The following is a 140,621-nucleotide window of genomic DNA, read 5'->3' as shown; positions in this document are numbered from 1 at the left end:
CTGACCACCTATGATCCTGCAGTGTGTATAACGTTCTGATTTTGTACATTTACAACACTATTCCCATGCAACATTATTCCCCCTTTAGTCAGGCCTGAAATGATTGCTGATACTAAAGCAAATTACAATTTTTGGGTTTTTTATTGTCTTCAGTAATTCTGTTGCCTTAAGAAGACAGAAATCAAGGAATTAATTGCATGAAGCATATAGAAGCTCACAGGTAACTGACAATATCAGAGGATATTGGATTAAATCAGGAGAGAAATTAGTTTCCTGTGGCCATTTAATTTGAAGGAGTAAACCTTCCTGGGCTCGGACTTCTGCTCTAGCACTGACAAAGCCAACCACAAAGGAAAAGAGGAACAGCTGGCACCTTTGATAGATCTAGAAATAGTGGGATGATAGGACATGGAGGGAGGCTCCAGAAGCAAAGCTACAATTAGGTAAGCCATAAGATTCCACACCTCCCAAATAAAGTTCTCTCTGTTATTCCCAATCGGAGATATAATCTTCCTGAGGGAATAATCATTTAAAAACATTGAGTGAAATTCTGCAGGTTATTTTAAAATAGGTCAGTCCTTTCTGTCTCCATCAAGCAACCTACTTCAGCGTCTAAGAGCTGCCTAAGAGCTGAACCAGAGCACATATGTCCTACTGTAGAAGCCATTCAGTCCAAACACACTAGAAAGCATCCAGTTGCTTTGGTCTTGTGGTTTGCTTTGTAACCACAAATCCTCCAGAAAAATACAGCCTCATATTACACAATAGGATATATTCATGTCTGAGCTAGGACTTCCTTCAGTTTCCATCTCAGTCACTGCAATTCCCTGCTGGCTCTGAGGACGTAAATGTAACAGACAAAACCAGCCAAGCAAACATACAATTGAGGAATGTCTAGATAGAAACAATGTCCTTCTCAGTGAATTTTTGTGGTGCAGCTGGCAGTATTCTGCAAATTGTTCACTCAAACAACATGTCATCCCAAGGTCAGATTAGAGCTTAACCAGAAAATTATGTGTCAAAAAATGTGTTTTCTTGACTGCCCTGAATACAGCTTGTGTGTGTCAAGCTTATTACTATCCATAGTAATGTTAAATACAGGGAATGATAGGCCTGTTTAATCTGCTAGAGAAATGGATTTCTTAGAAGAAGCAGTATAAAACCAAGTGCACTGGTGTCATTAGATCCACTTCAGGAAAGGTAGATAAAAAAGTAGTCATTCAGTCAGGGAAAGACGATCATTGATACATAAAGGCTGCTCTGGCAGACTGTGGGAGATAAATAACTTCAAAAATGCTTTAGTTTGACAACCATCCCTTATACAGAACTCTTCACTTCAGACAGGAGTCTCAAACGGTGTGTTTCAAGCATGCTGTGTTAATATAGTTAATAGCATAACTTATATGAAAATAAATATCAAAAATGTTAAGTAGCTATTCTTGTTATAGTAAATATATATCAGTTTAATGATGCTATTCAGTCAGATAAATGAGTAATTACAGCATCTATAGTCTGTATTTTTTTTAATTTCTGAAAAATATAAAGTCACCATTTGAAATTCTTTGTTCTCATATTCTGGTAACTTCATAAAAGGAAGTTCTAGGCAGTTAAGTTAATCTTTGCAAGACTAAAAGCTTAAAAGAAGGCTGAAAAGACCATTGAAGGTCAGAATTTACATATTGATCAAACTGTAAGTTTATACTCTTGCAAACATGTAATTAACTTTGCTGTTATCGAATTTTGGTTCACAACCAATTTTATTAGTCATAGTTTCACCAGTAATTCCATTGGAGTGAAGCATGAGTGACAGACATCCATAATAAGGTAGAGTGCATACTAAGGTGTTATGTTTAAAAATAGGCATAAATCACCTGAAACATTTGTTATTTTGAAGAAAATGCCCTTCATAAAAACACAACTCTTGGCAATAAAATGAAGCCATCTTCTGAGAATTATTGATGAGAAATTGAAATGAGGACTTGTATGAAAGTTATGTTTCAAAGTTCCAAACCACTGGACCTTTCTCTCTGCAATTTAATTTTGTAAGCTAATAATCATAAATTCAGTGATAAAACAGCTAAATGGTTTGGGATTTTTTTAACCCTTTATTTTCTGACCATAGAATAGCTAAAAGGTAGTAAAAAAGTTATCTGGGAGGTTCAACCTCAAGTGTATTGAAGGGATGATTCCTATCCAGGCAGCAAGCAAGAGCACATGGGTAAACACATGTTGCTACATTTAAGGATTGCTCTAGAACAGTTGATGGACAGCCTGGGATCTGTACTGGTTTATGCATCAGCAGCAGAAATGGTCATTTATATTCCAGCTGGATTAGCAAATCCAAGATTTGCTTTCTGAAACGTGAAGAGAATACACGGGGGCCAACCATGTCATCTCAAAGGACCGTTTCTTTGCATCCTATCCCCAAAACTGCACCACAGCCAGGGATATTGCAGTCACATAAATGAAGATGAAGGTCTCACATTCTTAAAGTTAATCATAACAGAGAGTAACAATGATCAATCATAAGTCACTGATCTCTGTGATCCTTTCACCTTAGGACAAAGAGAGCGGAGGGCAAGGTTTGCTTTTCAGTGTCTCTGAATTGACGGCCTTCTGCACAATCAGGGTTTCTGTGTCATGTTCCTTCTGGCAGATGCATAATGTATCTTCATCCTTCTTATCACCCAAGGGAGCTGGGTGCCCAGAAAAGGCAGTGGGTTCTCCCTTCTTGGAGACTGATGAACCCTTTTAGATAACAGGGAAGTTGTGTCTGGACTTTGCTGCGGACTCGCATGCAGGTGGACTGGCACTGCTAAGAACAGAAATCCCACACAGCCTGCAAACAAATGTAAAGATGACTGTGATACCTTTTCTGCTTATTTTGCCAAGTAAGAGGACCTCGATACAAGGAAGAACTTCAGGAGTCTGCACGTGTGCTCTCATGCCTAAAAGATACATAAAACAACGCTAGATTCAGACCTGAACTCTTGAAATTATGATACCTTCTAACCAAGCGTGTCCTTGCTTGACAAAACAGTGAAAAATTTAAGATTATATTAAGCATTTCGGGAATGACTATCACCAATCTCAGCAGGCTGCTGTGCCTTCAATACACATTACCCTCAGCCATCATCTCCATGTCAATACAGCCATCAGCAATGAAGGCTTCACTCTGAGAAGGGAATTCCTGACTTCACTTGTTATAGCAGGACCCAGAAGCACAATATCATACAACACTCTGGAAAAAAATGACAGGATCATTGACAGTATAAGCAGAGCAATGTTATGTCTAGTGGCAAAATGTAGCTGATTCAAATGTGTTTTATTTCTGTTGAAGACAGGTAAGTTTACACTGAAAGAGAGTGTGTCACTGGATAAATGTCTACTGAAAACAGAATAAAAACATAAAAATGTCATGACGTATCATTAGGCAGAGCTAACCAGAAGTGGCAATATTGCTCAGCGTTCCTCTGGCCACACGCTCTTGAGATGCAGGGAGGTGGTGTGTTTAGTTAGACTTCAGTTCCAAGATATGAGCTGTTTGCTTGTGGCTTCAGTGGTGGCAGCAGCAGTAGGCTTCTTGTTGTTTTAGCATTTGGTTTGAACAAATTACTGTGTCCACAAGCAGCTGTCAATAAATCTCTTTTTTTTTTTTTTTTAACTACAGAGAAAATGTGGTATCAGGTGACATCAACTACCATGTTCATCAACCATCACATCTGAAATCACTGCATTTCATTACAGTTTCAGGCTAGAACCCTTTATTTAAACTTCCCCATACCTAAACACATGAAGCAAGCCAGCAAAATGAGAAGGTATGGTAGAGAGGACAGCCAAGGATGCCTCTTTTCTCCATGTCTGAGCTCTATCTCATCGTCTTTCAGAAGTTATTCAGTGTGATAGCTGTGAAAATTAAGTGACTGCCCCAGCTGTTACTTTGAAAAAATTCCTGGTAAAAACTAGGTTGCTGCTGTAGCATCTATTTACTCTCCCAAAGTGATCTAACAGCCTAGAGCTGTATCAAGCCGTTTTCTTAATTATATGCTAGCTGTAAACATTTTATTAGTTGTAACTATAAGGTGTTTAAAATTATTTAGTAGCTATTGTACATTTCATAACTTATCCTATAACTTTAGAGTACCAAGAAATTGAAATTCAGAGCACAGTGTAAGATGACCTTTTGTATGCAAGCTAAATCAATGTTATACTCCTTAGAATTTGGCCCACTGAATATAAAAGAGTCCAAGCTGTCAAAAAGAGAAAGCTATATTAAAAAAGGGGGGGGAGGGGGGAGCATCTCAGCAGTGCCTTGTAAATAGGTAGTTCAAAAAGTGTCTGTGAGGTTATAGTGCAGACCTTCCTCCCTTCCAGCAGTTCCCAGCCAGTACATGGTGCCTGACTCATGAAAAGAGAGCACTTTACGGGTGAAGAACAGGACCCAATCTAACAAGTTGTGCTGAACCTCTCTGGAGAGGGAGGGCAGGCAATGGAGGAGGCTGGTGGCAGGCTGGCAGCAGGGAAGGAGCTGGACCTAGTCCAGCAAAAAACTTAAGTTTTTCTCAAGTGAGGCTTAGGTGTGGTAAATTAAGGAATGACTGTTGTAATTCCCTGCTTCGTGTGATGCTTCATGGTCACCCCAGTGGTTCACACTACACCAGCGGGAACTGGCTTATACTGGGAATGCTGCAAAATGGCTCCATGAGCAATTTGGCACTCCGTGAGTGTGCTGCGACATACTTTCTGATGGCACAGCTCAGCTCCTGCAGTTGAGCACCTGGCTGCTGAGGGAAAGTGGCTTTATATCTGCCACCCTAGAAGCCGTTGGTATCCCTGAGGATGCTAGAAGGGATGAGGCCCTTCACTTGCCTGGCGGAGTGTGTGTAGCACTGGTAAAAAAGACATTGAAGGAACTTACCCTATGCTTATGCCTCTGGCACAAAAGCCAGATCCACAGAGTTGCGCTGTGTCTTTTAAGCTTCCTTTTCTCTTTTTCTTTTTAGTAGAAGCAACAATAGATGGCGGGAGCCAAAGGGGATGGTTTTATTTTAAAGTTCTGTGAAATTGGAATAGCTGGGATTTTTATCACTTCATTTTTACAAAATTCAGGATTAAACTCTGTGTTTGGTTACAATCGGGTGACTTCAGAGGAGTCAGCAGGCATATCAGAGGGCTAAATCTGGTTCTTAATCATTAAAATATTATGTAAAGGAACATGAATAGAAACAAAGGCAAGAGAGTCTCCACTTCCATATCAATGTTCCAGATACTTTGCATTCATACAGAGCAGAGTTCATGAACTCTCTCTAACCATGTTAACAATCCTCTGGGTTTCTAAAGGAGCAGCAGGGGTTGGAATGAGAAGTCTCCCCATATACATCAATAACATCAGTCTTGACACACTGATGGGATTTCCAGGGGGTTCTTTGCTAACTGTGCCTGCTAAATCCCCTGCACCACTCACCAGTGGTAGCTCAGTATGCCTCGCAGGGAGAAAAAAAGTCTGAAGTTTGTAGTTCAAAACAAAATGTGCATCTGTAGCGTGTGATTCCTTGTGCAAAAACAAGTCAGAGCGTGGACGCTTTAAATGCGTTTTTCTCAGTGACTGATGTCAGTTGGGGTGTCTTAAATGGATATTTTTACAGAAATTAAGCACCACAATGTTTTGCACCACACAGTTTGTATTTCACAAGATACATGTAAATAAAGTTAAGCATGGCCTCATTTGAAAATCAGAGAAGTACAGTAGTCTCTACTATATAAAGGAGAACTGTGTGACTGATGATAGCTAGCATGCTGTTAGTTTTGAGGAAGTAAAAAAAAAATCAGAGTGACAGAACTGTGCCAGACCAAGGATCCACGTAGCTCAGTCCAGTCTTGCTCGGTGTCTGGCACCTAATGATTGGAGAATATTATCAGAATAGGACAAGCATATTTTTCTTCAGTAAATCCTTTTAGTACCCAGTAATCCATAGTATAACGACACCCTATGCACTTCCATCTTTTTTATGGAATTGTTCTTGATGGCCTTTTCACCATGATTTTTTTCTAATTGTTTTTTGAATGCATTTACACTTTGAGTTGGGAGATTGCATTCAGGATCAGATTGTCAGCTGCAGTTGGTGGCATGTTGGCATGCCAGTTTCTATCAAATAAGAATCCATCCCTTAGAAAATTCAACATTAATGTAACAACTGCTTCAGCTTCATAAACTTTTCAGCTGACTCAGCTTTCGATGTAAGCATTTTTTTCATAATGGAAAAATAACTGTGTGCTGAAACCTGGCATTTTGATAGAGTTTTCCACAGTGATTCAACAAATTTTTTGAAAAATAAATAGTCTTGAAAATAACTTTGAAGCTTTCTAATTCTGAATTAAAAAAAAAAAAAAAGTAGATTTTCTAGATCTATATATTGCAAATCTGACTGATAAAAAGAAAATGTTTCAAAATAGCAGTAGTACTCTATGGTTTATGTGCTTTGAAACTACATATATGGAGTTCCTAATTCTGTATATCTCTTAAAAAAATTCTAGTATTACCAAAATCCAAAAGATAGTAACAAACTAATACCATCTATTCTAAGCATTGTGACATTTTCACAAAGCTGAAAGTGAAGCAAACCTTCACTGTGCCTGTGATTAGGCACAAAATAAAACCCAATGCAGGCAGTGCTGTTGTAGCTGATGTTTTTCTGTCTTCATCCCAGACACATGAAGTTCCATGCTGGCCCACCTAATAGGCATCGATAAGCTGGAGTGAGCTCAGCAGAGGACCTCTGAGGTGGTCAGGGCTGGAACACTTGCCCAGTGAGAACTGAGCTTGTTCAGCCTGGGGAAGAGGTGGCTTTGGGAGGATGTAAGGGCAGATCCTCAGCCCCTCAGTCCCTACAGGGAAGTTGTTGAGAAAATGGAGGCAGGATCTTCACAGAGGTGTGTGGCAGCAGGACAAAGAGCAATGGTTATGAGTTGAAACGAGAGGTTCAGAATGGATATCAGAAAAAAGCTTTTTCACAATGGGGACAGCTGAATACTGGAAGTCGCTGCCCAGAGAGGTTGTGCTGTCACCATCCTGGGAGGTTTTCAAGACCCAGCTGGATAAAGCCTTGAGCCACCTGATCTGCTCTCATAGCTGACCTTGCTGTGAGCAGGAGGTTGGACTGGAGCCTGCCTGTGGTCCCTTTCAGCCTCAGTTTTCCCATCATTCTGTGCTTCTGTGTGTATCTGTGGTACCAGTGGGATTTTACACAAAGGAGATGCTCCATTCAGCTCTCTCCCAAGCACAGGCTGCCTCTCACACATACATGGCAGCGTTGTGGAGAGCAATGGGTTGAGCTGTGAGGGGAAATTCCCTTCCTGTGTCTTCCACGCCTTCAGTAGACATCCCCAGAGTGGGAACACTGATTACACCCACATGTCCAGGGTCTCCTGGCCCTTTTTGGGGTGTAACAGTTGCATCAGGCCCACGTGTGCAGGCAGGAGGTCACTTGCCCACCAGCACCTTCTCCATCCTCCGTACTTCCCCTGAAGAAGCTGGCTTGCATGCATCAGAGCCAAGCTGGAAGAGGCTGTAACATGGTTAGTGAGGACAAACGGAGGCAGCTGGAGCTCAGCTACGGTCAGGAGCACAGTGGCGCGATGGTGCAGACATAGCTTGGCCTGCTGAGGGGGACAGGCCTAAAAAGGGGGACCTGAAGCACTCCAGTGTGTCAGCAACTCTGCCCTTTCCTCCCAGGCTTTTCACAAGCTCTGGAGCATCAAATCATGAGCCTGAAAGAAGCGCCTTATTTGCTCAATTCCTGCAGTCATAGGGACAGCTAAGGACATCGGAGTGGTCCTGGATAGCCCTAAGAGCTCACCTGCTTCAAAGTCTTTGCGAGATCATGGTTTAAGCACTAGTCTCTTCTGTCACGTTCATTTTAATCATCCTCATTTCTCCAAGCATGCCAGTGATGGGGCAGAAACACACCTCTGCAGTCTCCTCCTTGGCTTGCCATGCAACTCTTTGAGCTACTTGCCAGAACCTGATCAAATGCCCGGATTTCCACTTTGCTTTGCCTTAAATGCTTGTTTAAACAAACCTTAAGTAAAAAGTGAAGTAAGTCCTCAGGCTCTGGGTGACTACAGTGGATTGATTGTACATATGGGAAATGTTGTCATAACAAAACAGGTGTTATATCGTAATTGTGCTAAGTATCCTAACAAACAAGGTTCATCTGGCACAATTCACCCAAAGCCTTCAGGGAACTTACGAAATTTATTTATAAGTGTGAGAGAAAAAATATTCTCCTTAAGCTAAGGCAGTGTGGAAAAATGGAAGCCAGTCGTATGCATCCTTCTTGTGATGGCATGCAGGACTGTTTAAACAGCGGGTAATCCTCGTAGGCACTTCTGCAGAAAGGAGTGGCCTCCCTTCCCCACCGGGTCTCCTGCCCGCACAGCCTGGCTGGGAACTGATTCTCTTAATTTTAAACAACTGGGTAGGAGAAGAAGAACTGGGAAAAGAATTATAAACCTAACTTCATCCTGGTGGGTTTGAGCGTATTTTGTTTCATGTAGAATTGGGACAAATCAGTAATGGGGTGTATGAAAGAGGTGATCAAGGGAAATGTTATGGAGGAAGCAACTTTGCAAGTAGATGTGGAATAAAATATTTGCAAGCAAAATATGTAAAAAGTGAAAGGAGGAATAAAGAAATTCACCAGCTCAAAGGCAAAGGTCAGTGATGTAGATAGATGCATTGATGTTTGTATGTTTTCTTACAGTTAAAACCCAAAATGTACTCAGAAGCATATCATCATAAATTCTAACCGGATCAGACAAGTGTTTTTCATTGTTCAATCACCCTTCCACAGAAGAGAGTGCTGACAGCTTTTGTAACAGGTGGCACTTGCTCTGTTATGTGCTACTAAAGAGTGAAATGGTACGGGCTGTCATCCTATTCCCAAGTATCGTGCCTTAAATGCAAAAGGGCTTTCAGCGTCTGACTCAACTTAAACTGGCAGTGTGATCTTCCATCTATCGTAAACCTGACTACAAAAACATTTTGGAGTAAGTTTAAATAGGTGGATTTTTATAGATGATTTGTGGGTCTGTATGTCCAAGGTAAAATTCTAGCTCTGCTGAAATCAATGATAAAATTCATACCAACTGTAATAAAGCCAAGTTCTACTGAACTTTTATAAAGCCAGGCCTTTTTAAATGTCAGAAATAATGCATTCAGGAAACATTAGTGCCTTTGCTCAGCTGAAAGTGGGAACCCCGCTCACAAAAGGTTTGGCTGTTCTTCCAGCTTAGCTGGTTTCTGGACATGCTTTGCTGCCTCCTACACACCACACAGCAGTGTTGAAACTGGCAGGGAACAGGATCTTTCTTTCCCTTCTGAAAGCTTTGCATGCCAGTTCTCCTGGTGAGCCCAGGGTAACAGCTGGGATCTTGAAAAACACTTCACTGATGGTAGATTCAATCAGCAGTGCTCAGGTTGTTGGACACTCGGAAGCAGGTTGCTGGAGCGTGGCTAGACTGGTGTTGGATCTGTTCCTAGGTATGGCTTTGGATTTGCTCTGCCTGGGTAATGAACCCTTACCCTGTCATGCAAGAAATGCTGACGTCGCCAACAGTGTCTGTGGGTAAAATACCATCTGAATCAGAGTCATTAAACCCAGACATATCTCTTTAGGGTCAAGGAGGCAAGGAATTGCAATTCACACTTATGGGTGAGTGAGCACATAAATTATAGCTATTTAACTAATTGCTTACCTTACAAAGATGGATTGGACAAGGCTTTCCCAGAAACCAGAGACATTTTGGACATGTTTGTATATGGGAACACTTTCCCAGTCCTCACTCAAAATGCTACCACAAGGTCATTTCTCATTACCTAAACTTTCTGAACTATTTCAGACTATTTAATGGACCCAGTATATCCAATGCCTCTCTCTATAGCAAACATAGTACAAATCCCTGCGGTTCCCTCAGAGATGCAGTGGGCTCTCAACAGCACAGGCAACAGCCTTGTGGACTGGCATAGGAACAGTTAAGGAGCACATGAATGAACTCCGGTCCGACCTCTAGTAAGTGAAACTGGGTGTTCCCCATCCAGTCCAGCCCTGGGGACAAACTGTGAGACCCTAAGCCATCTGTCTGTGGCTGTATTTCCCTAAAACCTTTGTATTTTTCCAAACCCAGTGAATTTCCATAAAAATAGGACCTGCCCCAGATGACAGGAGTCAGAAGCTTGTATTTTATTTTCACAGGAACAGGGCATAAAGAGTTATTTACTCTAGAAGGTGATGTACAGTAATGGGCATGGACCAGCACTGCTTAGCCCTGGGAAGAAAGCATGAAGTCATAAGCTCTGCATTTAAAAGAAGAAAAAAAGCTAGAGGAATCAAAGACTTTATTTGTGAACAGAGGACGCCTGCCAGAACCAGAAATAGTTGTGTTGCCTGATGCTTTCTTTCCTCAGGCTCACAAACCCCAGAGGTGTCTTGGGGAGTGGGTGGAGCTGCAATGTTTTAATAAAGTACTCTGGAATTTTATTAATGTGAAGGGTTGCAAATGCCTGCAGTTCTGGTCATGTGAGCATCTGCTTTCAGCTGTCCTGGATTTTAATGAAGTGGTGAAGAACATTGGCTATGTAATTCATACGGCTGTTCTTTTGGCCTATAACAGGGTTTAGCAAGGTTAACATTATGTTCATGTTCAGAGTTTAGTGTTTGGCTTCCTGGAAAGAAAAAATAAGCAAAAAAAGCATTGTATGTATCCAAGGGGATCAGAAGGACACTTGGAAATGAAAGGAGTGGTTTGCGAATGTGCAGCTCATGGAGTGCACGGGAAGGTTAGCCAGCAGAGACGAGGGACAGGGTGTTAGAGTTTTGTATCCAGAGACTTCATTGCAGGTCTTAGACTCACAGAAAGCACTGACTGTCCTATTTCATCCCCAGTTAGGAAGAGATGAAAGCTGAAGTGAGTTTTTAAAACCTTTTTCCTTTCAAGAGCAAATCAGGTCAATCATACTTCTTAGAAAGAACAAATGCCTGCTGCCTGGGGGCTTCTTTATTAGGGCATGTAGTTTGCTCTTGGTCCTAGTCTAGCTCTGACTGGAGCTCAGTGTCTGCCGAAGGAGTGCCTGTGCGTTGATGCCTCCCTCGGAGAAGCACCGTGTCAGCCTAGGAGCAGAGCACTGCTACAGAGGTACCGCTTGCAGCCCAAAGACAGCAGCTCCCTCCCAGGAAGCAAATTGAATTCCTCAGTGTGCCACGGTTCAGATTTCTGGCCATAAATACCAGGCAGCTTTCTGAGCATGGATTGGTAGGTTGTCCCGTATCCTGAGCTTATATTTAGTGCTCCTTCCGCATGCTTAAAGGCGGGAAGAGAGCAGTCCCATATGTGAATCCTACTTTGAACATCAGCTTCCTCTGTGGCTATGGTCAAGTTAAATGACTTTTCCGCCCCAGTTTTCTCCCTCCCCCAAATGCCACCCCTGTCGTCGGATCTGGTGTAGTGCTCCTTTCCTGCTCCCAGAGGAGGACTTGGCGTTCAAAAGGAAGTACACTGTGAAATCAATCAGCGGACGAGCACTCATCCTCTGCGTACAGTCCTTTCTCTGTTCAGTTATCTGTTCTCAGTGTTTTGGGGTGGAGAAAGGTCCTAGTCCCAGGTCTGCCACTGCTTGCTGAAGAATCATCAACTCTCTGGGCTTATCTTTCCCCTTGTCCCGATGGCAGTCGGAATAACTCAGTCGCAATGTGTGACGCCCCAGCAGACATGCCAGGGACTCCCGCTCTATGGCAAGACCATTAGAAGCGTCTGGTCGAGACTTTCAAGATCAGGCAGAGGTATTTGTTGAATGCACCTGAGAAATTGTCTTTCTCAGAAGCTGGGGTGTCACAGCCAGGGAGAGGGACTAGGCCTGCCGGGCCAGGGCTGTTGAGCAGTCCCTCTCCCATAAATGCAAAGGCCAGCTTGTCTGTGAAGATATTTGAATAACATTTTTCCCCTGTGCCAGATTGCAAGCTGTATGTCATGCTGTCAAGGCTAGCAATCAGCTTGATTGTTGCAGGCTTGACAAACACGATTATTTTTAGAACTGCTAGATATTACACATTGCACTAGATCTCTCTTTCATGTTAAAGACTTTAATCTTCTGCTGGAGTTTCTTATTGGACATCTGCCCAGAATATAAAGACTGATCTTTCTTTTTTTTCCCCCGTCTTTGATAAAGTGTCAGAGCCTCAATGAAAGGTGTAGATGGCAGTCAAAGGATCTCAGCTGAAGTCATGCCTCTCCCACCTCTCATCCAAATTATATGTAGGGGTTATTGACAGTATGTTGAAATAACTTTACCTTGGGATAATAGCCTTTTGCTTATCTCCCATCTATCTGTCACACTGTCTAACTTCTGTATTAACAGAGTCTACCTTTGGGCAGCTCACACAGTACAGTAGCTGTCATTCTGTCCTCACTCCTGGGTATTTAATGTAAACTGAACTAAAGTATGTTAAAGGTGTACCAGGAAAGACAGTCATTTTTCCATTTCTCTCCCCAGCAAAGTGAGAGGTAGCCAAAAGAGCAGCCCTGCAGCGCTCCAGATGTGAAGTAGCACAGTACATATCATTACAGAAGAAACATTTTCTGCCTCAGGGGCCTATTAGTAATTTTGACAGCAGAGGCACTCTAATCCCACGCAGAAGAGAACAAGGCTAAAATAAACTGGGACCTAGTGAGTTCCCAAAATTAAGCTCCAACTGAGATACCCTGGCCTTGCCATCAGACCAAAGATTGCGGCAGACTGTATTCCGGAGTGTAGACCTCAATATTGCCTGACTGTGATGGCTGGGAATAAAGTGAGAGTTGAAAAGATGGGAAAGTTCACTTAAAAGGCTCATTTCTTTCATCCCAAATGTAAGGCTAGGTGACAAATGGCCCACAAGGACAATGTAGTCTGAGAAGCCGAGGCCACAGGAGGCACGTGAGCACCTCCTTGACCAGCACACTTCCCCCTCACTGCAGAAGGTGCTACACAAACACAACAGCAAGGAGAGGCAGAAAGGAGCTGACACAACAACAAAACCTGACTGGAGGACCAAGATTAGCCAATTCTGAGAAGCAGAGATCCCAGCACTTCAGCGTCCTCCTCTCCAGGGTCACCTCTCCTTTGCACTGTGCCACGAGTTCGATCTTTGTCTTTCCTGAAAGTCAAAAGGTATCTAAGGTTAGGCATCTAAAAAGAAGTGGTTCACGTAAGAATAAGCCAAGATGTTTGTCATTAGCTTCTATAAATTACTTTTTCTCCATACTTTCCCCCATTATTTCTGCTTTTATTTTTTTCAAAACTTCATTCACTTGCTGTTCTATCTTTTGCCCTATGTCCTCATTCCATGGGGGTGGGGGTGTAGACTTTTGATCCCCCTTTACTGATTCAAATTTTAAAAGTGGGATATCTACAAGAAGTCTGTGGCATTTGAATGAAAATATAAACTCATCATGTTCAAGGGAGTCTAAAAATCAAGGCAAAAACTGTCAAAACATGGCATAGCTCTTCCACAGGATAGAATATGTCCAGTTCTTCAAAGAGGAAATACGTGGAAATCTCTGTAAGGAGGAATCATTATACCTTTACAAGGTATATGATCTTTAGAGCTGCAAAGCTAAAACCTCCTAAGCCTTTGTGCATTTAATCATATTCAAAACTCACCACAACTGTATCTGTCCCTCCTAGCATGCTGTTCAGCTGATCCAGCTGGTGACATGAGCTGCTAAAGACATGCTCGGCAGCCAAGCTCCACGCAGAACAACTATCAGTGCATTGCCTCATGAGCAAGTGTGAGAAAACGTAGGAGAGCCACAAACAACAGGGAACTGGCCTGAGGCAGTTCAGCCTGTTAGCAGAGAGAGTGGAGCGGCCTCGAAACAGATGTAACCAATACCATCTGTAATCACTGTACAGTTCTCATGTCAGGAAAGTCTGGGCAATATGAGGATCTCAACTGCTGTCAACGTCCAGTCCATGAGAAAACAGAAGATGTGGCAAACCTCCAAGCGTAGCTTGGCTTGATGGTCCAGCAAGTTAGCGTTATACTGGAGAGACACTTGCTTTCCAGCTACTGATCTCAGTTCCACTGTGGTTTTTTTTTTTCCCTTTTTGACAGGTGGGGATTAGTGTAGATAGCCAATACTTTTAATCTGTGGAGAGCAGGAAACATTTTATGCCACTCAACAGGAGGCTTTACAGATGCTAGAGGTCAAAGTCACAATGATATCTGAAAACCTAAATCCTATAGGGGTACTTGACTTCCCTCTGGCCTTGGTGGGAATTTAGCCACTGGCGAGTTAGACCTTGAACACCTTTGGGAAACTGAGCCTAGACAGCTGACATTTAAACAGTTTGTTGGGGAGTTACTTCTTGAGCTATTCCCAAGTTTCAAGGATCCCTACTTCAGTTATAAAGCTGGGGGGGGAGGGAACAGATTATAACAGTATTTACATAGTGAGTCAATAATCCTGCAAGTAGCAAGACAGCTACCTGCTGTAGAAAAACTACTGGCAAGCTTGTACTTTTAAGCAGAACATTGGCCTTTCCCTCTTAACTGCATAGCTGGGAAGCTGTTTAGTGAGTGATATACCTGGAGCCACAGACCCTGAGAGTCTAATACCCCATTCATTCTGTTTAGCTGGAATGGTATTGGAGAAACTGAATTTTATATAAGACTTGTCAATACTTCCACAACACTGGCATTTTTCCACATTTGTGAGTACAGTGCCTCTCTCATATACCACAGGCATTACTTAAAACTTTTGCTATGTCGTCTCACCTGCAGGAAAAAAGTGAGCACTGGATTTCACTTTGAAATGAGGATGTCCAATATGTGTCAAAACATGTTGCCTCTTCTATTAATTCCTTCCCATAAGCATTTCAACGACCATGGTTTAAATTAAAATTCAAAAGTGAAACGACTTAGAATAGGGTGTAGCCAGTACCTGCAAGGACACTGTCCCTTTAAGGCCTTGCAGTTGGCCCCAATTAACATTCCAATTTTATTGCATGTACCTGGTCTGAAGAGAGCTGGTAGCCACTGGGTGTAGCATAAATTGTTGGCCTTCAGCAAAATGAACAGCTGAAACACACACCGTACCTGACCATGCTTGTTAGGCTATTTGCTCCTTTAATCACCCACTGCACTCCTGAATGCCTGCCATTCAATTATCTTCAAAACCTTCATCGTGTCGCTAGACAATAAAACATGACAAGACAGGTATTACTGTGTTATGGTCATCTGATATCTAGAAGTGTCTCATTATTCCCTTCAGTGATTAGCTACAATTACTGCTTTAAGCCAAGTATTTAAGGCCATAACCAAGTGTTTCAACTATTCATCATAGGATACCTTACAAGCTGGAGAAGTGTTCATGGAGGAAGGACCAGCGGTTCCCAGGTGACTGTCCCCAGAGCAGCAGCACCCCAGAGAGGGTGCTCCCAAAAATGCTTTGGCCCCCAGTTCGCTCCTAACACACAGCACTTGCTAGCCTAAGGGTAGGCAGCCTACATCTTGCCTGTGCTGATTGCAAGTGATATCAGAGCTTTTAGGAAGGATCTATGTGCAAGACCGATCTTGAGTCATCTTTCTTGCCCTAAATCACTCCAGGCAGAGCTGATGGGAGAGTTGGAGGCCAGAAGTTCATCTGAAGCACTCAAAATGTCTCCCGCAGGAGGTGCCACAGAAGCCACCAGAAGATTGCACCTGTGTATGCAGGCTATGTTGGCCCCAAGGAAGTAATGTTACCCCTTTCTGGTAACACAGGCATGCCAACTTTACTGCAGTTTCTGTATTCCAGTTGAGAATTTACAATTAGATTTAAGATTAGGCCATCTTGTTTGTTAAGCCAGTGCAGTCCTATCCTAACAAAGCCCCTTCAACCAATTTTGGACCAGGACAGGTTGTTATTCCTGACATCTGAAAACAGCAAGTTGCAAGAGTTAGAGCGAATAAAAGATTACACAGTCCCATGTTCCTCGTGTTTGAGTAAATGAGGTAACTCCTTGAGTTCAAGCTCTTTGCTTCATTCAGGCCACACCATTTATGGTGAGCAGGGAAATGGAGAGTTCCCTCCAAGAAGGGAGAGTCTACAGTCAAGCAGAAGTGGAGGAGGCAGGGCTGACGTTTGTGCAGTAGGAATGCTGATTGTCAAGGAGAAGGCAGGACAGACGCAGGGTTTAACATTTCTCAGTAAATCTAAATTACTTCCAGGATCAAACTAAGGCCACGTCTCTCCCTTTCACCCTGCTCAACCTAAGTGAAACTCTGGTGAAGGGGAGAATTTATCCTGATCTTGGAGTTCAAAGGCAAGACACACATTTCACAGCGGTGCTGCAGGAGGTGGAAATAATACCTGCATAAAGTAGTAAACAAGAACAGCCAGCCTTTCACTGGGGGAAAAGCAGTTTTATAGGCGCATTGCCAATCAAAACCTCTCCCCCACTGCGGCTCAGAGTGGCCCCAGTATTCGCTCTGCCTTCCACACTGCATTCAGTGTGACAAACTAATAACCACAGCTGGCACTGCTGCTGGCAAAGTCAGCAGTTACCTCACACAGATGACTGGTAGGAACGGCAAAATAGCTTTTGTGTTACCTACCAGCAGAGCCCCAGAAAGTCAAGTAAGGGGATGTGGCAGATGTCCCACCCCAGTGGCACGGGAGTAGCAAGCCTGGCTCTCCAGGACTCGCCTCCATTCCAGCCCTTCCTTCGTCCTTCCCCATCCAGCAGCAGGATGAACCCAGTCCTCCAACCTTGGGGCTGCAAAATTCAATCTTGCCAACACTGCTGAGAAGCCTTGAGCTGGCCCTGCAGACAACGCAGCTCATATTGCAAGAAAATGAGTTGGCAATTTTGTTTCTTGTGGTACAATGAAACTTATTTAAATAAAATCCTGATTAAGACAGGAAGCCATGAACTTGATTCACAGCAGGGAGAGCTGAAAACTGCTTGCTACATGCCGTTAAATTACCAATTTCTACCATTTTCGTTTTAAAGCAGAGTGCTGTTTCTTTGAACTGGGAACAACACGGCACGCACATCATTTTGGATAATGTGTATGCAAGGTCACTTTGTTCATTTGATGTTATTGAGCCCAAAGTAAGAAACATGGGGGAGTTTTCCCTCTCCAGTTGAGGAGTGTCTTTTGATATGTGGAACTCAATGACCCTATGGCAGCAAAAGATCTGTCCCAATGTGCAAACGGTGAAGCAAGGAGACCCACCCCACCATAAGGATCAGTGGGAATCATACAGCTTTCACCAGTCATTTTCCTATGCCAAGGGTGCATCAATGAGGTACAACAAACTTTGTAGCTCTCCTCTCTGTTCCTTGCATTTAAGTCATAACTGCTACAGGGCACAGCTGGTATTTGCAGATCATTGCTTTCTGTCTCGGTTACAGAGGACCTGTTACACATACCAGGCACAGCTGGCAGAAGTTCAATTAGACACACGTTAAGATAGCCTGTAATGATGTACCAAAAATTTAATTTAATGCTAACTGTGAATAATTTGGCTCATTTTGGCCATATTTCCTTCTAAATCTTACTCAGCTAATCACTTATCAACTTTTCCATTGCCTGGCTATGACTATTCTCATGTTAGTCCATGCAGCTTTGTTGTAGCTGATCATTGCAGATCATTTCCATTTCCTATTGGGATAAACATGTGAGCAATCCTGAAGCAAATACTCAAGTCTGCTTCATACGGATAGTTGTATCTAGGGACAGGAACACAAGAAGTTTCATGGAAAATGGTTACAAATACAGCCTGATCATGGTAAAGAAAATGTAGTTACTGGAATTCGTATTTGTTAGTCCTTGCAGCTCTTTTCCTAGACCTTCTTGAAAGAAATGTTTTATCTCCCATCAGCTAGCCTAGCTACAAGTTTGGGGCACTATATCAGCTTACACCACCTGAGAATCTGGTCCTTTTTGTACTGTCTGTATTCAGCTATGGCAGAAAGTCACAGAAGACATGTCTGATACTTAACTGCTTTGCGCTTGTCTGCAGATCAGAGGAATGTGTCATATATATTAACCACCATAACTGTTGTGTTGGTTTTCAGTACCCAGACAGAGAATTAATGGCATTGATTTTTAGGTATCTACATTTTAGATGAGGGTGCACTGCATAACAGATGAGTTTGCATCATTGTGAGAATGAACACTCGGCCATTTTAGAGCATCCCTTTGAAACTCATCCCTGGCCTTCTATAATGACAAAAGCTTGTATAGGTAGCTACATCCTATAATAACAATTTTCAGTGGAAACCAACTTCCTTCAGCAATGCCCTGTTTTAAGGGATCCAGCTATGTTAGCGACATTCCCTTCCTCTGCAGAGTTACGAGGGGGCAGTGACAGCCCGCTGTCACCATTCTGCTGCAATTCTGCTTTAGGCTGTGATGGAGAACAGTCAGCCCTGGCAGCTGCCGCCAGGATAAGCTTTCATGTTTCAATCCTGTTAGATCTTTCAGCAGTTATACCCGGGGTTGCCTGAACAACACTGATAATGTGCAGGAGAAATCTAAGGCAGGTAAATGAAGTGCTGTGCTGAAACTGTTCCCACTTATCAGGTTTTTTTAACTGGATTTTGGGGAGTATCTGTACGTCCCTTCTCTGGCGCGTGGCATTGTTACCTGCCCGCCCTCCCAGCCCTTATCTCCAAGCAATCTTACATAGCTTTTAGTGCCAAATGCCATTTATTCCATACCATGAGTGCTGAAGTAGCTTGCAGCTATGTGCTCATCACTACCTAGGAAACCCTCTCTTCCTCACCAAAATGTCCCTCCTCTTGTGTGAGATAAGCAAGCAGATGGAGGGATGAGAACAAAAAGTTGATCTAGGGAAGCAGAGACGGTGAGGTAAAGAAGACAGGTGAACTTGCCAATGCCTTAGTCTATTAGCCCAGAGGCCAATAGGGCATTGCAAAGCCTGCAGGTCCTACTAGACACCTGGATGCAGGTGCTGCACTGTGGCTTCTTCTCTTCACATTAAGCATCAGTATAGTAGCAGTGGTGGATATGAGTGGATTATTTCAACTTCAGTTATTTAGTTTCTTTGGCCAGGTGTTTGGCCATGATGAAGCTTGTGCTTGCTGCACCTGGACTTTCTATATGGTCACCTGAGTCCCCTGGACAGCCCCGAGAGTGCTTAATTTCCAAAGCAAGCGAGAATTAAATTCATTCAGCTCAATATGGGTAAGGCTTACTGAATTCTTTATTATAGCAGTCCTTCACTGGGACCCTGAAGCTCTAAGTGACTCACAGCTATGGACTCTGCTTATGTGATGCTACTGAGACTTGTATTACAATAATAAGCCATTGGAGAGGTTATTCATTATATGTAATTAAGATGTTGGTTAACCATGACACCCAGAATGAGCATTAGAGCAAAGACACTTTGCTAAATCTGTAGCAGTATTCCAAGCCATCAAGATATCAGTTTGATTGGCAGATCAGATAATCTCTTTAGTAATCCTCTGAATTCTAAACACAGAAACCCGTAACTCATCATCAGATAAGAATATGCTGCTGTTATACTCTACTGTAATGGAGAACAGAGTTTCAGTTGGCTGGGTTTATCCACTCACTGTTTACATAAGGTTCTCAGAGCATCTCTGTTTCAAAATAAAGTTTAACTTTACCAACGTCAGGCATATTCATTAATGTCAATGACACATTCTTGCAGAGGTTCTGCTTTTTTTTTTTTTTTAACAAGGCACTAATGATGTAATAAAGATTAATTAGTGTAAGTTATAGTGTCTGAAGTGTATACCTTCAAGCTGTTAAATGTGTCAATGGAGATCCATTATGACAACAACAGGCATATTATTCTCAATAGGGATTGCTCTATTTGCCAGTATGAGATGTGTGCTTGTTATTAAGACAAAACCAGTGAAAAGAGCCCAGATTTGAATGCAGCTGAAATAAGAGCCTTGCTTTACACAGCATGCTAATCCTTGATTTTGTAAACGCTATTACTTTGCTTTCATTACATATTCCTGCTGGTATTATTTCATGTCATCAGCTATTTTACAGGCTTTTTTTGTCATCATATGAAATCAGGCCAACAGAACATGCTTAGCACTTCACAGCTTAAAAAACAACATCAACTTGGTGACTTATGAAGGATAAGTACTTGAATTTCAAATAGAATCTGTGTATCCATGTCAGGTCTAGATGGCCCATCAGATGAAAAAGGTTAAAGCTCACCGAATTTCTACAGCCAATAGCACACAAGGGAGTGTTGTGCCTAACAGCACATCTATATGCTTGGACATCCCATAGTCCAGTTAAGCAGGCATCCACTCACTGCTGGATCGGAGAAGGGTGATTACCACTGCAAAGCCCAAATCCATCTGTGTCTATGGATCCATATTGACAATTTAAATATACTCCCACCATCTCTTAATTCGACCATCTCTTTAACTTGCTAGAAGATTTAAACTGATTTTAAGGCCATTATCAACATATTTTAAAATAAACGTGAAATGCAACAGTAGGATATTTGCTGCAAACTTACTGTTTAAATGTTACAACCACCAGTGGCAAATGTACTGCTCGGAACACTTTGAATGCATAAGCCAGTTATTAAAATTCAGTGCTTGAATGGGTTTTCAAAAAGGCCAGTAGTTGCATAGGATGGGCAAGTCCTCACTAGGATGAGATGGGTACATCTGAAAGTATTGCCACATCCCCCACAGCAGCTGGCCCCAGTGTGGTATTCCAGCCAAATGGAATAGACAGCTCTTCTCCACGTCCCAGGTTGTTGTGCTAGATGGTTTTCCTTTGTCTGTATTTCTCAAAGGAATATTTTTCCCATGCACACTTAGAAATTGTTTCTCAACGCTCTGTTTTCCAAACTTGAGATTTTACCCAGGAGTCTTCTGTGCATGGCATTCCTTGAATTTTGTAGGACTACAGCTGGGCTAGGACATTGGCCTTTACAGAAGAGCATTCAGATATCAAAATTAGATATCATTTTCTCTGGGGTATTTTTGTTTGTTTTCTTACTTGCTTGGGTTTAAGTTGTAGCCTGTAAGAAGGTTCATTGTCTCACTCTTCTGTGACTCAAAGTTGGCTGAAAGAATTTTCCTCAAAACTCCAGCAGAAAAAAAGGTCTTTTATGACCTGAGATCAAGCATCAAAGCTTTCAGTCCTAGAGAAGCTTGGGAGGAATTTACAAGTATTTGAAATTGAGGGAAAAAGACAAACATGCCAAGAGTGACTTCCCTGACAGCCAGGGAAATGCGGTTCCTGCCTCTCTTCCTGCCATGGCCTCCGGTTAAATCAAACTTCAACTTTTTCAGAGCAACATGAGTAGGGCTCAAGGCTAGATCTTCTGCTCACTTTTTGCTGGTTTTCTTCTAGCTTTCTCATTCAGGTTCACCTTAATACAAGAGAAGGAAAGTGAGGAGGGAGGCATGGGAAAAGGAAAGATCTTTCCTTCCTCTCCTAAACGGAAGTGAATAACCATGCTGAACCTCCAACCCAGAAATGCTCACCTCATCCACTCTGATGGACAACTCATAGTCCACGAGGACTTCTCAAGACAGTTGAGGGGTTCACAGCACCCCATGCACACCATCTCTGTCTGAAGTCTTTTTCTCTTGCGGTTGTGCTGGCCCGGAGCTGGGCTCAGCTGCCACCTGAGGACTCAGCCGGCACTGAAGCAGCAGCATGACTGTTCATAGCTTTGCTCTGATCCTAGAAATCCAGAGTAATGCCTATGCTTAGCTTTATACATCTGGGACAGAATCACAAGTGCATGCAATGTCAGAGCCTAAGCAAGTCAGTAATATCAGGTAGCACACCAAAAATTGTTTCCCAGTGCTGTCAGGGATTGAAGTATTAGTGGACTGTGCCTCAAGGGAGCCATGAAAACCCAAAACATTGTCTGTATATCACTGACTGTGATCTGCTTGTTTGATTAAGATCTCAAGATTAAAGCTGGATGAGGGAGAAAACCCTTTCCACAAAACCTTCACTTTCTCAGAAACAAAGAGATTATTCTGCCCAGTATGTAATGAAATCACAGTTTCCTGAAATAACACAAAGCGGCAGGGCACAGACAGGAGCACAGACAGCTGCACTGAGAGAGTAGGCAGCTTTTGTAGATGAGGTAAGGATTCACCTGAACCTGGCCAGTTCTGGGCCTTCAGTCACAGCTCCTGCTCATGACCCCTTTACTACAGATATATACACAGATCAGGAGTACTACATAAGTGAGTGCCAGTGTCTGGTTTTGCTTTCTGTAAATGACAAAAAAAAGTAAATACTACTGCGGTGTTGATCAGCATCCCGTTTACGGAAGGTGTTGAAAAAATATCTAAAGAGCCTTTGCTTTATAGGTTTGAATTCAGAATTAAGACTAAGCTATCATAAGGTTTCCTACCTCACAACCCGAAGTCTGGAACTTAACACGTCTAAACTACAGCTCATCTTACTTTCCATACCTTAATCATTCCTAGAGTTCAGACTATGTTCATTTGTTTAATATAAATCCATTAATGTGCTGTATGAACATGTATTTACTGACGATCACATCTGTGCTTTGGCATATTTATAATTAGATGCACAGTTTATCAGGCGGTTACAGAAGATACGTATCTGGCTGTGACCCACTTAAGGATTCCAGCCATGTAATTTCCTGTTTTGTTTGGGGTTTTTTTTGTAAACTAATCACTGCTACTGTTTGGAACTATATATTAAAAATGCCTCAATTATGTGCATTTCACTATGAATGAACCTTTTTCTAATAACAGCATTGCACCTGAAGTAATTAAATAGCTGTAGAGCTTATAATCACAACAGAAATTGAATTCTCAGTTAACATTTTCAAAGTCCTATTGATGAAGATTCCTACTGATTACAATTCCTATTGATTGCAAGTGATTTTAATTGGTTCAGTTGTTTTTTTAGAGGATTGACCACAAAATAAATACTCTTTTCCCATATGAGAATATTTGCATTACTAGGACCCATACAGGGATGAAGCTTAAAATTCAGTGTTGGTTTACTTTCCCTAGCTGTCTCCCCTGAAGAGAGAAAGAAAACCTCTTGTTTGAAGATGTTCAGCACCATAATTTTAAATGCATGGGCATATCCATCTCCTATGGATAAGACATCAGACAATGTTAAAATTCCATTTCTGAGACTGCCATACAGCTCAGCCAGTTCAAACATCTACTTGCTTGAGTTCTTAAGCACTAAAGTAAGCATGGAAATCAACTATAAAAAAAGAAAGGTAACGGTTTATCAAATGTAAAACCCAAATGCTTAATTTCACTACATAACAAGTTAGCTTTCTAAAAGACTATTAATAATTTTTTCATATTATGCACCTGTAGTATTTTCCATTGTTCTTGTTTTCTGAGATACATAAACCTTATACTTATGGCAAAATTAACCAGTGGTATGGAATAACTAACACGAGCCATTCAGATTACTTCAGCCTTCACAGATGCTGTGGTCTAGGATTTCTCAAATCTCATATGAATGACAGCCTCAGCCAGATCAGCTGTCTCCATCCATGATTCCACCCCATAGGGGTTATCGGCATTTCACCACAGATTTTAGTGAAGCTAAAGAATTTCAGTGAGGAGAGCATAAGCTTTTGGCTCCGTATTGCGCAAACAAAACAGCTGCCTGAGTGGGGACTGCAAGACAACCCAGTGATCGGCTCCATTTCAGAGGCATGAATTTCGCCCCAGGAGATGAAGTCCTGCCACCAGCCCACCTATTCAGGGATGCATGGCAATGAGCTTCATTAAAATCATTAAAGAACCAGCACTGAAGTCTCCATCCAAACCAAAATTAAGTTGCAAGTCAGTTGCAGGTCTGGTCTATGGAGTATAAGACCGTAATACATGGTAACATATCTGAGTCAATATTGTCCTAAACCATACCACTTCCCTAATTTTCACATGATCCATAAGAGCATAGTCAAGTCAAAAATTCCATCGTAGCAGGGAGTACTCACTCACTGTCACTCTCATGCATAGTATGGACAGGCTTACAAAAAATGTCTGTAACTGGAGCCCTGAACACCTGGGCTTCAGTGAAGGGCAATTGTCAAAAATACTGTAAGTTCATCTTTAGATCGAATATCCTAAATGGTTCCTTTGTACAGTAGAATATCTTTGTTTAGGCATTATAGTGCACAAGTCTTCCTAGAAGGGTCTTGGTTAAGATGAGCTGATGTTCTGTCTTTTAATCTTTTTAGCACCTTGACTCTCTATGTTGCTACTTACTGTCAACTCCAGAATCCTGCAATATTTTGCATTTATCTTAGTGTCTAGCACCAAGTGGGGGATGCACTTGTAATGCTATAGCTGAGGACGAAAGGTATACAATCGGGAAGTGTTTTGATAAATCAGATTGACTAAAGATTTTTTTTAATCAAAAAAAAAAAATTCATTAAAACCATTTGGATAGTGTGGTAGATAAATTATCAGAGAAACTGCAACATACAGAAAATATTCAGGACCCAGAGTCTGGTGATTTCTTTAAAATTTCACACAAGTCGAGATGACAAACAGATGGTATAGTTAGGAAAATCTAGAAGGCAAAATATAGCCCCCATGTCACTTTAATGATGCCTCTGCTTATCACAGTCTATATTTTAGATCAACTTGTAAAGTATTTTTCTAAATCATAAAACTCTCTTGAGCTCTCTTTTCTAAAGACAAACTGGTCTGTAAAGATGCATCAGTCAAGCAGAAGATTAATTCCTGTTGTACCAAGTTGTTGTTTTTGGCACAGAAGTCAATATTTATAAGACAGAAAGCAGCTGTAGTGCGCAAGTTAGCATAGTGCATAAATCTTTGCAGCAGGTTATAGCAAGATGATGATACTATCCACAGGTAACACGATGGAAGCACTGCCACGACAGAGCCTTCCTAATGGTGGTCATCCATTTACCAGTGTGAGCCACGCTAATGAGGTCACACTGATTCACTTCATGTCATTTCCCCTTTGGAAGCAATCAGCCCAAATATAAACCAGTAATACATTAGAAGAGGTCACCCAGCGCAGCAGCTCTGTAAAGAGTGAGCTGTTTGTATAGGACTCCGAGCCAGATCCAAGCTTGCCCGAAGCAATAGGACATGCAGCTACTGACAACAGGGCCTGGGAAGCAGATTAACCCCCCGTCCCCTCGAAAGCTGGCTGAGGTAAAGCGCCGCTCTCGGCTTTGCCTGTGGTGCGGTACTTCATCCCGCCTCTCTCATCACCCCGCCACATCGGCCGTGGGGGCAGCAGGGAAGGCGGGGGGTTAACTCTCAATTTTCCTTCTGCTGATTGAAGCTGTTGCCTCCTGCTCAGCAATGCCGGACCCCGTGGCAGCTTTGCAGTAGCAGAGGGATCGGGGCACGGCACTGCCAAGAGCTGTGGCAGATGTGGTCCTGCCTCCCTTGCAGGGGGACAAGAGACTTGTCCTCTGACAGACATGCTGCCCCCCTTCCCCGTCTCTCCACCTCTCTTGCCCACCACACCAGCAGCTTAACCGCTGGAGGCTGGGGGAAGTGTTACTAACCACTCTGTTTGGGGGTTGTTTTCTGGTTTGTTTTTTTTTTTCAGAAGATGGGACATGATGTGAAGCCCATGGAGGCCAACAGGACCATTCTCTTGTTTGCAAAGGGTTTCCCACTAGTGCCAGAGCTCCTGGGTCTGACCTAGGGGCTTGGTGGGCACCGTGCAGCACTGCATTCCCCCTCAGTGCTGAGCTATGCCTTTGGGGCAATAAGACACCCATCCTCCCTTTCCTCCACATCAGAGATCTGGTGTGGTCAGCCACAGGGTCAGGTCACAGAGGCTGGTGACCGACCAGCCAAGGGGCTCAGGCAAGCCCGTTCCCTCCCCAGGCTCAGCTTCCACGTCTTCAGCCCGGCAATCATTCCCTTCCCTGTGGGAAGGAAGTTCAGCCTGGAAATGTACTCAGGTATTTCTCTCCCTCCTTGAGAACCCTGTCACGCCAAATTTTGGTCTCCTGGCACCGTTCACACGAGCACAGCTACTCACATACAAGGCCATATGCAGTTTCAAGCCCCTGGCTTTCTCTCTAACCACTGCTGCACTCATTCTGACATTTCCAGCCTCACTTGACCAAATTATATGTGGTTTTAGGCAAAGAGGTTCGAAATTTAATGTCGAGTAGATGCAGATTGAGCCCACATGGGAAGCAGGAAATACAATAGAAATGTGCAACTCCATTATATGAATTTATCAGTGTACATTCTGCATGCTTTATAAATTTCACTAGCATGATCATGTTTCGTTCCTAGAAGAGAAGAAGCTAGCAAATATGAATTTCTTTATACAGATGGCAGAAAAAGATTGACTTGAAATAAACAAAACAGTTGAAATTAAATTTTCTTGGCAAGATTTGCTTGTGTTGTTCGTCAAATAAATGTACATTATGCCTTGCACTGTTACTCAGCTGTGATCCTATAATGTGTTCTCTGCATCCTGTCAGACATATGATCCTTTGTCCCATAATAGACCCAACTATCTCACAACCAGCTGAGCTCAGGGTCATCCCAGGGTCAGGCTGGTTAAAGATGGCTGTCAGTTCACTGCCTGACTCACAGACGCACTTTAAATCACCTTTATCTTACTTGGGCTGATGCTTTCCAGCCATCACTGTAGCAGGAGCTGTAGCGTCTATGTACAATGTAGGGAGATGTCTTGTAGCGTCTCTGAAAATTTCTCCGTGGATATGCAATATGCAACGTACCTAATATAAAGAAAGTGCAGCTTGATGTATACTGTGAAATGAGAACTATTTCAAATACCTTTATGCAGGGTGGCTAAACAATATGGTTCTCATCTATCTTGCAGATGAAAACAAAAATTCAGAGGGTGAAATATCACCTTTCAGATCAGAAATATAATTATTACTTAGCCTGAAATTTCCAGCAAAAAGAGAATTGGCATAAGAAGGACAGATAATCTGGGAAATGCATCACCTGATGTTTTTATTGTGATAAATACCTCCCTTCAGCTCCTAATGCTGTACAACTTCTTAATGTTTGTCACTAGTCTCCAAGGTATAGAAGAAAGACAGGCCTTAATTGTAAATTTACACATGCTTTATTGCCGGTGCAATGGCATGAACACATTTAACAGGATTGTCATTCCAGTTAATTATGCTGATTCTGACATGTACCTATCACGTCTAAAATTGATAGTGCCTTTCGACCAGTTAGTAGCATCACAATATGTTGTGTCTTTCTCTCTAAGGTTAAGCATGTTAGGGGCCAGAGAATGGCAGGAGAAAAGAGTCCCTGCATACTAAGTAAGCATCCCTAGCTCAACAGCCAAACCTCCTTTTAAGAGAACTGTAGATGGCTCAACCCCAGCACATGTTCTGCATTTCTATGTGCGCTCCAGCCCCAGCCCACCTGCCCCAGGCAAAGACAACAATCTTCATTATTCCTAATAGTAAACAACACCCAGCCCCTAGGAAACTCTTGGCCTTGTTCACAATGTGTAATACCAGGTACCTAAGCAGATGGTAACACTTATTAAAGATATTAAAGCAGAAGAAAAGATAGCAGAAAAGGAGGCAACTATTAGAAAATATTTTGTGGCCAGGGAAGAAACAATTCCCATGTTTTTCCTGCAGCAGGAGTCTGAGTCTATGAATTCCAGACTGAAGAAAATGGGGCAAGACTTGAAATCAACAGCAAACCACAATAATATCAAATGAAAGTAAAACACCATGCTTACCCTCAGCAGAGTTATCCCTGCTCAGATCAAAGCCTGACTTTAAAACCCTGCACTGAAAAGGCAGATAGAAATCTGGGGAAACTGTGCATCCTCCTTTCCTTCCCACACATCCCAGTGTAAATCTTGTGGGGCATTTCAGAAGGGAAGTGGAGGTACGTATATCTTACAGTCACAGCTGGCTGACAAGGGTAATATTTTCAGGTTGCCTGAATCGGAGGGAGGGAGGAAGGAAGGAAGGAAGGAAGGAAGGAAGGAAGGAAGGAAGGAAGGATGGACATGTTTACTTTTCAAAAAAATGGATAAAAAATCTTCAAGTATTAATAATATATAATATTGCTATCACGTGACCCACGTACCTTTTAAATAAAAGCAAGCTTTTACGCTACACTCAAAAGCACAAAACCCTGGGTGGTGGGCTCCAAGCTAGACTAAACAGTACAGAAACCTGGAAGAAAGAACCTAGAGGAATTATAAAATACATTAAGGAATACCAGCCCTGTTGGATTGTCCTGTGAAATGCAACTTAGCTACCTGTCCATGCATTGCAGCAATTTCACATTGTGCCTGGGAAAGGAAGAGATATCACCACCAAAGTCTCTCTTCTCTATGCTGTCCTCCTGCTCCTGCCCAGCCTGGGCAGCAGTTTCTCCTTCCACCTGCCCCACTGCCCTCCAGCCAGTATCCTTGAGGACAGTGACAGTAATGGCCAGCACAGCCCCTTCACAGTTGTCCCCCTTCTTGCTCCACATCAGCCTTGCTCTTTTGACCACCCTCATCCTAAACCTGGATTAAAAGCAACGGAAGGGCTGCACCAAGGGCTGCAGAACATAAGCTCATGAGGTCTAGAAAACTAGAAAGGCTTGGAGAACCAGTGAACAGATCCTGAAGAGCTTGTCTCATAGCTGTGGAAGCATCTGGGAAACATGCAGATGAAGCTTTATTTTTTAAATTCTTTTAAATAAGAGAGTCAGCTGTATGCAAGGAGGAATTCCTTCCCCCTGTTCTCCTAATAAAAACTTTTGCAGCTCTTCACCTTTCGCGTGCATCCACAATTCATTTTGCTGGTCAAGAAAAAGCGTTATTTTCAGTAGTGGCATTCTGGCTAAGCACACATACTCCTACTCAAAATTACGGGATGTTCACATGTGATGGCTCAAGGAATGCCCTTCAGATCTAGCTGACAGGGTCTCTGGAGCAGAGAGTGGTGCCTGCCTTCGGACAAACTCACATCGAGCAGGTATGTCTCAAGACAGGGCTGCTGACAGACTTCATTCCTTTCTCCCTCTTTGAGCTCAGATAGAGTTTACCCCAGGGGTAGTGACTTCTGGGGCTACTTCCACAGTCCTTTTTCCGAGAAACTCGTCATTGAAACTGCTAGGGTGTTTTATATAGCACAAATGTAGCAGGAGTTAACCTTTTGTGGTGAAAGGGCGTTTTCTATTTGATGCCTGCTGGCTTTTTTTTTCTTACTTTAAACGTTTTACTACAATAAAAAAAGTTCTACCCTCTGAGATGTGAACGATAAATCTTAGATTATTTCATCTTCACTTAAATGCAGATTGCCTTTTTTCCAAAAGCTGATATATATTCCTTGCCCTGGAGGTACTTAGAAACAAACCAACCTGATTTTAAGGCTCAGGCTGGACTCCATCACCTTTAGTGCTGCTAAACGAAAGACCTGCTTTAAGGATTAAAAACATGAAAAAACATGCCTCATTCTCACTAATCCTAAAGGACACACCCATGCACCCATAGATCACTCTGTTCCTTCAACATGGGCACTTCAGACATGTTAGCGCACCAGGCAGCTGTCAAAGGTGCTTCACCGATGAGAATGGCTATTTGAATTTCCTATACGAAGCAAGAGCATCATCCTCCCTCCGAGGTTACGCGCTGAGTGCAGGCACCAGGGGTACAGGGGACCCTGTACAGCCGCGCGGCGACCACCGCGTCCCACGTGGCTGAAGGCCCACGCTGCCCTCGAGGAAGGGGCCGGGTTCCTTTCGTCTCCTCTCAGCCAGCACACACCTGAACGCAGTTAATATTGCTCAGCTCTTCCATTCGTCTCCTGGCCGGTTTTTTTCAATCTCTAAGAGGAAAGGAATTTTATGAAATAAAGATCTAAGGGTTGAAAAGGTGTGTGCAAAGGAGGGAGGAGTGTGACAAACCTCGCAGCCCATGTGAAAAGTTGTTTTGCTTCTAGACCAAAGGGGAGGAGGCCTGATCCTGCTCCCATGCTAGATAAGCAGATATCCTGCAGGCAAGCAAAGCTGGCAACAGGCTGAAATCGTGGTAAGAGTTGAAAAGCTTGTTTTTCTATATGCACAACAAACCAGGGATGTTGACAGAAAAGCAAAAGAACATCTGCTCGTGCTGATCTATGAACGCTTTCCCTGGCTCCATTAACCTCCCTTCTTTCTCTGTCTCTTTTTTTCCTGAACTGAAAATTATCATTTCAAATGTTCGGGGCTTTCATTTCTCTATTAATCAAATTAAATCTCCTTAGCCACAGTTAAAATACTCCGTGAGGTGCTTTGACCAAAGATCATTTGCCTTGCAATTAGAACTCATTTTTAATACAACAGGGGGGAAATAGAGAACCAGAGCTTTAGAATCAATATAACTATAAATTACATGGAAAAGGAAACGGTAGCATCCTAGCTTGAAACAACAGATTTATTATCAAAGTGGGTAGTATTGTATCGACAGAGTACATAAGTTTTATAAAGAAGGAGGGAAGGAGACACACAGAGAGAAATCAATGTTAACATGGGCTCACTGTTGCTTTAAACGCTGCATTTGTGGTAGCTAATTTTCACTTATTATTTTAAATTGTAAAATGTCACATTGAAAAATGGTTAGTGGCTCAAGAAATCCTGTCTGCAGTATTTTCTAAGATGAAAGTCCACTGATTTTAATGAAAAAGGTCTGCAGAAGAGGGTCCCATTATGTGTTCTGCATTTAATCCTGGTTAAGACGGGCTACTAAAGGGCCTCCTCCATTCCTGTATTTTGAACAAGATCATAGTTAAGGTTGCAGCTAAGATTTGTATTTAAACCTCAATGATTTGCATTTATTTTGATTCACACCTACTGGATAGGGTGAGCAAAATTGTTCTTTCTGATAGCAGCAAATATTTTAAATGCGTCACCTTCCCCTTTCACAGGCGGGATTCCCCTGTAGTAGCTCACATACACGATACAAAAAAAACCTTGAATGTCTGACCAGAAGATTGCTTGTTAGGTTTCCACTGCTTTCAGCGCACAGCCTGCCCCGCTGTCTTCTCAGTGAAAAGCAGAGGGGAAATTTTTGCCCGTTGTTGAATACGGAGTTCGCAGCTGGGAGCGGATCCAGGGCCCAGGGTAATGGGCGTGTCTGCTGCTGTTCCAGCTCCAGCGAAAGTGGGAGTCAACCTGTATGGTTGACCGGTCTTGAAACACATCACTGTGTTCAGAAAGGGGATTACATGGAGATTATCTGGATTTCTAGAGTCTCTCGTCTGATTCGCAATCAAACCGTTTCATTAGAAGAGCCTCAGCAGAATTTTCAGTGGTTTTTGTCTACGTTCCTTGTATGCTTTACTGTACCATTCAAACCCTGGGATGAGAAAGGTGTGATCAGAAGAGAGAAAAGTTATCTTTACTGATGGTTACTAGGTTCAATGAGCCTAATCTTTTGATTTCCAGACCTGTGGGTCTCAGGTGAGCTGAATCTCCCTGGGCAATGGGCCACAGTAGGTCCCACTCAAGGCCAATGTAAGAATGGGTTCAGGTGCAAGCCTCTGCTAACATTTAAATCTTTCAGTCTGTGAGCTGACTTGAAAGAAGCTCGGGTAATGCCTCTTTAAGTGAATCTAAGTTCTGGGGGAACATTCATGTTCCTACGCACAGAGACATTGCATGTCTCCAGCACAGCGTGAGCTGAGGTGTGGCATTCCTTATCCTGTTCTGACTGGAGGATAGGTCTTCTCAGACCCTTTTTGCCTCACCCTTTCTTTCCATATCATTGCCTTGCCTCCTAGCACTGTCAGACATACAAAAAAAAAATGAAACGGGGGGAGGGTAATAAATTGCAAAGTCCCACGGGATCTTGCTTTTTTGCAATACCCGCTTCTGTGTTTAAGCATATTGTTCATTCTAACGCTGGTTGCTGGAAGGAGTGTTCCTCCAAGATAACATTTTTGCACAGTGAAATATGCATGGCTCTTCGATGGCTCAGCTCAGATGGGATCACCTTTCAGTTTCTAGACAGTGTTATTTTTTTTTACTTTTTTTTTCCCCAGCTCAGCATGAGGAACACAACACTACCACAGCCAATGCATTTTGTTTTATGATCTGTCTGTCCTCAGAACCATGCATGGATGTTGAATCCACTGACATTACAGAGCAGTGCTGTGCTGCAGGGATTTTATTTCTTGCAAAATAGACAGGTCTGGTTAAAGTCTCCACCTTCGCTGGGTGCTAGCGGGAATATTTCACAACGACGCTAAGAATATAAATCGAGGCATGGATGGCATTTCCACTGTAACCGATGTTTTGTGAAGGAGTTAGTTGAGGTAGTAAACCTGTTGCGAAAGCCAAGGAAAAGCTTTGTTTTCTTGGTACAGAGGAGTTTCAATTAAAACTGTGTAGAACCCCCCACCCCTGTGACTTAGCCCCTTCCATAACCTTCACCTTCTTTATGAAGGCAGTGAGAAGTCTGGACAAGTGGTTATTCTCTGAGACTCCTCCAATGCGCTCGCCCTGATTTGTCCCCAGACGGAGTCCGTGATTTGCACAGATGTGCTTTGCACCTGAAGGCTCACTGGTGCGCAGTGGAGGAGAGAATCCCACTCCCCTCTCGCCCCCCATTTCCACCACCAGCCTCGTCCTCACCCCCATCCCTTTTCATTGCTTAACGAACCTGGTCTCCTGTGTTTTCTCTGCTCTTTATTCCATGTCACCGGGGCTGAGTGACTGCTGAAGATGAGAGGGGATGAGGAGTGTGAAGGGGGAAGCTTCTGCCTTTGGTCTGAGCCTGACGGGGAATGATGAAAACCACATGGGCTATGAAAAAGTCCAGTCCAACTTTCTGTTTACCGAGCTCCCTAGAAACGTCAACATCTGTCACCAAGTTACCCCTAAAAGGGGCACCCCCTTGCTACAGGACCCCGATGGCAGGTCCCATCCCTCTTCCCCCAGCACGGGCTGGAGCAGAGGGGTGTTGACAGAGGCAAAGGGAGGTTATCCGGCATTTGGTGATGGCTGTATTAATAGACAAAGGAGATCAGAAGCGATACCCCTGGCTCAGCCCTGCCATGCCACCGCAGGCGCGGCCGGCCGGCCCGCAGCCTCCCGCAGCCCTCCGCAGCCCGCCGGCAGGGCGGAGGGGGCCGCCGGGGGCACCCCGCGGCCGAGCTCCGTGTTCGCCCTCCGGGCGGCCGGGGGTCCCGAGGAGGGACCCGCTGAGCCGGCTGCGGAGGAGCGCGGCCGCCGGGCGCGGAGCCCCCGCCGCCCCCGCCGGGGCCAGGCGCGGAGCGGCGCGGAGCAGCGCGGAGCGGCCCGGCGGCCGCAGCCCCGCTTCGTTGTTATTACAATGCACACAACGAATTTTCCTCCTATTAGTCATTTCCCGAAGATCAAACCCGAAGACAGCTGCGAATGCAATCGATCCCTACAAAATGCGTTAGCGAAGCGTTCAATCAAAGTAGATATTTCCTTGGATTTATTTCTTTTTTATTTTTTAATAATCGATAGCATATTGCTTGCCTTTTTTTTTTTTTTTTTTTTTTTTTTTTTGTGGCCCGCCGAGTTACAACCCCGCGTAGGCTAGAATTAGAAAATGTATAAATACTTATGCGCAAAGCCAAGCGTATCGGATGCAAAGAGCAACGGCTGCGCAGCGCGGGGCAGGCAGCGGGGCCGGCAGCGGGGCCGGCGGCGGGGCCGGCGGCGGGGCAGGGCGGGCGGGTCCCCCGGCTCCCGACAGCTCGGACACTTCCTACAACTGTTGCCAGCGAAACGCTCCATGTGTCCCTGTATTTTCCTAATCCCTCCGCTTCCCGCTGGCTACACCACATCTTAAACCGATGTGAACATAGGCAAACGAGTTGGTGGCTGAGATTGGCTTCGTGTCCTCTCGCCGTCCCTCGTTTGGGCTTGTATTTGGGCTTGATTTTTTTTTTCTTTTTGCTACTTTTACTTTCTTGAACGGGGAGAATTTTTGCAAGACGTTGAGCTTGTATTTCTAAACTGAGCACCCGAAAAAGTCATTAACTAGCTAATGGTTTCATCGTAATAGAGGTTGAGCATTATTCGGCCACGTTTTATAAGAATCAATAGTCCTGATTTAACTTTACGAGATATACACTTTCAAGAAAAGCAGATCGGAAGGCCAAAATAATTGTAAAAGTAATGGCTGAAACATTCTTCGTGTGGAACAAATGCTTAAAATATGTCACTGCCCTATAAAAAATAGCGCGGAAGCATTTTTCCGGGCCAATTTTTGCTCGTATTACTGAAATGTGTAACCCCTTTGAAGTTACATGGCAAATACGGCTCCTCGCATGATCAAAATCAACAAAGTTTGCCCCCAGATTTTTAGGCATAAGGGAAGACTTCTTTTCTCTATAGGTCCCATTGATTTCAATGGTCTTTCTGAGCCTGAAACAGGAGTAACTGTGACCTGTAATATTTTATGACATATAAACCATAAAAGAATAATGTTAACAGTGAAAGCCGGCCAAGTAGTGTGCCTGGGGGAGAATAGGAATGTTTGCCTTGGACAGGGAGAAAGCGAAAAAGGAGAAAGAGGGAGAGAAAGAGAGAAAAAGTGAGAGTGAAAGAAAGACGCAGAAAAAGACGGGGGAAAAAAGGAAAGAAAAGAAAGAAACAATTTTTAAAATGTTGTATTGCTATTTATTCATATATTATTAATTTAATTATTTCTGTATTCCCTTTTTGTGGTTACCAATCTACTCCGATCTCACAGAGCTAATTGCTAGGGGAAAACAAACAAGAGATCGTGCTCCTAAGCTTACACGGAAAAACATTCCGAAACGATTCTTTTCCCCCCCAAAAAAACTACAGACCCCCCCGGTCCCCGCCGCGTCGAGGGCCCCCGCCGTGCCGCGGGCGGGAGCGGGCTCCCACGGGCGGGAGCGGCCTCCCACGGGCGCGCTCCCCGCCGCGGCGCTGCCGCCCAGGCTCTCCCGTGGGCGCCCCGGGGCCCGGCCCAGGTCGGAGCCTCCCCGGGGCCCGGGAGGGAGCTGCCCGCCTTTCGGGCCCGGGGTCCCCCGGCAACGCCTGGGCGGGAGGCGGGTAGCGCCTGAGGAACGATTTGCCGGTGGAAACCCGCTCTATTCTGTAGCCCAAACGTGAGCTGCCATTAGAGAGGTACTAATAAATCCCTATTAAGCATGCATTTATGCAGTGATTACGTGAACTTTGGCCTTTGAAGAGTCCCTGCAATTAGCAGCGACGTCCATCGCGTTTTGCCCAGATTTCCCTCTCCTCTTCTCCCATAAGGGACGGAGAGGGGAGCACAGCCCCGCGGCTCCGCCAGCGCCTCCAGCTGCCGGGCGCGTCTCCAGCCGCCCCCCGCCACCCCCCCCCGGGGAGAAAACAAGCCCCAAGCATCCCCCCCCTTTGCCCCCGGACCCCCTCTTGAAAACGCAGGATCCCTTGCGGGAGGGTTGGTTCCCTGCACCCCCAGTACCTCCCGCCGGGGGTACCCGCCTTTACGCCGGCGCCGGCTGCAGCGCGGAGGAGATGCTGGGGTTTTGCCCTCTCCGCAAAACAGCGGCAAGCGGTTAAGATTTAGTAAATACAGCTGGGCAAAAATGAGAGGAAAGTTGCCGCTGCCGGGGAGACAGCGAGAGGGAGAGAGGGAGAGGGATGACTCTGTAATTGTTGCCTTTACCAAGGCTGTGAGATTAACCACTGGGACTTATTCTAAAGTGACCCATCACCGAATTCATTTCTGCTTGAACTTTCGGTGAACCTGAGATTAAAGAGGGGAGAGCAGCTAAGCAGTTTGTTGTTAGCTGCCTTTTCAACAGCCCTTTCAGACTGAGTAAATATTGATCGGTTTCAATCTGATTGCCCCAGAGGAAAACGCCAAAGCATCTCAATAGCCTCCAAAAGTAAACTTTAAAGGTGAACAGCAGAAATGGCTTTAAGTATGATAGGAAGATGCTAAACTCCATTTGACATTTGGACGCGGTTTGGGTTGTTGGTTTGTTGGGTTTTGGGTTTGGTTTTTTTGGGGGGAAGGGGGGCAGTCTTCATTTTTTTCCCCTCAGACTCTAGAGAGAAAAATTAAAATAAATCTTAAAAGGTGTAAAAACAAAAAGATCCCTACGACCTGAAGGGCAAATTAGTGTCTCCATCAGGCCAAAGCACGCTGTGATTTTTTTTAGCGATATTTTTGTGGTAGACACTCTAAACTGGAGATTTTTCATTCATCTTCCCCACACCTGCTAAGCCGAAAGGCTGATCGTATCGAAATAATAATAACGCTCAGAAAATGAGCGGGGATCGGGAGGTTTGGGGTGTCTTTGCTTGAAATCGATCGGGGCTGTGGGGAAAAAAGAAAAAAAAAAAAAATAAAGAGATAACCCGGTGTTTGGGCTTGGAAAGGGACAGGATTCTTGGCCGATGAATCGCTCCCCGCAGATTGACGCACTGACAAGTGTCTTGTCTCCCGCATTTAGGCTATAATTTATGGCCGCTCTTTCTAACACATTAAGTCAACACCGGGGGAGCCGGGTTGCAGATCCGGATTCCAGCAATGTTTAGATCCAGATTTCGATATTGAAATGCCCTCATTGGCATGCAAATGCCACTTTAACACATCCAAGTCTCTGGAAGAAGGCCATCTGTTTTGCTTTGTGGCTTTACACTAATAAACAAAAGGTAAAGTATATGGCAGGCGGGGAAATGAAAGAAATAGAGGCATCGGCGGGAGCCTTTGGAGACAGCCCTGCTCCCTCGCAGATAGCTCGGCTCTTGATATGGCCGCCGCGCCTTGCAAATCAGGGCTTGTCTCTTTTGACACCGAAGTGAAGAAAATTACGTTGACTCTCTGCGGATCCCGCAAAGCCGAGCCTGCGTGGGCAGCCCGGCCCCGGGAGAAGCCCGGGAGCGCTCCTCCGCAGCTGGGCCGGGTGAAGGAGATGTCACGCGTGCTTGCGCTGAAATTCAAGAGGCAGCAGTGATTTGAGGCGCACACACACCCCCCGTCCAGCTGATGAGCATGTCTCTGCTCCGTCCTGCCACCCGGTTTCTCCCTCCCTCCCCGACCCGCTATTCATTTGACACCTCTTGGAAATCTTATGATATTTACCTGCGAGAACTTGCTCTTTTTCCCCGGGAAAAAAAAAAAAAAAAAAAAAAGGTATTGTGGGGAATATGCTGGGGTTAAAGCCAGAAGCATGCTGCCAGGCACAACCTCCCACCTTGGCACCCATCAGCCGCTGGGGATGGCAGCCTGGGGAGGGGAGGGGAGGGAAGCTGGACCAGCTTATTGCCTGGGCTAATTAAATGTGCAGCCCTTGGCGAGGGGCCTGCCATGTGAGGAAAGACTGACTGAAGACAGTTTCTGCTTTTGAAGAGTGCTCTGTTTATGTAAGTGTCAGCATCCATCCCGAGGTGAAAAGGTTAGCACTTGACCCAGGAAGTTCTCGTGTTTGTGCTTCAGAAATAGACTGGGATCATAAATTCCTCCCAGTTATGGAGGAGGGAGAGGAGGGCCTAATATTTTCTAAAAATAATATTATTTGAGCATAGGAAAGGAAGAAGTTTTGTGTTATGAGTCAGGCTGGGCAGCCAGAGCTCTGACCCCGGCAAAACAACGCATGAGGTAGTAACGTTGGGAGATTCTTCCTCCCTTTCCCCTTTGGAAAGGCCCCAGCAGTAGAAAATAAGGGAAACCAAACTGCTGAGCCCAGCCTGTGACTCAGCGCTGACGTCACGCAGAGGTAGGCAGACGAGGGCTACCTGAAAGTGGAATATATTTATTACAGACGTTATAAGGACCCGTAAATCCTGCCCTGGCTTCCATCACCGGCGGAATCCCAGGGCCTTTCATGATTGTACAGAAAATCAGGAGGACATTTCGCTCACACACGACAACTGATAGAACTCAGTGTACCCGCAGTACAGCAAAGCACGGTGCGTCATGCAATGGTCCAGACACCAACCACAGAAATTATACATTCATTTGGCCATTCGTCATATTCACGAGTAGGTTGAAAAGACATCGAGTCTAAAGGAAGGTTACTATGAAAATAGGAAGAGGTGAGGTCTTTTGGATGGTTATACCCTTCGGTTGAGTATAACCCAGAACAGCTTTCGGGGGGCTGGGGGGAAAGGGAAGGGGGGCAAGCACACCGGGTAAGGTTTACAAAACCTAGTGCAATTGAAGCCTTGTTTGTCACATTTAAAGAAATAGCGCTACTTTTTTTGAGGTATCTGCTTGAGCTTAAGACGTTTACTTGATACGGTCGTCGGCTTTACCAATATAAAAGTGGATCCAGTTTGGCGAATGCGCTCACCCTGCTTAACCTGATAATCGAAACGTCATTTCTAGAAAAATCTGTAAAAAGATAAATCTCTCGGACAAAGTATTTACAAGCAACAAACTCATAGACACGAACAAAGAATACATTAAATTAAGGGGATGAAAGTCCTATAAGTCGTGTAAACACTTGCAATAGTGCATCTCTTCGTGAGGTTATGTACCCTAGATAACCTGTCTTTCACTCAGGGAAACTCAGAGGAGCGTCCTTGCAGCGGAGGAGGGAAACCCTCACAGCTCCTCCAGCAGAAGGGGGGGGGGGGGGGGCGAAAGAAAACCTCTTGGCACCAAGGCGGCGCTGGGACCCGGCGGCGGGGAGGCGAGCGGGCGGCGGAGCCGCCACCCCCGGGGCCGGGCGGCGGCGGGGAGGGGGGGGGGTGCACCGGCGCACCGGGACCTCTCGGGGAGACCGACCGAGGGACCGAGGGACCGAGATAACAGCGGTGAAGGGACGCGATCTGCGCTGGCGGGGGCGTCGCGGTGGGCGGCCGTCGGGTCTCAGTTGGAGGCAGCGAGCGTGTCCGAGGCGGAGGAGGCGGGCGAGGCGCTGCAGGGCGACGAGCAGGACTTCTCCGAGGAGTCCTCCGCCTTCTCCTCGCAGCCCGTGGGGGTGGTGGGGGAGATGGGCAGCAGCCCCTCTTTCTCCCGTTTCTTTTGCTTCATCCGCCGGTTCTGGAACCAAATCTTCACCTGTGTCTCGTTGAGCTGGAGGGAGGCGGCGATCTCCACCCGGCGGGCCCTGGTCAGGTACTTGTTGAAATGAAACTCCTTCTCCAGCTCGGTGAGCTGCTTGGTGGTGAAGTTAGTTCTGACGGTGTTGGGCTGCCCCACGAAGCCGTACTCGCCAGCCTTGCCTGCGAGGGGACATGCAGCGGTAAGTAAGCGCAAATGATTTATAGGCGACGTAATCAATATGTCCACACCGGCTAAGCGATAGGGAGCAAGAAGTTCTTAGGATAAGAGGGAAGCCCCGGCAGGGTGAGTGATGGAGTGCGAGGTGCTAAACCGGAGTCAGCCTCTAGTGTCAGAGGAAACTTGATAAGTGGTTTATGAATTACAAGAAATATGACCGCGGGAGAGGCGGAGAGGGGGAGGCAGGAATAAGCGGCGCTGGCTGCCAGCGCCGCGGGCAGACGGCTGCGGCTGCTCCCAGAGGTGCGGGCCGCCCTACCTGCCCAGCGCCCCGCGGGGCACCGCGCCGCCTTCCCCGCACCCACGGCAGAGCGAGAGAGGGGGAGAGAGAGAGAGAGGGGAGCGTCCCCCGCCCCGGCCCTCCCGCCGGCCACTGACCTGTTTTGGGTGGGTTTCTTTTCACTTTCATCCAGTCGAAGGTTTGCGCCGGCGGGGAGGTCTCGGCGGAGGGGGAGCGGGCGTTTTCCCGGTGGCCGGCGTGGAGGGGAGAGAGGGCATGGTTGTAGGTGCCCAGGGGCAGGCTCTGCTGCTCCTGCCCGTAGTGGGGAGGCACGTACTGAGCGGGGCCCCCCGCGTAGCCCTGGTGCGGGTGCGGGTGCTGCGCGGCGGCGGAGGAGGAGGAGATGCTCCCCGAGTACACGGCGGGGGCGCAGGGGGGGAAGCCGCCCCCCAGCTCCGCGTCCTGCCCGAGGGGGTAGGGGCCGTACGCCGGTCCGAAGCCCTGCGCGCCGTAGCTCGGGCCGCAGCCGGGGTGCGCGTAGGACACCCCCAGGCCGCCGTGGTGCTGGTAGGCGGCGGGCTGGGCCGGGGGGTGGTGGTGGTGGTGGTGGCGGTGGGGGCTGATGGGCACCCCGCGGCCCGTCAGGAAGCGGTCCTCCCCGCTGCAGCTGCCGGCGCTGACGGCGCAGGGCTGGAAAGTTGTAATCCCGTGGTCGGGGTGGTAGGCGCGGGCGGCGCAGCCCCCCGCCTCGCCGCCCAGGACGGGGTACTCGAGGAAGGAGCTCATCCTCGCCGTGTCCCTCTGTCACGCCGCCACCGGGTCTTCAGCGTCCTGCGGGGCCGCGCCAACTTTCCCACTTCCTCCATGGGGCCGGCAGGAAAATGACACGAAGGTACAGGCAGCGGGCAGGCACGTGGGGGGCGGCAGCCAATGGCTGCGGCGCCTGCGGGACTTTCCCGGCTCCTGCCGCTGATAGATCGCCGCGTCGGGGGCATTTAAACGCCGAGCGCTCCGACGGCGCGGCACGGCGCGGCGCGGCGCGGCACCGCGGGGCAGGGCGGCGGCGGCGGCCCCCCGGGGGGGCGGGGAGGGGGGGGCCGGGCCGGGATGTCGCCCCGCCGCCGCCGCCGCCGCCGCCGCCGCCGCCGCCGCCGGGGTCCCGCCCGCCGGCTGCGAGGGGAAGGCAGGAGACCCCCGGCGGCTGCGCCCGGCCCGCGGAGCCCAGCGGCCGTCCCCTCCAGGGTGAGTGCTGCTGCAGCGGGGGTGCCCCGGCGCCTCCCCTGCTGTCGGCGCTGTCAGGCTGGCGCTGGGCACCTCCGCCGCCCCTCCATCCCCGGGCCGGGGCCGCGGGGGCGGGGGGGGGGGCGGCTGCATCCGCGGGAGGGGATGGGGGTTGGGGAGGAGGCGAGAGCATCGGCCCTGGGGACGGGGATGAGGATGAGACCGTGGATGTGGCTGGGGATTGCTATGGGGACTGAGCTGGAGATAGGGACAGGTATGAGGATGAGGCAGAGAATAAGAATGGGGCCGAGGATATGGTTGGGGATGGGGATGGGGGTGGGATGGGGACGGGGCCGAGGGATCTCGCTGCTCCTGCCCCGCCGCAGTCCCAGCGCGACGCGACGCCAAGAGTTAAAGGGGCTTGTCCAGCCGCATCACCAGGCGGCCGCGGACATTAGCATGGAAATGAGCCGCTTTTGGGACTGACGGCCATTGTGCTCTCCCGGGCCCACCGGCCTCCCCCTGGCCCGCATCCCTGCTCCCCCCGCTGCTCTGCCGGGCTCACCCGCGCCAGCCCGGGGCTGGGGTAGGGGAGGAGGAGCCGGGGGCAGGGGGACGGATGACTGGGCGGGGGCCGGCGGCCTCCGCAGCCCATCTGCTGGGTCCCCGCGGCGCCGCTGCCGCCCGCCCTGGGACCGGGCGGGGGCAAGGCTGCCCGGGGTGCGGCGGGTCGCAGCCCGGCGGCCCGGGGAGGCGGCCCGGGGCGGGGGCAGAGGAGCGGCGGGAGGCGCAGGGCCCGCCGCCCCGGCCCCTTTGTCCCTGCGCTCCGCCACCCGGGCCGGCAGTGGCGGGAGGTGGCAGATGGCCAGTGGCAGAGGTGGCCCCAGGACCCTTGGGAACCGCGCTGAGCATCGACTCAAACCTACCCCTCCCCACCCCCACGGAAAAAAAAAAAGGGTCCGTGGATAGGGAAGGAGGGAGGGCGGCGGGATGTGGGTTGCGACCTCATATTGGCTTTACGTATGCGGAAAAGGAAAGGGGAGGTAAAGGCCCGGCACCCGTCCGTCCGTCCGTCCGTCCCGGGGCACCCAGTGGCCTGCGGGGAGAGGGGAGGGCACCAACACGCCTCAGAGAGGCCTCCTGAGAAACGTTAACCTCGGGGACAGATGGATGGAAAGTCACCCCAGGAGGGGCTGCCCCCTCTATTTCTGCAGGTGCATTTCCAGCCGGCTCCTACGTCCCTCTGTTCTCACGCTCGGTTTTTGCTTGTTTTGAAATCCAAAAGGCTCTTCTACCCTGCCACCTCTCCCTGCTCACGAACACACGCACACACACACACAAACCCTCAAGCTCCTCCCTCCCACATGAACTACAACATCCTCTCCTAGGTGCAAAGCTCTCCTACTGCCATTAGGTCAGCCCTTATCCCATGCCACCTCCGTGGCCTCTCTACTGCCAGCCAAACCCGAAGGGCTGCTTTCTGCACCACACGTCTATCCGTATGCCCTCAGTATTTCTATTTGTTCTGATTTACTACGCAGGCACGGCTGGTTGAGAGCCCTCTGGAAAGGTTCAGTTTCTTAAACTCCAGGGGGGCGGGGTGGGGGACAAGAGCAACAACACTCCAGAGGCATTTATGGCATTATACTGCACCAATTTGGGCTATGGATACAGCTGTAAACACATTTATTTCATTCGCGTAAACCGGTGGTGATAAATACTGCATAAGGCAGAGAAAAAAGGCAGGCCACTGGGACTGTTTACTAATAAAAGGACTGGCATCTTTTCAGTGCTTTTTCAGCCAGCCAAGAAAAAATGTATATTTTACTATAAATAGATCCGGTTTACCCATAAATTCCGCCCAATCACAGCACCTCTCTTACAGTCTCCAGCATCCTGAAATCCTTTTTTCTCTCCCTTTTCTGTGCCATTGTCTCTTTTGTTGCATTGTCTCTCTGGCAGGGCTTTGGGGGTTTGCTGCCGGTACTGTTCGTGGGGGCAACACCATGAGAAGGGCCGGAGCAGAGGGGGACCCCCCCACCCCCCTCCGTGGCCCGCCGAGGGGGAGCTGCCGCCGCTTCCCTCTGCCCGCAGGCCGGCCCGGCCCCTCCGCGCCCCTCCGCGCCCCTCCGCGCCCCTCCGCGGCTCCGCTCCGCCTTTCCTGCCCCGGGACTGGGGCCGAGGGGGCGATCCCGGCGCTTTAGGTTTTTCCGTGGGAGTGTACCCCCGCTGTGGCCCCAGGGCTCACCGGGAGACTCGGAGGCGACTCCTGCTCGCTGAATCCCCCCATTTATTTAAACGAAAGTTTGCAAGAAGTTTAAATCTTGTAGCGTATTTTCCTCTTTTTTTTAAAGCGTTGTCAGCACCCAGAAATCTGGACACAAAAGAAACCCCAACCCCTACACGCCCGTTGCAGTCCAATTTAACCCAGTGGCAGAGGAGTTAAAATGCCGGTGAGGCTGCTCGCTTTCCGCAGGGACAGGGCTGGAGCCGAGAGAAGGACAAGAAGCAGGGCCGAGGTTTCGCCGCGTCCGCAGCTCAGCCAAGCTGTTGTTTTAAAAGAGCAATAAAAATGAATTATGACTAAACGCCTTCTCACTTAATGGTTTTAGACGGGGATCCCCAGCCCCGGCAAATACGTAAGAGGATTTTTATTTGTGCATGTGTTCCTGCAATTGATCTCTTTGATGACATTCTCATTCATAGAAAGGGTTTGATTTATGACTTTCGGAAGAATTGTGTTCAGCCCTTCCAGCTATAACCCACGCATCCCAGCTCCACAACGTGTTGCAGAGCTGGGAGACAACACTCCTCGCATGGACGAGCAGCAGAGCCCCGGCCACAAACCCCCGCTCAAGCCCCACTCGCCCCTGTAATGTAACCACAGGCTCACACACCCGCACTCGCACACCCGCACTCACTCACACGCACACGGGGAGCCGCGATCGCACCCGCCCGGGATCCCCCGGCCCCGGAGCGGCAGAGCCCCGCTGGCATCTGTTGCTCGGTTTTAGCCCGAAGGACGGGGCTCACCCTCCGTTTTGGGGTCCGGCAACGCCGCTAGCCGGGTGGCGGGGAATTTGGTGGAGATTTCTGCAAGCCCATCTTTGCTGCCGCCGGCAGAGAGTGGGGAGCCCCGAGGAAATTGTAACTTTAAAGTCAGAGTTTCCCCTTTTCGTTATCAGTCCTTCACCCCGCAAGAAGGTTTAAACAAAAATATCTTCGGCTGGGCCCCCGCACCACCCCTCAAAAGGACTGAGTGAAGGGGCTGATCCCTCCCCAAATGCTTTTTTGGCCCCCCCCCCGCGTTTCTGCCACCCTCTTGATTTTGCAGGCGCTAACTTCTCCATTTCCTCTCCTTCCAGGGCTGATTTCTTGGACCGCTCAGCACGTGAGAAGGAACCAAGCACATTCTGTGTGAGCTCTGATATTTTTTAAGATATGTTTCATGAAACAGCTTGCCGGCTGCTAAGTACTACTTTCTAGAAAAACAGGATTATTTAAAAAAAAAAAAAAAGCGCCTTTCTTGTATGTAACAGGCTACTTTCTGCAGGAGACGCTTATCCTACGGAGCCTCTCTAATGTTTTGCCTGTAACAGAGAAAGTGCTCGTTCATGCTTTTGTTACAGCTCAGTATTTCCAAGCTTTGTACCCTCACGGAGATAAGATGCTACATTTATACATTAAAAGGAAGAGATCTCCATCAAAGCTGTGAATAGTTTTAGTTTGTTTGGTTTGGTTTTTTTTTCCTTGTGAGAAACCTCGCAATAAAGAATTTGAACGTGTTTTTTCCTCTCTAATAAATGTCCGAAATTGCCAAAAGGGGAGAGCTCGTAGTCAGAATGTTGGATTTCGATTATTAGTAAATTAATAGTAGAAGGGATGGGGAGAAATACCCGTCATGTTATCAGTCTTGAAAGGAGAGAGAAAGAGAGAGGGAGAAAGAGAAAGAAAAAAGAGAAAGCTCCTTGTAGCAAACAAGAATTTATTCTACCAAAAATACTTATGACAACGCATCCTAATGCAATACAAAAATAAAAAGAAAGTGAAGATACAATTCCTATATGATCACTTTCTTACAGACCTCATATATTGCTTTCATAGAAGGACCTAGAATGTGGCTAGGTTAAAATTGAACACAACTAAAACTTCGTAAGAAACGGCAAAATGGCATAGCAGAGGGAGGTAACAAACAGAAAATACCGACCGGGAAAAGGGAGGGGGGAAAAATAAAATAAAATAAATTCACGGGGAAAATAAGGAAGAAGAATAAGGAGGAGAAAGCAGGACCCTTGGAGAGGACGTCTTTAATTTCTCAGTAATTCAGATGCTGCAAGTCAATAGTGGTGAGTGTGTCTGTAAAAAAGTCAAAACTGTCAGCAGAAATGTCTACGGGACTGTCCAGAGATCCTGGCAAACTGGGGGAAACTGCATCTGAAAGCTGTAGGCAGGAATCTGTGGAGAAAACGTTAAAGTCCTGTAAAGAAGGGACATCTAGGGCCTCAGGACTGTCATTGTTCAGGCCAGCTGCACAGTTCTGGGCCATTGTTGAGAGGCAGTTTTGAACAGTGGGTGACTGATGTTGAAAATGTTTCAGATTTTTCTCATTGCTCGTTAAAGGCGAAACGGGGAAAGTTTGGGACTCGCCATTGTGCGCATTCTGCGCCTGCTGCTGGGAGAGGGCATTCTGCTGGAAAGCGTAGCCTTCCCGCTCCAAGAGAGCGCCGGAGACGTTGCTGAGGGCTTGCTCGAAGAGGGATTTCTCCTCCTCCTCCTCCTCCGCCGCTTTCTCGGGGTCCTCTAGGCTCTTAAATTTCCCCTCGCTGTTTTGGTTCTCCTTGCACTGGGTCTGTCTCTTGTGCTTCATCCTCCTGTTCTGGAACCAGACTTTGACTTGTCTCTCAGTCAGATCCAGCAAGGCTGCAATCTCAACCCTCCTTGGTCTACAGAGATACTTGTTGAAATGAAATTCTTTCTCTAGCTCCAAAAGCTGGGTGTTGGTGTAAGCCGTCCTCAGCCGCCTAGATCCACCGCTACCGCTATCGGGGATTTCAAGGGGGTCTGTTAAAAAAAAAAGAAAATACAAAAAAAAAAAAAGAAAAAGAAAAACACCACCACCACACGCACCCCAAAGCACCACCGCCAGACCAGCAAAAGCAAAAACACAGGCACGCACACACAAAACAGATAAATGCACGGATTGAATTTCAGCACCCGAGTACATCGCATCCCGGGGGGGCCGGGGGGGGTCCTCTCTCTGCACGTATGTGTCTATATCTATATGTCCATATAGCATAAAATAGCAACTGCAACAAAATGGCCGCCTTTGGATGCAGTAAACCCATTGTGTTGCACTGCTGAGCGCCCGGTGCTGCGCGCCCCTCGGCCACCTCCGCAAAATTACTGCCTCCAGCTCCCCAACCTCCCCACACCAGAGCAAACTTTATATTAGCCATACCGCAATTTATAATTAATGCATCAGCTGCTTAGCTGAGCGGGAGCAATCTATCACTCTTCATTACTGTCAAATATCCTAACTCTAGGACGGCGAGACAAGAGAGGTCAGCTCCAACTCAAATAAATCATCCCGCATTAAGCAAGTTTGGGGAAAGTTTGGGTTTCCAGAGAGCCCGGCCAGCTCCGTCCTCCCCGCCCGCCCGCCCCTCCGCCTCGTCCCCCCGCGAAGCCGGGGGGATGCGGGGAGCCAAAAAAGCGGCCCGGCGGGGCCGGCGGCGAGTCTTTGGACTGACCTTTGTGGCTGAGGCAGGCAGGTCCAGCGGCTGAGGCGGAGGCCGAGGCGGGCGGCAGCGCGGATCGCTTGGACGCCTTTTTCTCTTTCATCCAGGGGTACTCCGGGGGCGGCGGGGCGCCGGCGGGGCCCGGGCTGCCGCTGCGGCCGCGGGGGCTCGCCTTGGGGCGACCGCCGCCGCTGTGGCGAGGGTGGCTGCCGGGGTTCAGGCTGGGGATGGTCTGCTCGAAAGGAGGAGGAATCAGTGTCGAGTGTGAAAGCGTCGAGTTCTTGATTGATGAACTTTGAAATGTATCACCGACAGGGGGAAAAGATGTCAGGCACTCAGCAAGCGATGGCTGGCTATTGATAAAACCGATCTCTCGCTCAAATGCGAAATTCATGGCCTTCAACTGGCAGCCCCCGCGGAGAAAAAGTTCCCTCGGATTCAGGGGGCTCGGGGGGGGGAAGGCCCAGGAAAAAGGAGAGAGAGGAGAAAAAAATATAGCATAGAAGATCGCTGGTGGGGTGTTTTTTTTCTAATTCACTGATTACAGCCGTATGGGGACCGTGCTACTATTAAACTATTGAATTCATGGAGACAAGGTTGAAATTGGACCGAATTGGCTGTCACATGATTGCCTCTGCCCAATGACAATTTGGGCTTTAATCAAAAGAAGCCACTGTCTGTTTGATTGATCCAAAAAAGTCGGGAAGGAACGCCTCATTGGGGGCCAGAAAGGCTTTATTTACACTTTTTTTAAAGAGGGAAATGATATCTCCAGTATCTATCCCCTTGGCGTCCTAATCTGAAATGATCGGGGGTGGGGGGGAGGGTGCGTGTGCGTGGATATGTTTGTGTGAGAGGCTGCGAGTGTGTGTGTGCGTGTGTGTGTGTGTGTGTGTGTGCGAGAGCGTGTGTGTGGCTGCTTGTCCTGCAGCCTGCTGCCTCCCTCGCCTCCGCCCGCACACTCTTCTCTCATTGTTTGGGACTGTCAGGAAAACGCTTTGCACCTCACAAATCATTTAAGCACCTCAATCTGACGCCTTGAGTCATTAACAAAGTAATCCATTAATCTTCAAAGTTTTGACACCGCCAGGCCCCCGCATAAGAAGTTGCACCCAGGCAGGAGTCTGAAGCAGAGGGTCTTGATTTTTTCCTAGGAATAGCCACTTCCTCCAAAACTAGTTTCTCCTTCCCGACTCAGCCTCGATGGGCTCCTTTTTCTTTCCTTTTTTTTTTCCTTGTTTGTTTCTTTTTTTTCTTTTTTTCTTTCTTTTTTCCTTTTTTTCCTTTTTTTCCCCTTTCTTTTCCCCCTTTTTTTTTTGCTTTTTTATTTTTTTCCTTTTTTTTGCTGGCTGTCGGGTGTACAGTACGGAGAACAATTGGCCGCCGGTGCCGAGCCATTGTTTAACAGGATCTTCCTCAGCAACCTTGCTTCTAGGGGAAGAGTCACATAGGCAGCAGCCCTTGTGCTTCATGACTTCCCTCTCCAGTTGGCTTCCCGGGATTGGACCGTAAAACATAACCCTAGGAGTACCTCTCTGGGAGAGCCAAATCGCGAGGCTGCAAACGCGTCTGGCTGTTGCCTCTTTAAAAAAAAACCCAAATCCTGTGCCTTAGCTTGCAAACGATACTCCCGTCTGCTGGCATAATTTGCTTAATAACCGTAGTAGGCTGGGTCTGGTGAGTATTTTCGATTACCAGGAAATATATGGGCTGGTAGCGGGTTTGTTTTCACGGGGCCAGGCAGAGCGAAAATGCTGCGGGGCTATGACTTGAGAGACGGCACTCGCCTCCGACGCTGGGCTCTCGCCGCCGCCGCCGCCTCCAGTCGCCCCTGCTAGGTCGAGGCAAGTCCCGAATTTGGATGCTTTGGGCACAATTTTCCAACCAGGCTGAGGCGAGAGGGAGAACGATGACAATGATGGCCACAATCACCAGCCTGATGAATCCTACGGTCACAGCCGCCCTGGGCAGCCCGGCCGGGGCTGGTGCCTTCCCGCGGAGCCCGGGGTGCCCGGCGGGGTGGGGTGCTCCGGGGGGCCGGGGGGGAAGGCGCTTCCCAGCCGTTCTCCGCGTCCTCCAGGAGCCAGGGACCATCGCCAGCGCGATGCGGTGCCGTCTCGCTTTATTTTCGGAGTTGCCAAAAAGGGGTCGGCAAGCGTCTTCGTAATTAAAAAAAAAAAAAAAAGAAGAAGAAGAAGAAAAAGAAGGAAGGGGAAAAAACAAAAAAAAAAAAAAAAGAAAACAAGACCCCAAGCCCTCAGCGGATCAGTCTGCCTCCAGACTGCACGAAGTGCATTTAAAAAATCGGTTTTAAGTTAATGCACCCACAAGATGTAGCATATCTGCGAAGGCATTGGAGAGAGGGGGAGGGGAGGGGCCGGGAGGCTTTAAATGGGCTTTTTGGTGGTTGCTTGTTTAAATAAAATATAGAACGAGACTTGTCATTTAATCCCTCAAAAGGGATGCCTTACAAATATCGATGCTGTTGGAAAATGCAAGGGGTTTAATTTTCTTGCTTTTAGTCCAAACAAAGCTCTGGTGGTGTCTGCGCGCGATCAATCTTGGCCGCCAAAAGGTTTGACAGCTACTGGCCCTTAAGAACACATTTAAAGCTTCTTGCTCTTTCCAAGATCAAATGTGGCCGAGAAAAGAGGCAGAGCAAGAAACGCAAGTAAACAAGGAAAAAAGCTGCTTTTAAAATATGCTGGCAGAGGACTGGGCTGCTTGTGGGAAAAGTCCGGTTTTATTTTGCTTCTCAGTGCCTACCTTGGGGTCGGGCTTTTCTTTTTCTTTTCTTTAATTTTTTTCCCCCCCCTCTGGAAAATATTGGGATTAACAGCAGGATGACAAATAATAGAGAGAGAGGTTTGGACTTTAACCAGGCTTTGTGAGTAAAACCTGTGTGGGTGTCTCTATTCTGCACATTTGTTTCTTGTGGTCAGTCTAATACAAAAACCACCTGGAACAAAACCTTTGGAGAGGGGACGCGAAATTCTTGGGCAAATCAATTACTTCTGCCTCCAGAGGGGTCTTTTAATCGGGCGAATCTTAAATGCAAAAATACGAATTCTGATTTGCAACCTACAGGCTCCGAGCACGGTTTCTGGAAAGAAGGGGGCAAAATCGCCTGTATTTTTCTTTCTTGGGAGCGGGAGGGGGGTGAAACGTCAAATTCCTTCTCTTTGCACATTTTCCTAAATGCAATCCGTGGTGCTAAAGGAGCCACACAGTAAGAATCACCGGCTGGACCGTTACCTTTTGTTGTATCTAACCTAACCGAGCCGAGGGGTGGGGGGCCGGCTCGCATTTTATACGGAAGCTCATTTGAAACGAGCCGTGTCTTGCAATGTTGCGAAAATGCTTCCTTCGCCTACAAAATAATAATCAGTCGTTGGTCTGCATTGGGTAATAACCAGGTTTCAATGAAAAATATCAGACTACATAACCTTTCCTTCCACGGTTACATATCTATATATACAATAAACAGCACGGTATAAATATATTTGCAATCCCTTTCTTTGACTGAGCATGCTTTATCTATTTATGCAGAAAAGCTCTATATAGATTCATGGATGCATGACAATGTTTCAGCATCAGGCAAGGATGGTTCTGGGAACAAGATAAAGCCCAAAGATTAATAATATTTCAGCATGAGACCAAAATGGCGACATTTTTTTCTGTGCTCTAAAAGATACAGATGGTGAACAGCGTGCGTTATTATCTACACAGCATAGGAATATGTCTTTATAAACGTGCAGGGGTATATTTTACCTAGTCTATTAAGGTCCATTTTGATTTATCTTTCAAGTTTCAATCTAAAAATTACGGACATTTCGCCTGAAAGGAAGAAAAATCGGATTTAAGCCCGCGCTTGCGGGTTTCTGCCTTCCAGCTCGAGCCGATTCGGACTGGAGACCCCCACGGGTGCCCGTTTGGGGCCGGGAAAGTCGCCCTTCTGCAGGACCGTGTGCCCCCCCAACACACACACACACACACATATCCACACACACCCCCCCGGGAAGACAGGGAACACAGGGCTCCCCTCCCCCACAGCTTCAGGCTGCGGTGGGGAGGGAAGGCGGCTCAGCAAAAATGAAACAACCCCAAAATAAAATAAAAAATAATAATTTTTTTAAAAAGGGAAAAGGACAAAGGAAAAAGGAAAAAAGAAAAAAGAGAAAAGATAAAATCCGCTTCTTTAAGGAAAATGGAAAAAACGGAGGCGGGTGGAAGGGGCCGCGTCCGGAGGCAGCAGTGCTCGGCACCCACCCCCCAGCCGCGTTTGGGGTTTGGCGGGGGCCCTGCTCCACCGCCCTTGCTCCCAGGTGCTGGCGGGGCTCGGCAGCTGCCCGGCGCCCTCCTCCCCCAGCGGGCGAGCCCGGGGACCAGGCGGCCCCTCCGCGTCCGCACCCAGCGGAGCTTTATCCTCAGCTCTGCTCCCATGTGCTTCACGCACACACTCATGCACACACACACACACACACCCCTCCACACACGCGCGCACACACACACACACCCACACACACCCCGGCTGGCCCGCCCGGGAGGCAGGGGACGCTCCCCGCGCTGCTCCGCCGCCGGTCCCCCCCTCCGCGCCGGGCGGGCACCGCGCAGCGGGCGCGGGAGGAGGCGGCCGCCGCCGCGGGCCGTGAAACCCCGCTGGAAAACAACAGCAAAAAAAAAAACACACACAAAAAAAAAACCACAACAGGAAAAAGAAAAAAAAAAAAAAATCCCTCTCCCTGCCTATGAAATGCTGAAAAGGCGTCGCGGGGCCCTTCGGGTGGGCGAGCGGATCCTCGTGTGAGTTTACAGACGAGTTTCCCAACTCCCCACGTCATGAAGGGCTCTCCCTTCCCTTGCGCTGCAAAGAACGTGTTCTTAACTCTTTATTATTCAGAATAAAAACTTTATTTTTTTTTTTCAGAACGTGAGCAGCAAGGAATGTATAACTTTTAAAACAAATCTAGCCTTTTCAGCTTCACACGCTTTCTGCCTAGGTGGATGTTACAAGCATAAAGTATTCAAACCGTCATCTTTTTTCCCAGATTTTATTGCATCGTCATCATCATCGTTATCACCATTTTTAATAAAAGGAGTTATAGTTTCCTTTTGAATGATATTTCCTACGCGTGCCGATATGCCATCTAACATATGGCCAGGTAAATACTTCCTGAATATTCAGGGTACAGATTTTTTATATATATATAAATATGAACAAATGGGGATAAATAAAATTTTAAACACTTAGATTATTCAATGTTTGCAAAAAAAAAAATAAATAAATCTGAATGTTCACCAGCATACACACATTGAAAGACTTACACGTATTAATAATTGTCCAGGGAGTCCCTGTCCAAGCGCTTTTGATGTCTTTCTCGCTATTTAAAAGAAGTGCAATAAAAAAAATTGCTTCCCCGTGGGATCAATCATGTACGAACAAATTCACATTTAAGAATTCTTTTTATAGAAAATTTGTTCATATACCCTGTTTTGATAAAAGTGTAGAAGGTAAAGTATAAAGCCTCTGCATACTCCCAAAGTGAGACACAAGGCTACAGTTCAAGAAGATAAATATCCACTAGTGAAACTATAGAGCAATTCAAGCAACAAATATTGCTACGTCACATAAACTAGAAAACGCTTTTACCAAAGGAAACAAAACAAACCAAAACGATCAAAAGAAACGAGAAGGGGAGGGGAGGGCACATGGGGAGGGGGGGAGGAGAGAGAGAAGGGAAGGGGTGAGTACTTTCCAAAAGTTGGGGGCTTGGTGTTCCACTTAGTGACTCCTGTCTCTTACAGATGGGTGAGTTTGGGCGCTTCCTGAATTCTTCCCTGAGAAGGATGGTGAGCGGTAAGGTCTGTGTATGTTGGGTGTGGATCGCAAGGTCCATGGTGGTGATTGTTGGCCATTGGCCCAGGCCCGCTGTAGTCCATGTTGGCAGAGGGAGGATGAGGGAGATGAGTTAGACCAAAGATGGAAGGCCCAGAATTGGTCATGGTCTCCACGTAGTTGCCCCCTACATAGACGGGGCTTCCCTGTATATGTGGATTCCCATAACCGTTGCCTTGAAGAGGATGAGTATCGTATTCAGGTGTCACAGCTGCCGTCCCCGTGTATCTCTTTTGAGGAGGTGGGCAATTATTAAGAGGAGCGGTATACGATGCAGGGATGCCATAGGTGTTTTGATGAGGCTTGTTAAATGGCGGAGGCGACTGGGGCTCGTAGGGGACACTGTTTACTAAAGAATGCATAGAGTTTAGATATCCCCCAGCAGCTGGAGGGACAGGGCTTCTGCTTGGGGACTGTCCTCCTGAAGAGGTCATCATGCCCTTGCCCTTTTGATCCTTTTTGTATTTCATTCTGCGGTTCTGAAACCAGATTTTGATCTGTCTTTCTGTGAGATTGAGCAAATTAGCCATCTCTACCCTTCGTGGCCTGCAAAGGTACCTATTGAAGTGGAACTCCTTTTCCAGTTCTACCAGCTGGGCACTTGTGTAAGCTGTACGGGCTCGCTTAGAGGAGGCTTGCCCGGGAGGGCTTTTATCACCAGCACAACTCTCACCTATGTAAATCACACAAAGAACACAATCAGCATGGCGAACCCGGACACAGCAACCAGAGACAACGACCAACAGCACCAGCACCTGGAGAGTCCAGCTCTCAGACACGAGACGGACACCCGCATGTGCAACGAGTATTCCCCCATGGCATGAGCTCAGTCATGCCAAGCTGCAAGCCTCAGCAGACTTCCTTCACCTCATTAGTGTCACTATATGACTATATTTGCTTCCTTTAAGAATGACAGCATACAACATATCTTGAGCTTTGCATAAAGGAGTAAGAAAGGTTCAGGGAAACACAGTGGGGTTTAGAAACTCTGAAGGTGAACCTATGGCTATGCTAGCATAGTGGGATCAGGGTCTTCAAGACCTAGCTGTTCTCCGTTGCTGTGAAGACCTGCAGCCCTCTTTTTCTGAAAACCCTGATATATCCATATCAGCTAGAGATGCCGCAAAGTTAGGTAACTATCATATAACGTTATAACATATAAGCGCAGAACTGACAATATAGTGTTTCTATCACGTCTAGCATATAGCATAAACATCTGGTAGTGATTGGGAAGTATACTATACATAAGAAGAACGCACAGTGGCTAGGCTTGCATATAGGCACACAGACATTTAAATGTTACTGCTTTTTAATAAAATAAATATATGATATGGAACGCTGTAAACAGCAATGTTACCAGGGCTTTAAAAAGCAGAGTGGCGAAGATATTTGGTAAAGTTTTGGACTCTATTTCCAAGGCACATTTCAGAGAAAAAGAGGAAGAGGTTAATATAAGCCCAACTCCTGGGCACTGGAGCTAGCACTGGTGTTATCGATTTGGGTTTCCTCGAGTAATAAAAGCATTAATATACACTTCCATCCCTCACATAGTATTTTATGGGCTGAAGTTTATGGCACTCCAGAATGATTTTTGTTTACCAGGCTTGTAACTTTGCCAATCAACTTGTTAAAATAGGAAGAGGTTTTGACTGCATGCAGGGCATTGATCCTGCCTGCACGTGATTATGAGCTATTTTATTCCTGTTACACTTCAGCAGAGATAGGTCACTGTCTTATTAATCTAACAGCACCATGCCAACAAAGTACTCGGGACAGGCCCCTGGCTTAAGGCCTGGGCTGTTCCGCACTGACATGATTTACTGGAGGGGGATTACCTAGGAAATGTGATAGATGCAGGAGGGCACAAGTGGGTTAGCCACTGGGAAACAAAATCACTTTGGACTCATCCTGCAAGGCTGGGAAAGTTTTGCAGGGGGTGGTTTGTTCACTGAGCTCCCCTTGCAAGTGGTGGCACCCCCTTTCCAAAAGCCCGATGGGGTTGACTCAGAGAGGAAAAAAGCCCCCTCCCTTCCCTCCCCGAAGTGGAGGTGGGCAGGGCTGCCCTCCCCACGGACGCGTGGCCAGCCCAGAGGTACGCAGGGAGAGGGGGGAGCATGTTTCATACCTGAACTGGAACTGCTGTTTTTCTGCTTTGTGTTTTGCCGAGACTCTTTCATCCACGGGAATATCTGTTTGGACATGGTGGGCGAGTTAAGAGCCGGGCTCTTGTTGGGGTTGGCCGGGGCAGGGTTGCTGCTGGCATTTTGAGATGGTGAGGCGGAGGATGGAGGTGGAGGTTGTGCCTGCTGGGCCGGAGGCGGCGGCGGTGGGGCCTGCGGGTCGGCGAGGCTGGGGGGCTGGAGAGGCTGGCTGGGGAGGGTCCTCATGCAACTCTCACTGATGTCATTGGCCTTGTGGTGGGACACGGAGCTGCCGGGGGACTGGAGGGAGCACGCGGGGCGGTGGTACTCAGTTTCCACAAGTGATGAAGATGGAGGATATTGCTGCTGACTCGCATTATAAGTGAAACCATTTGCTCCTTGGTAGGGGTAGGCACCATAGATTGCAGAGCTGTCGTAGTAGGTCGCTTTTTGCATTTCGTTGTTTCCCAATATTTATTTCGCAAACTGACAGGGTCTTGACACCCTTGGAGAATAACATTGGCACCCCTCTGTCACGTGGCGCTCTTCCTCCAATGGCCTCTCCGGGCAGACCTGGGGTGTGGGGAGAGCAGAGCACGGTGAAGAAATGGTACAAATCCATCTTACTTTCAATAGCTAAGTGACATGAAAGCCATAAAAGAAAAAGTGGTCAGCAATATTTAGCAGCATGACTTGGCCTCAGGCGCAGAGCATTTCGATATAAAAGCTGCCTGGATTTACTGGCAGCTACAAATATGAGCTTTGCTGCACCGGGATAGGGGCTTTCTAGGGTTTTTTCTTTCTTTCTTCTTAAGAAACAGAGCAGGGCACCACACGGCGAGGGGGCTGATCGTTTATCACTGAGACGCTGTTTTAATACCAGCCTCTGAGATAAGGGTGATCGAGGAATCGGTAATGCAAAGGGGCTGGGCTGTTCCTTCACTCCGGCTCTAGGATCAAACCCTCTCCTGTAACCGGCGTCGTTTTATTTTTAGCCTTTCCCTCCAGGTTACGGCTCTTCATCCAACTTCAAAGAAATACATGAGATTGTTCCTGTCTACATGTGGCAGGGGGCAGGAGCGGGGTGGAAAGGTTCCCTAGCCGGGGATATTTACACACCCCGGTCCCAAGTGACGGATTTTGGCTTGTCTATGAAATGCTCGATACGAAAATAAACAAAGCCAGCGCCTTCTCCCCTCCGTGCTCGCACACCACCCCGAGCCGCCCCAGCCAGGCATCCCGGCAGCAGCGCGCTCTGCCCGGGCGAGCCCCGGCCGCCCCACGCAGCCCCGCTTCCCACTCGCAAGTGGGTCTGGAGCCTCAGCTGCACCCGGCGCCGTGTGAAGCCCCTCCAGCGAGGCCCACAGGGGCAAGTCGGGCGCTTTGGCCATCGTTGGTTTGTTTTTTCAGCAGTTATTTTCAAGACACTAACTTTTCGTGGAATCAGCCAGATCCTACCTGTTAAAACATGATGGATTGGGGGAAAAAAACGCACCAGGAACCTGAAAAACCAGCGTTCATCTCCATGACCACGGCTTGAACTTTCCTTCCAACTTACCGATAATAGGTTCTGTCTTGGAAACTGCTATGTAATTTGATGTATGAGGGTCACTTCGCTGGGGAGAGGGTGGACACAAACCCAGAGAATGCTTCTCCTGCCCGGGCGAATCCCTTTCTCCCCCCCTTCCCCTCTTTTTGTCCCCCGTCCTTCTTTCTTTCTGGGATTTTTTTTTTTTTTTTCTCAGATCAAAGTCTACTGGTTACCTGCCTGAAAATAACCAGTTAAAGAATCGCCTGCATTAACGAGTGAGGAGACCTGTGCGTAATCTCTGATCCACAGGCATTCACATTGTTCTCAGAAATTAAAGTGTGTTCCTCACCGTCCCCCTACCCCCTTGCTGACAAACAACCACGGCTTTTCGGATCAGAAGAGCTCTCGTTTCTTTTGCCACTTTCCCTGTACTTAAGCAGCTGGATATTTCCCCCCCAAACATCTCACGAGGACAAATGCTTAGGGGCGAAAAGCCTTACACAACACATGCACCAAACGAGCTCACTCTACGCCTTTCAAGTTATACAAGTTCTTAGAAAACAGTATTCCCTTTGTTAGATCGTAACAAAATGAAGATAACACACCTACAGCAGGGCGGCCACCCTGTTATTGCACTAATCAAGCTCTTCGGATGTTATTAAGGTAATAAGCCGATGGAGATCTGAGGCGCGCACACAATTTCCAGCCCCTCGCCTCTCCTTCCTGATGCTATCGAGGCCTGGTGTGATTTTTCTCAATTCCTTTGAAAGAGAGAATAGAGACACCACTACCAAAGGAGCAAGAGGAAATAATGAACCAGCGGTGATTTTTACAAGGGCACCCGCCTTTCATGATCGCGACATCAAATATTTCGCCTTCCCCTGGCCGCTTGGAAGTCCGCTGGCGCAGGCAGGACGGGCAGGGCTGAGCGGGGATGCGGAGCCCGCCGCTCCCGCAGCCGCCTGCCCGCAGACAATAGGCAACTTTACTCGGAAGGCAAAATATTATTGAAGCTTCGGCCGCCTGCCAGCAAGGGGGAAAAAAAAAAAAAAAAAACAACCAAACCAAACCAAAAAACAACAACAACAAAAAATCAGCTCCCGCCTTTGGTTTCGCTAAGTTAATCACTTCCTACAAAGTTACAGAGAAGCGGGGGTAACCTGAGGAGCGCCCGGCCGTTCCTGGCGAAAGCGGGAATAGCGGGATTAAGAGCGACAGCGATCACGATAATAACAGTGCCTTAACGGGGCGGGGGGGGGAAGTTTGCCACCCCAGCCGGTGCCTGGGATGGGAAGAGCTCTCCTCTCCCCCTCGGAGACAAAAGGCCAGGTCTCACAAACACAGTTGGGCCCCCAATTTTTCCAGTGCCCATTTAATCGGCTCCATCTCCATTTGTGCAATACACCTCTCTGCCCTTTACCAACTTCTCTCCCCCCACCCAGACAGCCCGGAGACAGCAGATGAAAGCTGCTTGCAGGAGGCAAGTCCCCCCCGTTTCCCCACTCCCCACTTCGGCTCTCTCCTTCCCTCCGCCTCCCCCCTTCCCCAGCACACCAGATCTTTGCCCTTTAACTCCCAGCCGAGCCCCAAACTCTGACTCTAGGACGAAAAACCAGTCAGCCCCCCTGAAAGATTTCCTGAAAGATAAAGACAACGTTGAGAGAAGGGGGGGGGGGTGGGGGGGGGGGAGAGGAGAGAGAGCTGCCTGAACACGAAGTGTAAGGGTATCAGTCACTGCCTGGAAGGAAGCCCCAGCTTGTGAACTCTTCTTGAACCGACATTTAAGTCTACGGTCATAAATCACTGGGACATAAACTCCGCCATTCACGACTGATAGCAGCGTATTTGTGGCCTGCTTACCTTAACTTCTGACGACTGAGGCGGAAGCCAGCATGCTCGCTCGCTCTCTCTCTCTCTTTTTTTTTTTTTTTTGGAGGCGACACAAGCCAGGGAGCAGGGGCTGCCTGCCCCCCAGCCCCGTCCCTGCGGCCGCGGGGTGGGCACCGGCTCAGCTCCTCCGCACCCGGCGCCCCCCGGCCGGGAGGGGCGAGCCCTGCCCCGCACGGGATGGGGAAGGTTGCTCCGGACACCCGCCTCCCCCGTTCCCCTCCCGCTTCAGGCTGCCCACCCTGCCCCGACCCGGTCCCCCCGGCGTGCCGGGCTCCCCCTGCGCGGGGCACGGAGGACGGGGATGGTTCCCAGGGCTGCTCTGGGAAGGGAAGGAGAGAGAGAGGAAAGGAGAAAGGGGGGTGGGGGGGAGTGGAAGGGGGGGGGGGGGGGAAGAAGGAAAAAAACAAAAAAAAAGAAGGAAGGAAGAAAGAAAGGCGGCCGCCTGGGGAAGCCTGGGGCAGGGTGGGGGCTGGGGAGGGAGCGGAGGAGCGCGGCAGTGAAGGAGTGCGGCCCCCCCGCACCCGGGCGTCACCAAAGTCCAGGAAAATTATGCTAATGAAGACAAACGGCTCTCACAAAGGGTCGCTCTCACCGGCCTCCGGGGGTGCTGCTGGGGGGGCTTGGGTTTGTCCCGCTTACCGGTGGGCTTGGGGGGCGGCTGCAGAATAGCCCCTCTGCCGCTCCCCGCCGCCGCACCCCGCAAAGCCCCGGCTGGGTCCCGGGGAGGGGAGCAAAGCCCGGAGAGCCGGGGCTGGGTCCGGAGAGCCAACCGAAGCCCACCAGGATCCCCGCTCTGGGCAATGCTTTCAGAGCCACGCTGGAAATCATTAGAGTTACTAATTATTAACTCATGCATGCGTGAGCGCACACACATACACAGATGTACACACAGGCACACACCACCCCCACCCCCCCCCGACCCCCAAATATCCCCAGCGCCCGGGACGGGCACGGAGGGGCTCACGCACACAGACATGTGCTGCACAGGCGGGTCGGGGTGCCCGCAGCCCCCCGTGGGGACGCGTGGACGCGGGCCCGACCCCGCACAGCTCCCCTTCGCCTCCCGCTCCTCGGCAGCGCTGGGGAAGGCGCTCGCCTCTTTCTCCAGCGGCCCGGGTTTTGGGGGTGGTGGTGTCCCCCCGCTTCCCCTGCAACAGAAACACGGCAGCGACCGTGCAAACGAGAACTTAAATAAAGTTACAGCCCCTGCCCCTCTGGCAGACGGTGGCTGGACCGTGGGCTCCGGGCATTAAGCGGAGGCTCCGAATAATGCCTAGGTGTAAATTTGACGTTACTTCGTTAATTAAGGCATTAAAAATATAACTAGTCCGTTTAAAGCACGAGGGAGCCCGGCGTCATCTTAAAGCACAAACAAAGCGAGGGGGAAGCGAGAAATAAAAAGCACTATAAGGCTGGGGTGGCCTCTTACGCATACCAATGGTTTTTGTCATTTATGGCTATGCAAGATTTATGACTTCATGCACCAAAGCTGTAAACAGAGCACTAAAACAGAAAACACTTGCTCCTTATGGCATAAGTGAGAAGGCACCACATGAAAGGGGAAGCGGGCAGCGTAGGAGGAGAGGAGAGGCAAAAATCCCGCGTATGCGTTTTGCTTCAAACAATCCCTTGAATGTTGCATCGGAAGGGAAAAAAAAAAAAAAAAGTCTTTTTAGTCAATAATCAACCACACAGTTTCTTCTGAAACTGCTGATCTGCCGTTCGCCCTCTTGCCCGACCAAATCGCGAGAGGCAGCGCTGCGCCCCGACGGAGCCCCCCGGACTGGAGAGGAGGATTTGGCAAGGGGAGAGAGAGCCGGGGACTGCAGAAACCTGCGGACGCCGGGGAGCCTGCCGGTTTGGGGAGCCCTGCCGAAAGCCTGGCCCATCTTTTCCTAGGAGCGCGTTCAAAGTTTGGAGCGATCTCCAGCGGGATATTCTGACTACGTGTCTGTATTTAAGAGCGGGGACGGGGAGGGGGGGAGGGGGGCTTTTTAAAACTGAAGGGATTTGCAAGGGACTTTAATCGTGAGAACCGAAGTGGTTCATAGGAATACTCAAGTGTTTCCTCCATTCGTCGTACTGCCTGCAAAGAGTATTTTGCGAGATTTCGCCTATTAGTCCCCTTTCCCCACGCCCCCTCTCTCCCCAAAGAGGTCATTTTAAACATGAGAAGATGATTATTTTTTTTAATGTCTCCTACGATGTCGGGATAAGTGTCCCAACGCACAGATCCCTGCTGCTTTTATCTGCCTTTCCCTCCCAGAGGCCGAATATTTTCTTTCTGCTCCATTCCGCCGAGAGCGATAGGGCTCAGCTCGGGGAGGGACCGGCAGCGTTTGGGGCTGATTCCCGGGTCAGAAATGAGCTTTTCTTCCTTTTCCCGAAGGGCCCCACTCTGCGGGACTCCCCCCCCCCCCCCCCCCCCCTTCATGGAATTACTCTTAGTTTCCGAATAAAATAATGCCTGTGAAGCGTTTTGTCCTTGGATGCTCCGAAATGGAGGCGGGCAGCACCATAATTCAAGGATGATTTGGGGGCATCTCTTAGGGACGAAGTAGGAAGGCGGGGAGCTGCTGGAGAAGGGGACCAATTCTGGAAGTGGTGCCTGTCCAAGTCGTTAGAGATTTAGGAGGGGATATTAGCTGCCTTAGAGAAGGACTGGACTATCGAAGCAAGCCGTGGTTAATCTGAATTACTGTTTATATTCTCTAACACCGAAGAATGGCAAGGGACTCTTTGCTATTTGCTCAGCAGACTGAGGTTATTTACACAACTCGCCGAAATCCCCCTCTCCTCCAAAACTCTTCTTGCTTTCTTTTGCTCTAGAGCAGGACTGTATTATTTATGAGTGTTTTAACTGGGTCAATATGCATCCGAACTGGGTCATAAATCAGAGGAAACGCTGCCAAGTAATTGAGCTGCAATTAAAGCTTGCACTTTATTTTTGAGGCGCGTTTTGGCCCATTTCAAAATACGGCAAAGCCAACCTTGGCTTTTAGACACACAGCTGGGAACGAAAAGAGCTCTCCTCTGCTCGCCGGAGAAAGAGAGACGCCGGGTCTAAGAAAGGACAACGTGCTTCAGTATGGCGAGAAGGGGAAATAGCATTTCTTTGGGTCAGTTCTGCTCTGAGAGCGGCTTAAGGAGCAGGAAAGCGAGAAAACAGCGCCAAGCTCTCCGCCCTGCAGGTCTCTGCAGAACGGCCGCGAATAGCTCCGAGTGGAAATGACCTTCTTTTTGGTTTGTTTTCAGCGGAGTTTTTATCACCGTTCGCTTTTCTACCTCTCTCCCTCTCTTTCCGACCCCTTAGAAGACGAGTAATTACAAGCACCCGGTAACCGGGCACGAAATGGTACGGCAGGAACAGGCGAGAGGCGCGGGGCGAACTGGAGGAAAGTGAGACCCAGCTCCCCGACCTTTCCCAAAGCCGGGACACACCGGGGAAATGTCGTTTTAGATAGCATTTTGCCCTCCTTGGATAGCCAAGGAATCTTTCATTGTCATTTCATTTCAAGTGCATTCTTTATATATAGCTACGCACACATATTTATAAGTATATGCAAATACTTACATATTTATACGTACGGATATATCTATATTTGTGCAAGCGACGGTACGGATATGAATTTAGGACTAGTACATGTTCTCCTAGAAGATAGTTTCCACTCCTCCCCTTTTTACTCTCGCTTTCCAGATCCCCATTCAGAGAGACAGAAAAAAACCCCCACATTTCCAAGGCTGATTTATTGTTAGAAGCCATGGCTGGCTCTTGGTTCAGCTCCTTCTCACCGCGGAGAAATAAAGAGGAGCCCCTTGGCTCGTTTGGGAAGGGGAAGCTTTGCCACGGAGCTGGGCGCCCATGCAGCCCTCCGCGCACGGTAAACAAAGTACCACTAAAGCATCATAAATAAAATGGCAGCACGATCGCGTACTCATCGATTTACGGAGCGGCAGCGGCCGAACAAACACCCATAAAACAACAACCGCCGCCGCCGCCGCACACCCGAGCACGACCCCGACCGAGGAGCATCCCTCCCCCCCCGCATCGTTTTCGCCGACTTCCCCAAATACATAAATAAATAAACACACACAAATAAAATAAAATAATAAAATAAGATTAAGGGCGGAGGGGGGGGGAATCCAAACACGACAATAGAAGAGGCTTCCCATCTCTAGCCGATCATAAATAATGATAAGATGGCAATGGAGGGGCTGGAGCTGAGGCAGCTGGCCATCAAGAGCAGTGTGGGATCTCTATGGAGAAAAATAAATAAAGAAGCAAACTCTCCCTGCTCTGCTCGCTGCGAGGGGAGAGTTGAATATTTACCGCAGCAAATTGAAACAAAGGGGGAAGCAGCCTGGCTCCGGGTGCACACACACCCGCACGCACACACACGCACTCCCTCCAGCCTCTGCTACTGACCTTTGCCTCGAACAGCAATAACTCACCACATAAATGAACAATCAACGGAAATACCTTAAAATAAAATCCATCCTTTCTAACGAAGCATTTCGTCCTCTCGGCTCGACAATAACCTTTCCATAAGGAACGAAAGCTGTCAGCGAAATGGCCAGCTCTTGCGGGGACGGTGATGGGGGCAGGAGGAAAAAAAAAAAATAATAGAAAGCAGTGCTTGCTCTGAACAGAAACTGGAAAAGCGTAATCGCAGACGGAGCCAGACCGGGTCTCCACTCGAAATGCCACAATAATGCGCTGTATTATGTGCTCACGTGGTCATACGTCAACTTAAATCCTTTTATTTGAAATAGGGAATCATTGAAGGAACAGGGTTTCTTAGCGCGAGCCTTTGCTTTTTAAAGCCTTAACCCAATGTGTTAAAGAAGAGTTTTAAGGGAGGGAAAAAAAAAAAATCCAAGAGATGCAGATGACTGGGGGGGGGGGGGAGAAGATTGGTTTGATTCTTTTTCCTCCCACACCAATATTTCTTTACGCAAAGCCCATTGGAAGGTAAGAGGAATTCTTCTTATAATAAGGGATTACGCTGCACTTTGACACTTAGCCTAATTAACCGGCATTTGCTCCCCAGGCCCGCCACTCCGCTCCACTCGCATGTCCTCTGCAACCCCCGAAGAAAGCCCAAATCTTAATACTATTATTTCCAGCCCCCTTCTAAATGGGACGATTACCAGCCTTCCTCCCACCCCCAGCCCTCTACCCTGCCATTGTACAGGGCTTGCTCAACTCCCACACGCTACATCAGGGCTCCTGTAGAAACTAAAAAGACCTATAATTACCTGACAAAGGCAAAAAAGAGTCTCTTCTAAGAGGCTAGTTGATTTTTGTCCTTGTAACACACTATGAAGAATACACCTTCCTTCACTGGCGTGGCTCTGAATTTTGCAAAACCTTTTGGGACCTTGCTGTTAAACCTGTGCTTACGCATTTCCTATACAGCTAGTTTGAGTGATGCACAAAATTATAGGTTTCTAAGGACGAAAAAAAAATTGGGGAGGGGGAGCTCTCTGCCTAAGGAGAAAAAAAAAAAAAAAAAAAAAAAAGAAAAAAAGAACAGAGCGAAGTCATATGCGTCCCCCGAGCCAGGCAGCTTCGCCCGCGTGCGAGCACACCACGTCTCCCCCGTGAGATTGTTTAGCTTGTGCTATTAACACAATAAGCTAAACAAACAAAAGAAACCCTCAACTCACATAACTTTTCTGGAAGGAGTCAAAGAAAATCAGATAGTTCACGCTTTTAACGTGTTCCTGGTCCAGTTCTGTGACTCCAGAATTTTGCATCACCATGTATATACCCTTGCCTAAATCTTTCCACCATCCCCCATGAGCTCGGAGAAAACTTTCGGCTAACTGCACATCCCCTCTTACTGTTTCACCTGTACTTCATTGAACGGAATGAAAGGAGATTTGGTTTTAAAGGTGATTTTTAGCGTTATGGGCAGGCCTTATACACTCTCGCTTGGATTGTAAAAGTGGGCCACTGGAATTTAAACCCCTCGGTAACAGTGCGTAGTAGTGGACATTGCAGCAAAGTCAGCGTGAGATTACAACAGAGGAAGAATTTGCAATTTTTCATAGGGAAGTGAATAAGCTAGTAGCAGGGTATACGTATATTATCCCTCACTAAGAACTGGAATAAAAGCTCTATACCTTTGTAAAAGAGAGAGCATTAGCCACACACGACATGCCCAAGTCTGTAACCATCAGCGTGACTGGTAACTCCACAGCCCTCGTACTCAACCTAAACCCAGGCTGATATTTACTCGAGACGGATTCACGGCTCTTTTAAACACGGTGCGTTTAGATCCCATCCCAGAGAAGTTCTTCTGCAACAATGAAACTGAAATTTAATGGGGAATGGAGCAGATGTTGAAAAAAGCAGAGCAAGTCTTTCTTGGGGCTGTTGTAAAAAGTTATCGACTGCTTTGCGTCAAACGCAGAAAGATGGCTTTAGAAGTTACAGTCCTGAGCAAATAGAAACTACAAAAGCAATAAATCACAATCATAAGTCAGCTTAAATGCCTTAACGCTAGCTATGGCTATTGGCTTCAAAACCCTGTTTCTATGAACATCTTTATTAGTATTAATGGGCAAGTTAATGCTAAAACTACTGTTTAACAATTAACTTCTTGTATGTCGTGGGGAAACTGATTAATTCTTAAGAAAAGTAACTTCTTGACGTGCGAATACCTTCCACGGGGTGTGCTTGGGGAGGGCGGAAGGGGGAGTCTGCCTAACTTTATGCTGTCCTAGATCGCAGCTGAAAATTATGCCCTTCAGCCGATTTTGGAGAAAGCTTTCTTTGCTCTACTATCGCGATTACGACTTTTCAGATAGAAATTCGAATGATCTTGCGAGTGGCAGACGCTCGGTTTCCCCCGCCAACCCAGATATTGCTTTGTTCCTGTTCCGGGACGTTCAACGTTGTGGTTTATTACCTCGATGATTTGGAGACCCGAAACACGGTTTCTAGCAGAAAAACGTGGAGCTTATCAGTAGGTCTGCTACTGATTTTTCTGTGCTTTGTACACATGGCTTGGAGCTGAGCTGAAATTCCAGGCTCAGTAACAACAAACAGATCTGAGTTCATAATGTGCCTTCATTAAGAGAGACCCTTTGTGCCAGCTCTGGCATTAATAGCCTCTCTTGGCACTAATGCTATTTAAGGTTACCTTCGATGTAATTAGATTTAGGATTTTTACTGTCTTTCAAGTTTACTTTTACGCCAGTTGTTAAGAGGTAAGCCTATCGCTCCCATGTGGAGGCGAAATGGGACTCACCGTACGATCTAAGTATTTATTTCCTCGCTTCCTCGAAAGATTGGAAATCTGCTGGGACACAGAGCTGTTTACCTACATCGGTGCGTCTGATAAAGTTGGTCTTTGATCACTTCCAAGCAGATAAAAAGAATAGAGCTATCGACTGTGCCCTTGTGGGAGAAGTTGTACTCAGAGTCGGACGAGTCTGCGAGTGTTGGGTCCCTTTAGGAATCCCAAACATCTCTGCCCGCAATGCTGTGGGTACATGCCACCGGAGGAAGGTTCCCTCGTACCGTATTTTCGCTTTTAATCCCCTAACGTAAGCGTGAATAGGCATTCGCAGCGCCTTTCAGCGTAGTTAAGATTTAAGCAGCCCATTAAGCCAACACAAAGAGCCCTTGTAGTCCTCTAATTTATGGCCGCCTTTAAAAGGTAGTAAAGTACACTAATTGTACATCAGCGTCCAAAAATAAGCAGGTAAATCTAGCAGGAATTTCAGCTAATTCTATGTAATCCTCCCCTCCCGGCGGCCGGCGTAAGAAAATGGTCACTATGAAAAGCATTACATTTCTCCTGCCAAAGGACCAAGCGCATCAAGGACTCCACCAACTCTAAACCACCGAACACCGACCTCCGCCCGGTGCAAAGCAGGCCAGGAGAGACAAATACCCGAAACTTATCTGCCAGCCATTCTAGTGCGATGCACTTAGGGAAAAAAAAAAAAAAACATTAAAAATCGGGTTTTCGAACATCCCCACACGCCCTCCGCCTTTGCAGGACTGGCTTGGGGGACTCCTCGAGGAGGAGGCACACAACCACGCCGCGATGAGCCATTCCACACCGGCATGGCCCCAGCGCGCTCTCCCTCGCCTTGCGCCTTTGATTTGGGAAGGAGCTAGGAATGGACAAAGAAATTCTCAACCTCTTTCGCTCTTCAAATGACTTTGCGTCCTTCCCGTCCCCCATGCCTTTATAAGGATGGCGATCACTCAGATCCCGTACACTTCTTTGTCTGCCCAGACACGCGCATTCACCACCCACGGAAGATGAATAGAGCCAATCCAGAAAAAAATTCCGCCTAGGTTAAATATTTATCACAACAACAACAACAAAATCTCATTCCAGCAGGCTTGCTCTGCATGCAGGTACTAGGCAAATGGCTTTCTTACAGCTGCGATCGGTGCAAAAGCAGCCCGGGCGCTCCCCGGCTCTTACCTCCTCCAGCTGCGCGGAGTTGGGCTGAAGGGCTCCCGGCTTCCACCGCCCCAGCCCAGCGGCTCTTTTTCGGGGCTCCCTGTAAACAAGCGACAAACAGTGCCTTACCGGGGAGTGCAGGGGGAGGTATTTTGCTCCTTCATAGGCAATACATGGTTTGCCGGGTGCGCTGGGAGAGCCCCGGAGCGGGGCGGGCAGGGATGGAGCGGGCGCGGGCTCCCGGCGCGGGGCGTGGGTTCCCACCCGGGTGAAGAGCGCGGGGAGCTGAGAAATAAAAGTGTGCGGTTGATGGTTGTTTCTTTTTTTTTTTGTCTTTTTTTTTTTTTTTTTTCCCGTAGACAGCTATGCCTTCTGTCTCCAAGTGTTTGGAAATATTGTCATTCCAAACTCTTGTTACATGAATGTCTGCTTTATTTTCCTCTGGGAAACCTTTGTTTAGGATCATTTAATCAAGAACAGACATTAAACACAAGTCGTGGTGTTCATCTCTGCTGAATAAAACGCGGGAAGGGTTCCAGTTTAAATGCGGGGCGTATTGTGGTTGGGCTTTTATTCAAACGGTTAGCCGGGGCCCGATCCTGCCACCGCTAGCGCAATAAGGGACCAACAATTGACCTCACTGAAGCGGGATCGGGCCCAAAGCTTGCTTTTTTTTCTTTTTCTTTTTTTTTTTTTTTTTTTAAAACCACACTGGAAGCCACTGAAGGAGGACAAAAACTGGACGGCTTCTCTTCCCCTAAAATAAACAATGTTGCACAATCCAAAAAGACAATAGCCAGATTATTCGCATGCCACTTACTGAATCACGTTTACATATGAATTTGTCAGATATAATAATGTACCCCCCGTATTCATTCTCGCTAATAAAAGCCATCTAACGCATCTTAAAATTGTCAGTAAATGTAAATGCTAATAATTAAATAACACAGTTCTTGCGGAAGGATGTCATCTGAGCCTTGGAAATATTAAGTCTGTCTTGGGAGAACTTTTCGAGCAGAGACTTTGCTTTGCTAATTTAGTAGTTCCATAATTACGCTAATAATTTTAAATTTGGTGTTGAACTCCAGCCTACATAAAATCATGCAATAATAGCCTACTAAGCTGTTTATTGCCGTCTCATAAATTTGAGAGCGCTGACTGCTAAAATCTACTGGCAAACACAAAAGAAAATGGAAAGTTCAATCTGCGATGGCAGAGCCCGGGCGCTGCTGCCTGGGGTTATTCTTAGCTCTACCTTTCCCTCCGCTCGGCTCCAGCACAGGGGGAAACCCCTGGCATTTTAGGCTCAAACTCATACCTTAGCCGTTTTGATCCCTAATCAATAGTCATGTTACAAACGGCAATAAACATCGATCACGCTGTGTCGTGACTGGGTCGCCCCACTCGTGTTAAATATGGAGCGTGTATCTGAAAACGGTGCCAGCGACTCTCTGTTATTTATTTTGGAGCTATTAAGTCACGCCACCATATTTTACACTGCCACAGTCCTTTAAACTATGCTGCTTCTTGAAAGAGTTGCTAAGTAGCAATAAAGCACTTTGCAAACGCTATGACATTTTTTTTTTAATTTGTTGTTATCCCAAACTCTAATATTCATTGCGGCACTTTAAGTTCGTACATAAATCGTTCAGACTAATGAGTCATAGAGAAATTCGCCCATGACTTTTCCTTTACAATGCTCACTGCCTTTCCATTGCTTTTTTGGCCCTGCATTAGGAGCCGGTGATTTATTAACGCCAGGAAAATTGAACAAAGCAGGTCCTCCTGCACTGTGGCACCCAGCCTTCCACAGTGTGAATCAGAACATTATCAAATGTGTTTGCCTCGGTAACACTTAATCACCAAAAGCCGTAATGTGACCACAAGGCAGCTAAAACAAAGATTTAACATTTCTAAATATTAAACTTGTTAAGCAAATGCTCAGCAGACAAAGCAAGCACAAACAATTAAAGTCATCAAGCTAGAAATACACACTACCTACTTACCAACACAGACCCTACTGCTTGCTTAAGAAGTTTAGAATCTTTCAAGATAAATCAGGTGGGGGTTTTTTTTTAAAGGGAAAAAAAAAAAAAGAAAGAAAGAAAGAAAAACAAACTCCAGTAATAAGGAGTTGAGTTTCACTTCTGAGAGAATCACTCCTAGTGAGGACTGACGGCCACAGATCCATTCCTGACTATCTGCATTAATTATTTAATGAGTCACGTGACCCTAAAGATTAAAATTTCAATATCTCCCCCAGAACAGACGCAACACCTTTATCTGCGAGCGCAGGGATCCTCGTACTTGGGTCCCCTAATCTCTGCTGGCTTTGACAGCTCCTCAGTTTCTAGGGAGAGCGCTGGGGCATTAATAACACGGGTTTGTCCCGCTCCGTACAGCCAGGCGGGGCAGCCCTGCGCCCCCCCAGCTTAGCCACTTGCACCCAGATCCTCATTGTCTGCGGCGGGGGGAGCTCTGAGCGCTGTTGCGGGGGGACAGGGGAGCACCAGGGGCGCCTTCCCCCGGGCTGCCCTCGGCGGGTCAGCGCTGCCTGTCCGCGGGCCCGGGCGGAGCCAGGAGGGCTGCCCGGGGACGGGGGGGGAGGCGGCCGCGGAGCTTCCCCTGCCCACGCGGGGAGCCCCGACCCCGCCGGAACCCGCCTGGGCCGGGCTTGGGCGCCCATGCAGCGCCGCACCCGAGGGGACGGCCCCGGGGTGATCCCCCGGGGGGGGGGGGAGGGTCTCGCCCCGCCGCGGCCCGGCCAGGCCGTGAGGCTCCGGACCCGGCAAGAGCCTCCGCCTCCCCGGGGCCGCGACGTGCGGGGGCCCCCGGGGCCGCGCCGCCGCCCGGCTGGCTCCGGCGGACGTGTGGGAACGGCGGGCGGGCCCGGGGCTGCCCGGATCGGGCCCCAAGGTGCGGTGGGGAGGGGGGGGCAGCGGGGGGGGCTGGAGTTTCATAGCAAACCTGTCAAGATCTCTGCCTGTGTGAGGGCTCCCCCCACCCCTTCCTCGTTTACAAACACCGGGCAAGAAGGCCACGGGACGGCAAACACCCTGAAGAAAAAAAAAAAAAAAAAAAAAAAGAAAGGAAAAAAGTCCCAGCATTGGGTAATCCTCCAATGCAGGATGGCTCTAGTTATTAAATACCACAAGGCGCTTTTCACAGCTGAGTTCCCCGTGTAATAAAACACCAGGTATAGCAAGAGCTTGCAGGAGCAACGAGGAGGGGGATCTTGGAAAAGGAGCATTTTTCTTGGTGGGTGGAGGGGAGGTGGGTAGCAGGGTTAACGGCGTGGTGTTCCCTGCGGCCAGCAAATTGACTCCGAGGTGATTTGGTCTTTCTTTGAAATATTGACAAACTTCCACTTCCAGCGTTTTGGGCCGCGCTCGCCTTTGTGTCCAGAGCAGATAAATCCGTGTGTGAGAGACACCGGGAGAGCGGGAGAGAGGGAGGGGGGGAAAGAGACATTTAGGTCCAAGTGCCGGATTAAAAAGAATACTGTCTTTAAAGGTCAAGGGTTTGAAGGGTCAGTCTGCTCCTCTAAAAAAAACAATTAATGGGATAGAAAATTTGTCCTCTCGGTGAACTCCCGGTTGCCTTAGCAAAGGGAGCACAATGCGAGAATTTAAACTGGACGATGTAATTTTCGAAGTTATTGTAAAGACGGGCGGTATCGGACGGGGAGCAGAGGGCTCCCAGCCCGGGAGCAGCGTCCCGCTCCCGGCCCAGGCAGAGGGGGAAGGGGGGGAAAACGGAAAATTTACCTTAAACGACGATAATCTGCCATGGGGTATTTTGCAGTCCGCTGTTCAATCTCCAGCAAGAGAGTGTACATTTTTTTAGTAGACAGCCAAGATGCTGTGTCTTTACACATGACCACCTTTTTTTTTTTTTTTTTTTTTCCAGGAAAATCCTTTGCGTCTTCACAGACTTTTCCAAGAGAATGCCTTTCAGAACCGCTGTTGAATTACAAAGAAGTGTTTATTGTAGGAGGTGATTAATGATTCTCGCTAAAATTGCTATTTGCAGCGTGATTTCATTTCTCTTTACAATGGGAGCAAACCGGGTTTATACACATAGGCTACACACTAAAGAAAGCCTGCATCGCCGGTTAATACTTTTCAGCTGGAATTTTGCTCGGCTGTGCTAATTTTGGCTCTACATATATTGAGGGATTCTCAAGCAATAAACTAAACGAAGAGTCACACGCTTGCAGATAGTGGTTACCTCACTTACAGCTATAGTATTGTCCCTTTACAAGGCGGCAGCTGGCAATTTAGGGCTTAGTAAACAGCAATATGGGAGTGGAGGCGTGCTTTTCAGGCCTGCTCCTTGGCCAGGTTTGGAGACAGCAGTGTTTGCCGAGGGTATTTACAGCCGCCACCTCTCTGATGTTGACTGTGCCCTGCCAGCGGCACCTTACATTTTTCTGCAGGACGATCTGTGCTCCTTGGCCAGGCAGGGATGCTGGCCTTATCCCTGGGGCCTGGTGCTACCTTACCCAGGGGGTGATGATGCACCCAGTCCTGGCGGCCTCACTCACGCGAAGAGAAGCATTGGTTCAAAAAATTCCTCTCGGATGTATTTGGGTAAGTAAATAAGTCTTGGCCTTCAGGCCTTCCCTAGAAGATTTACCAGCACTTGAGCTCCTTTCCAAGCCTTTTCCTACCCGGCTCGGTGCTATTCTCTGTTGTGGAAGCCCTGAGCAAGGCTCCCCGTTAGCAGCTCGGCTTTGCCTGCGCTCCTTAGCTGCCTGGAAGCAGCGAGATGCGCAGCCTGAGCTGGAACCACTTGAACCCCGTTTTGCCACAGTCGTTTCGACAATCTCTGTCAAATAAAGCTCGAGTTGTACGCAAATTCATGTTTCTGCCGAGGCTTTCTCAACACATTTCGAAATAGTCTTAAAAAGAAAATAAAAGGAAACAGAAACAGAAGAGGCAGCTGAGAGAAACTTTAGGTTACCGCCCATGTATTCCCCTTCAAAAGTGCGAGCCAATTGAGAAATCATAATCGGGCGAAAATGCACGAATAAATCATGCCTGGCGAAAGATTTAAAGTGTTATCATGGGGAGCATGTGTGACTTCTCCTCCAGCAAAACCCGTCATGAGAGCTTAGTGGGTCCCAGCAGAAGCACAGTTTCTCTGTACCGTGGCTGAACACGGTCGTACGGACAGGGATGGAGAGCCGGACTGATTCTGCCAGGAGTCAGCTAACGAGAACACCACTCACCTACACGATGAAGCAAGACCTTTCCTCGTCCTACAGCGCTCTCTTTCCCAGCCAGGCAATTAGGAGTCAGGACGTTTTTCACTATATTTAAAGCAACCGTTACCTTATTGACAAGATGAATCCAAGTTAAAACGATACGTGAAACCGTTGTTTTCCATTCCTGGTGCCAACACCAGCCAAGCACAAGGGGGATGAAACAGCACTGAGTGGACTTGTGTTTCAAGCGTTTAATTCTTTTGTACAGAATAATCTTTATTACCAGCATTTGGCACTGTTATACATTACACCAAAAATCCACAAATTGTACATGGACCCAAACGATTTAGACGGTGCCAAATATGAAGACAGCAACAGCCTTTATAGCGATATTTCTTTAAATAAATGCAATCGGGAATGTGGAGAAAAACTAATAGATCACAGCTACTGCGGGGGCTACACTTAGAACCAGTTAAGTTACCTTTGATACATAAAACATTTTCCTTTCGACAGCGTAAGGGGACATTTTTCGTAAGTCTTTAACCTCCCGTGGACGTGTTCGTTCTCTCTCCCGGGTTGGCGTGTGTGCATACGTGCGTGTGCACCCTCACACGCGCACACACGCACACGGGAATGCACGAACACGCCACGAAACAGCGCTATTCAAGTCAATGCCTTACACGAGTGTCTCACAAGGTCTTTGCTTTGTTTTAACCTTCTTTTATTTTTAAAGTGTTCTCTAGAAAAGGAAAAAAAAAAAAAAAAAAAGAGTCCGTCTTAGGTACAGAGAATTCGTCCGTGACAGCATCCAGCCCTCTCTTACACCGAGGGCAAGAGAGCGTTTCCATAAATAGAAAAAAAATGATGGGCATGGAATCATTATCTATATACAATGTAGACAATCGTCCGGGTTTTGGTTTAAACATGTGCCCGTTCTTGGGCACGTCTCGTCTTCCTTTCCTGCTCCTGTTTTGTTTTACACAGTTGTTTGGTCCAAACGGCCAGCCTCCACCACGGGGCAGCTGGAAAACCCCAATAGATAGGTAAATATATATATATATATTAAAAAAAAATAATAATAACCGTATTTACAGCGCGGCTGCGTTGGGTGTAGCCCCATCGAGCGGATGGGGGTGGCCCTGTGTCTGTGCTTTGGACTGCTGGCTCAGTGTGGACTGGTTTGAGGAGCGCATCTTTGTGTTAGGCAGTTTATGGTCTTTCTTCCACTTCATCCGCCTGTTCTGGAACCAGATCTTGACCTGGCGCTCGGAGAGGCAGAGGGTGTGAGCGATCTCGATGCGTCGCCTCCTGGTCAGGTAGCGGTTGAAGTGGAACTCCTTCTCCAGCTCCAGGACCTGCTGTCTGGTGTAGGCAGTGCGAGACCTCTTGGGCTCCCCTCCGTTGTAATTGGGATTGACTGAAACGTGCGCACACAGGCAACACACACGCACACACACGCACGCACACACACACACGCGGAGGGGGAAAGAAAGGGAGAGGGGGGGACGAAAGGGATGGAACATAATCATTATATAATAACTTGACACCAGGTTCGCGTAAGATACATAAACGGCAAGAAAAATTGTTTCACAGCCTATCGACAGTGGGGACAATCGAGGAGCAATAAAAAATGGTGATGGGCATTTGGGTTAGAAGAAAAGCTTCAAAGACACATGGCCCAGAGCCACTGCAGGGCAATTAAATTTATGGGGGCTATAATTACTGCCCTAACAGTTTGGCGTCTCGTAAATCTTTTGATAAAGGACCCCGGATACAAAAGGTTTCTCACTTTTTTTTTTTTTTTTTTTTTTTTATTAGGAAACGCGGAGAGAGAAGGAGGGGAAAAAAAAAAAGCCACACAGGCAACGACCCATCCCGGCCCCGGGAGCACCCTCCCCCCTTCCCTCCTCTGCAGGCGCATCCCCACCTCCCCCTGGCAAGGGCAACTCACCCGTGCTCACATGGATCTTCTTCATCCAGGGGTAGACCACCGGCTCCTTCCCCTTCAGCCCGGGCAGGCTCTTGTCGGGCAGCAGCGGGCAGCCGGGCCCGGTGCCGGCCCCGGCGGCGGGGGCGGCTTCGCAGCGGCGTTGCAGGGCATGGCCTGGGAGCAGGGGCTGGGGCGGGCCGGGGTGGCCCTTGGCGGGCGGCGGCGGCGGCGGCGAGGCGCCCGGGGGCGGCTGCTCGGGGCCCGGGGCCGCGCTGCCGGCGCTGCTGTAGCTGTAGGGCGCCTGGGGGTAGGAGGGTGCCTGCGCGGGGTAGAGAGCCTCGGGAGGCGGCCCCGGCGGCCCCGGAGGCGCCGCGGGAGCCTGGTAGCCCGGATCCCGGCGCGGCCGCGGGAAGTACTCGGGCAGCGCCGGGCCCGGGTGCGCGGCGTGCAGGTGCGGCGGCGGCGGCGGCGGCGGCGGCGGCGGCGGCGGGGCGTGCGGGTGCGGGTGGTGCGGGTGGTAGCTGGCGGAGCTGCCGGCGCTGCCGCTGTGCTGCGTGTACTCCTCGCAGGGAGGGAATTTGGGCTCGATGTAGTTGGAGTTTATCAAAAACGAACTCATGGTCATTAATTTGTGAAGTGCAAAAATACTAATTTTTCTCGCGTTGTCGTTTTTCTGGGCTCGGCGAGGCCCCTCCCCTTCCCCCCCCTCCCTCCCCTCCCTCCCTCTCCCCCTCCCGCTGCTGTCAAGTGCTCGCTGCTGCCAAAGTTTGGGCCTCCAGCTTCCCCCCCCCCCCCCCCCCCCCGCCGCACTCCCCTCCCTTCCTCTCTTCCCACCCCTGGAGCGCCTACAACACACACAACACACACACGCACACCCACCCCCGCACCCCCCGCCACCCCGTCACCACCTGACCGCCAGCGCCAATTACCGCGCGGGGCCGCGGACCCCGGATCAGGAAATGGAAGGAGGGCGAGCGGCCGCGGGGCAGCTCCGCGCCCGCGGAACCACCGCGGGGGGCTCGCCGCCGCCGCCGCGCCTCCTCCCCGGGCGGCGGCTGCCCGCCGAGGGAGCGCTCGGTCGGGGGCTGCTGGACGCCCCTCACCGGGATCCCCGGCTCCTCCCGCCCGCCGAGCCGGGCCCCGTCCGGCAGTGGCGGTGTCAAGCGCGATAAAAATAATCCCGCTCCGACAGTCCCGTCCCCCCCGCCCCCAGCATTTTTTGTTTCTCCGTCCCCCCGCGGGAGAAGCGTAGGAAGCGGAGGGAGGCAGGGGAGCGCAGCCCAGCTGCGCGATCCAGAGGGAGGCAGGCATTGCACAAGGCGTTGCACAATCCTTTTCGACGAGCCCATCTCCAAATGCTTGGAGTCCGGGCTGCGCGCAGGCAGAGGGCGGCAGCGGCCGCTGGGCGCAGGCCACCGGTAGCCCTCCGGGGTTTGCCCCCAGCGCCCCGCCGCCGCGGACCGGGAGCTCTGGGGCTAGCCCTTTGCACCTTTGAAGCCGTGCTACCCGGAGAAATAGAGGCGAAAGTTAGTTGGAAGGTGGCGGGGAGGCCGAGGAGAGTCCTCGGGTGGCTTGCGGGGTGTGAGGGATGTAGCGAGCCTAAAAATAACGGGCAGGAGAGGGGGAAGGGAGAGAGGGGAAGGCGGACACGGCGGTATCAAATATTTCCACCGGCGGTCGCAGGGCTCACCGCGAGCATCCCTCCCCGCGGAGGAGCGGTTTCCAAACTACGAATTTAAGTCCGCCGGTTTGGTATGCCTCGTCTTGGGTTTATTTCTTAATTTTCATTTCCATGAGAAATCGCCAGCGCCTTCGCAGAAGTAACTCGCAAACCCTGGCGTGGGAGGGAGAGGGCACTCGGGCACTTCTGCGTTGCTAAAACTGAGACTGTTAACGATATTTGCAGCTCAGAGGGAAAAGAGACAACCGCCCTGACCTTAGGTAATTGAAATTTGATGGTTGAACTAATTACGCTCTTATTCTAAGGGGGAAAAAAATAGTTACTGAACGTCAGCTAGTCTGGTACGTTCGGAGTTAGAAGCGAACTTTTCGGATATTTTTTTTTTTTTCCTCCTTTTCAGGAAAGCATATAAACACGTAGAAATATTTACCGCACCCTTCGAGAATATAATTGCTGAGTGGGTAATCTCATCTGCTGGTATGGGAAAATACATCTAATATATCAAGCGTAAATATGATACGTTTTAGATCTTGCCCTCCTAAAGATATTACATTAACAGTTACCCTGGTTTAAATTCAGATTATTGTCTTTTGCAGTTTTACAGATAATGGATACATGCAATAAAATTCTATTTGAATATATATTCTATCTAACAAGACACACACCGTATCGATTTATATTTTATACACACACACACGCACATTGCAGGCGGCTTGTAATATGTTAGAACCTTTAGAGCACTTGGGTATACTGGGGTACTTATCTAAACAATCACTCATTTCCTCCTCCTATCGAATGTCTAATTTGTAAAGAGAGTTAAAACACATTTACTTACTCATTTCCAACAGCACATCTATGGAACACTTTAACTGGGGTAATAGATAAGTTTCTCTATTTACTCTGCATGGAGAGGAAACGCGGTTACACACACGCATGCAGAGACAGCAGCAACTGTTCAACAACACACGTTTGACAGGAAAGGGGAGATTGTTTTATTTCTATTAAAAAAAAAAAAAACAACCAAACAACAAAACAACACAACAACACACACACACACCCCGAAAACAACAACCACCCGTGTTGTAAAAGAATAAAGCTCCCACCTACGTGACTGTAAAAAATAAGATTGCCAAAGCCCACCACGAGCAGAGCGCGTTTTCCCGGCGTAAAGAGATCCATGCACACATACAGACACAGACGTACCAATACCTGCCGGCCAGCGCCAGATGAATTACACTGGGTTATCGTAAATATTATCCTCGACACACGTCCTGAGACGCTATGGCCAGAGCAGGCTGCCGTGCTCCCAAGCCACGGGAAAACCCAACGAAAAGTGGTGTCTCGGTTTGTAAGCTCAGAGCTATATTGGGAGAGCTGACCGGGCTCTGTTTCGTATTATTTACCGTGATTAGATCTCAAAGTATACTTGTTTCTCTGCCCCTCTTTCTACCGTGGGGCTCTGGCGCTCGGTTACAGGGAGAAGGATGAAATTTTGTATACGACTGTAAATCTGCAAGGTGACCTGAGCTGCTCAGCTGAAGTCTGTTTTTTTCGTGTGGTTCTATTAGTCTGCGAAGATGTGCTGAGGCAGGACCTCCAAAAGGCCTGTTCCATGTCTTTGTGGTTTTGTTATCATAAACAAGAACCCAGCCAAGACCACCAAGTGTTATCTTGCACACGGCCATTTCGACATTTTACTGCAAGATTTATGGCTGTAATAAACAATCTCAGAAACCCTTTTTTTCCCCGGTACTTCCCTTTAACAAACTTGTAGCATCATCTCAAGCTCTCAAAGAAAGAAAAGGAGAGGAAAAATAGGCCGGCTCCCTTATTTTTCCAGAAGGACTAAAGGCTCGATTTCACTGGCGAAGGAGACTTTAATCAGTTAATAAAGGAGCGAGAGTTTCCTGGCCGAGGCTGGCCGAGGAGGAGATGGGGACCCCGCTGGAATTAAGTTGAGAGGGAGAAAGTAAATTTCCATGCACCCAGAAGAGCCAACCTCGTACATACCCAAAGAGGGGGGAAAGGGGCATCCCCCTTTTTCTTGTGAAACAGGCAAGCACTCCTGCCACCCTCCACATGCGCGGCTAAAACGTAATTACTCCGAAAGAGAAAATAACAATAATAGCAAGAATAGGAATAGGAATAATAATAGTAATAGTAATGATAATAATAATTCAAGTCAACCTTTCGCCGTGCCCGGGCATCCTCCACCAAGAGCGGTAGGAGGAGGAAGAATCGCACTAGCAGCCTCGTTTGAATTTGATTTGAACCATTTTGAATATATTTAGCCTCAGCTTTCCCCTCTTGAATGCGAGGCTGTCCCAAGTTTCAAAGTGACCGAAAAGTGACACCGTGTGCATTTTGTTTCTTATTAATCTTACACATTGACAGTCTTTGTTAAATAACAAGGCGTGCCCTTCACCAGGCGACATTTTCATATTTGTTAGACGCGGTGACCTGAAGTTCACCTCGGCCTTGGACTTAGTTTTTCTAAAAGGTCTATAACAGTGTCTTTTAGATAGCGGGGTGCTTTGCCCAGGTCACTACTTCTAAGGGAAAATTAAGAAAAAATCGCGGGAAAATGTAAACGTTATGGAATGTATCGACTGTATTCCCTCCTTTGTTCCTGGGAATGATACAGCCCCCGAGGCTGCTCCTGCCTCCGCAGGCGGGAGCGCTCCTTCCCGATGGGCGCTGCCGGGCAATGCTGGCAGTTTTGCCCCAAGTTCAGCATTTGGTAAAAGCGGGGACTTCTCCGGCACCGGGGCTCTTCTTTCACAACGGGATGGGTGGCGGGATTTGCTCGCTCTGTCCTGGCGCGGTTAAATAAACATACGTAAAATGTGATTTGTGCCCGGATTTTCAATGAATGGTCTTTCGAGCAGACCTTCCACGCCAGAGAGCAGTGTGCTGAATGCAGAGAGTGAAAGGACAGAAAGACTTCGGCTCAAACTATTAACTGTTCCGCTCCAGACTGTTGCCTTTTTTTTTTTTTTTTAAGGAATAATTTAAACAACAGTTCAGAAGAGCCAATATTTATTGAAGTCGCAGTTTCAACTTCTTTGAAAATATTCTCACTGATATTTTTAGTCTAAAGCAGATTGAAAATACGGAATTCGAGCCACTAATTGTTTTGGTGAGGAAGCAAATGGATTTCGGTCACCTACTTTTGAGTAAGCCGGTTATAGTAACAGCTTTCGTTCTGGGTCTATCAAAGACGCATTGTTATTCTTGGAAACAATCCGCCTGCTATTCTCTAACAAAATAGATATTTGGCTACGGTTTTTAGCTTGTTATCAGGCTTCGCTCTTACACCAAATAAATACTCTGGATGTGAAAGGTTATATACTATCTCCAGCGAGGGCAGGCTCCCCAAACGTGCAATGCCAGGGCTCGCTACAAGTGAGCAACAGCAGCAACTTGTGAACAACGCCTGCACGCCGAGCAGGCGCTTGCATTATATACTTTCCAGGCTTCAGCAGGTACTTTAGGCAAAATCTCCAATAACCACTTCGGCTGGTCTGAAATCTAACCCCCTGGTATATTTGTTCCCAAGAAATAACCCTCGTCTGCCACGATCCAGCTGTGTCTCTGGCAAATAATTCACGCGTACCAGCTACAGAGAGAGGCCGGTGTAGCCTCCTGCCTTGGAGTCGAAAGGCAGCTCTGCACGGATGGGGGTGAGGTGCGCTCTTTCCCGGACTTCCTCGTCGCCCCCTCCCCTCCTCCACACCTTTCATATCTGCTTCTCAATATTTGGGAATATCCTTTCCCTCTTCCACTGACCCCCTCATCCTCATCATTTCAGGTTGAATCCGGTTTGCTGTGATCTCCCCCAGAATGAAATTCCCTCCGCGATATTGGCCAGTTCTCCCCACAGACACGCCTAACCGAGGAGCTGAAGCTTCAACACCGAGGAACAAAAAAAATCCCAGCAATGTGGGGAATAACTCTCTGCTCAAAGAAATTCCACCAAACTTTTTTTCTTTGGGGGGGGAAGAGGGCGGGGGGATGGAGGGAGGGAAAACAACCCTCCCTGCTCCCCATTTCGCTGGGAACCGCTGCCTCGGGTACTTCCAGGAGGCTGTGAGATGCCTCCAAATCACGCAGCGGCGCAGGGCGCCAGCTTCTCCGCAACATTTTCCATCGGTAGCGCACCATGGCCCCACCGCTCCTCATTTTAAACGAGCTCCTTCGGACCGAGTATATAACCCTTATTATCTCCAGCACGCCCTGTTTAAGCACAGTTTAGCGGTCGCTACACAAATGAGAGCAAAAACAAAGGCGCGGCCAGGATCGATACAGGCGTTAATAGCTTCGCTCCTATCTTATCTTCCTGCCATTTTGCAAAGTGAGAAGGCTTGACATCAAACCTCTTAAAGCAGGTTATTATATAATAAACAAGGGCGAAACATTTTGCTACCTGACTGGCGGAGGAGGCAGCATCAGCGGCTGCTGTGGGGGTAACACGCGTGTTTACCTGCCGCGGCTGAACCCGAGATATTCAGACACAAATGTGGCCGATAATTCAAGATGAAATACAACGTGTATTACTCCTGAAAAGAGGAATTTTCTATCCTTTCCTCGGTAATTGAGGTCATTCAGCCAGTAGGGTTCACCTGGAGTCCATACTGTGATACACACGTAACTCAAAGCTATTTTATCTTTTGTGCTGATAGTCAAGATCTCGGCTATAACATTGACATCAAACTCTGTCTGGGCGAATGACTAAGAGTGGTGCAAAACGTAAACTTTTGACCCTCAACTTTTTGACCTGCAGTTGTAACGCCCTTAACCACAAAGATATACAAAAGCTATGCAGCTTCTTTTAGGAGTAAGAGGCTCGCACTGTTTGTTTCAATAGTTCTGCCGTTTCCCCCAGCTTTCTAAGGGCTTTTTTTTTTTCTTTTTCCTTCTTCTTGCTGTTGAGAAATCGGATACTTTTGCATTTTTAATTATTGCCCTTTTTTTTTTTTTTTCCTTTCTTTTCTTTAATCTCGCAGCTTTGTAAAGTGCTGTTAAATCAGTTTGCACAGCCTTTCGGCAGCGTTGGAGGGAAGCCTGTTACTCAAAGGCGCTATATGGTTACAATTGCAGGTGAAATGCTGGGTAAGTTCTGGGCGTGAGGTTGGAAGGAATGTAGCGACGAGCGTTGGGGGAAAAGCTGCAGCTCTCTGCTGCGAGGGTCTTAGTCATTTCTCCTTGATTTAAACATAAAGAAACAACTCTAATTGTTTGCGAAGCCTTGTCTAGGCAAACGAGTTGACTGTGAACTTGGTCTAAAGCGAGCTCTGCTGGTGATTCCTAGGGTGTGCAGATTTATCTTTTCTGCATTTACTTAACCTGGCAGTGAACTGCACGGGCTGCCATTTGTTATCCAGAGACAGACTTCACCTCAAGCAAGGACTGTTCCACAAAATTGCAATAATTACCCAATAACCTTCATAGCAAATATTATTATTGAAAAGACATTTTTTTGGGGAGGGGATACAGGAAAGGTTCCTTATGCGTGCTGTAAGGCGAGATCCTTGCAAATTTTACACGCTCTCCATGTCAGATTTGATATTGTTTGTGCGTGTAGCTACAGGAACATGTGACTGTGATGGTCCATGAGTATTTGCCTTCCAGAGAGACATTAGTGAGGATGCTTTAATTTGAAAGGGATAATATTTTCAAAGATGACCAGGCGGCTGTGGGAGCTGTGTTTTTGCGCTCTGGCTAGCAACTCTAGCAACAAATCGGGGAGATTTTAAGGGCAGGAAAGAGAAAGAGCTAAGAAAGCAAAGCGATGTCTTAACTTGGTCAGGAGATTTACTTACGTCTGCATTTAATGCGTTAAATCTGTATTTGCGGGGAGGGAAAAGGCATTGCTCCAGTATCCAGGGTTTGAAATCGAAACCTCCTGATCCGCCCCTCATGATCTGTTCCATTCAATTTCCCATGGAGCAGATTGCAAACCCCTCTATTGTCACCCTTCCACAGATACACACTTATTAAATGTAAGGAAATGGCAGAATAATAATTTCCCCGTAATGTTCTGCAATTAGGACGTTTGCAGGTCTTCGACAAGGCTGCAGAGCTGTAATTTACGGATGACTTTCCATCGGATTGTTATACTTCTGGTTTAGAGAAAGTTATGCCTTGCAAAATCACTAGTTACACACATTAAGAGAGTTGCCTAAGCTTTAATTGGCCTTACGCTTAGACATGACACACTACACTCAAGTATTTCTTTCAAAGGATTAGGTAAACTATATTTCAATGCGCAGAACGCCACTTGCCATGCCTAAAGTAAAACAAACTCGCACGCATTAATCCCCCCAAACACAGCAGAAAAATAATGTGTGCAGATAAGACCTCTCTCTTGATTCCCAGCGATTATTCTCCATGACATTTTCCCTCGGAAAACAATTAGGACCTGGGAATATTTCGGTAGAGTTCGGCAGTCTGGGGTTGTTTGAATTTCAAATTTCAAAGCGGATTAGAAAATCTTAATGCGTTTCTGGAGTTGAATGGCTTCAACTGTGCTGCTTTGGACAGGGCAGGGCCAGAAATACGGAGAAGTTGTCATTTCTAGCTAACTTTCTTTTGTTGTTAGAGAGTTTCTTGCAGTACGGGCGGGTTTATATGCTTGTGGGTTTGGGGATGTTTTTCTTTTCCGTAGTTCTTGTACACTGCTTTACGTGGAATATGCTCTAGAAGCCACATTCAAAAATGTGAAAATACGTAGTAGCGAACCTTTTCGCTCTAGGCAATGAAAAATGACAATCCGCGACGATAACCAGGTTGCTAAAATACTAGTCGAACGGGTGAGCGTGTGTGTTTGTATATTCACCAGCTAATTCAAATAACGCAGTGTAGTTGAATATTGAGTAATCGCGAACGGTTTGTGTCTAGTATCATTCCCGTTTACAAGCGAAGGATTTTCCTTGGAAAAGGACCCGTATATAAATGAAGCTCAAACTTTTAAAGGGTTTTCATGCCTTTGCCTCAAACTATAAAATTTTATGGCATATAATAGAATGGAATACAATACACGCCTGTCATATATAACTTTCTGGTATTCCTATTGACGAAAATGTGACAGCTAGTGCACTATGAAATCTCCAGCTGTTTATTGCGGAAATGATTTTCAAATGTGCGTTTGGATATGCACTTCTAAAGCCTTTCCTATTTTTTTAATACAAAGTATATGCATATGTGTTTGTTTAGTGTTCATAGGAAGATACACAGACACAAAGGTTTCGGACTGCATTTATCTTACACAGGGGCTTGACTGTAAATATTAAATATTTGTAAAACTGTGAGATCTTTGAGCTGAGCCAACCTTATAAACTACCGTTTCTTTAATGTTAAAGGCAGATAAATTAAAAATAGGCATCAGTCAGCGAAGTGCAGACCCTGCAGAGGTACACAACAACCTTACCCTCCTGCACCCCTGTGCTTTTCTCTCATTTTTGCTCGCAGTAACAGATACAGCCTAAGCCGCAATATTCAAAGGGGATAGCACTAGCAAAATAAAACAAAGCCCATCTCCCAGCTCGCGTCAAACCACCCCGTTCTTTTGCAAACCCGACTTTATGACACATGAAGGAAAACAATGCGATATGCTGAATCCGTCCTACTCCAAACCTGAGCAGAGAAATAGATACTCACAGCTGGTTTGGAGATAGAGAGAGAGATATTAAAAAATATGTATACATATATTGGAGGCAACTCTCAAATCTCTTCCCTAGACCCCAACTACTCCGTCTGCACCCCCTGAGATCACTCGCCTAAGTAACAGCTCTGAGGGTAAGGATCAGGCCTTAATGCAACCCAGAGAAAGACAGAGTTTCTTTCACCCTTTCATTCAAGTCCTGGAAATTCAAAGACTAAAGTTAAATCCGGCCATAAAGTTTATTGCTGAGTAATCACACTCTAGTGAGAACAGTCCACTTAAATAAAAAGAATGTTGAAGTAAACACGCAGCTGGGGCCTACCCCACAATGGCAGCCAGCAATATAAGGCAGGGAGGGAGAGAGCAGAGCTAGGGGGATATTTACAATCTTCAATAAACCAAGCCCGTATTTCATAATTTGCAGCACTCTAATGACCTGTAGTCTCTTGTATTAATGCTACAAGTTACAGTCAATTGCTCCGCTTTAAAAAAAAAAAAAAGAAAAGAAGGCACAGGAACGTATATATGTATACATGCATACACACCCTTTGTACACATAAATACACCAATATTAGACACACATATGCATGTGCACGGCTTTATACAGGCGTATACATCGATTTGTACATGCATGCACACACGCACATAATTTAAATATATTTATATTTATGCAATTACATATAGGATCTGGAAAAAGTTACAGCAACGTTATAAATGCGCATCCCCGAAACACACTATGCCCTCGCAGATGGACATATATACATAGCTAAAGCTTTCTGCACACCCCCATGCAGAAAATAGGAATCTTAAGCGCTCCAGTACAGTCTGTGCCATTTTAATACTAGCTCTGATGTGCAACATATTTCACCAATCCAAAGATTATTACCATATCAGCACGCCTCCAACTCTATCATGCCTACATAAGACACTGCCCAGATAATATCAAGCCCTATCTATTTTGTTTCCCCTTTCTTTAATCGCCTGCAGTAACTACTCCTTGCTAAACAAAACCTCTCCAAACTTGGAGAGCCTATTGGAGCAAAGGAAGTAATTATGTTCTGCGGTAGTCAAAGTGATTAAAGCTAGGCCCCAAAATCCATCTCTGCCAAAGTCGCTTATTGTGGTTTACTTTGATTTGATCGTTAAAATAGAGAGCTAGCTGCTGCGAGTGAAGGGATGGGGGGGGGGTTCGCAGCGCAACCTAGATCATTAGTGGTTGATCCTGCCTCTCAGGCTCGGTGGGACCGTCCTGAAAAGCTCCAGGCGGAGAGGAAGGGAAAGAGAAAGAGAAAGAAAGAGAGAGGCGAGAGGCAGCGAGAGCGAGCGGGAGCCTCGGCTTCCCCACTGTACAAATAAACTTTAAGGAACTTGTGCACAAAACTTACCTTTGACTTGCAAGGAGCCATTTTTCATACAGTATTGAGAACTTGTGGTTTGGATACTTCTGTCCCTAAACCTGACAATTTGAATGGCCAGGAGGCACACGTAGCCTGCAAAAGAGTCAAATGAAGTCCAGCGTCAGTGAGATTATATGTTATGTGGTATATAATGTTGGATGTCAACTCCCCAAAACCATAAAACTTACTTTAATGGCACCACGTGACTTTTTATAGCCAGTGAGCCTATCTGTCTGTGCTATGGATGATTTTACGATCTAATTCATAGACAAAACCCTATTCATTTGGCACCCAAATGTCATATAGCCGGAACTGGGGCTTATAAAGTTTACTGTTTTATAACTTTTAAGGGAAGGCATCAATGTAACCAGTCAGTAAATGTGCAAATCTTTAGTTGCTCTTAGAAGCTCAGAAGAGTTAACCATTCAAGCTCTGATGGGGTAAGTAACATTACGTTTATAGCAAACTAATTGTAGCGAAGAAAACCAAAAATCTTTAAAGGGCGAAAAGTGGGAATGTGGCTAGCGAGGGTTACTAATAGACGCAGAGGGCTCGGACGTGGCTGTCCTGCAAATATACTTAATGAAACCACAGGAGAAATTCTAGAGCGATGCAAACACGTCTTGGAGTTAGCAGCGTGTTTTAACAAAGCACATGTGGTTGGTTTTTTTTTTTTTTTTTTTTCCCAACCATCAGCAAACAGCTAACAGTTGATTAACCCACAAAAGGGTGTTGATTGTGGTCCTGCGATGCAGCTTTCCACCTAGCGAGAAACCAGTAAGGAGGAACTTGTGGTCAAACTTTCAATTAAAAATAGTGGTAGCGGACAATCGCAGCATCTACCATTTCCAACGTGCAGCAGGAGCCAGGTAAACTATTATTACAAAGTCTGCACGGGTTAATATTTTTTTTCAGAGGCAAATCAGGAAGCACAACTTCTTGCTTTGCACAAACCAGACCACGAAAACTTTACAATAGAAAGTTTATTTTTTTTTTGTTGATTTCCAGTCAGTTTTTTTTTAAAAACAAATACAAAAAAAAAAAAAAGCTGATCACAGTTTGCTCAAACAGCCAGACTTTGACTATATTTGTAACTTTGTTCACAAAAAACATACATCACAGAAGCTGCGCTTAATAAGAGCCACTTCTAAGAGTTCGTGCAAAGAGTCATATACAAAGGCACAGCAAGGACATACTGCTTGGAATCACAGTTTTCGTCACAGATTCACTATTCACTACACGTAAGACAAGTTCAGTTGATTTCATCATTTCACCTCTACAACAGCATTAATTACACAGGAATTATATAGGTAGTTTGAATAAAAATATTTTTAACAGCTTGGAGCTATACAGACATTAACACTTGACCACACATGCACAGTTAAGCAGGTTGAGTGCAACACATAACATTTGTACTAAACCGGGGGAGGGTTTCTTTCTCTCTCTCTCCTTTTTTTTTTTTTTTAACCTTCTCTTTTTTTGTTCTTTTTTGTTTAGTTTTGTTTTGTTTTAACAGTTACTTCAAGTAACACAGCTCGCTTCATATAAATAAGTTAAAACATCTATTATTTTTTTCAAGACAAAGCCATTCAAGACAAAGAAATGTACGATAAAAGCAGATCTACTTATACACGCGAGAGAATGGTAATAAACAGGCTCATGATTAAAAGATGAATAAGGGCGACAAGAACAGGGTTTCTTCACAGAAGTAACACAAGGAAGTTTTAGAAAGTCAACTTAGTACTGACATGAGACGCAGGGTCAGCTAATACTGCTCAGTACTTTTAATTGATCAAACGCTTAGGGACGGAATGCCCCTCCTGCAGCTGCCATGCTCATACTTTTCAGCTTATTATCCTTTTTCCATTTCATTCTCCTGTTTTGGAACCAGATCTTTATTTGTCTCTCTGAGAGGCAAAGAGCATGTGCTATTTCAATCCTTCTTCTGCGGGTCAGGTATCTATTGAAGTGAAATTCCTTTTCCAGCTCCAAGGTCTGGTAGCGGGTGTAAGCAGTCCGAGCCCTTTTCCCTTCTGGTCCCCCTATGTTGTCTGGAAGAGAAAAGTACATGATTTAGGTTCGCAGCAGCCACTCGGAGCCTTCGTGTCTTATTGCAGCTACCAGCGACCAGGACCGTTATTCTCAGCCCTGCTTGGTTTTGTTTCTGGTTTGCATAAACGCTCAACAAGTTTCCCCCTCCAGCCCCTTTTAGGAAAGGCTTGGGGGAGGGGGATTTGGTGGTCTCGGTAAGTTTTCGCTTGGATTTGGGGTTCGGTTTTTTTTTTTAATTGAATTTTTTTTTTTTTTTTGGAAGGCTAATCCCCCCCCTCCACAAGCCTCCCCCAGATAAGCTGGTTTGGAGGGTGCCTCTGCTGCTAGCTGGGTTTTCAGGGCTGGGAGAGGAAAGCTGAGGCGTGCAGCCCGTTCCCACGGCTGAGCTGGGGGAGGCTGGGGGAGGCAGCGAGCCCCCGGCTGCTCCCCCAGCAGCGAGGGCAGGGCAGGTACCCGGGGCCGAAAGTTGCTCCGCTTCCCCGCGCCCCTCAAGCCCCTCTCCCCGGAGTTTGGGGCGACTCGCCCCCCCCTCCCCCACGGCTTCCCAGCAGTGAAAACTGCCCTCCTCGCCCTCTCCTATTCTCTTTTTAATACGGCTCGGCAAAATAAATGGGGTCAGCCGCGCCGTTCCCACTGGAGGATCCCCCTTCCAGAGGAGAGCCGGGAGCAGCCTCTGCTCCCGATCCCCCTTCGGGAAGGCGCTTTCTGCTCCCCCGCCGCCCGCCGGGGCCGGCGCTGGGAGCCGGGCGGGCTGTGTTTTTGGGGCCGGGCGTCTTTTTTTTTTTTTGTCTTTTTTTTTTTTTTTTTTTTCTTTTTGGGGGGGACTCGCCCGGAGAAGGGAGCGTGCTTCCCTGCGAGCAGAGTTGTGCTGTGCGCGGAGGCTGCCCGCTCTCACGCCCTCCTCTCCCCCCTCTCCCCGACCTTGCTCGGCGCAGCCACCCGGTTTACATTAAATCCTCCTTTTCCTCCAGAGAAATAAAGAAAGAACAGGGTATTTGCTTTACCATGACTTATGTGCAGTTTTCGCATCCAGGGGTAGATCTGGGGCTGTGAAGGCTGGGCTGTGCTTTGGTCGGTCGGGGCACTTGCCTGCTCGCTGCTTGCTGGAGTGTCTTCCTCAGTCCCAGACGAGGTGCCAACCCCGTCTCTGCTGATGTGCGTGTTGCTGCTGGAATTGGACGAAGTGCTGGTGGAGTTGGCGAGGGAGTTTTTCACCCCGTGGTGACTCTCGCTGACAGGCGAACCGGCCACGGCGGTGCAGGGCAGAGGGTCAGGGGGAGGCGAGTGGGAAGACGTCGCGGGCTGGTTGTACCTGGGCTCTGTCGAGGCAGAGGTGGTGTTGGCCGGGTAACTGCGGGGTCTCTCATTGGCACCAAAGTGGGTGGAAGCAGAGCGCCCGACGCTGAGGTCCATGCCATTGTAGCCGTATCCGTACCTGCCGGAGTGCATGCTGGCGGAGTCCCTGTATTGCTCGCTCACCGAGCTGTGATCTCCATAATTATGTAACTGGTAGTCCGGGCCATTTGGATAGCGACCGCAAAATGAGTTTACAAAATAAGAGCTCATTTGTTTTTTGATATGTGTGCTTGATTTGTGGCTCTTGGTCGTTTTGTGCGTCTATAGCACCCTTGCACAATTTATGATGAATTATGGAAATGACTGGGACATGTACTTGGTTCCCTCCTACGTAGGCACCCAAATATGGGGTACGGCTTCACATCACGTGCTTTTGTTGTCCAGTCGTAAATCCTGCCTGATGACCTCTAGAGGTAAACTCGTGCACTGGTGGGGGAGCTGGGAGGGCGCGGGCGGGACCGGGGCGCGCCGCCGCCGCGCGCCGCCGCCGCCGCCTCCCGCCCGTCCGCCGGCCTCCAGCGCCACCCGCTGGCGGCGCGGGGGATGGCGCCGGCTCGGCGGGGTCGGCCCGGGGTGACGGCCCCCGACGGCGGCGCGGAGCGGCGCGGAGAGGCGCGGAGCACGGCGCGGGAGGCCGGCACCGCGCCCGCCGCCGCCGCCGCCAGCGGCACCGGCGGCGGGGACGCGGGGACGGCGGGGCTCGCTCCCCCCGCCCCCCCCGCCCCGGCCGCCGGGGAGCCTTGCGGGCAGGGAGCGCTCCGCTTTGTGCCTGCTTTTTTCCTCCGTGCGGGGCTTATGTACACCGGGTCACAAACCCTGCGTGAGCCGTCCTCGCGTGCTGGCAACGCTTACCTCCCTTTTATACACTATATATATAAAAATATTTTAAAAATTCCCTCCCTTTTTCCCGTGCCGGAGGTTTCGAGAGGCACCCGCCGATCTGAAATGGCAGGTACCTAGGAAAGACAAATATCGTGCAGCGTTTTTCCAACTAGGGGGTCAAATTCCAGGCGGCTTTACGGCCGCCGTTATTTTTCCGCCTCTCGGGGGGGGGGGGGGGGGGAACAAAAAACAAACGCAAACCACAACCACCTCTAAATGCGGCGGGAGCCATTTTGCATTAGTATTTTCCGGATTTGGCTTTTAAAATATTTAGAGCGGTAGCCCAAATTGCGCTGCCTTCCAAACAAAAGAGCCTTGATGCGTATACAAGTGTATTTGTACACAGCTTCACATGCACACTCACGCACACACAGTACAATAGAAAGAGATATAACATATATATTAATCAATATTTTCGCTGCGCTTATTTTACTTATACAGAACTCGAAGTGGAAGCATTTTATGGCAGCTACTTTTCTCTAGAGTATCTATTTATTTTTTCCAGTGCTAAGAAATGCGAATGTGAATTACGATAGCACAAAAGCGGGGACGAAGATCCCCGAGTTAATACGACAGACACTTTTCTTTTAATAAAACAAAACCAAAAAAAAGGGAAAAAAAAAAAAAGAAAGAAAGATCGACCCAAGCCCACGAAGCCCCAAGAAATGTAGTCCATAATTCAAAGCCCCTTCAGTGTAGAGCTGAGCTCACCGAAACCTCAGTGTAAGCTCAACGGGAACCACCGAAATTCGCCCGCTCCGAAACCTCTTCTCTCGCTTCCCCTGAAGTTTAACGCCGAGTTTTTACTTTAATACTAGTAGTGCAGATTAGGCAGTTTAGCGGCATTTAAAAAAATCTCCCTGCAATTCATCTTCGCTTTAACTGCAAGTTTATACCCAGGGTTTTATACAACGATTTTTTTTAAGAATTTTTCTTCTTTTTGCTATTTAAATATCTTATCCATGCGTAAAACTTTTTTTTCTCCCCTGCAGACCACAAGCTCCCAAACACAGCATAACGAGACGGCCCATCGTAGTGGGAGTTAGCAAAAACATAAACCCGAGATTTTCTAAAGTCTCTCGTATTTCTACGATATGAACATTTCTAATTAAAAAATAAAATTTAAAAAAAATCACTCGCTTATCTCTTCTCACACACGCACGCCAGGGACACTCACCCACACACAGATGCTCACCTCAAATATTTAAAAATCTGGGCCATTTCTCTAATGCTTTAAGCAACGCCATCTACGCTTTGGAAAGGTGGTTATATACATACACGCCTGTAGCTCGAAAGCCAGGACTTCCACATATATTAAAGAAAGTCACAGATGATTGCAAATGTACATCTTTTAACCAAGCCTTTTGGGAATTAATAGACTGTGACAAACCTATAGGATTTTAGTAGCAGAAGGAACACAAGGTAAATAATAATAGTAATAGCAAGCGCTAAGGAAAGGCCTGGTAGCGTTTATTAAACGTGGTTCTACTCCCCTGACTTTTCCTCTGTTTCTTCGCTGCTGGGCTGTGTGGAATTTATGAATTTGTTTTCCTTTTTCCATTTCATCCGCCTGTTTTGAAACCATATTTTAATCTGGCGTTCAGTAAGGCAGAGAGCGTTTGCAATCTCAATACGTCGTCTTCGGGTTAAGTATCTGTTAAAATGAAATTCCTTCTCTAACTCTAGCGTTTGGTATCTGGTGTAAGTTTGCCTCCCTCGTCTCCCATGAGTTCCATATACTGTACCTGTAGAAGTAAAGACAAAACGATCGCATTGGACAGGGCCCAGTGATTTCAGACCAGAAAGAGCGGTTAGTATATTCTGCCTCCTTTTGCAGGCACAATCACGGGGCGGGGGGTGGGGGGGCTGCTCTGGTTTCCTGGAGGTTTTTTTGGTTTTTGTTTTCGGTTTTTTTTTGTCCCTCTTTTCCTTTTCTCCTGCCTGACCAGCTGTAAATGCGGATGTGCGGCGTGCTGGCGGTGGTGGGGGAACCGGGATACAAAGAGGCTTTAAGGTGGACCTAGGGAAAGTGAAGTGGGTAGCACCCGTGTGAATCGCTGAGCAGTGTCTACCCTCCGCGTGTGAGAGCCTGTGCGCACACGCACACGCACACACACGCACACACACGTGTGCGACCCGGGCAGCTGCACGCATGTGTGCGTGCGTGTGTGTGTGCACGCACACGCGGGTGTGTTTACACAAACACGCTCTATTGCCATGGCTGTGACTACAGAGGGTCTGTAATTTAAGTATAATTATAGACATCAGCTAAAGATCATAGAAGAGCCTTTGCCATTTGCTCCGGAATTTATTGCCCTCGAATGCAAAGCAGCATCAGAATGGTCTTGCTAAAAGTTTAACTTTCCAAAAAAGAAATGCGACCCACAGTCCAGCAAACATAAACTCGGGAGGAGGGAAATCATTAGCAAACACTGGAAGGAAACGTCTTAATACGGGATTATTAAAAATAAGTGCCACCCCAACACAACCTTCCCCCCTCCCCCGCCCCCAGCACGACTCCTGGACAGAATAGTTCAATTCTGTGAAGTTCACTTGTAAGTCAGAGAAAATCCGCGATGCCATGGAAGTGCGCCCACGGCCCCAGAAACGTGCTCTCAATATCCAATACTTACAGGCTAATGAGCTGGGGGAGGGGGCGAGGAGGAATGTGCCACAAATGCATTGGATCCTCAGTACAGAGGGCATATTCCCTGCATCGCTCTCTGACAATGAAGAAGTGGAGCAGGGGCTTTGGGGTGGCTTTAGGAGAGTGGTAAACCTGCTCTGATCCTTCCCCCCCCCCCCCCCGCTTTTTTTTTTTTTTGCCTGCTTCCTAAGGATTCCCCAGTAACTTTCACCAGTGAACCCACAAGCTGGGCTCTCGGCCACCGTTCCCAGGGTGCCAACGTGCCAGCTCTAAAATAACCTGGGAAGGTTTCATGTTACGCATTAGCCCCGCAGGAATCGTGTCTTTCCAGCATTCTGGACTTTATCTTAGAACCAAAAAAAAAAAAAAAAAAATCTTGGGGAAAGAAACTTTTCCTTCCTCCCCCTCCCCAGCCCCCCCCGCCCTTGATTGCACCGAAATGCCTTACCAGCGCAGGAGTTCATCCGCTGCATCCAGGGGTAAACAGGGCTCGTGTACTTCCGGTCGGTGCCTTCGTCATTTACAATTTTGGCTTGGACGCCGCTGGATTTGTACTGTTGATCGGGAGAAAAGTGCAGGTAGTCCCCGGGCCCCCTCTGTTTGCCACTGCCGGAGGGAGAGGCGCTACTAATTTCCTTGTCCGAATAAAAACAAGAGGCTCCGTACTCATAGGAAGCCCGATTGCAAGCAATGACGCTGTTGGACTGTTGGTAGAAACAAGGTGAGGTGTAAGTCTTGTCCTGCAGGCTGCTTGCCCCGTACGAAGCCGGAAAATGCCTGAGAGCATCATAGCCCGCCGGGTAAAGGGGGATCTGCCCGAGGAAAGAGTCCTGGCCCCCGGGCAGGCTCCCCGGGAAAGTGGGATTCACGAAATAGGAACTCATTTGCTCTCCCCCTCTCCCGGACCGTGATTTGTTGTGTATTAGTACATCTGGCGATAACTATTAGGAGTCATCGAAGTGGTTTGTTTCTGGATGGCCGAGCGCCAAAAGCGACAGCAGAAAATAGGAGCAGCTGACGGCGGGGCGGCCAATGGGAGCGCGCGCGGCGCCCGCTCCCCCGGGGCCGCCGCCACCGCGCCGCCAACTTACCGGCAGCCCCGGCCCCGCCGCGCCGCCCCGCGCAGCCCCGCGCAGCGCCGCGCGGCCCCGCCGCCACCGGCCGCGCCCCCCGGGCGGCGCCGCCCCTCCGCGGGAAAAATATTCCGGTCATAATCATCATCATAATAATAGCAGTGGTAACAATTCCCGGCAGGAGCGGGCAGCGCGGGCGGCGTGACAGCGGCGGAGGGGGGGGCACCCCCCCGCCCCCGGCGGCTGGAGGGGTGGGGTGGGGGGGTGCGCCCTTAAAAGTTGGCGGCCCCACGACAGGCGCGTCGCCCCCGAGGGAGCCGCGCAGCCCCGCGGGCAGGGTGGGCGAGCAGCCCCCGGCTCTCCGGCGGCGGTGGATGCTGCGGAGGGAAAGTTTGGAGCGGAGGGAACACGTGAAAAGGGGAGCGGAGCCCCGCGGAGCCCCCGGCGGGGGGGGCGGCCCGGCCTCTCTCCGTTTTCCCAGCGCGATGCCACAACCGCATCCAGGAGTTTTGGGGCTTTTTTTTTTTTTTTTTTTTTTTTCCCCCGGAAAGCCTCCGCTGAGGCTTGCCTTCGGAGCCCGCCCCAGCGCCGAACCCAGCTTTTGTGAGAGAGGCTAAGGCGTCCTGCGTGGAAGAGGTCTCGTATCTTAATGAACACCCCCATAATTAAGGCGGAGGTCGTGGCTGGGGCAGGAAACGGTGGCCTTCTGGGCAGGGGGGTTTTGCTTTTGCACCGAGTGCCCGAGAAGGCCCCGGGAAGGGCTGGGCGGGCTCCCGGCGCCCCCCGAGCGGCCCAGATAAAGTTCCACGTGTCTCTTCTCCCCGAGTCCCCCCCGCCAGAGTCGAGCCGAGGGAATCAAACGTTCAAATTCAAAAACGAGCCAGTAGGACTATTCCTAATTAATACAGCCCCGCTAATGAGTCAGCAGAAGCCAATCGGTTTCGTTGTTGCTCCGAATAATTTGATTAAACGCGGATGTGTGTCTTTAAGAGGGGAAAAAAAAAAAAAAAAAAAGAACCCCACCATGAAACAAACATTTCCACCTTCATTTTTCAACATGGCAGTTACCCCATAGCGGAAATATAATTCTTGGCCCAGGGCAGGGACAGTAACAGTAACATCAGTAACAGTTTCATCAGTAACAGTGCTGATGAAATTCGCTGAGAAGCTTTTTAATTCAGCCGTAACCCTGCAGTTCCTGGAGATAACATGAGGTTGTTCATTCCAAGCTGTGTTTACTCATAATCCGTGCCCATTACAACAGATTGAATAGCCTAATTTTAAACGCGCTCTGACGGAAAGTGACATTCGGGCGAGCCCCGTTTCCTAAAGTGGCTTTCAAAGGCGAGTTTTGTTGGTGTTGAGAGGCTATTTGTCTCATTTCCGGGGGCAGATTACGGTACCTATAAAACAGTAGTGAGTTAAAACATCTCTCCACAATAGTTTGTATTGTTCGCAGTCTCAGCTGGACTTTCACATTCAGATGTTGATTGCCTCCAATTTTTTTTTTTTTTTTTCTCCCCCTCAACTTCCTTAACCTCTTCAGGCCGGCTAATCCATAAACACACCTGGTAGAATTACAGCTCACTCGCTGCGTGCTTTGAGAGGTCATTTCAGAAACGTCTGTTTCCTGAAAGCCAGCCTTCTCCAGAAAAAAAGTTTTTTTACTCCGTGAGAATAGAGTTTCAAAAGGAGGGAACGCCAGCAAACAAGCACACAGCACGCTAAATACAAAGAGGTTTGAAAAAGAGCAGATTTTCGCCAACACAGGTCAGAACGAAAACGCACCGTGAAAAATGAATACTCGGGACACGCGAAACCCACCGGCCGTACTTTAAAAAGTTGTGGCCAGGCCGTCTTTTGTTTCAATCCATCACAACAGAGACCAAAATAAAAAAATCGCGCCAGGCTTAGTCATATTTACATTTTATAGCATCGGTTACAGACTGATTTATTCCCCCCCCCCCTTTTTTCTTTTTCTTTCTTTCCTCTTTTTCAAGTTGTTGTTTGCGTCCAATTCAAACTGGCGAAAGCCCGACCGCAGGCAGCGAAAACATTTCTTCGTTGATCCCGTAATATTAAAAGGACTGGAATGTGCACGTTTGCCCGGCCGAGTCGTGTTAGAGTAGTTACAGTGACAGCTAAACAATCTGCACTGCAATCTCCGCTTCACTCACATTCAGGCGTCCTCCCCGCTCCTCCCCCTACCCCCAGAAACCCCCGAATTACAATAATCTGTGACCCCCAGGCTCTGCCGGGGAAATGCCCTGCCCGGACACATTTCGCAGCAGTTTCCCTTCACCATTTCCCCCCCTGGAAAGCAGAAAGCCAACCGCTGCATATTGCCACCGCAACAAAGTCACACTTTGCGATAACCCTGTATTTCAGCCGCCTTTTATTTGTTTTCGGAATTCCCCGCAGCCCCAGCACCCCCTCCGCCCAGCGCTTCGCCTTCCTCCTCCCGCCGAAAACCCGGCCGGCGCCCCCAGCCGCCCTCCGGTACAGGTGCGGGGGTAGTTGCCCTCTGAAGCTTAAAAGCCTCCTTCTCCTCGTATATAAAACCACTTACAAATCCTTCCCGTGCTCGGCAGCGTCACCAAATCCAACCTTTAACTAATAGCTCCTAATCCAAACAGTTTGGGCAAGGCGAACCGTTGTTTAGACTGGCGGGGGTACCGGGAGCCTGGCCGGGGGGACGCGGGCGGGTCCTCCCCAGCCGGCTCCCACCGTGATATTTTACAGTTGACACACACCGAGGTACAAGCGGAGGGGAAGGGGAGGGGGCAGAGCCGGCCCTGCCGGAATATCTTGCCCGGGGGCAGGGGGGCGAGCTCCGATGCTCCCGTAGGAAGGGTAGGCCGGATTTCTTTTTTTTTTTTTTTTTTTTTTTGGCTTTTACTTGGGTTTCCCCCGAGCAGCGCAGGCTCCCAGCGCTGCCCTTCCCAGGGGCTGCGGGGGCCGCTCCGCGCCCGCCTCCGCCGTTCGGCCACGCCGTGGCAGCACTGAGCACCCACGGCCCCGCAATAAATAATCCGGCGCTCACTGCAGCTCCAGTCCGGCGGATACCGCAATGCAATGCAAATGCAATGCTTTATCAGCCCGGCAGCACAAGCAGAGCCCGGGGCCAACACTTAAAGCACTCCGAGCCCTTCATTCGCCATGAGGAGGCGGGAGCGGAGCCGGGCGGCGGCGGCGGCGGCGGGGGGTCTCGGGGTCGCCGGTCCCCGGGGCCCCGCTCCCCGCCGCCGGCACACACCGCGGGGCACCGGCCCGCCCGCCGCCGCTCCCCCCCGCCCCAGCGCCGCACCGTAACAGTCACAACAAGGAGAGAAAGGGGGGAAAGAAAAGGAGAGGAAAAAAAAAAAAAAAAAAAAAAAAAAGCTCCGTCTCCGGCGCTGAAATCGGTTTTAGCCGCTGCAAAGCCCGCTCCGCGCAGCCGGGGCGCGCAAGCTGCCCACGCCGGGAAGCGCCGGGAACGCCGCTCCGACGGACCCACGGAGGGGCACGGGGATTTTGCAGGCAGCACTTGATCCGCTAAAGAAAATCAAAGACACATTCGCGCTGTTTCCCCCGTCTAGAAATAACCTTTCCCCTGGACATGCCGGGGGAGCCGGGAGGCATTGTGCTGACTGGTGGTTTTGCTTTTTTTTTTCTGAAATAGTCAAAAATAAATTACATCTAAATTTCAGCTGCCGCGAATGAATTTTAAGTTAATGCTGCAAAATAAAAACAAAAATAATGTTTGGGGGAGTTTAATTTTTTTTTTCCTCGTGCTGGAAAAAAAAAATCCCCTCGGATTGATGGTGTAAGCCTCAATTCTTAGAAAATAACCTGAATGTCACAGCAACCCCCTGGCAAATGCAAACAGAAATAAACTTCGCAGGAAAAAAAAAAAATCCACGGCTTCCTTGCTAAAGAATAGAAAGTAGACATTTTATTTAGGCATATTTTTGCATGCACTGGTTAAGTCGAAATCAACTGAGCTGCAGCCACCTCTATTTTTGGCCGGTAACATTTCCATTTGGTTTAATTGCACATGTCTAATATTTAAACGTATTAAACCATGTTTCCCTGCTTACGGTAGTGTCATATACATTTCTCACCTTTTAGGTTCTGGCTCACAGGAGCCCCTGCGACTTTGACAGCTGTCGCTTTGGCTGCACAGGAGACGAATCGCCCTCCTTTTGGTGCCAGAAGAAGCAGGAAATTAGCCAGGTTGCAAGTTGAAAATCTGCCACGCCAGTGCTTTGAATCCAATATGCCACACCTTCCAGCGGGGGAACTGGAAATTGCCATCCCGGATCTGTGTTCTAGGCGGCTGCTTATGCCGAACCTCCGCACACTTTGTTCACTATTGCCTTACAAAGAACAAATGAAATGGGGATTGAAAGCCAGAGAGATCCGAAGCAGGACAGAGCTCAGCAAAAGAATGCGGCTCTATTCTCGCAAGGGAAATTATAAAAAAGTTCATGTTCACGGTTACCATCCACATGACCGACGACGACCAATGGAAAAACCGAACAACTCATAAAGTTGTATTGCAAAGTTGTAAATTTTCATAAACAACAACGGATTTATGGCCTTTTCCTCATCACTAAGAAGAGGCAGGTCTTAGAGAGGCGCCATCTTACCACAGAGGCAGCCCTGGAGTTTTTTAAAAGACCTGGAGTTTGTACCAATTTTATTAAAATTACAATTAGCACGTTGATCAGGAACGGAGTGTAGTAGAAAAAGGGAACTTCTGCGCAAATGATGCTCTGGTTCTACCTGTATTTACTCGGCCGAATAAAGGGACTTTTCGGGAGAGCTTTTTTTTTTTTTTTAATTTTTTAAAAAGATTGAAAATATTAGATCTCCTTGACTTTACGTGGCACCTGGCAAAACCGATACATTTTCTAAAGCGGGGCGATTTTTCGCCTTTTTAATGCCACCCTGATGCCCCCCGAAAGCCGCACACGTACCCGACCTGATCATTTACATTTGGAAGTTTCGCATCGCACTTTCTGTTCATTACCCAATATTATTTCACTGAATGCGATTTCGGCTTGGTCGCCGGTCGCCTGGACTGGGTTTATGATTGCAAGAGGACACGGGCACACGGTGGAAGGAAGCCCTCCCATAAAGAAGGCTTTCCGCTTTATTAATCAACTGCGCTAGGGAAAAAAAAAATCACGAAGTCGAGATAGAGAAATTGACTGATTCCTATCAATTCATCACCTTGGAAATTTTTTTTTCCCTCTAATTACGGGGGGGGGGGGAGATTTATATGGTCTAATTTCTTTATTTGTCTGTGTATATTATTTTTGGATGCTTCCTTTGAACTCCTTCCCTAAAAAAAGAAACACAATTCATTGTCAACAAGCATATTTATTTTCTGTGTAACATAAAACACATTTATCGTGGGAGATACTTGAACACGGTATCACTTCCAAAGAGAGTTCACAGACATTTTTTTTTTCCACTTCCAATACTTACACGGCATATCCAAATGTTCACAACGAACACATCGAAACACATTGTAACATACAATTTTTGAATAAACTTTAGCCAAACCTTCAAGACGGATTTATACAGAGTTCTTAACAATACATCATGCTACAAAGTTTCCAAATTAATTACATACTTCCCAATTTATGACATGATCTTACAAATGAGCTCCAAGACGAATATAAATGACAAAAAAAAAAAAAAAAATCGTTCAAATATACAGTATCTGCTATTGTAGGAAAATTCACGGTATTACATATTAACACGTTCGGATAATCAGGACAAACAGGTTTTTTTTTAAAGGTGGTTACATGGTCATTTAAATTCACTTTTCAAAGAACACTTTCCGCTATATTAAGTAAGATCAACCTAGAATAAGAAAACGGCCTTTAGCAGAGGCAGCCGAAGGTAGAAGCCAACGGGAGATATTAAACCGCTTTGTACAATATTGGCGTGTGTTTGCTTCCTCACTCGGAATAGTAAAGAATCGAGAACAAAGATATATTGCAGCATATGGTTTTCATTTATAATTGCTTTGGAATAAATATATTATTTTAAATTTAAATATATTCAGCCTTTTCGGTACCAAATTCTATACCAAAGCTATTGATGCGTGCTTTTCGAACGACTACACTTACATTTCTAAAAGCATTTTGCGATTCACATTAGTAATGTTATCTTCTTTTGACTACTAAAATACAGTATACTTTCAAAGATAGGTAGGCGGAGCAAGATATATAGGTAGTCTGGAAAATAGGTAGTACAAATCATTGCTGTAGATTGTAGTGGTTTGTGGAACATCTTTCTCCCCCCCCCCCCCCCCCACTTGCTGTTTAACCTTTTGTTAGTGTAGCTGTTAGTTATGATACTTTTCTAACAATAATAATAATTAAAAAAAAAAAAAGACAAAAAAAAAAAGAGAAGTGCAGAGCTACTTATTCAAAATTAGGTAGTTTTTCTTAATGTGAGCCTAATGCACTTTTCCCCTTACACATGATTGGGACTCTTGAGTCAGGTAGTTACTTCGGAAGGTCACGGTTTACTATCTGTGCAAGCAGCAGTTCTCCCACTGAAATGTCCCCTGGACAAACCCACCCAGGTCGGGGTGAACGAAAAAACAAATGATTGTAGGATGCTTTTAGGAGATATTACCGAACGGTTCGGCACAGGGCAGGTTTGGGGAGTACGGGAGAGTGGAGAGAAGACTGGAAAACCACCCCAAGAAACGTTTTCATGTTTGCAAACGCTCGCTTGCAAGATGATTATTAAAGGGAACTGATTTTTTTTTTTTTTAAATAAAAACAGTGAGTCTCTCTTTTTTTTTTTTTTCCTTTAAAGGGAGCTTTTCCAACTGTCATGTGCATACGTTATACTAAGAGATCGCTTCCTCGAGTGGGACTCCTTAGTCCTCCTCCTCTTCGTCTTCTTCCACTTTCTCGACAGAGGCTGCTGCTGACGTGGGCTCGTTGGGAGCCGGGGTGCCGGAGCTCTCTTCCTTGTGCTCCTTCTTCCACTTCATCCTCCGGTTTTGGAACCAGATTTTGATCTGCCTCTCCGTCAGGCAGAGGGCATGGGCGATCTCTATCCTCCGCCGCCGAGTCAGATAACGATTGAAGTGGAATTCCTTCTCCAGCTCCAGGGTCTGGTAGCGGGTGTAGGTCTGGCGCCCTCGCTTCCTATCTGGACCTGAAAGCAGGCAGACACGGACAGGAGTTAGGCAAGAGGAGAGGTGGAAAGTTTTCTCTTTTCAGTTTTTCCTTTTTCCCTTATTGTTATTATTTTCAAAAGAAATAAATAAACAGACAAACAAAAAGCGGCCGAGCGAGAGTGACTGGTCCCCTTCTCTCACTTCCACCCGCCCCCCCACTTTGCCCTAACAAAGACATTTCAGCCACACGACCTGCCCTGCTCAGGCAGGGCAAAAATTAAGTTGCTCGAGACCTAGAAAAAGTGGAGAGAAAGCATTCAGGAGAGGAGGTGGGGGAGGAAATTGCTTTTGGGAGGAGGAACTTTCCCCCCAGGCGATGTATTTCCCTAAAACCTTCCAGACTTTCGCGTTTCGCAAGGGGAAATAAAAAGCTGGAAGGCTGGGCTGTATTTATTTTATTTTCATGTCGGGGGCTCCCTCCAGCCCCCCACCCCACCCCGCCTGGATCGTAAACAATACATCGCATTTAGCTCCAGAAGAGAGCTCTCCTTTTTCACGCACTCTCCCCCCCCCGTCCACCCCCCCGCCCCGTTTTCCTGTTTAGTACATTTCTATAGATCCTTATCTCCGTGGAAAAGGGCAGGGGGGGACGAGACTGGCACGTCTCGGCAGCGTGGGCTGGCAAAGTCCTCAGCAGCCCGTCCCCCGCTCCTGAACGCCCCTCTCCCCTCCGCCTTCCCCAGCGAGCGGGATTTTTTTTTGCCCAACTTCGGCAGAGGGCAGGGGAGACGCTTACCCGTGGGGGCTCTGGGAGCCCACAGCCAACTCTCCACATTTCTATAGCAAACAGCGCAAATCAACCCAATGCTAAAATTCCATAGCAAATGGAGTTAAATAAATTTACGAGGCTAGAACCCATTAATTGGGCAATAAAAAGTTTTATGATACTCATTTACATACAATGCCACGGGCTTTCTACGCAATGGCGCCTCGGCTATAATTAAAACCATAAAGGCTGTGCTGACAGTAATTCTGGCGACACGCTTTGCCTGGCTGCCACGGCTCCGAGCCCTCTCCGCTCGCCCCTACCTGAAGACCTCATCCAGGGGTATATCCGGAAATTAGGCTCAGCCTGGTTGTGCAGGTTGCTTTCCTCCGCTTTCTCACAGCTGGGTTTGGTTAGCTCATTGCAGAGGACGGGAATGTTCTGATCAAAAGAGGAACAATGCAGGTTGTAGGCATCAGAGCCCAGGCTGTATCCGGAAGAGAACGGGCTTTGATATATGGTACTGTTCACATTGTACAAGCCGGGCATGGAGGAGGCGAAGGCACCCGCGCCTGGTCCATAGCCGCTTCTCTGGGAGTTGCTTGCAAAGGAGCAAGAAGTAGGCTCTGCATTTTGGAAAAGAGAAGCCCCCGCCGTATATTTGCTAAAAAGCGCATTCACATAATACGAAGAGCTCATAATTTTGACCTGTGATTTGTTGTCCGGCAGGCTTCAGTGTCGGTTTTACGAGGTAGCGTGATATATGATAACATTACACCCCCAGATTTACACCAAACCCCATTTTCTTTTGGACTGAGCTGCCTCGAGCACGTGACCGGTCATATGACGCCGCCCGCCAATCCCCGCCCGCCTCACAGGTGGTGCCGGCCGCGGCCCGCCGGTGCCCGGCCATGGACGGGCCGGGGCCGGGGCCGGGGCCGGGGCCGGGGCCGCCGCCGCGCCCGGCAGCGCCCTCCAGCCGCCGCCGCCGCCCCCTCGCCCCCCGACGGCGCCGCCGCTCGGGGGGCGGCGCTCTGTCCCCGGCGGGGGGGGGGGAACACCCGCCCCCCCCCCCCCGGTCCTTTAGGCGGACGGGGGGGGTGTTGCAAAAATAAAATAAAATATAAAGTTTAAAGGAGGCTGCTCGTCACCCACGCCTTGTTTGTGGTTTTTTTGTTTGTTTGTTTTGGGGTTTTTTTGTTGTTTTTTTCCGCAAGGGAAATAAGCGGGGGGTAACACCGCAGCGGGGTTTATGGGGGTACCTGCCCGGCCCCCGCCGCACCCCCGCCGGCCCTGAGGGGCTGCCCGAGCCTGGAAAATCACGGCATCCCCCCGGAGTGAGCCCCGCCTGTTTACCCCCTAGGAAAAAAACACAGTCACCCTCCCGGGGAAAAAAAAAAAAAAAAAAAGAAAAAAAGAGGGAAAAAAATAAATGCAAGGACTCAACTTTCTGAACGCCTTAAAAAAAAAAAAAAAGAAAAAAAAAGAAAAAAAAATACAAAATAAACCAAACCCCCCAGAGCTGAAGGAATCACCTACAAACGGCTTCAAGTCTCAGCCGCCTGGTTAATGTCCCTTTTACCTTCCCGCCCTACATACCTTACAGTCCTAAGCGTGTGGCGGCAGCGGTACGCTCAGATGACGGGGAGCGTTGCCGCTTTTCTAAACCCTGGTCTCCCCAACAATGCGAATGGCTCTCCATTGAGGATGCTGCACCGTGCCCTTCCTTTAAACGGATCGTAAAATGAGTTTCCTTCCCTCAGACAGGGAGTCCTGGTAAAGACAGCTTTTACTGCCTGCCTGTATTGCACATCATAAACTGGAAGGAGCACAATGGAATTGCCCCGGAAATTCTCCTTTCAATTATAGTTTGGTGCCCTGTGTACAAAGACTTTCTCACCAGTTAAAATTGTTCTTGGCGATATTTCGCACGGACCCTAAACTTTACGTTTTGCAAACGTGGGACACCCTCTCCCCCAAACACACCTCCAACACACACACACACACGCACGCACGCACGCACCCTTTGGGACTCTTTACGCGCGGTTATTGCAGCCCCATGAATATAGGTTACCGACAGAAGCAAGTAAATTCTCTAAAGCCAGATCCCTGAGATATTGCTGCTTCAGAGCATGCAAATGTGGCGGCTGCATGTAGATATTTGCCAAGTGTTAAGTACGTGAAAACGCAGTTGTTATTCGCAGGCGTAAGGGAAGAAGTTGGCGAAAGAGCCCCCTTCGGTTATTTCTTCCAATTCGCCAATATTAGACAATATCCCTGCGGTCGCAATCGCGATGTGGGAACACGCCGGCAGAAGAGGCTGCTGGAAAGGAATAAAGGCCCAAGAAGTTAAACGAATGCGAAGCAAACAAGACGACGACTAAGAAGATCAAAGAGGCTGTAGTAGATGACATTAGACCAATAAATTGCTCCTCTGGTGACAACATACCAAGATGCAAGAAGAAAGAAACAGCAAATATAACCAATGTCTAGACTTAAATATGGATAGCGTAGGACCGAATAGATTAGCTGAGTGGTTGTATTTCGAGCTCTCCGATTCTGTACAATTTGCACGTTTACGTCTTTTTCTTTGCGTGTGTGTGCTTACTGCCGCCACCTTTTTTTTTTTCTATTTTGCTTTCAGCTTTTTTTTTTCCTACCAACCCTTAAGATTTCTCAAAAAATCTTCACTGAATAAATCTTAAAAGGACCCCCAGACATGGGTCCCCGCCACCTTATTTACTTCCCCCACCCTCCGCGCGTTAGGCATAACGCTGCCTCTGAAACAGCCTCCGAAATCTCTCGTTTTGTCGCACACACAACCAGGCTGGAGCCCCGCTCCTGAAAACGCACTTTTCATTTGAAGGTGTTTTTTTTTTTTTCTTTTCCAGTCAAGGAAACGGCGAAGGAGTGCAGATTGCAAGGTTTCAGTCACCGCAATATTCTCACACGCTTTAAAAATAATCCTCTAGGCGGGATTAATTGTATTTCTTTTTTTTTTTTCGTGTGAGCTCTGGACTACCTCTCTTTGCTTTCTGAGCTTTTCCGGGAAGTAAAAGGTAGTGATAAAACGGTGCTCATAAGTTATAAGCGACCTGGGAGCACTACATGGTTATGTCTTGTGTATTAAGCAGTATCTTGATGTGGTTCGTCCTAGGGAGGATTTTGTTGTTTTGGAATCTGTTCTCGCCGTAATTTATCCACAATTATAATGGAGCGTACTGTGCCAAGTTATTACTTAGTATGACGACGCATAAACACTTTTTAATTTCAATATAATTTTACTGCCCAAGGAAAAAAAATAATTAATCATAATGAGTTTAGCAATACCATCGTAGACAAACATTTGATAGGAAGGCTCTTGTTAGAAAGCAGGAAATGGCTGTTACTTTTTATCCCTGGAAATAATTAAATCTTTGAAACAGCGCGGGGAAAAAATAGTTCAGGGCTCACACGAGCATGAGCTCATGCTCAGCTCCCGATGCTGAATTTCGATATAGAGAGATTGGCTTTGATTTAAGGAAATGTAAATAAAAAGCAGAGAAAGTAGTTCTGTAACGGAGTACTATGCAGCGATTTGTTTACATGTCTGGCTTAAACCTGAAAAATACAACGTTCGTACTTCAGCCCACATTTTATGCTTCCGTTCCTCCTGCCTTTATTTTTCTTCCTATTACTTTTCCCCCCTCTCTTTTGGCAACTGCCACCTGAAAATACTCCACAGTTCCCCACTAAGCCTCATTCTCACGACGCGAAAGCCAACAAAAGCAAAACGGAAAAAAATACGAAAACGACTCGAGGAAATCAAAAGAGAAGGAGAGGAGAAGTTAGGAATGACTTTGAGAGACACGTCAAGTTTGCAGAGCATCAGCCTGCTCGCATCTGTGTCATGTAAATACGACGGGTCCCACAGAGCTGAAATTGCTGGGGACACAAGCAGGGCTTTTTATTCGTATCAAAGACAGCTGTAGAGGAATTTCACTCGCCGGTAAATGATTTTCAAATGAGAGGTTTGCGGCGCTGCCCTTTCCCCGCACGGCCGTGGCTCCAGCTACGCGGGGCGGAGAAGGGCATTGGAAAATCCTTCGCTTCGTCCCCCGCTCCGAGGGCGAAGCGCTTCGGGGGCTCTGCTCCCGGGCTGATCCGGGCAGAGCCCCTTCCGTCCTGCCCGAACCTTTCCATTCCCCCTCTCTCCAAATATTTAATTTCTCACCGGCCGTTCGGGGAGATCAGGACACCCCGTTTGCAGGCTCAGAGCTTCGCCAGAGAAGGGCGAAGATTTGGGGCAAAGGAAAGAGGAGCCGGCGGTTCAGTGCCAGGGCTCCATCCCTCTCTATTAGCTAATAGGAAATGCCGCGGTGCTTTGAGAATAATAAATGCAGGGTATGTCCTTGGTGCAGAGCAAGCTTTACTTTTGCCATGAGAGCACCGAGCGTGGCCAGGCGGTAAATGCCACCCCAACCGCGCCCGGTGGCGGCGGGGCACCCCTCACCGTACTCCCGGGACAAGGGGGAAAGCAAAACACAGCCCCCCACCCCAACCCTATCGGGCCTTTGTTGGAACCAAACCAGCCGTTCCAACCCCAGTTATGCTCCCATAAAGTCGACATTTTAGGAGCTTTCGGGGAGGCGGCCGAGCGCTTGATGGCGGGCGGGCGGGCGCGCGCTCTTTCGCGGGCTCACAGCGCCACCTGCCGGCGCCCGCCCGACACCGCCGCCGCCGCCGCCGCCCGCCGCCCGCCGCCCGCCGCCCCGGCCCCGCGGAGCCAGCGCCTCTGCCCGCCAGCGCACGGGAAGATAAATGTCCACCTCCCAGCCTGGATTTAAGCAGGGGAAGGCCAATAAAAGGTTGTTATTTCCGCTCGCCCGCTTTATCTAAAACAGCCAGACAAAACAAATGAAAAGGCTTTTGTAGAAAATCTTAATTGTGGCTGGACAGTTGTAAACTCATTAAGAGCCGAATTCCAGACAGTTTGCAGACCCGTCATTTATTACACACTCTTAATGCTGATTCTTTGAAGTTGCCTCTGTCTGCAACAACAGAGGGCGTCCCAGCATCCCCAAATACTGGCTCAGGGATCAATTAGGGGCTTTTTGTGTGTGTGCACACCAGAACGAGCTCCCTTTTGCTAATTAGAACTCATCAAATCTTACCCCGGATTTCTTTCTTTTTTTTTTTTAAGGTGAAGCCGAAAGCTTTTTTTTTTTTTTTTTTTTCTCCTCCCGCAGTTCTGCACATCTGTAAACTTCTTGCCGGCTCCCTAAGTTTTGTCTTCAGCCCTGCAGCGTTTTACACCCCATAAACGGTTACAGCAGTCATTTTCTTTTATTGCACTGTATGGCTCTGAATTTTCCTAACAACAACTTCTGCCAAGACCATAACTGTGTTCCGTCTTATTTTGCTTTAAATACATATATATGTGTAAGTGCACCTCTGTAAAACAAGGCGGCTTTTATTGTTATTCAGCATATTTTCAAACAAGGGCCGGTGTGGCGCAGAAGTGGGCTGCGGCTCATATTATGGAGGATATCTGCTCTCAGCAGTAAGATGTCCGCCCCAAACAAGGGTAAATTTCAGCAAGCTCACAGACTTCGCTATTTTCTTTTGTTGCTGAGACTTGGTTTGGCTTGGGGCGGCGGGGGAGGGGTGGGTGCAATGGGGGTGTGTGTGGAAATCTTCCACTCCAAAGAGACCTTCTTTCTGTTTTTAATAATAAATCCTATTTTGTCGTCTCTGCTCTAGCCTGCTGCCAGCCCAGCTCTTTCCTTCGGCTAAATCAGCGAGTAAAATTGACACCATAAATTCTACCATAATTGTCAGTAAAATTTTATCTGTATCTATATCTATCTATACATACATATCTAATCTGAGGCGCTAGTAAAATGCGAGGGGTAGTTTTTATTTGCCACGGGACATTTAAAAGGGAGGAAAAAAAATCCCAAACGTGAAGGCAAGGGAAGGAAAAAAATGGGTGACGTTTGAAATAACATATTTTGCATGGGCAATTATTTCTAGAAGGGAATTTAAAATGAACGCGCTGGTAAGGCGAGCCTTCTCACAAAGCTTGCTGAAGCACACTTAGTGCTGGACATTTTCTGGCACAGGCTAATTAACCATCTCGGCTTAAATGTCGCAGTCTGAGCTGATTTACATTATTGTCCGCACTAAAGACCGTCGGACATTTTGCTTTGGTCCTAACCCCCTCCGCTCCGCCAGGCGAATTTATTAAAACGGCGCTGACTCGGGACTGTGCCCCCGCTGCCACCCGAAGGGGCTCCCTCCCCACGCTGCTGAGCCCCAGCTTACCCAATTCTACCCGGGGGGCGGGGGGGGGGGAGCCGTGCCTCCTCTCAGCGAAGCGATGGCATTCAGGACCTGAATCTGCCTATTTAGGAGGAAAAGAAGCCGAAATTTTCATCACCTGGGGGGCTGCGTTTCTAGAACCGTGGGGTCGCCTTGGCTCAGCAATAGCACTACCGCTCGCCTCGCCTCGGCGGCTGCCCGAGCCCTGCCACGTCTGCGGGGGAGACTCGGTGTGCCGTGGGAGCACCCCTCCTTAATAATCTTAAAACATCACAAAATATAAAAGAATCAATATATTTTATTTGGCAAAAAGTTAAATATCATTTCAACACAACGATTTGGTCAGTAGGCCATGAGGTAACTATTTCAAAATAGACAGTGTACGTTCTGCATCAACATAACTTCCCGGATTTATTTTTTTAAATCGATACAAATTTACAATAACCAAATGTAGGTTTTTATAGTGTATAATTTATTATCAATAAAATTAACCTTCATTACAGTAACCATCAAATCATTCGATTAAAATTAAAACGTAAACCATAGGTAGTTACCCTTTTCACATATACGTATAGCTCCGAAATCTGATAACTGCTCACTGGTGCAAAAACAATCTTTAAGCTAGTCTGTTTATTTACTTTTTTTTTAATATATAGATTATATATACAACCGACAAAGACAGTACTATATATATATCAACTGTGCATACTAAAATGACTTGCTTCAATATTTTGAGAACCGTAATTCCCAGACATCCCGGACGAACTTTTTTTCTACTTTTTTTTTTTCTTTTTCTTTTTTTTTTTTTGCGTTGGGATATATATAATATATATTTTACAATCAAAGGTTAACTGTCTAATTATACAGAAAAGACTTAATACACTACAGAGCTATACTCTATGCAATTTTTATAATAAACAACCTGAGTTCAAATTGAATTCTAGCTTACACCATTACATCCGGTACAGCACCCAAGCACATAAATTGAGTCACAAACATAATTACCACAATAAAACACAGTGTTCAAGTATTAAGGCAGAGATCTCTCTGCCGCGCAAAGAGCGAATAAAATTAACTACGTAGACTAAACTATACAGTCCGTAAATAGTTGTGCATTATGAAAAGGTAGTTTTTTTCTTTATTCTTTTTTTTTTTTCTTTTTTCTTTCCGTAAGTGAAGAAACAGGTAGATTTATACAAGCCAGCTAAACAGCCTTTTCGTGCTAATGCCCCCTTTTTCTTTCCTATTAGAAAATTAAAAGTCTTACTGTACCTCTCCTGGCAAACTGGCCTCTGTGACAATCAAGGTACAATCATAATCAGAATTTGCCATGGGAAAAAAATGAGGCCTGGACCCAGACGCATTGCATGGCAGGGCTCGAGGGGAGGATTTTTTTGGTTTGTTTTTAACTTTTTTCTTTTTTTTTTTCTTTTTTTTTTCTTTTTTTTTTACTTTATGCATTTTCCATTTAACCCGCATGTCGCCGTCATTCGTCCTTCGCTCGATCTTTGTTGATTTTCTTCATTTTCATCCTCCTGTTCTGAAACCAGATTTTCACTTGTCTCTCAGTTAAATTGAGGAGTCTGGCCACCTCGTATCTACGGTCCCTAGTGAGATACATATTGAACAGAAACTCCTTCTCCAGTTCCAGCGTCTGATGCTTGGTGTAAGGGCATCGCTTTTTCCTGGTGGACCTTGCGTGGAGCCAGTTTGCAGCTGGATTATCTACAACGAAAACAACAGGAGAAGTTCAGGCTCGGGGAGGGGGGGGCCGAGGGAGAAGGGAGGGGGCTGGGGAGGGAGACCCACGCAGGACCGGTCGCGTCGGTGTCCCCATACTGGGGTTTAGGACGTGGCTCTCATTTCCCCAGGCACAGAGGATGGTGAGGCACAATGGACTCCAAAATAGAGACACATGGAGAGGTCACACGCAACCACACGCGGCAAAGCCCCGCCGCCCCCCCTCCCCTCGCCTTTTTTATTGTTTGTAGGATGCAATTTTAAAATACTCTTTCTCCTCCTCTCTCTCTCTGCTAGCTCCCTCCCTCCTTCCTGGCCTCCTCACGCACACACCCCCCTCAAACTGCCAGTCCGGGGAGTGACCAGCCCGACCAACATGTCATCGAAATTGTTTCACTTTTTAATTTCGACCTTCTCCCGTGTCATCACTGGCAAGACCCAGGGAGCTGGCGAGTCAGTCTACAGCTGGCATAATTAAAACCTCGCTCGCTTAGGACCCTTAATCGCACGGCGTTCATCGCGATAGCAATCCCGAGGCGCTCTGCCACCAGTCCCGCAGCCCTGGGAGCATCCAGCCCAGGGTTTTCCACCGAGGAGACGAAGGGGGGAAGAAGGGGGGGGGACACCAAGTCAACGGCGAGGTTTCTGCTCTCAGCCCCCCGCAAGAGCCGCCCCGGCCTGCGAGACCTCTCAAAAAGACCAGATTCACATCCAATGCTTTCCAGGCACCCGCTCCCCGGCGTTTGCCCACGCGTGGGAGCGCGGCGGGGCAGGCGGATGCGAGCACGTCCTGCGGCGTCTGCTGGGGTGGCTGGGGCAGGGATGGGCGGTTTTTGCCTTTTGTTTGTTTGTTTGTTTTGTTTAAGTTGCGGTTGTAGGGTGGGTTTTTTGTTTTCCTTTCAGCCTGGGAAGGCCGAGCCATCCTAGATCCCGTCCGAGCCTGCGAAAGGCAGCGCTGGCTTTTGCAGACCGCAGAGCCCGGCGAGCTGGAGCGGCGGCGGCGGCGGCAGCCGGTGCTCGGCCGCGCAGTCACCCCCAGCGCCTCGCCACCTCCCCGCGGCCGGCGCAGCGCCCTGAAGTCCATTACCCTCGCAGTCCCACTTACTTGGATCGATCTGCGGTTTCTCTCCGTTTGCCTCACTTTCTCCATTGCTTTCAGAGAATGCGCCTTCGTGGCTTTGCTTATCCCTATCAACTGGAGGAGAACCACAAGCATAATCAGAGAGAGACAAAGTGTGAGTGTCAAACGTGGTACAGTCAGCCCTCCTGGCCGCCAGCGGTTCAGGTTTAATGCCGTAATGCCTGCCGGTAGGTAACCCGGGGAAAGACAAGGAGCCCGGCACAGGCTCAAGCCACGAACGCATGTACCTGCCGTCGGGCGGTGCCACGGGCGCCTGGTGGTGCGCGTAGGGGTGGTAGACGGCGGGGACCCCGCTGGCGCCGGCGGGGTGCGCGGGGCTCCAGGGGGGGCCGAAGACGGGCGCCTTGGGCTGGAAGCTGCAGGGGGCCAGCTCGGGGTGCTCGGCCAGCGCCGCCGGCCGCGGCGGAGGCGGCGGCGGCCCCAGCGGGGCGGGGGGGTAGCGGGTCGCCGCCAGCTCGTCCCCCTCGGGCACCAGGAAGGAGTCCACGTAGTAATTGCTGAGGGTCCCGGGAGCCGACATGGCGGGCGCGGGCGGCGGACCCGCCGCGGTTCGGGGCTGCGGGTTTCACGTAACAACTTGGTGCTGGCGGAGAAGTAGAGTCAGTAATAAGTTGAGGGCAGCCCGGGCGCCCATTGGCTGCCCCGGTCACGTGGCGGGGGAGCAGAACAATAAAGTATAAATCAGTCCGCGGGCTATTAATGGGTCAGTGTTTTCCAGCCATAATTTTTATAGCGAGGCCATATGTTTTTATGCAAAGGGATATTGGAGTTATACGGCAGGGTTTGTTTTAATTGCGGCCAACTGAGATTAAAAGATCAGATTCCGTATTACAACCCCCCCCTTCCCTCTTTCTCTCTCTCTCTCTCCTTTTTTTTTTTTTTTTCGTTTAAGCGGACTATTTTATATCATAATTAATCATCCCATCAGTGGGTCGTGTTCCCCGCGAAAAAAAAAAAAAACAAAACCAAAAAAACAAAAAAAAACCCAACCCACCCTTGTGATCGGAGACCTTCACATAAAATTATACAATAATTGAAGCAATAAAAAAAGCAAAATAGCAGTTGCGGTATACTGTATTTAAATATATATTTATTATATTTCATAAGGAGTTATTGTTTCGGGAGCCACGGGGTTGTTATTAAGTCAGTAACTATGAGCGCGCTCATTTGCATCGCTGTGTTTCACAGCAGTAAAAATTTACGAGTGCTTGGAAAGGTTAAATTATACTATTGTGTTTAGTTTGGGAACTCACTGTAAATAATACCGCTCCGTTCGGCTCGGAGCTGGCAGCGGAAAGTCAAATTCAACGTATCCCCTTTCCGAAACTCCGCCGCCGAGCCGGCCCTCCCCGCCCGGCCGGAGGGGGACCGGGGCAGGCTCTGGCTCCGTATTTAGGCTGGCCCGCACCAAACTGCACTTCACCACCCCACCCCGCCGGGCAGAGCGCGGCAGTGACCGAAACACCGTCCTCCCCGTCCTCCCCGCCGCTCCTGCCCGCCCGCCCCTGCCCTTGGACGGGGCCGCGGCGGCCGGGGACCCCCTCGCCAGGCCGGGGAGAGGAGCCGGGGCCGGGCGGAGCGGAGCGGAGCCACCGTCCGGGCCGGCAGGGAAGGAGCGCGGGCAGAGCCGGGCGGCGGTATTTATCGCGACGATTAATTCTTAACTATGCAGGGAAGCAGCGGGGGGAAAAGGGAGAAAAAGCCCCGTCTCCCCGCTGCCGAAAGGCACCCTGCTTCTCAGGGCGGCTATCAAAGGGGCGCTCGCAGTCGGCCGTCCCGCATTCTGGTGGGCCAAATTTATGTGCAAATATAGTTATTTATTTGCTGGCACCTCCTTTGACTGCAGGACACACGCTAACGGCATCGGAAACCGAGCGGAGGGTTACAGTCCTCCGCAGAAGGAGGGGAGGGTGGCGGGGGGAAAGTAAGAGGCGGCCAGATCCAAGTCCAGTGTTAGGAATTAAAGTGGTGGCTGAGCGCCTTGCAAATCTGCCTGGGACTCCCCGGTTTTTCTCCGGCAGACGCTCACGCTCTTTATCCCGGTGGCTGGCGAAGGAGCGCGGTCAACGGGATGCAGGGGGCACCAAAAATCTTCGCGAGAGGCTCAATTTACTCGAAATATCTTTTATTGAAAATAGAGCCCAGCAAATGGTAGGGACGGCTGAGTAATAATTAAAATCACGTGTAAATACTGTGCATGCGAAAGTGTGGTTCTAATTAGTTTTACATCGCTATGTGGGCTGTTTCTCTCCCTCTCTCTCTCTCCCCCTCTCTCCTTCTCTCTTTCTTTTTCTTTTCATGTCTTCCCAACAGTTTAATCCGAAATCTTACAGAGATCCTATTTTAACAACGCTCCCCCCCCCCCCCCCCCGGATTACAAAGGCCCATAATGAAGCTATTATCCCCCATTAGAGTTCGAAAATTACGGAACAGTTGCAAGGTCTCCACAAACAAGGAGCCCGTTATTTTCTAACAATTTAAAAAATGCAAATAAAGCTCTCCTCTGCTATTTTTTGTGGCCATTGTATAGACACGCCGTAATAGAAAAAAATAATTGTATTTCTTTCCTGGAAAGACGGAACTCGACGTCATTTGTATTTATTATTGAGAGTCAGCTGTGGTGAAATGTGATTGTAGAACTTCCTTTTTCCATTCAGAAAAAATAATCTTAGCTGCAGGAGTCCTGAATGTTTATATTCGAATTTGGGTTCTCAACTTGCAGCGGGTTTCATTTTTTTGGTTCCTCACCAAAAATAATAGCAAATGAATAACAATAACAATAACGTTTAAAAGAACGTGCCTGCATTTTTATTTCCCTGTAAAATTCTGCATTTGTTCACTGCCGGCATCCAAGCGGCGGGAGAGGGTGTGCAGAAAGCAAGGGATAAAATATAGCGAATGACAGACGTTTTTCACGCCGTCACGTTGCTGATAATAACGCTGGAGCATTCGCCTCCCTTTTCGTCCTTTTAGACCCATTTTTTCCCCCAAAGTACATTTTGCATACGAGCCACGAAGGCGAGTGAGGGCAGCGTGGGCTTCGCACAATTTGCGTTGCAAATCACTTAAGGTTTTGGTGGCTGAGACCCTCGGAGGCAAAAGACCCCAAACAGGGCAGAAATAGACCTTCCCATCAAATTGCAATATGAAGTCGGAATTCCCAGGAATGAAGCACCGCCGGAGCGATCGTGCCTGAATAAAAATACTCCCTGCCCTCCATCCCGGCATAATCAAATTAGCAGAGCTCCCATTCCGCTAGCTCTTACCCCCGGCTGCAACAGGAAGGACGCCGTCGGTTTTTAAGCCGGGGGCATATGCAAGAGCTGCTTCGGTAGCCACGCACCGCGGAGGCGCGGAGTGTACGCGGGCGCGGGGCAGGAATCCGCGGGCGTCGGTGATCTCTCCTGAACGGGAAGTTCAGGATCGCCTTTTCCCAGGGTTTCCTGCCGCTTCAAGTCACGGAATCGCCGGTGCTACCAAGGCACGGAAGTGTTTCGGCACAGCGGAGAGAAAAAAATGATGCAGAACTTGGGGGAAGCAGCCCAAAATCAGGATGATGCGATTGAAGTGGGAAATAAAGGGCAGAGGCAAACCTATGTACAACCACCACACAGGCACGCACAGACATATACACTGTAAATACAACCCCGTATGTACACAGACCCAGCAGCCAGCCCGTCAGACGCGCAGTGCGTGCAGAGGCAGCCACTAGCACTTAAATTTGACTGCAACGCAGAGCTCCGCTCCTGCCCCAGCCGGGAACGTCTCCTCCTGCAAGGAACCGGCTAGGGTGGGTCTAGCTAAAATCCGCTATCCGAGCTCCTCTGACTTCCTGCAGCCCAGCCTGGAGTTTCGAAAAAGTTTGTAGGGGCTGGGGTTTTTTTTAATTTTTTTTTTCCAAAAATAATCGCGGTCGCTAAAAAAAATAACTAGAAATACACCACCCCCCCCGCAGCAAGTGAGTTTTCTGCCCTTTCCCCCGCCTGCCTTTGCGCTGCCGAGGGTGCCCGCTCCGCTCGGCTGCCGTGCCGGCGCTGGCTGCCGGCGGCGGGCCCGGCGGGAGGCCGCCCCTGCCCGCGGTCGCGCTGCGGACACAAAAGGCGGCGGCGGCGGCGGCGGCGGGCCCGGAGAGGTCGCTGTTGCCCGTTCCGCCGCCGCGGAGAGCGGCCGCGCCCGCGCCGCAATCGTGATCGTAACCGAGGCCTTGCGGGGCAGCCGGTGCCCCCGGGCGGCCCCGGGGGAGCGGGCCCGACGGGCGGCGGCGCGGAGCCCTGCGACGCGGGGGGGACGGGAGCCGCTGGCGGGGCCGCGCACCCCCGCCGCGAGTGGGGTCCGCCCGGCCGCGGAACCTGCGCTCCCGGGCCTGGTTCGTGAAGGTGCGCGGAGCCGGGCCGGCAGGCTTGATCTCTCCCCGCCCCCTCCCCCAGGCAGCCTCCGGGTCTCTGTTTTTTAATACATCCAGACAGAAAAATAAAAACATCTCCCCCCCCCGCTCCGCCGCCGCCCTCCGAGCTCGACCCACGCCGAGCGGAATGCAAAAACGCACCTGACCTTGAATGCAGCCTACGAGATATATTAAAATCCCGCAAGCAGGCAGGGACTTGCTTAGGAGCTAGCTAACCTTGAAGAACTTGTCAAGCTTCCCCCCTCGGCTGCCGTGTTTATCTGAGGAATCAAAGGAGGCTCCGTTGCAGATGGGGAACAATGGCATTGGGACTTGACGCCTACAGATCACTTCAGCGCTAAGGTTTCTTCGGGCAGAAAGGACCCTCGCACCGAGCATACCTGGTGATGATATCAACTGAAGTAATTAAGGCAGTTTCGTGCTGTAGAGAGAAAGGTGGAGCCCCAACAACATGAAACTACCTAAACCACAGAGCAGTTCTCAGGCGCTAATTATTACTTTTCCCCATTGCCGTGGTCTTTAACGCAAGGATCCCGCTACGAAAATAAAACCAGAAACGTGACTAAAACATCCCTCTGGCCCGCCCGCCCGCCCCGCCGGCGCCCCTCCGCGCCCCCCGGCCGGCCTCGGGTGGGTTAATGAAAACAAGAGAGAAATATAATAACAACACCCACCCACCCACCCCCCGCCACGGGCAGCTTTCGCCTCTCCATGCAGATGCAATCGGGAAGAAAAAGGCCGTGCACGACAACGTTACATCATGAAAAGCTAACGGCTCCCAGTAAGCCCGGGTTCAAAGTCTGTCCCCCCTCCTCCCGGCATACACATACCCTGCAAGGAAGCATTAGCTGTCGCCCGTCTCCCAGCCCTCCTTTTGCCTTCCCTTTGTGCAAGACTCTATTAGCGAAACATGCAGCAAGGAAGGGAGGATGCGAAAAAAAAAAAAAAAAAGCAGCCTGGGTGAAATAAGCTCTTCCACATGCAGCCAGGTAGGGAATAGCCTTGTCTGGAGGGGCCCGCTGGCAGGGAGGTGAGGCTGATGTCCCCCCCCTCCCCATGCGCTCACCTTTACGATTTCTTCTCAGCCCTGAGATAAAGCTAGAATTTTGTCACCGTCCTCTGGAGTTAAAGATCTCCGCACACTTGTAGGTGTTTGATTAAAAAAAAAAAAAAAAAAAAAAAAATCGTTTCCCTACCCTCAAGAAATAGTAATTTGCTTCCTCAGTCTATGCAGCTCCTCAGTCAACTGAAACCACTCGTTCAAGACAGCAACAATCCAGATATACTAGCAAGTCATAAAACTGAACAAAAGCCGACAAACCTTAGAGCACCATCGCTATATGGCCCAGACAAATTACGACCGTCTAGGTAATATTTAAATAGATTCCTAAAGTAATTGCAGGGGGTTTAGGCAACTATTCCTGTTGTAAAAGTTCTCGAAGACATAAAGTAGAACCTGAGGATAAACAGTCACAAAAAGAGGTAAAATTAAAAGGATTCATTCCACGGTTTTTTATTCTTCTATGACAACATAAACATCGTCTTTTTCACGCACAGCAGCATTACAATATTAATTTATTCCGATTTAAGGTAAGAACTAAATATAGCTAGAACTAACATTTATAATAACGATAGAATGCATTTGCTTAAAACAGTATCGGCATTTTAATAATAATAGACATTTATACATATCTGTATTTATAGTTTTTCCCCTTCTTTCTTTTTTTTTGTCTTTTAAATTTTTTTCACCACTATGTTTGACCCTTTAATGCATGTAAGTTCACAGTATAAAGGAAGACGAACATATTCTCCCTCGCAATCTCAGACTCTGGCTCAGAAAGTCCTTCTGATGTTCAGGATATATACTTTTCAGTGAAATTAGTGAGGAAAAAGTGAATACTTTCTTCTCAAGGGGGAATTTCTGTGTGCTTGTCATGCGTTACCAACGGTAACGTTATTTATAGACCAAAAAAATCACTAATTCCACATATTTAAGCAAAACTACATGAAGTAAATATCTACAACCAGAAAGAGCGAGAGAAATTCAGAGGTAAGTGTCATAATTTAGTCCATGAGCAACACGAACTCTTTTATACCTTTAAAGAGAAGAGATTTCATTTTCCTGGCCAATTTTAAAGCTGTAATACTGACTTTTAAGGTAAAGCAAAAGAAGAATCTCTCTTTACACCCGTTCCCATGAAGCTCTTTTAAAGGATGCCTGCATTTCATTATTGTAAGTCCTGCTTTTCGAAGGAAAAAGGGGGGAGGGGGGAGAAAAGGAAAACAGAGGGGGGGGGGAGCTCCCGATATATAGAAATATGGCAAGGCTTAAATATCTTCATTCTGCAGCTACGTACGGTCCAAGTTACACCGCTTATAATTTAAAAGAATGCGCCTTTAACCGAGCTTGTTTACTTTTCAGAGAGAGGTATGGGGGGAAAGATATTTGTAGCTCCTGAAACGGCATTTCTGTGTTTCAAAGCTTAAAGGAACAAATCGGCCCCAGGGAAGGCTGAAGGAAGCGGGGAGGTTCACGCACGGCATTTTGTGCATTAGCGTGGCTTTAGTCCGTCCGCCCCCCCACCCCACCCCAAAGTAGCTCTTAAGAGGTTAAGGACATATTGAGAACGTCTAAAATCGTTAATCCATACAGGTGCGGATGACTACAGCCTAGGAAAATGATACTGGCTCTTTAAACCATAAAGATGTGCTTATAGGTTCATCAAGAGAAATTAAAGTTGGCTGTGAGCTCCCGAATCCTATTCTCTCTGTTCATTTTCTTCAGTTTCATTCTGCGGTTCTGAAACCAGATTTTAACTTGTCTGTCTGTGAGGTGGACTGTGCGGCTGATCTCTAGGCGACGCTCACGAGTCAGGTACATATTGAATAGAAACTCCTTTTCCAGCTCGAGAGTTTGATGCTTGGTATAAGGGCACCGTTTCTTTCTGCCACTTTTTGCCGTGAGCCAGTTTGCTGCATTTTCTCCTTTTGAATTGCCTAGTTTTGAGAAAGTAAAAAAGGGACGTTACCAGCGGGTAGGAGGCAAAGAGCTGGGGGGGGGGAGAGGGTGGAAGGAGCATCTGGTTGTGTGTCTGGGGGGGGGTCGCTCCGCCAGCTGCGGGGAGTTGGAATGTGGGGTGTCCTTGTGGGAACCGAGAGCTTCAAAGCGGTTTTCCAAAGGCCCTGGAGCCGGCCGGGAAAAAACTGCCTCTGCTCAAAAAGCTCCGGGCAGCCTCCGGCGGGGCAGCCTGCCCCGCTGGGCAGCTCATCTCCGACCCCCCAAAACAGGCTTTTACCCGCTCCCCCCTCGGCCCACACTTATTGGGGGGCGGCTTGGTGAATGGCCTGGGGTCTTATTTCCCCCCACGAGGCACCTGCTTCCAAAAAAAACCCCAAAGCCTGCGGATCTGAACTTTGTAAGTGTGCTCTGGAGGCGGCAAACAAGGTGAGCTGGGGAGCCGGAGCCTCCCCGCCTCCAGCCCCTGCCTTCCCGGGGAGCTTCGCCCCGGCCCTCTCTTTTCCAACCATTTCGGGGGAGGAAAAAAAAAATTAAAAATCCCCCGTCGCAGGGTGTTTATTCCTATCAGTGGAACCGGCTGGGAAAGAGGTAATATTGATCCCTCGATGGCTCAGAGTGGTTCGTGGTTTGGGGTTGGCTCTCTAGTAGTTTTCCGCTTTCTTTTTCTTTCTTTTTTTTTTTTTTTTTTTTTTTCTTTCTCTGTTTTAATCTTATTATTTTCCAACGGGGCGCCTGAAGGAATAACAGGGCTTCTGAAATGCGGCCGGAGAGAAGCGCCTGAAAAGCCTGCCGCCCAGAGAAGGGGAGTTATTTTTTTGCCATGGGGACCCGAAAGGGAAATAAACAGGCAAATGAATAAATAACAAGCCTGTTATCTAGTGTAGACGCTGAAGGATATTCGCGGTGCATTCATCAGTCTAATTTGATAGCAGTTCATAGATGGCACATTTCAGCGCGGCTGTTATTCCGAAAAGCATTCTGGATCGTAAAATATAACTTACCGCGTTAATAGGTTTATTTATTGGCACTGCCTATTGCTTATTTTGGATGCTTTACAAACATCTCTGTTATCTGGTAGGCACCTTCACATCACAGGGGAAAGATTGATCTTGTTTTTCTATATGTTTAAGCAGCATGCAGGCTAAAGTTGCCCAGAGCGGAGGCTCTAAGGGTTTTAAACTATAGGACGGACATTAATTTTTACGGCAACCCCATGCCCGAATATTACAAAGTTCAGAAGGTCAGTCTGAGCAGCGCTTCTTGGCAGCCCCGCGGGGCAGCTGGGATCCTCCTTTCGCATCGCGATGCCACTATGATCCTCAACTGCTTTTTTTTTTTTTCTTTTTTCTTTTGTTGTTTTTGTTTTTAAATCATCACCACCACCATCACCATCACCATCATCATTCGCTTACCTACGGGCTCTTTCTCGGGAGAGGCTTTGCTGCTCTCTGACGGAGCTGGAGAGAGCTCCTCTGCGGTGGAAGATGAAGCCTGAGTCTCGTCCTCCCTCTGGGAGACGCACGCCAAGGGGCTGGGGGAGCGCTCCTCGTCCTCCTTCCTCCCCGCGTCCGGGACGGGAGGCAAAGATGGAGGCGTCTGGAAGCGGCCGGGGGGCTGCGGAGGGAAGGGGGCAGCCCCGGCCGACCCCGCGCCGTAGCTCTTGGAGGTGCCATAAGCCTGGGAGAGGCGGAAGTAGCCCGGGACGGGGACCCCGCCGCCGCCGCCGCCGCCGCCGCCGCCGCTGCCGGCCGGGCCGACCTCGGCGCTCAGCCGGGGGAAGGGAGCGAGGTCTGTGGCGGCCGAGCCCTTGGGGCATTTCTCTGAGTCATAGAGGCAGTAGGAGCTCTCCTCCTTAATGCTTGGAGCGAAGGAGCACGAGGTGGCCTGCTGGCTCTCCGGCTCTTCCATGCGACAGGACCGGGGGGGGTCTAGCCACACTTCCATCCCTGACACGTAGGGGTGCGAGCTGGGGACCATGCTTTGAGAAGTACCTTCATTGCGTTTGCTCAAAACGGGGAAAAGTCCGCAGCTTTGCAGCCCGTAGGACAGATCGGACGCTTGTGGCAGGTAGATACCACTGTTGGGGTAGTAGCCGCCTCCGCCTCCGCCTCCTGCTCCCGCCGCTTCCCCTCTGCCCGAGCTGATCAAGGAGTCTACCAAAAAAGAGTTTGCAGCCGGGCTCTCGGAGCATGACATTGTTGTGGAATAATTTGGCGAAGGGAGCAGATAGCCCTTTCTGGCTGACATTTCTTGTGCAAAACATGCTGAATATGATTAGAGATACCCCCGCACCACGGCAGACGCTTGCAGCCAATGGAAGCCCGGGCCTCCCCAGCAACCCCTCCCCGTCTGGTTTCGTATGCACCGAGCTGCTCTCAGGTCGACCTCTGAATTTGGGAGATAGATGTATATTAATGTGTAATATGGATTTCCATACACACAGGCGCGCACGCTTCGCCCACATGGGCGAGTGCCCGCGCCTGGGCGGGAGCCGCGCTCCCGGGAAGGGGAAGGGGAAGGAGAAGGAGCGGGCTTTGCTAGTACTGGCTCCAAGTTTTGCTCCCCTCTTATCACACGCACCGCTATAAACTAGCCCGGCGGTCCTGATGTTTATTATACCTAGGCTGAAGCGGTGTCCAGATGAAGCTTTTACTATCACCCCTCTCTCCCCGCGGTTGGGCTTTCCGGCAGCAACGCCTGCTCACCTCCCTGCACAGCCTCTGTCTCTCACGAAATTAATAAAGCCACGGCTCGCCCGGTGTTTTATGCTCAGGCTCTGCTCATTTTATTTGATTGTCTCGTTTCTTAAGAAATAAAAGACGTGTTATTGTTTATCACGGATCATTGGAAACCGTAAAGGGGCCTGGTGCCTCTCGCGTTAAACTACCGAGGAAGGGGGCTGCTTCTAGCCTAACATCACCGCCACGACGCCAGGCTGGGCTTAAATTTCCTGGAGATAAAATGCTCGCTGCTGCGCTGAAGAATCTCTTAGGGAGCAATGCCACTCAGGGGGGATTGATTGTGCGGTTGCGGCTCCTAATGCTTTAGTTAACGCTGGATTCTTCCCGAGGTCTGATTACCATTTAAAATATAAAGCCAGACATAACGCCACAGAAAGAATCCAGACGCGAGCAGTTCAAACGGATCCTCGCAGGATGCTGCGCACCCTGTTTATTGACGTGTTTATATTTGGGCGATCATTTTTATATCTCTCCCCCCCCCCCCCCCTTGGGTCATTCACTTTTCGCCTCTTCAAAAGCACCGTCTCTTTCACGAGCGATGTACTAAATAATAGAAAGAAGAGTAAGTAGATGAATCCTGAGATACTAGACAGCCCTGTCCACTCAATATGTAATTGTGGCCGAGGTAGCAGACAGACAGCAGACAGACAGGGACGCAGACAGAGAGACAGATAGATTTTCTAATGAATCGCTTAATGATGTCTTGCTTTCACTTCCATCATCTCTCGCTTATGCCATTTTGAAGTCGCCTCGCTGCCTGGCCCGCGGAACTGAGGGCTCTTTAGTCCAAGGGGAGCCTGGGGCTGGCCGGTGCTCGCTGCCCACCCCGGAGGAGCAGGGCTCTCTCCTCTCTCCCGCAGGCTTCTCCCGGGGAAGCAGCGGCCGGCCAGGCTCCCCTTCCAGCGGGGCGGGCGGGGGGAGAGCGCTGCCGGCCGGCCGGGCGCCAGCGCCGTCCCCGCCGAGAGCCGCTCCCTGGCACCCGGCTGCCGTGCCCGGGCGGGCGCTGGCGGCGGCGGCGGGGCCGCTGCCTGCCGGGCGGGGTGGCGGCGGGGCGTTCCCCGGTGCCCCGCAGCCCCCGGCGCCCCGCAGCCCCCCAGTGCGCGGCATCCCCCGGCGCCCCGCATCCCCCCGGCGCCCCGCATCCCCCCGCTCCCGCATCCCCCGGCGCCTACCCTTGGCGTTCAAACCTCCCCCCCCCTTACCCCCCCGCCCCACGGATCTGTCAAGGCCCACGTGGTCTCGTCCCGCAGTGTTTCCCTGCCACGAGGAAATGCTTTTTCCACGGCGTGACATTCCCCCGGAGGGCTCCCTGCTTGCGGCGGGAGGCAAGTGTCCCTTCCCGCGGGCGAGCCCGGCCGGCGGGGCCCCCCCAGCCTCCCTCCGCGCCCGCTGGAAGCGCCGGGGCGGGCAGAGGCTGCTGCAACTTTGCAATACCCGTAAAACCTTTACGGAAAACCTTTACGTCTGATTTTTTCCCAGTGTGATGGGGCGAGCATCACAGCGCGGCTTCCTCCTGCCCGGCCCGCGGGCTGCGGTGACAGGGGTAGATCCCACAGCCTATAGAAACCCTTCGAGGTTGGTTCTTTTTTTGTTGGTTTTTTTTTGATTTTTTTTCCTCCCCGCATTTCCTCCTGTAATACTGTTTGTCTTTCCCCAACCCGACTAACCCCGCGATGTGTTAATGTGCGATGGACAAACCCTTATCAGATTCCTATGAGGGCCATATCACTGCTAACAAAATTAATACCACATAAGGCACCGGTTTATTGGCTGGTATACAGGAAGGCTATTATCAATAGGCTTAGCGTTATAAATACAGATCTAAATAAAATGAAACGTGAGCCCCAACGCCGCCTTCCAAATACATTTCTCTACACAAGTCAGGTATAAAAATTACTCCGGGGAAGTCCGCTCTTGCGGTATGTTTATTTTGCATTTGCCAAATTAAATAGAAATGGATTGCAAACCTAAAAGCCATACGGAACCGAGGAGCAACACTTGAAATCCTTCCAAAGGTGTTTTTAAAATAAGCAGCTCCCTTTTAAAAATTGGATTAAGGGGGGGGGGGGGGGGGAAGGCCTATAAAAGTACGTTGCAGTCCTCATCAGCCGGAATAAAACGACTCGAAACGCATCGGAAGAAACACGAGTTGGCTGCTTCTCCCTCTCTGCAAGCTAAGGCAGGGAACTCAGACAAAAGGCAGGGAGGCCGGGGACGATTTGGAAGGTTTTAAGTTTTCTTGAGCCTCCTCTCCCAGGTTTTGTGGCGGAGGGCGGGGGTTTGCCCCCCCCTCCCGGTGCCAGGTCCTGCGGGAGCTGCCGGCGGCAGGGCCGGGCGGGGTTGCCTTGATGGCGGGGAGCGGTGCCGGTTTGATGGTCAAGGCACGGACTCCGTCTAGATCATGAACTCAGCTCGGCGTTGCATTATCTCCGCTTTCTTTAATCGCTAACAAGGCCAAGGCAAATAGTAACCAGCATCATCAAAACCAGTGAAGTAAAACTAATAATGTTCACTTGATTCGTAACTATAAAAGATAATGGTCAATTCTGACTAAACTGAGCTAATTTGGCATGCGCTGGGTGTAGCTACTGCATTTCCAGCGCTTAACAATGTGTCCCTTGGAGCTTAACCCCTATTTAAAAGAAATTTTAAAGAATATTGTGGACGCCAGGGGACGAGAAATACTTTCTTTTTAATTCTAGTTCTGTAAGTAAAGCTATCCGAGGGTCTATAAAACCGAGCAAATAAAATTCTGATAAATATCAAAACCGGCGAGAAGGTGCTTTCGCGGAGAATCTAAATTCACGGCGTACATAGACAACACTATCAAAATAAAACTTTATTGATCTAAGAAAAATATAATAGATGCATTAATAGCGTCGTTAAGCCGTTTTATTGGTTGGACTAAAATTAAAAACAAAAAGGGAATAAATAAAAACCGACAGCTCAGCCTGAGCAAACTCTGACGGGAAATCTCAAAATGTATCGTGTTAAATCGTGATTTATCTTTTTATTATTGGCCCGTATAACCCAAAAGATCAGCACTGTTAATCCGGAGCCGCATTTTGCGAGCTAATTAAAATATGCTTTTATTTGTAGACACAGGCAAACTGCAATTTGTGAAAACGTAAATGGCCTTGCAGGCTGTTGCAGGAGTGCATGCGCCGCCTATCTGAGAATAAAGCCGCGGATTACATTTTATACAGCTCCAAAAATTAATGCAATCAGGGTATAGTTATTTAATATTGGAACTGTCAGTTGTCAGGAACGTGCGTGTGTGCCAGATTCCTCTTTTTTTTTTTTTTTTTTTCTTCCCTTCCCCTGGATTTGCTCCAAAGAAAGCGGATTTCAAACAGGAGGTTTAGGAACTGCGTCTGTGCCAAGTTAGGTGACAAATGACGGCCCCACTAATTTTATCTTTACTAGAAATTCTTTCACGCTGGGGGGGGGGGTGCGTGTGGGGGGTGTTGGCTTGTTTTGGCGGATTATCCTGTTAAAAATTAGGCCGAGATTTAATTTTATTCCAGCCATCCGGAGGTTTGTTCTCCTAACTCTGTTTTATAGTATATGTGTATCGTTTTACTCATTTGGATTAGGAACATATTTTGCAAGTAATTCTGACGAGCTCCGAATTCTAGTATGCGGCAGGACAAAATACATCCAAACCAATTCATTAGGGCTTTATCTCCTCGCCATTCCTCCGGCACTGGCGAGAACAACGGGGCTTTCTATTGTCCAGAGAGCCCCAAACACCGTGCAGAAGCAACAACGGTATCGGGTTATCTATGTGTCGAGGAAATCTTAAGTACCCGAGGCCGTCTTTTAAGTGGACCCCTTCTATTGCGAGAGATGGGCCGCACAGCTGTATTAAGCATTTGAAACTGTATCCCTTCTCCCCTTTTTGTAGCTGTCTTTCTTTTAAATAAGGTCTGGATGCATATACAAATATCTTTTTTGGTTGTGGTATAGCTTGGCTCTCAGACACGCACGTTGGCCTGAAGTTTCGATTTCAGAGCATTTAATGAAAAGATTGTGACAGGAAAAAAAAAAGAAAAAAAAAAAAAGACAACAAAACACAAACCCAAAGAGCTTATGAAAAAGCCTCCCAGGGGTTTGGATGTGGTATGTGAGCTGAAGTTGAGTACACGATTAATTAAACACAGTGTAGACACTGAGTTGGCTTCGCCTCTTCCCTCCGAAACATGCAAACCCAAATCATGTGAAATAATAAACAGTTATTGTAAGAAACAAGCTTGTTTTTTTAAAATATTATCCTATGACCGCGGTCGTCAGTAAACAATTCGTAACCAGAGGGCGCTTTAACTGCTGCTGGGGTCCCTTTGATTTATTCAGCCGAGTATTGAATGGGGCAGGGAAACAACAAGGGGAAAAATAAATATTTGATCAAATATGCTGAGTTTAACTTGACTGGTGTAAAATGAAATGTTGCAAAGGGACCCTCAAATCGCCCTGCTCCTTCCCGAGACGTGGCTTCTCCAGTCCTGGCGCTGCCGAGGGGAGGTCAAAAGAGATCGACATCCCCCAGCTTTTAATGGAGCATCTTTGATGAAATCGATAGGTTCCGATAATCATCTAAAAACCGCTCTCTGCCGACTGAGCGTGTGCTTTTAACTACACTTGCAACAGTTCCCTGGAAGCACGATTTTAAAGGGCGCTTTCTTAAACAAATACTGCAGGCAAGTTGCATTACTTTACATACGAGAGCTAGCACAAAATTATCGTGGGTTTGTTTTTTGGTTTGTTTTTTTTTTTTTTTTTTTTCGGATAGATATTTAAAATTTGTATACCCTCTCCTAAGAAACACGTGGGTTAAAATATGTAGCCAAACCAGTATCTCCTCCATATAATACCACCTTCCCTCCCGCCCTTCTCAAATGGAGACATAACAAAAACATGTGAAAATTTTATGGGCGAGAAAAGTAACCTGGAGTTAGGGATACTCGTAGCGAGGATAGAGTTTCAAAGCCACAACCCAGAGCAGCCCTGAGCACATGAGAATGTGTGACTATTGTTTGTTTACAGCACATGTGCTGGTTTAGAAAGAAAGAAAGGAAGGAAGAAAGAAAGAAAGAAAGAAAGATAGACAGACAGACAGACAGATAGATAGATAAACAGATAGATAGACAGAGGAAATCCAAACCTGGTCTTGCATGAACACTGACTTAATATGCAATCACATGAATAGTTTTTAGCATAAGTGTGTCAAAACTTGTTTACCACAATCTGTGTCCAGCTGCGAGGAAGCAGACTACCCTTTAAAGTTACCAAACGACCCTAACTAAACTACAGTTCAAGTCCAATAAGACCGTCAGAATTGTCTGTCATTTGCAGTCTGCGTTGCCATAGATCTATTTGATTGAAGACACCTACTGTTCCACACATAAATGTCAAGTTTCATAATATTTCCAGTGCTACAATTTTTTTTATAACTGGAAGAAAGCTACAAGTTACTCTGAAAAAATATTTCCAGATAACGTGGATTTTCCACGCGGCTGGCCAAAACTTCACGAAGAGAAAATAAAAGGTCAGCTGCGACTTAGAAAGTCCCTTCTATATTATTTCACATCGTAATCACCAACTTTTTGCATCGCTTCCCCTCCTTACGGTTCTTTTCTGCCATGCTCAGTGGGTCGGGGCAGGGGCCACCCCAGCTCGCTAGGTACCACTCCGATCCCCGCACACTCCTCGCCCCTCTCCACGCAGGCTAGATGGATAAAACACTTACCTTCGCGCGTTCCCTAATTTTTGGGAAACTTTAACTCCACCGAGAAGCCCCAGCTGCTCCCCCCCCGGCATCCCGAGCGGCTTTTGTAACGCGGAGCCCGGTAAGTGCAATAATTACCCGTGCGGCTCCAGGGATGCAAAATGAACAAAGGCCAAGATTTTTTTTTTTCCTTTTTTTTTTTTTTTTTTTTTTTTTCTTTTCAGGGCTGCTCCCCTCGCCCCGGGCGGCTTTGACATTGATCTGAAGATCGCCATCTTGTGGCAAAAAAGCCCCCAAACCGCCGCCGCCCTCCGACCGACAGACCGACCGCCGTCCTGCCGCGGGGGCCCCCGCGGCAGGACGGCGGTCGGTCTGTCGGTCGGAGGGCGGCGGCGGCGGAGGGTGGTTGTCTGCTCACCTCCCGGTTGCAGAAACCTCCGGTCGAACCTTCCTTTATGGAGATGCATTTCGTATAGGCGAGCGGACAAGTCACGGACACTTTTTATGGCCACATTGTCACAGCAACACAGAGGATGCGATTTTATTGGGCTAGGAAATCAAAACCCCGACCAGAGGAACTCCATGGTTTAACTGTCTCTGGGATTGGCTATGAATGCCAGTTAATTTTTAACCAGGAAAGGAAGCTCGCTGCCTTAACTTTCCTTGCCATTCCGCTCTCCATCCGTCCCTCTGTCCCTCTCCCACTGCCCGTCCATCTGTCCTTTTAACTGGCATTCCCCCTTGCATACTAGACAAACAAACAAACAAGCAAAGTCCCCTTTTTCCCCCCTCACTTTTTAACATTTCCTTTGGGCAGACGTTGTCTGGCTGGGTGGCGGTTGTCAACAAAGGCCCAAAGTCAGTAAGTCCTTCACCTCAAGTTTATGGGCGATGTCCAAGGAATACAGAAGTTCAAAGCCAGTAAACAATGTGAAAACAGAATGTACTTTCTTCTCCTGATTAGGATTAGGGTCAACATTAAAGATTCAAACACTCTTCCCAAAACACATTCCTATCTCAGCTATTGTTTGGGGTTTTCTTTTTCCCTCCTCCTAACTTTCTCCCTCCAGCCCGCCTCCCCCTCGCCCCCCCCCCCCGCCCCCCGCCCGCCTCAGTCCACCCTCTCCCTGCCTTGGAGATCAAGGACAATTTCAAACAGTCCATTTCCACCACACTACCATGTGGATTTTTTCTTTTATTATTTTTTTCAAAGACAACAATTTTCTTATGGCTCTCACACTTCTGGCCACATCCATGGGCTGGCTTGGACCTTCCCTTTGGTGCCAGGCTTATAAAATCTGCCCCAAACGCTACCGACACCGCAGACATTTCCTGAGCAGTTCTCCTGGATGCGTGTGGTGGGGAGCAAACAGCAATGTCACATCAAACCCTCGAGCATAGGACCGGTGTTGGCAGGATAAGGAAAAGGCCTAATGCATAGCGAGCTATGAACATGCTTCATTTTCCTTTTCCTGTGACCCGCTGAAACGATGCTTGAACAAGCCTAGGTTCACTTGTTAACTCCAGAGCAGAAGATTTAACGGCAAAGTTCACAATAGAAGAATAATTCGCCCCAAATGACTGAACAAGGTCATGAGGAATTTCGGGTCCCAGAGTTACATCGGATAAAAGAACATGCAGTAACGTAACACCAGAGTAAAAATATAAAGTTTCCATTTTTTTATTTTCCTTGTGCGCTGTTCCACTGTATACATGCAACCAAATACTTTCGCATATTAAAAGAAAACTGTATATACATATAGATGATACATATTGAAAACAGTGATGTCATATAAAGATATTGCATTTTGTGAACCGTGTCAAAGAAATTACATCCATTTGGTAAATTTATTAATCAAAAAACATTCTTATCACCACTTTGTTGCACATGTAAAGAAATCCCACACCCTTTAGCCCCAAAGGAACAAAAAAACAGGGGGAAAAAAAAAAGCATTTGAACAAAATAGGTCATGGGTTCTTTTTTTTATTATTTACAAGTCTTGTAAAACACCGTTCCTGTATGAAATATACATTCAGATATTCTCAACAGCAAATTACCTTAACAATAGAACACCCTATCCTTTGTAAACTGATATAGAATTTTAAATATTTTCCTTTTTTTTCTCTTTTCTTTTTTAAATTGTTTTTTTTTTTTTCCACGCTTTGGTTCCTGCAGGGAAATATATATATTTATAGATATTTAAAATAACTCCGAACAACTCTCCATTCTTTGCATATGTCGACTGGGCGACAAAGTAGAGCTCGTGACATTTAGAGTAGACAACAACAAAATTACCATATTTACATTGTTTGGCTTCTGCTTAAACTCCTCACTAGTCACCTTTAAACGAACATGCGATCGAGCTATTTTAATGATCCAATGTTAGTGCATTGCACAACTCCAAGTTTCAATTAAGTGTTGTGTGGTATTTGCTAAACTGTCGTTCTCCACAGGTATTTCCTGAAGAAAGTTTGTGAGCCAGAAGCCAGAAGGTTAGTTTCCTTTATGGAGTTGTTTCTTTTAAAACGCTGAAATTCACACTTTTTTTTTTTTTTTTCCGTTTTATTTTTAGTATTTAAATATGATTTGTCTCCGAAAAGATGGCAACGCATAGTCAGTTGTCATAAATAAAACGAGAGCTAATTAAAATTTGCTAAATCTTTTTTTTTTTTTGTCAGTGATTGTTTCTTTACGATATATGGCGAATTTATACCTGATTTTTTAAGTAAATATTTAAGTCTTTCATTTAGTTCTCTTTCTTCCCCCTACCCCCTCCCTCCCCACACCCCCAAAGGAAACACTACTATACCCATCACTACATCCATATTACAACTGCTGGCGGTTGGCCTCGTGAAGGTGTAGGCATGTCATCCCCCCTCCCTTTAATTCTCTGTGTGTGTGTGTCCATTAAATTCTCCTTCCAAACCCACGGGCAATGGAGCACTGCCTCTAACCTAGGCATTTTTCCGCTAAGGAAGGACAAAAGATTCTTTCTCAGAGTTTCTATTCTGCAGTGGTCCTGGTTGCGTGGGCTCGACCTGGCAACCTCCAGCCAGCTGTTCCGCAGCAGCAGAGGGGCGAGGGAGGGCCGGGGGTGGGCGAGTCCGGGCCCGGAGGGGTGCCGTCCCCGCCTGTGCCTGCCGAAAGCGGTAGCAGGGTGAGCCGCAGTGCCTGGAAAGGTAAGAGGTATGGATTTTGCACTCAGAGGTGACGTGCACGTTTAGAAATGGATGCCATGTGTGTCAAAATCAAATCGATTCCAGTTGATATGTAAATATATATATATATATATAAAAATCATCACTGAAGTTCCAGAGTAGATTTACATGTATGTAAAACCTTGGATTCTTCTAGTCCCGTCAGATACACACCTCCTTCCTCCATGTAACCCCGTGGCTTGACCTTGTCAAGGGCGAAATCTGAATTTAATCTCGTCTTGAAAAACGCTATGAGTTTTAAAGTAGTGGATTAGCTGAGTAATATTGTAATCGGTCCCTGTTAATTTTTTTTTCTTTCATTCTTCTGTTCTGAAACCATATTTTCACTTGGCGGTCGGTCAGATTGAGCATTCGGGAGAGCTGGAGGCGTTTCTCTTTGTTTATGTAGACACTGAAGAAGAACTCCCTTTCTAACTCCCTAATCTGATATTTGGTGTACGGGCATCTCTTTTTACGGGTACGTTGTCCACCTGTGGAGCGAAAAAAGGCAGAAGCGTTTGAGACCCGGCGGTGGCCGGCGGCGGGGTTGAGGAGGGCTGGGGGGGACACTCAGGCAAAAGACACGAGCGTGGAAAAGACGCGTTTTGCCCGCTCCGGGGCCGGCGTTGGCATGTCCGAGGCTGGCTTCGGGCAGCCTGGGACTGGGCCACCCCGGGAGCCACCGGGACCCGCCGGCTCCCGCAGCGCCGCGGCCCCGGGCAGCGGGCAGGGCGAAACCCCCGCCGAGACGCGGGGCTCCGGCCTCGCTGCCTCCGCGGGGAGGGCGGCCGGAGGAAGGAGGTGGCGGCGGGGGGTTCCTGCTGGATTTCACGAGCTGGAGGAAAGCCTTTGTAGGGCTGCTCGGCCGGGCGCCGCGCACACCCAGCTGCCCGGGGAGCAGCCATCACCTGGCTGCCTGCAGCGGGCAGCGCCGCAGCGGGCAGGGGGACCCCGCGCCCGGCCCGCCCCGAGCCCCTACCCGCTCCGATCTCGCCCTCATTCCCTAGGCTAAGCCCGGCTCTACGTCCCCAGCAGAGGAAAAGCCCCTGAGCCCGGGGCTAAGGCGCCTCATCCTCTCCCCCCCCCACCCCCCGGGTTTTTTGAAGCACGCTCTCCACCGCATCGAGGTATTCTCCTCTCGATTAGCCATTACGGTTTTAAAGTTCATTAAGCAGAATATAAAAGGTTTCAAGGTTCAGGAGCTCTTTACATTAAACGTAGCTGCTATCCCTTTAAAAACTTCCTTTTCTGGTACAGTTCATTGTCGAGGTATTTTTTCCCCCAGCCGCATACTAGCTTTGCCTTTTAAAAAGCCCACATAAAAAAATCAGACTTTGACAGATTGAATAACAATTGTAAGTAACAAACTGTTGGACAGAAGGCAACACGTAATTGCCACAGTGCCTTAGTAAAATGGCTTCCTTTAGACAAAAAGGCCAGCTTTAGGTTAATTTGTTTCTTTTAATATATTGCTACAGTTCAGGCGGCTACTTTATCTGTTAAACGCTATTCTAGTGCAATCGTTAAAACGGCGAAGGCTTTGAATTCAGCTCCTAACTAGACTTCTGGTGCAACACATGGCTTTTATAAAATCACTGGATTACATTGATATCAAAGGAGCCGGGATCTCCTTTTTTTGCCGAATTTACAGGCACAGAACGTACGTTATTATATTTTCGAGAGTTGACCACAGAGCTCTTTTTTATTATTATTAAAAGAAAAAAAAAAAGAGGAAGGAGAAAGAAAAAAAAATTTTTTTTAAGGCATCCATTGCCCGGTGGGTATTTCACGGCCAATTTCAGCACTAAACACGTGATCTCGCCTTTTATAACAAAGTTTTGTTGGGGGAAATCTAAAGGCCCTTCATAAACCTTATATGCTTATAAAACAGCATATAAAAATTTAACAGCGGCGGTGCGCTAGATTTCAAGCTGCCTTTCCTAAAAGCGCTCGGGCGCTGCCTTTATACGTACTGGAGCTGCCGGATTTCTCCTCATTGTTGCCGGAAGACGACTCGGGGCTGCTGCTGCTCTCCGGCCGCCTCCGCCTCTCCTTCTCCGCCGCCGCCGCCGCCGCCGCCCTGCCGCAGCCGCCCTCCGAACTTGAAGTTGCCGCCGCCGCCGCCCCGGCGGCCGCGGGCGCCTTCTCGCCACTCTTGTCTACCGGGTAGTCCGCCGAGGCCAGGTTTTCCGCCGTGCCATAAGCCGTCTCGAAAAACTGGTCGAAAGCCTGGGGTAGGACCCCGTTCCTGCCCACCGTGCTATAGAAATTGGAGGAGACGTTGGTGCTGGGGTGGTAGACGTTAGCTGTGTTTTTGCCGAACATCTCGCCCATGCTAGCAGTGTTGGTGGCAGGCAAGCAGTCTCTGTGCATGATCTCCTCTGCGGAGTAGCAGTGGGGCAGATTGTTCCTGGGGTGCCATTTACTGGAGGGATCAATGGCATATTCCCTGAAGGTAACTTCTCTCACAGGTTGGACCTGGGGTAGGTTGGAGGAGTAGGAGTATGTCATAGGGCGAGAAGACGGGGTCTGGGGCAAAAAAGAAGGGAGGCTGGAAAAATCAGGACCCGAGACGTAGTAAGTACAACTTGGCAAATACATGTTAGAGGAACAAGGAACACGCTCATCAAAATCCATCATTAGGGCTACCTCGGCTTCTCCGCATTAGCTGAGCTTAACATGATTCTCTAACGCAGCTGCCTCTTTGAAGCAGATCCGTGAAGTAAGAGATGGGGAGACGTAAGCTGACGTGGAAAGCTCTCCCCGGCGGCGGCAGGGAGGTGCGGTCACGTGGCCCGACGTTGACATTGACGAGCGGCGGGTCCGGGCCCCGCTCGCTCCCTTTGTGGCCATCGCGGGGGGAAGCAACAGCTCGCCGCCAGCGCCTAAGGGCCAGCCGGGCGCAGGTTGCCCGGGGGGTAGCCCTGGGGGGCCACAAAGCCGCCTTTGCCGCCGCCCCGCGCTTAGCCGCCCGGCCGCCGGCACCCCCGGCTCTGGAGTAGCGAGGCTTAGCAATCCCCCCGGGGCTAGGTGAGACCTTTCTGTTTGTCTGTGTGCTTGCTGGGGCGGCCGGCGGCCCGCTGGCCGGCTCCGAGAAGGAGGGCACAGGAGAGGTGCAGGCACGGTTTCTTCTGGAGAGCTGCTTCCGAGCAGGAAACGCTCCTGAAGAAACCGGCCGGGTTTTTTTTTCCCTTTTTTTCTCTCCCCCCCCCCCCCCCCCCCGCCCCCCGGTTTGTTTTGGTTCGGTTTGGGCTTTCCCCCCTACCCCCCACCCCCGAAAAAAAAGAAAAAAAAGAAAAAAAAAACAACAAAAAAATAGCCCTCGCTCCGCAGGGTTTTTCTGGAAACGTTACTAGGAAGAATGTGCCAGGGTCAAGTCTGTACTGATTTTCATGGTGAATAGATTACATGCTTGCATTCATGTTCACTTCCGAAGCGCTTAGTGTCTTCCTTCCCTTACTTACATATTAACCTCAAATACCCCGCGCGGCTTCAGCCGAGCTTTGCTGGAGGTAGTTAACAATGTCGGGTTCCCAGGACGCAGGTTGGCTCTCCTCACCCCCTCCAAACCTTCCCTTGCCTCATTCGCCACGCCAGAAAGCCCTTTAAATTGCAGACCACGGAGCTAAGGAGCGGTTGCTGATCTCGCCGCCTCAACGCTGCCGCTAAATGCTTGGAAAACCAGTGGATGTTGGGCTACCCCGACTTGACAAATGCTCCGAGTTTAATTGCCAGAAGCCTAGTTAAAATTATTTGACATACTGTTAACCCCTAGGAACAAAGTTGCCGTACCGAGATACTTTCCTTTCTGCTTCGTCCCGTCGCTGAAGGCTGAGACCCAGGGAGACCTATTTTAAAAACGTGGTTAAACTTTTACTATTGTTGCATGAAAGGGATGATATAGAAAGCGGATTGTACAGGGCAGAGACTAAAAAGTACTTCTCTGCCAATAAAAATGCACACCCCACCGAATGAGCAGAGCCAAAGAAAACAGAGAAATACGCCAAAGAATACAGCACCTTTTGAGGCACGGACATCCCTAGGCTCTCGGAAAAAATATTTTTTTGCTATTCTGATGCTCGATTTCAGAAAAGAAATATTTGGGTTCCGGCTGGATTTCATCAAAATAGAAAAACAGAACGGCAAAAGGCTATTGTGAAGTCGGTGCTCTTAGGAAATTAGATATAGTTCAAGATCCATGCCCCCGTGGACTTGGGAGGCTAATGGAAGGGAAACGAAAATGTTAGGGAAAGAATATTTGGATTTTCCCCCCTCTTCCTCTGCAGTGCTGTGGAAGTATTTATATATCCGGAGAAAGTTCTCTAGTAAATTCTGGAGATCTTCGTTATTTAAATGTCAACATCGATTTGTTTATTTATTGCTTAGCTTATCGTAACTGACTCAATAACAAATCTAATCATGTTGTGCACAGAGAAAATATTCTCATTATGTATTTTCCCTACATTATAGTTAACTATTGCGTTTGAATTCAAGCTGTAAATTCAATATTATCAAGTAATTACTTTGTAGTGGAGTAAACTAATTTATTAGCATTAATGTTTATATGCCTTTTTCTTATTTTACAAGGGTTACCGTTCACAAATCAAATGCTCTGGACGTATCCCTGTAATGAACTCTTTATTTTGGTTTGCTGCAAGAACTTCTTACGCTTACTGCATGTCTGCGAGCTGAACTTGAAATTAATGAATTAATCTTCCAGCTTGACATATTTGCTAGAAAGTGGATGGAAAGAGATTGCATGTCGTCAAAACCGCTAGCAGAAGACTGCAGCGTCGTTTAGGGATTGTAAAAGGGTTTGGGGGTTTTCCCTCTCTCTCCCTCTTTTTTTTTTTTTTTTTTTTTTTTTTTTTTTTTTACTTGGGGTGGGGGGTGCAAGAGCTCTGGTTGGCTTTTTCCTTAACGCTATACTTTTGCTCGCATTTACTTTCCCCCCTAGCTTTTGCGGGGGTGTGTGGGGTTGGGGGGTCGGAAGCCCTCTTTTGCTATCCGAGCAGTGTTTATTTTTCCTGTATGTCCCCCCCCCACCTTCAATTCCGTCGACGAACAACCTCTCCCCACACCCTGCACACAGGCAGACACCCCTCCCTTCCAACAAAAAGGAATGTATAAGGATTTCAGTGACTTTGAGATAACAAAGGCGCCACCATTGCAGAGCCTCGCCCCGCCTCTGTGTGATGGCAAACAAATTCTTGCACTTGTATTAGGGCTTTTAAGGCTATAATTGAACACGGCGCGTCTAGGAGAACCGAAAACAGTTCTGGACTGACCTGCGGTTTTATAGCACTTTGGCAGTCAACTTCAGCTTGTGTCAGAGCAGACACGACAGAGCTGCCCAGCGCTTAATCGCGGGACGCCACCTCCTCGGACTCGCTGCAGCACCCCCCCCCCCCCTTGCATTTCAATAAATTTCAAACCTTGGGGCTAGAAATGGGGAGCAGAGCTGGCACAGGTTCGTATGGGGCTCCTTCCCGCGCCCCGCTGCAGCCGGGGCTGCGGCGCCGTGCGAGGCTCCGCCGTGGCAGAGGTCGGGGCTCGCCTCTGGGAAACAAAGGCAAATTAAGGCAAGAAGGGCGAGAAGGCAACTGGAAAGAGGCGTGTGGGTGGGTGTGCGTGTGTCTGGGCATATGTGTGCTTGCACAGCATGCACACGTGCAGCCCCGATGCCTACTTTTGACTCGCTCGAGCTGTCCCCCCCACCCGCCACGTCCCCAAACCAAGCAGCCTATTTCTTCAAGCGGGTTCGCAACGCTTAAGGGGACCCCCAAAATGCCTCCCGGTTCCGGCTGCAGAACGAGCGGGGAGGGCGAGGGGGAAGGCTGCGAGGGGCGCAGCTCGTCTGCGAGCGGGTAGGCACCCAAGGCGGCACAGGCTGTTCTCTGCTTTATTTGCTGTTAAGTGAAACAGAGATAATGTACGCTTAAAGCCCCGGAATGTGTGGGTAATTGCAGGGAGCCTGCTGTTAAGTTGCTGTGTTCGGCACAATTATCAATGTTGATGATTTGGTCTAATGTTGAATTGCTCTTTTAATACAGTAATTGGGACTTCCGCGTTGAGGAAGGGGGAAAACCGAGCCTTCCCCTCGCTAACCTCTCTGAAAACAACATAAACAAAGGCAGGCAGTTCGTTTGGAGAAGCAAAATGCATTCGTTACGCCTTCCCCGTGTATTTCGGCCGGATTAGAGAGGGTAAAACCGCTCTGAATTTGGGAGCTCTGCTGCAGGACGTTTTTGCAAAGGACAAGGGCGGCCAAGAGGTGGGAAGACTGTGAGCACATTTACCCATAGCTAAGCTAAACAAAGCGAGGAAAAAAAGCTACATCTCTTCTTTGGAGGAATATAAACAGAGCTAGGACGCCTCGATAGCCTAGCTTTTATATATACAGATGGCGTGCAAAGGGAACTGTTTAACTTACTACCGCTCGTCTCCAAAAGGTCAAGTTCTATAGTATCTAAATTGTTGTCTTTTTCTACCCTGTTTTGCTTGAAAAAAAATTTGAAGCCGACCGTTTACCTTGCCAGTAGGGTGGGTGCCTGTAATTAACAGGAGAAACGTGTGCTAGAAGGAATTTGCGTCAGGAGGAGCTAATTAAAATATTACACGATCGCTGGCTTCAATCGCTGCTGCTCCTCTCACAGGGGAAGGGTGAGGGCTGCTACGGCTCGAGCAGGAGAAAATATCTCAGGAATTAGGACAGTCTTTTGTAAACTTGCGGGGTGATTACAGTCTACAAAGGCTTGTTAGAAAAACGTACTATTAGGGAATTCGCAACGTTGCGGCCAACGAAAAGCGCAACCCCTTCCCACCTTTTCCAATGAAAATAAGGCCAGAAGGCGATAATTCTTCGCAAAATTTGCCAGGAATGCGGCTGCAGAAAAACGTGCTTATTGTTTGGATTTTAAATATTTCGGGCTCACAAGTTCTTAACTGGCGTTTCTTCTTTTCTGTTTGCCTTTTTGTCTGTTACGGAAAGGAGCTATACATAGCCGTTGTTAGTTTGGGTTTTTTTTAAACTAAATATGTTCCCTTAACACTGCAATAGAAGGAAGCGTTACAATAGTTAGCTAAGATTTTTCAAATAATTTAAATAATAGGTGATTTTTTTATATCGGCGAGATGGAAGCCCCGTGCTGTGATATGGAGCAGACTATTTATTGTCCAAAACCTGAAGCAGTATGGATGTGATTTTGCTAGGAAACTGCAGAATACGTGTAAAGAGAAAGGGCAGACGTAAACAGGATTCAAGTCAAGGTTATTCTGACTTTTTTTTGTAGCATTTAATCGCATTACATTATTTCAGAGGCTTGAACATCTCAAAAGGCTGCGCTTATCTCGGCGTAGAATATTTTAGATTGATTTTTAATATCAATTACCGAAATTCTTTCCTTTCCTCCGTCACCCTCTGTGTCTTTCTCAGTCGCTGAGATGGAAAAGCTTCAGGGGGTAGGTTTTTTTTTTTCCTCCTCCCAACCCTCCCGTTTAGTTTGACCATTAGGATTAAAAGGCTACGGACCTAAAGAGATCTACCCGTCGTTGGCGACCAACCATGATATTTTGCATCCCTTTGCGCTGACGAGCGAGCTCCGATGGCTGCCACAAGCCGACATATCGAGGGCTTTTTTTTTTTTTTTTTCTTCCAAGAGAGGAAGCTTCTTCCAGACAGATAACTTCTCCTTTTCCGACAACTATTTTCCTACGGCCAAACGATTTGTTGTCGTGACAGACTCCCGGCGCCTTCAGCAGCGCGGGGAGCTTCTCATCACGCCGTCTCTCCTCACCCCCCGCTTCTCCAGCCCGGCGGGCTCCGGAGCGATGAACCCCTCTAAAATTTTGTTTATATTTGCTTCTCATAGCTTGCTTCTGAAAGAAAATGGAGGCAGATTTGGCAATAGGAGGGGCATAAGGAGGTATTTTCGCAGACGGTCAAGTATATCGGAAATTGATTGACTGACGATAGTACCATAAATGTCTCCTTTTCTCCCCCTGAATGCTCTGTGAGACTTTCCCGACACATGAAAACGCACATCCAGTCATTCATTCCGCCCCCCCCCCCCCCCCCCCCCGACTATCCAGATACAGGTGCAAGAGACTTCTGGCAAAAACGGGGCGCGGGAGAGGGGTGTCTAGACCAAGCGGCGGGCTCTAAAACGAGTGCGAAAGCAAATTTCCCTGGTTATAATCCGGCAGTAGAGAAAAGCAAGCACTTTCCACCGACTCCCACCCAGACCCACAAAGAAGTGGGTTATTAGCGCCGTTTGTAGTAAGCAGGTTCCCGTCCTCTTTCATGCCGATGTATTTTATGTGGAATTAATCGGAGCGGTTTGGGGAACATCCCCAGCAATCCCTGCAAAGTGCGGTGCTATTAAACGACGCGGTTATCCCTACGGACGGCCACATTTCAGGCGATGTTCCCATGCAAAGTTTACCCGCAGCCCGGAATGCTGCTTTACCCTACACGTTAAAAAAAAAAAAAAAAAAAAAAAAAAAAGTCCGCCAAAACATTCCCATGTCGACTTACATTTAAAAGTATTGCTACAACTGATGCCTTGAACTTGACCTTAGATTTGTTAATCCAGGAAATATATTCAGTGAGAGGAAAAAAAAAAAAAATCCTACCGCGTTGCCTTTGACAAACGAGCATTTTTCTACCTACCAGTTCAGGATGCAAACAACACACCAGAGTTATGAGATATATAATGTGCCCTCTAGATTAAGAGCGTCAGAAAGTGAAATGCCTCAACGCCGAGACAAGCTCGTCGTAGAGCTAGACTGTTCCTGTGATGCCAAGATCCACACTTTGCCACAGAAATTCAAGTCAAGGTAATCGACTGGGATTCTCAGCTAAATTGAATTTTATAGGATATAAGGTTCTCTCTAATGCACATTGAATCTTAACAGTGATTTATAAAGGTATTTCAATTTTTTCTTCTTTTTTTTTTATTTTGCCCAACTCGCCAAGAAACACATCAGATTTTACTGCACCACACTGCTAACTTTACAGGAGAGCCTTATTCACATATCGTGAAACCCACCGAAGTAAAGACATTTCTTCATCAAGGATTGTTTCAGGGGGCGGGCCCAGGAAGTATCGCTATACTGGGGCTGTCAAATCAACGACTTCAAAGCCCCAACTTCATATTTTGATGGACTCTCAGGATTGCATTATAATGAAGGTACCTGTACTTGTATAACCTTTATAAGGAGCTATTTGTATAACACGAGCTTAAAATACGTGCTGCAATTGAGGATGCAATCGTATGCCCTCGTACAGCTCGGCCGGCTCTATAAGGACCGCTTCTTGTCTGTTCTCTCATATATCACGCAAAGATACCCATAAAAATAGCTCTCCCTCTAAGCCTAATATGGCTGCTTCTGCCTATGCCGGGGTGGAAACCCGCTCCCGGTCCCGCTTATTTCCCTTTCCCGACTCTTCAGAAAACGCCGATACTAATATCACTTCTGACAGAAATTGGGGCGCATCAGCACGACGCGTCCACAACACAGAGGCCGGGGGAATTTGGGCAAAATCCCCCGAATCAGTCCAGGCGGAGTGTGTGGGCTACTCCCCCTTTCTCTTTCGGTTTTATTTTCCCGTCAAGTGGCCATACAGCACGGTATTTTCATTTTACAAACCCTCACATATTTAAACATAAACGAACCACCAGCTGGAGACGGAGACCATCCGAGATTACTTTGTATTAAAATCCATCATTTTTTATGCCTACCCGAGGGCATCTCGAAGACTAAAACCAACCTTAAAATACCCTACTTTTCCATTACTCCTAACCCAAGCCGACTAGAAAGGCCGATTTATACGATCAGGAATAAATAAAGGCACTTTGCTTGGTGCGTTCAAATGAAGGCGATTATGACGAAGTTCAGATTAATTTAAACTGGCAGGTTACAACGCCCGGCTGGCATTTTTCTCTCTAGATACACACAGGCAACGGCGAAAAGCAGACAGGTTAAACCTCCTTCCCCGGCTTGCTTTCACACAGAGCCGTCCACCCTCCTCCCCGGCCCTTGAACGATGAAAATAATTTCAGAGGCAAACACACGGGAATAAAACAACCGGGAATAAAAACCAGGAGCCGCTTTTCCACGCAGCCTGACCCAACTCTGCGAGACAACCCGGCGCAGCAGAAAGCCAAGCAACCAGCAGCTCTATCTGCAAGTCTGCCCGCGTCTTGGGCTCTGACCCCAGCCTCTCCTGGCCCGCTTTCCTGCCAAGAGCCTTCTTTGCTTTCCACCTATGCTAGGATGGGAAGCAGCATCTCTGGGAAAGGTGGAGCCAGCACCCGAGCTAGGAGAAGCAGTCTTACTTTTCTCAACGGGCTCTTCGGCTCTATGAGCATCAGCCCAGGCAGCCGCCTTCACCCAGGTCCCCGCGGCAGAAGCGGCACTTCGGCCTCATACACCGTGGGAGAAAGGGAGCGGGGTGGGTGGGTGGGCTGCGGGGAGAGCAGGGGCCTGGGAAACCCTCCACAAAGGCCTTCCAAATGACTTTGCTCCAGTCATGCAGGGGGCTTTGCGGGGGGACCGGGTGGGTGTTTGTTGTTGGCTTGTTTGCTTAATTCACCACCGAGCAGGGGGAGAGCAGAAACATTCAGCCGCTTCCAGGAAGAGCATGAAAATCTTACCCCAGCATCCAGAAGTCTCTCGCCTGTGCAAAAAAATATATCCCCACGGAGACTGACAGCTAGGATCCCGCGCTGGGCTGTAGACCTCCAGATCAATGAGGATGGATTGCACATTTTTTGGTTTCCTCCCTTACAGATTAAATATACCCGGTCCACAAAACATTCCTTCTCGATCTTTCAGTGACTTGGGTTGCTGCTGGTTTGGGGTTTTATATATTTTTTTTGTTCTAGTTGTTGTTGGTCTGCCTTTAGACGGAGAGAAATCTAGCCACTAGGGCACATCGTCCTTCCTGCCAGCTTCAGGCAAAATGCAGCAATGTCACAGGCTAATGACGATGATTGCTGTTATTATTACTACTATTATTGCTATTTATTTTGTTCCTCTGTCTCTCCCGGTCCCCTAGGATTTCCGATGGCGATTTGCACACAAGGTGATTGCAGGAGGCTAAAATGCTGTCTAATTCCACAGATTCCCATCGCAAGAGGAGGAAAAAAAAAAAAAAAAAGAAAGAAAGAAAAAGTCCCAGTGTTTTTGATCACGGGACACCCGGCCGTTCCTCCCCAGTACACCCTGGGTCACAGTACAGTAATGACCGTGGGTTGTGCGTTGGAGGACTTGACCTTTCCTACGTAGAAGAGGGCGCTTTCCTCTACGCTACGGGGAGGGAAGGGAGGGGGGAGCGGCGGGAGGAAGAGAGATGCTCTCTTTGGGGATGTTTAATCACAGTTCAGATCTAGGAACGGGCAAAGCTTCTGCCTTTCAGCACGCCATGTTGAAGCTATTCACTGGAGCAACAAAAAAAAAAAAAATTTTTTTTTTTTTTTTTTTTGTTGAAGGGGGGTGCGGAGGCGGGAGGGAGGCCGGAGGGAGGAGGGAGGGAGGAAAGACTTAATGAACATTTGCATTTCGTACCCTAGTTCGTGAATCAACTGCATTCAAGGGGGTGGGGGCCCGGGGGGCAGGGAAGGGCTCACGGCGTGGTTAAAACACCCGCGGAGGGACCCCTGCGGCCGCGGCCGGGGAGCATCGGTCCGGCCCGGCACCCACCGCCCCACGTCCCCGCCGGCCCACGCGGGAAAGCCACCCCCTCGTCCCCGTCCCCCCCCCCCCCTTCTTTTTGGACTCCTTTACCGGCCGAGAAGGCGCAAGGCCATCTCTTCAAATCATCATTAAAGTGCATTAAAACGCATCTAAAAGTTATGAATGGCAACAAACGGCCTTTTAGCGCCTGCCAATATTTTTTTTGTATTAAACGCTGTCTTGATTTTATTGCTAGCGCTGCCCACGGAGAATGCTGAAATGCACCAGGAATGGGGGTTTATTTAAGCCATAGCCTTTTTTAAAAAAAAAAAAAAAAAAAAAAAAAAAACAAAAAACCAAAACCTTTAATTTATAGGCTAAAGGCCGAGATGCTTACCCGTTCGTTCAGACGAATACAGAATAAAGTCGCTGCTCTGGAAGCACAGGGCGATTTTCTTTTCTGAGCATTTCGATATTGAGCACCATATTTTTTGCGTTTGCTTCAGAGGCCAGCTCCGCCAGCGAGCGTTTTTAAGCGGGAGTCTTTCTGAGCAAAAGGCGGTGGAAAAAGATA

At 48.2% G+C, this 140,621-nt stretch overlaps 10 protein-coding genes across 11 annotated transcripts; all 10 read right to left on the bottom strand.

The window, feature by feature from the left end:
* Positions 1-38,822: 38,822 nt before the first annotated feature.
* On the bottom strand, positions 38,823-40,248 carry HOXA1 (homeobox A1; the record flags this gene model as incomplete). The annotated part of the gene is made up of 2 exons (XM_082303705.1): positions 39,615-40,248; positions 38,823-39,178 (listed from the first exon to the last, which is right to left on the bottom strand). The coding sequence occupies exons 1-2, from the start codon at positions 40,240-40,242 to the stop codon at positions 38,823-38,825; spliced, it is 984 nt and encodes a 327-aa protein (XP_082159831.1). The 5' UTR covers positions 40,243-40,248.
* A 4,744-nt stretch (positions 40,249-44,992) lies between these two features.
* HOXA2 (homeobox A2) lies at positions 44,993-46,824 on the bottom strand (the record flags this gene model as incomplete). The annotated part of the gene is made up of 2 exons (XM_082306889.1): positions 46,428-46,824; positions 44,993-45,738 (listed from the first exon to the last, which is right to left on the bottom strand). Exons 1-2 carry the CDS (start codon positions 46,807-46,809, stop codon positions 44,993-44,995), a joined length of 1,128 nt encoding a protein of 375 aa, XP_082163015.1. The 5' UTR covers positions 46,810-46,824.
* A 5,108-nt stretch (positions 46,825-51,932) lies between these two features.
* Positions 51,933-54,908, bottom strand: HOXA3 (homeobox A3; the record flags this gene model as incomplete). Its single annotated transcript, XM_082337688.1, has 2 exons — positions 51,933-52,984; positions 54,437-54,908. The coding sequence occupies 2 exons, from the start codon at positions 54,906-54,908 to the stop codon at positions 52,215-52,217; spliced, it is 1,242 nt and encodes a 413-aa protein (XP_082193814.1). The 3' UTR covers positions 51,933-52,214.
* A 16,870-nt stretch (positions 54,909-71,778) lies between these two features.
* HOXA4 (homeobox A4) lies at positions 71,779-74,131 on the bottom strand. Its single transcript, XM_082318344.1, has 2 exons — positions 73,466-74,131; positions 71,779-72,931 (listed from the first exon to the last, which is right to left on the bottom strand). Exons 1-2 carry the CDS (start codon positions 74,067-74,069, stop codon positions 72,603-72,605), a joined length of 933 nt encoding a protein of 310 aa, XP_082174470.1. The 5' UTR covers positions 74,070-74,131; the 3' UTR covers positions 71,779-72,602.
* Positions 74,132-85,089: 10,958 nt separating this feature from the next.
* On the bottom strand, positions 85,090-88,624 carry HOXA5 (homeobox A5). Of its 2 annotated transcripts, XM_082318319.1 has the most exons (3): positions 87,550-88,624; positions 87,242-87,405; positions 85,090-86,236 (listed from the first exon to the last, which is right to left on the bottom strand). In XM_082318319.1, exons 1-3 carry the CDS (start codon positions 87,801-87,803, stop codon positions 85,986-85,988), a joined length of 669 nt encoding a protein of 222 aa, XP_082174445.1. In that variant the 5' UTR covers positions 87,804-88,624; the 3' UTR covers positions 85,090-85,985. The 2 variants fall into 2 exon arrangements, with proteins under 2 accessions (XP_082174445.1, XP_082174444.1); XM_082318318.1 differs by having other exon boundaries at positions 87,242-88,624.
* A 10-nt stretch (positions 88,625-88,634) lies between these two features.
* Positions 88,635-96,596, bottom strand: HOXA6 (homeobox A6). Its single transcript, XM_082318354.1, has 3 exons — positions 96,299-96,596; positions 91,571-91,828; positions 88,635-90,220 (listed from the first exon to the last, which is right to left on the bottom strand). The coding sequence occupies exons 1-3, from the start codon at positions 96,489-96,491 to the stop codon at positions 89,961-89,963; spliced, it is 711 nt and encodes a 236-aa protein (XP_082174480.1). The 5' UTR covers positions 96,492-96,596; the 3' UTR covers positions 88,635-89,960.
* Positions 96,597-98,613: 2,017 nt separating this feature from the next.
* Positions 98,614-100,810, bottom strand: HOXA7 (homeobox A7). The gene is made up of 2 exons (XM_082307174.1): positions 100,420-100,810; positions 98,614-99,368 (listed from the first exon to the last, which is right to left on the bottom strand). Exons 1-2 carry the CDS (start codon positions 100,793-100,795, stop codon positions 99,085-99,087), a joined length of 660 nt encoding a protein of 219 aa, XP_082163300.1. The 5' UTR covers positions 100,796-100,810; the 3' UTR covers positions 98,614-99,084.
* A 5,938-nt stretch (positions 100,811-106,748) lies between these two features.
* HOXA9 (homeobox A9) lies at positions 106,749-109,800 on the bottom strand (the record flags this gene model as incomplete). Its single annotated transcript, XM_082321633.1, has 2 exons — positions 106,749-108,124; positions 109,245-109,800. 2 exons carry the CDS (start codon positions 109,798-109,800, stop codon positions 107,886-107,888), a joined length of 795 nt encoding a protein of 264 aa, XP_082177759.1. The 3' UTR covers positions 106,749-107,885.
* A 6,607-nt stretch (positions 109,801-116,407) lies between these two features.
* On the bottom strand, positions 116,408-118,951 carry HOXA10 (homeobox A10; the record flags this gene model as incomplete). Its single annotated transcript, XM_082310765.1, has 2 exons — positions 116,408-116,682; positions 118,117-118,951. 2 exons carry the CDS (start codon positions 118,949-118,951, stop codon positions 116,408-116,410), a joined length of 1,110 nt encoding a protein of 369 aa, XP_082166891.1.
* Positions 118,952-128,626: 9,675 nt separating this feature from the next.
* On the bottom strand, positions 128,627-131,033 carry HOXA11 (homeobox A11; the record flags this gene model as incomplete). The annotated part of the gene is made up of 2 exons (XM_082326964.1): positions 130,342-131,033; positions 128,627-128,859 (listed from the first exon to the last, which is right to left on the bottom strand). Exons 1-2 carry the CDS (start codon positions 131,006-131,008, stop codon positions 128,627-128,629), a joined length of 900 nt encoding a protein of 299 aa, XP_082183090.1. The 5' UTR covers positions 131,009-131,033.
* Positions 131,034-140,621: the final 9,588 nt, after the last annotated feature.

The sequence above is a fragment of the Platalea leucorodia genome, assembly GCF_965183815.1.
Source record: "Platalea leucorodia genome assembly, chromosome: 1".
Taxonomy (NCBI): Eukaryota; Metazoa; Chordata; class Aves; order Pelecaniformes; family Threskiornithidae; genus Platalea; species Platalea leucorodia.
The sequence above is the reverse complement of the archived record's forward strand: the minus strand, read 5'-3'. Positions and strand labels throughout refer to the sequence as shown.

What these genes read in the sequence shown, in the direction of transcription:
- HOXA4 (XM_082318344.1), bottom strand. Translation starts at nt 74,069, where the DNA reads ATGACCATGAGTTCGTTTTTGATAAACTCCAACTACATCGAGCCCAAA. An exon ending in GAAGATCCATGTGAGCACGG is followed by an intron (nt 72,932 to 73,465) that starts GTGAGTTGCCCT and finishes CGCACGTTTCAG; the next exon opens with TCAATCCCAATTACAACGGA.
- HOXA5 (XM_082318318.1), bottom strand. Translation starts at nt 87,803, where the DNA reads ATGAGCTCTTATTTTGTAAACTCATTTTGCGGTCGCTATCCAAATGGC. An exon ending in AAAACTGCACATAAGTCATG is followed by an intron (nt 86,237 to 87,241) that starts GTAAAGCAAATA and finishes TTTCTCTTCCAG; the next exon opens with ACAACATAGGGGGACCAGAA.
- HOXA6 (XM_082318354.1), bottom strand. Translation starts at nt 96,491, where the DNA reads ATGGCAATTTCCAGTTCCCCCGCTGGAAGGTGTGGCATATTGGATTCA. An exon ending in TGTGAGCCAGAACCTAAAAG is followed by an intron (nt 91,829 to 96,298) that starts GTGAGAAATGTA and finishes GTTTCTACCAAC; the next exon opens with AGTCCAACAGCGTCATTGCT. An exon ending in GCGGATGAACTCCTGCGCTG is followed by an intron (nt 90,221 to 91,570) that starts GTAAGGCATTTC and finishes TTACTTCTACAG; the next exon opens with GTACAGTATATGGAACTCAT.
- HOXA7 (XM_082307174.1), bottom strand. Translation starts at nt 100,795, where the DNA reads ATGAGCTCTTCGTATTATGTGAATGCGCTTTTTAGCAAATATACGGCG. An exon ending in CCCCTGGATGAGGTCTTCAG is followed by an intron (nt 99,369 to 100,419) that starts GTAGGGGCGAGC and finishes GCCTGCTTTCAG; the next exon opens with GTCCAGATAGGAAGCGAGGG.